This window comes from Ammospiza nelsoni, chromosome 6, assembly GCF_027579445.1.
Source record: "Ammospiza nelsoni isolate bAmmNel1 chromosome 6, bAmmNel1.pri, whole genome shotgun sequence".
Taxonomy (NCBI): domain Eukaryota; kingdom Metazoa; phylum Chordata; class Aves; order Passeriformes; family Passerellidae; genus Ammospiza; species Ammospiza nelsoni.
The window spans coordinates 11200578-11336040 of record NC_080638.1 but is presented as its reverse complement, the minus strand read 5'-3'; the positions used below and the strand labels follow the sequence as shown (position 1 = coordinate 11336040).

The following is a 135463-nucleotide window of genomic DNA, read 5'->3' as shown; positions in this document are numbered from 1 at the left end:
AGAGCTGTGGCATCACTGAGAAGGAGGAGCCAGGAGTGAGAGGCCCAGGGAATTACCAGGACAATAACAAGGATAAGATCAGTGAACAGGGAAGGAGGGAGGTGACAACAAAGATGGCACAGAACAGGTGAGTTGGAAAAGTGTCCTGGAGCTGAATGACACCACTGAGCAGATGACAGGATGGACAGGATCATGGCATCCAGGTAAATCCCAGGTTGCCTGGCTCCTGTTCCAAATCCCTGCTCAGCAGAACGTATCCCAGGAGATGAGGGAGGAGCACCAAGGCACAAGGAATGAGCTGGAGATGAGGTGACATGGAACAGGGATTTTGGGACAAACTGGCCAAATGAGGTGGCAGCATATCCAGGACAGGGCCAAGATAACAGGAAACTAGGAAGGTGGCACATCTGATATCCCAGGTACCACAAGGAGGTAGAACATTCCCCCTTTCACACAGGAGGGATTTGCCCATAAAAGCCCCAACAAAGGTGTCCAGGAAAAATACAGACACAGAGAACAATAAAAGGACAGGAAAATGAGAAAGGTGGAAACAGAGATGATCCAAGTGTTTCAGACAGGAAACAGATGATTTGGGACAGAACAGCAGAGATTCATCAAGGAATTCAGACACTCCTCCACTTGCCTGGGCACCAGATCTTTGCCAAGCACCACTGCAGTCACAAACTCCTTGGAATACTCCATGGCATCCTCACTGGAAGAGAAACAGGAGCAAGGAGAAGCAAACAGTGTTTCATTCCCTATTCAGTGGCAGGAAAACCAGGGGCACAAACTCCAATCCAAGCTGCTCCAGGCTTTGGGGATTTGTGGAAGAAGAGCCTGATCTCCACATCCTACGGCCCAATCATTCCCCTGCACAGGACTCTGGATATAGCTGGGAAAGGAAATGCTTGAACTGAATGCCTCATAGTAATTTTCCAATAGTTTGGGAATGATGGAACAGCCAAGAAAGAAGATATTTCCTACTCCTGAGGCTATAATGTAGGATGAAATACCCCAATATTTGGGGGAATTCAAATGGCAAATTTCTGCAGCAACCTGACTTCCAAGACAAGAATAAAGAAATCAAGATTCCCACTCTGAGTTTGCTGCAGATATTCCCAACCAGTCACCATGGGCAGAGGCTGCCTCACTGGCCTAGGGATGATCCTGGGCATGACACAAGTCAGGAGCTACCAAGGCATCCAGGAGTGGAAGTTTGGAGCAGAAGGCTGTACAAGTCTCCTGAAATATCCTCCCCTGTAGCTCTGTGGCTGCAGAAGAGCTGGGAATGCTACAATAAGGAATGCCAGCATCCAGATTCAGCAGCAGGATGGTTTAAAACCCTTGGCTGCACCTGGAATATGATGCAGGAACTACCAGGAGAAGCTTCTCATGATCCATAGCTGATTCCAAGGATCCCCATGGTGTCTGTCAGGACCAGGAGACCTTCCCTCACTTCCCAGCAATCCAATGGGATGTTTTGTTTGGGAATGACATGACCAGAAGGTCTGTTCCCATTTATAATGGGAAGGATTCACAATTAATCTCTCCTTGGTTTTGCCCCACAGCCAAGGGAGGGAAACCAGAACAATCCCTGTGAGAAATTTTAGGCTGCAGAATGACAGAAATCACATCTCAATTCCAATTTCTTTGGAAAAGGAGTCCAAACAACTGGATCAGCTGCTGCAGACACCTGCATTTGGTCAAGTATCTCCTTTATTTCCATCTATTCAGTGGGAGGGGGCAGAGAGTAAGGAAATTGCACCCATTTCCCATTAAATGTAGACCCATGGACAATTCAGTTATAAACCAGAATATTTGGGAAAGGGGCTATTTGCCATCCTAACCTGAATACCAAACTATATCCCAGAGGAAACACTCAGCTTCTCCAGGCTGCCTTGTCCATTTCACTGCTCCCTAGAGCCTCACAAGCAGGATCCAGTGTATCCCAGGTGTATCCCAACACTTACCTGAGCAGCCCACCTGGGGGGGAATAAGCAAAGCACTTCAGGGACGGATACTGGGGACGCAGCAGGAAGGACAGGATGGCAGCTGTGCCAGCTCCAAGGGAATGCCCAACCACAATCAGGCCATAGTGCTTTGTTCCTCTTCCCTAAAAAACATGGCAACAACAAGGAATCGAGGTCAGGTTAGAAATGAAATTGAATTTATCCTCCAAATCTCTCCCTTTCCCCAGTTTTGGAGTTTATTTCTATACATGAGCACTCCAGATTCCAGCTGAATGGCGCCTTGCTTGTTCTGAATCATGGAATCATCACAGAATCCTGGAATGGTTTAGGGTGGAAAGGAAGGGAGAGATCATTCCATTCCACTCCACACCTTCCACTAGCCCAGGTTGTTCCAAGCCCCATCCAACCCATGCTGGAACACTTCCAGGGATGGGACAGACACAACTTTTCTGGGAAACCCATGCCAGGGCCTCACTGGAGGCTGGAATTCATTCACTTCTTGAATTCTACATTTGGCCTACTGGGACTTTTCTGAAAGAAAGAAGGTGGGAAAAAAAAAAAAGGAAAGGCACACAAGCTATCTGAATCATTTAAGATTTGATGGGAGCTTTTTGTCCCTCCTGAAAACATCCAAGCTCACACAGAAATTGTCTCTAAACCTCACTGGACACTTTTCTATGGAATATCTGTCCTTGGCAACCGTCAGAAACAAGGTCCTGTGCTGGTGGGACCTGGGATGGCACTTATGGACCTAAAGCTAGGAAATATTCCTCCTCAGTAACAGAACAGCTCCCATTTTCCCTTTGTAGGCAGAGAGGAATGAAGCTCCATCCCAAAAAGCTGGATGCTGGTTTATCTCTCCCTCCATCCACCAAATATCCCAAGGCAGCACTTCAGCAACTATTTCTAACATATAAACCAAGGTAAGCTGCTTCCCAACATCTCCCTTGAGTCCTGTGACATCTCCCTGCCACCAGGAATGTGCCTACAGGGACAGTCACCACCACATTCCAAAGAATATCTCCATAAAAATGGGATTTTAGTTCCTGCTGATTTGGTTTTAATGCTCCCTGTCCCTCATTGCCACCATGTGGGACTTCCTGCCTCAGGAAAAGGAAAATAATCAGGAGCTCTGCACTATTGGTGCTTCCAAAATAAAAAAGCCTTGCAGGAAGTCTGGATGGGGCTTGGAGCGACCTGATCTTGTGGAATGTTCTCTGCCCATGGCAGGGGGTGGAATGGGATGAGCTTTAAGGTCCCTTCCAACCCAAACCATTCCACAAAATGAGTAACTAGCTGGAAATCCAGGAATTAAAGGGTGAGCTGAGAAATGAATACAACAGACTCAGGGACACAGAGATTCCCTTAAAACCCAGGTTTTTATGGAAATCTCATCCTCTGTCCAGAAACAACTCGTACTCACCAAATCCCGCCCAAAAGCTTGGGACAGCACCATCTCCTGCTCCAGCTTCTTCTTGATGTACTCAGCAGACAGCACCATTCCCTGTGGGAGCAGGAACACACAGCAGGATGTAAATGGCATCTCAGCATCCAGAAGGTGAGGAAGCTCTGGAATGTCCCTCAGCATGGATCTGGATGGAAGGGGAACTGATTCCCCTCTGCATTTCCAAAGTTTTGGTGCTTAAGGAGTAAGGGCAGTTCTTAATTAAGGAACACTCCAAGGGCCTATTCCTGGGATTTTAGGGGGAAAACTACCCCAAATCCAATTAACTTAAACACAGGATTGTGGCCTGGTACTTCAGGCCAAGGGACCTGGGGCAGAACAGAGAAATAGACTTGGATATTCTAAATATTGGTGGTTTTAAACCCAAATTATCCTATTCCAGGTAAATCTGGGACGGAGTTTTCAATTTAAATCTAGGAATAAAAGTGTGAATCATTTTAATAGAGTTAATGATTCAAACACCAAAGGGAAAAGCACAAGGAATTAGTTCCTGCCTTCTCCAGCCATCAATATTAAGGGGATTTGGCTGTCAGAGGACATTCATCCCAAATTATTAAAAGTTTTTATTCCCTAGAAGTCAAGGAGTGCTGGAAGATGGGAAAGATCATATCTGGGTCTAAACATTCCTCCTCTCTGCTGAGGAGTGTTTCTCAGATTCCAAATGTAGTTCAATGCAATTCCAAGTGCAATTATAAACAAGCAACTGGAATTTGGTTTGTTGCATAAATTTCTGATAATGCTACAGTTTAACTCAGTGGGAAGTGAGCCTGAACTCCAAAAAATGGGGGGACATGGGGAAAATCATCTCCTTGGCTGTTTTCCTTTAAATCCCTATCTTAAAATGGTGTGAGCACAATGGAAATGTTATTGGGGGCTCACTCTTCATCTCAGAGATAAGAAAAGATTCCTGGCTCCAAAAGCAAAGAAAAATATATGTAAATAATAATATATAAAACCTCAGTTATCCTGGAGAGCTGGACTGGGGGTTGGAGTTAAAAAGGGTAATGAGGATATGACAGCAGGATAATGAGAGGGAAAAATCAGGGAAACATCAGAAGTAAATCACAGGAAGAGCTGAGGAGGAAAATGGTGGGAAGAAAATGAGGGGAGGAAATTTGGTGGGAAAATCAGGTGGGAAAATCAAAACCAGGGATAAATCAAAATCAGGGATAAATCAGGAATAAGTCAGGAATAACAATGTTGACTATCTTGCATCGATATCACCTCACCAAGCCTCCAGAGATCCAGTTTTATTCCATTCTTATGGAATTTCTTGGGTTGTTTCAAAGAGGGGCAGAAAGGCATAAGAGAAGCCAGTAAGGGGAAAAAAAAGCAAAGAAACATGGATTTTTCCAGGTCCTCAGCACCTGAGATGTCTTTGATCCCAATCTGGATACTGAAGAGAGGAAGCAGGACAGGGGAGACCCCACTTCATGGAAATGAGTTAAATGGAATGCTGCCACCACCAAAAAGCACCACAGTGGTTATGCCTTGTCCCAGCTCCTCCCCAGCTTCCAGAAGAGTCTCCACTCCCAATCCTAATGAGAAGTGAGCAGCAGGCCACTGATCTAAATTCCCACCGCGAATTTGGGATTCTATTTTTAGGGAGCATGACCCAAATCCACGGTGATGTCACTGCTGGGATGTTTGTCAGCCTTTGGGAGGTGTTTTTGGTAATTATTTCCTAATGGAGACAGGGATTTTAATGATTATGGAATGAGACTGTAAACTTCCATTTAGATTCACCATTGGAAAAATTCCCTAAAATTCCTGGAATCCTGGTTTGGGTTGAAAGGGATCTTAAGGATCATCCCATTCCATGGACAGGGACATGTGCCATTAGCCCAGGTTGCTCCAAACTTCATCTAACCTGGTCTTGGACACTTCCAGGGATGTAGGCATCCATAAATTCTCTAGGAAACAAATCCAATTTCAAGTTAATAAAACTATTTGGGCTTAATTTTGCAAGTTCACATGTAAATAACCAAATGGATCAAAAATTTAGGGAAAGGGAATAGAAATATTCTGCATTGTTTTGCATCTCAAAGGCACAAAACTGCTGTGAGATATTTGAGATTTTGGGGGAAAACCCCCAGAAGGGTCTATTTATGAGAGAAAAATGTTGAAAAATCTTATTACTGGGATCATGGCTCAGCTTCCAGGACTTTCCAGCAGCTCCTTGTCCTTCTGGTTGGCTCAACACCAGGAAACAAAGCTCTGTAACATCCTATTTTCACTAACTATGTCCTGGGAGTTCAACAATTAAATCTGGATTCACCCCTTTGGCTGAGGATTATTTTTTAAATTAACTTTGTTATAAAATCAGTGGACTTTATTGCAAAAATAGTGAAGTTGGATTCTTCTTTGAGTTATAATCCCTTTTTTTTGGCATTCTAATCCCTAAACTTTAGTTCCAGCTCTATTTTTTGATCCAGAATAGCTCAGAGGCCTGATAAATATTTTTTTAAATTGTGACATTGGAGCTGTGGAGTGATAAAAAATTTCATGTAAACATCAAGACTTGGAATTTTAGGATGGCTTACAGACACCCCCGGGGATGGGTGGGACAGAATTAGCAGGAAAACACCCCAAATGAAACAAATCCTGGGAAAGCTCCCACATAGCCAAGTCCTTGTTTCCAAATTAAATGTGTAAGTGAGACATTGGATTTGTTTGGATATTAAACTTGACTCCTGGACATTAAAAATGCATTTAAAATTCCATTATCTCTCTTAGTTTTCCCTCAGGAATCAACAGCACATTATTGTCTGTAGATTAATATTGATAATAATTCCAGAGAAAGTGAATATTTCTCTCCTGGCAGTAATCCCAAAAAAGAAATAACACAAAGGACAAATAAAAGCTCTGTCTGGAACAAAGGGAATAAACTGATAATGTTTCATGGAAGTCGCCAGTGGAGGAATATTTTCATACAAAGATCAAAAGCAAAGCCAATTTCTGCAAGGATCTATTCCTGGATTTTCATTGAATCATGGAATTCTGGAGTGGTTTGGATTGGAAGGGACCTAAAAGCCCATCCCAGTCCCATGAGCAGGGAGACCTTTCATTAATCCAGGTTGCTCCAAGGTGTCCTAGCCTGTGGGCAGGGGTTAGAACAGGATCTTTGAAGTCCCTTCCAACCCAAACCATCCCAGGATTTCATGGTTCTATATCCTAAAGCAGAGGGAAGAGGTTTGGTATTCCAGCAGGACACCATGAGGCAAGCTGGAGCTCCCAACTCATGGCTTCCAAGGATTTCCAAGCTCCACACCCCACCTTGAGCAACACCTCCTTCCCCCCAGCAGCACTTCCAGCAACTGTTCCATTCCTTCCAACCTTCACTCTGGATTTTCCTTTCCCAGCTTGGCACTGCAGCTTTGGAAGCTGCCAAATTCCTGATCATCTTAAAAACTCAGCATGTCGTTCCTTTGCCAGCCAGGGGCAAAGGTCAGCTCTGGAATAAATGGATTTAGCCAGCCCAGAGCTGCTCACAGACACAGAGCACCCATCTAATTTCACGGATCCGAGTCCTGCCAGCATCCTTGGAGGACATTCCCATCACAGCAGAATTTTAAGCACATTCTCAGGCTTTGATTGAAAATTCCTTAAAGGTTGTTGGAAGAAAAAGTCATTTGAGTGGCTCCAGGAATTTCATTGTGGGTCTCCACGATGCCTTCCTGAATCTGGAATTCTCTAATTGCACTGAGTTTTTAATTACACGCCCAGTGATTTTAACTGTTCCCACTAATTATTTAACACCTCAAAGTCCTTTCCGTAACTTCTTTTTCAAGTAATTAAGACCATTTGGGGGTTTATAATTAAAAAGTGAAATAATTAAAAAAAAACCAAGGGGTTTTGCTTGGTTTGGGATCGTTTTCCCCACCTTGTGTCCCAGCCATGTTCCGTGGTGCCCCTCAACTGGCAGGCGCTCCGCGTCCCCTGTCAGATCCGTCAGGGCATCCTGGAAGAAAAGCAGTCACCTTGCTTCAGGTGAGTCAAATCCAAGTCAGGATTCCAAACTGGGAAGGGCTCCAACTCTCTGGAATATCCACTAAGGAGGCCACTGCATATCCCACTTACTTTTGGGGACAGAGTCCCCCGGATGCTGATGACCACCTTCTTCTTGTCATGGTCCACAGCCACGTAGAAAGGGGTTTCATAAACCTGCAAGAGATCAGGAGAGACATTCCTGTTGGATTATCCTTGGGGAAAAGGAGACAGAGCATATGACAGGACTTGTGTCCAAATAACAGAATTTTTTGATGGAAATGGAAGAGAAAAAGGCTTCATTTCCCTTCTTTGTCCCAGCAGAGCTGGAAGGGGGTAAATCCCCTTGGGAAGGGGGCCTGGGGTTGTGCTTACAGCGTCGTGGCAGGAAGTGTAGACGATGTCCACGGAGGTCATGTTCTCGTCCAGGAAGTGGCGGCGGATGGCGATGGCGTTGCAGCCACAGCAATTGTCCTCCTCGATGGTGACGCCGGGAGCGTAGCGCGGCCGCGACGGGCACAGGCAGCAACACCTGCGGGCAGGAAGCACGGCTTTGAGGGGAAAAGGCTGGATTTGGAGTGGCATTCCTAGAGGAAAGGGAAAGGCGGCCCCTCCGAACCTCATCTCGATGGCAGCGAGTGCCAAGTGAAGGATAAAACCATGAAACAGCCTCAAAATCTGGGATCAGGTGCAGTTTTCCTTTTGAGCACCAGAGAGAGCTACAGTGCAGCCAGTCCCCAAGGAATCTAAGGATTGTGGGGTGGGATGGCTCCTCAAAGGATACTGTCCTTGGAAGCACAGTTTTCCAGTGCTTCAATGTGGAAAAGCCAACACTGACCGAGCTCCAGGTTTATTTATAGGAAAACAATGGGTTTAGAATCATCCCAAAATAAAAAGAGAAGCTCAGGTTGATTTTCCTTTTTTCTCTCTCATAAATTAAAGTATTCCAAAGGAATCACATTCCTCCCAATAGCCCAGGAAGTGCCAAAAGCTTGTCCCCAAATTGAATCCGGTGACAGAATTCTGGCAACTGGAAACAAACCCTTGCACCGGGGCAAAAATTCTGAGCTGGAAAAATCCAATTAATCTGAGGGAGCACAGCCCAAGCCAGGCAAATCTTGGAGGTCTTTTAATCAGGACCCAAATGTCAACTCCCTGATTTTTGAGCTCCAAGAAGCTCTTTTTGGACTTGGTGTTGTGCCAGGTGAGCTGTCTCCACTGGCTGTTCCATGCTCCAGAGAGGATGGAGCAGAGGACAGGCTGGTTTATGTACTAGGAACTGGAAGGGATTCAGAAAGCCTTTGGAATATGAAGCCCAGAGAGATGGAAAGTAAAAACACGAGGAGAAAAAGACAGAAAATAAATTGAGCAGGGAGGAAGCACCAAGGGGATGAAATAAACATGGGGAAAAACTAAGAGTTTTTCTAAATGTGGGTAAACCAGGCAGGAAAAAAGGGATGAGGGTGGGCACTCACGAGCAGGATCTGGCCAGGCGGCAGAGTCCACATGTGGGTTTCCTCATGAGGTAAATGGGCCATCCATAGGCAGCCAGGGCGAAGAGCATGTAGTAACACACCTCCCGGTACCGCTGCATCTCTTGCTGGAAGACACGGCACTCCCTGAGCCTGCCATCTCCTGGAATTCCCCCCTCCATTCCCTTTTTCCATGGTTAGGCACGTGCTGAGTGCCAGCCCCCTCTCCCAGCTGCGCTGTGGTGACTGAGGAGAGCGAGGTGGGGATGCCAAGCAAGTGCCACCCCCTCCCAGAGATTCCTCTGCCTGATTTCCTGAGGAATTCTCTGGGGTATCCCACCATGCTGCCAAGGAAGCTCCTTCCTGCAGATTTGGAAATGAGCTCCCTAAATATCCCCTCTCCAGCAGGCCAGAGGATGCCTGGAGAGGGCCACAAAGCCAATGTGAAGCAGTTGCATCCTATAAAAGCTCAGTTATTCCAATGAGCTGGATCGGGGGTTGGAGTTAAACACAGCAGGATAATCAGAGGGGAAAATCAGGGAAACATCAGGGAGAAATCAGAGGTAAATTGGAGGAAGAGCTGAAGGGGGATAATGAGGGGGTGGAAATTTAGTGGGAAAATCAAAATCAGGGATAAATCAAAATCAGGGATAAGTCAGATAAATCTAAATCAGAGATAAATTAGGGATAAACCAAAATCAGGGATGAATCAAAATCTGGAATAAATCATGGATAACACTGCTGACTCTCTTGCAGCAAAATCACCTCACCAAGCCTCCAGAGATCAAGTTTCATTCCATTCTCATGGAATTTCTCGGATCATTTCAAAGAGGGGCAGAAAGGCATAAGAGAAGCCAGTGAGGAAAAGAAAACAAGGATCACAGGTGAGTTTGGAGGATCCCATATCCCAGGGCCTTACCGCATTCTTCAGATCCAGGTATTTGGTGTTCCTGGTCACTGGCATTCCAGACAGGAAAGCTAAAATGTCATTGTTTGCCTGGAAGCCACAAATACACAGAAAAATTCCTACATGTGACAGCAAGACAAAAATCCACTCTCAAATATCCCAACCAGGCCCCTCAAATACTTCCAATGGTTTTACTCCTCCCTGATTTGAATCCCAACTCAAAGGGGAAAAAATCATTAAAACAAATCAATTTCCTATTGGGCTGACAATGTGAAAACCTCATCAGCAGCTTGGAAAACTGGGAATTTTTCCTGAATCCCAAATCAAGGGAAAAACTCCAATAAAATAAATCCATTTCCTACTGGCTTGACAATCTGCAAACCTCAATAGCGGCTTGGAAATTTAGGAATTTTGGAAATTTTAGGAATTTTTCCCCCTGCAGATTGCTGGAGTCTTCTCCATTATCTTTATACAGTGGGAATAATCTTCCCATTCATTTCCATGTACCTACAACCCCCTTGGAGGTGTTTTGGCATCAAGAGAACCTCCTGTATCATCTGCCTGGAGAGGACCAATCCAGATTCCAGCACCAGCAGAGGCGTTTGACAGGGAAAAACTCATGGAAAGCTGCTGAAGTTCCCCATTATTTTTCTTCCCCACCTCAGCAAGCGAGAACAGCCCAGAGGTAAGGTGGGCAGAGCCCTGCAGCTGTTTCCCTGCAGGGAATCCCACCCAGGGCAGCTGGGATGGCAGGGGTTGCCACGTTTGCCCACCTCGTCCAGCACGGCGTTGCGCTTGGCGCGCTGACGCTGCCGCAGCAGCACCAGCCCCGCGATGATGTCCGAGGGCACGATGTCCAGGTCCCGGAAAAATTCCGCAAAAAGGTAGGCGATCTCGGAGTAGGCATCCTGCAAAATCCAGGGAGAGAGGGCTTGGAGAGGGAGGAGGAGGAGTTTGGGTGTGGGAAGCCTCAAAACAGGACACAGAGTGAGAACTGGACTCGTTTCTGGAGCTCAGCCTCCCAAACAGGCGCGAGATTCCTGCAGGGAATGCCAGATCTGGACTAATCACATGATTATTGTGTCGTGTTTGTTTTCCACAGTCGCACTCGGGGGCTGGATTTGTGCCGTGTGTGGGCACCTCGACATCCAAACAGCTCACACAGGACACAGGGAGGGAAAGGGAATGGGTTTGGCTCTCTCTATTCAACAAAACAGAGAAAATGGGATGAAAACCAAGCAAATCCCAATCCAGTGCTACCTTGGAGTCATCCTTTCTCCTCTAAAGCAGAATAAAGGCCATTACATGAGGAAAAAAACACTAATTTTGTCCTATTTAAGAGTCTTTTCAACTCTAATTTTGCCCTGGGATCCTTTTTCCCATATTTATCCCAGACCCAAGATCCTGTTGCTCAAACTTAACCCAAACCTGGGAACCTTTCCCCAAATTTACCCCAGACCTGAGACCCTTTTGCCCACATTTAACTTGCCTGTACTTATTCCAGACCTGGGATCCTTCTGTCCAAATTTAACTCACCCAAATTTATCCCAGACCTGGGATCCTTTTGTCCATGTTGCCAGGCTTTTCCAAGTTTATTTTGGATGACACCCAAGCAAAAAGGCACGAAAAGTACAACTGAGACACTGAATGCAGAATTCCCAGGAATGAAGGTGACCAAACCCAAAAAAGGAGGGACAGAAATGGAAGTGACCTGAGAGGGTCAAGCAAAGCCCTAGAGCAGAGGGACAAAGATATTTTGATGAGAAATGTCCTTTTTCCACTTTTTGCTCTGTGCTGCAGGAAAAGAAAACCACAAGACCTTACAGGAGAATATTTTGGGAGGCTGGAGAGGGGCTGGAATGTGGGTCAGTGCTGACCTGTCATTACTCCAGCCTAAAGACAAGGATGATCCAGAGGCTGGAGCAACAAAACATGGAGCTGTACCCACCAATGATCCATATTTGACTCCTGCTATCCAAAACTTTTCCTACAAGGATGATCACAGCCTTACCTGAACCTTTACCCTGCGTTTTCATAGTATCCTTTATCCAGCATCAAAACCCACAAGACTGGAGTGTTGTGGAAACCCTGAGCACTCCAGGACGGGATTTCTCCTCTCCCTTCTTTGACCATCAAGACAGTAAATCCCTTCTCTTCCCTGCAGGAACGACCTACATCCTTTTATCCCTGCCAAACTCCTGGCATGTGGGATGACTTTCAGTCATTTTTCACTTCCCTACAAAAGCCAGTTAAATCCCCATTAAGAACTGGGGCTCCAGGTGCCAACTCTCTGTGCCAGCAGTGCCTTTGGAAAGCCACCGGCATTCCAACCGCAGTATCCTTGAAATCCTGACCTCATCAATCCTAGCATGGCTCCTGTGAGCTCACAAGAAATGCCAAGAGCCTCCAAAGGAAACAGGACAAACACCCATTAATCCAAAGTGGCAGCTCCAGCCCTGGATGCTGTGACAAAAAAAAAGGCCCTGATGGAAGTTCAGTGCATATTTTCCGCTCCAAAGGAACAGCTTTTTCTGGGAACACCTGACATTATTCCTGTTTGTCCACCTGGAGTGCTCTGCTACAAACCCTGAAGGCTCTGAGGCTTCAGACTTCACCCCAGATCCTTTCCCCAAAGCCATGTCCATTCCATAAAACACTTTTCCAGCCCAGAGGACAATGATCCTCTGCTGCTACATTTTTTTTCCATGGGGTCTGGGATGGGCAGCAATGGATTCATTTCTGATCCATTACGTGCTCATTCATTCCACACGCTGCCATGCCAGGACACAACGTCAGGGCTTGTTCCTGCAGAGAAAAGAGGCTGGAAATTGCTCAAAAGCTGGATGTAAAGTGGAAATTCAACAGCACGAGGAATGTGAGGCATTTGGAATCCACTTTTATTCCAAGCTTAACAAAAAAGAGTAACAGTCACTGCAAAATGGAAAGTTTGTTAAAAAGAACTCGAAATATTTGGAATATTTTGCAATACTGAATAAAATGAGAGTTGTTCAGGGCATTCAGGTGCCTGTCAGGGCTCTCTCTTCCAGGAAACAGAATCCACACTGTGCCTCAGGGCAGGAGTCTCCAGCACCCTGGCACATCCCTGACCTGGATGTGCTCTCAGGGAGAAGGGAAGAGTCTCTGCTCTGGAGCACCAAGGAAAAGCTTCTGTGGGAGCTGCCAGGGCACAAAGCTCCCTTGGTCTCAGTTTTCCAGATGGATTTCCCCAGCAGATAAGCTGGGAGCTGTCAGGCCTGAGCTTGAACTTCCCAGAAGGACATTCCCAAGGAACATGGTGGCATTTCAGCCAGGGAAAGGGATCCTGGGAGGGGCAGCATTCTGAGACACAGTGCTGGATTTCTGCACAAGGACTGTGACAATTCCTGAAGCCTTCCACACTCTGGAAAATGCACCTGTGGACAATTCCACAGCACTCCCTAAGAAATGCTGTTAATCCAATTCATCACCTGGGAAGAACAAACGTTCACCTGACTCTCCTTTATTTTTCCACTTTCCCTTTGGAGCTTTCCATCCCTGTCTCATTTCTCTTCCTCTCCACGTTCACATCCCTTCCAGTGTGCTCCTTTTCCCGCTGCATCCTTTTGGAGCACGAACTCTGGGCTATATTTAGTGAGGACACAGCGGCTGTGGTCGGTCCCTTGGTGCTTTCCCTGTCATTTTCTGTGCCCTTCTAACTGGAGTTAAACGTCTGGGCGGATTTTTTGGCCACTGCTGGTTTTGTTGGAATGTCCTTGATAAATCCCAGCTTTTTCCCTGAGCGGTTGTAACTAATTCAGAGCTCAGTGCCTGCAAGTACACAAATCTCCTGATTTTTATGACTTTCTCCTCCCTTTGGGAACAACTCCCTGGTTCTGCTGGCTCCTTCAGGAGTCCTCAAATCCTCAGAATTTTAACTGACTTAGTTAAATCAAAAGCAAACTTTTCAAGCTCCAAAGTTTGACTTGCCTCTCCAGCAGGTCCTCTGGAATGCTGGTGAATCCCACCCTCAGGCACAAACCTGCTCCTAGTGATTCTAAGGAGAATGGAATGATAACTTTTGGGGAAGGAGTTTCAAGGCCTTTACCCTTCCCTGCTAGAGAACAGCAAGGGAAAATCCCAATGGCAGCACATGAAAATTCCCAGTGACCTTCTTGTGGATCTAGGGATTAGACAGTTTTTGATTGTCAGGAGATCCAGAAGGATTTTGGTGATTCTTCCAGGTTTTTGTTTTCACATTTCCAAATTCTCCTCCTTAAGGGTGTAAGATTGATGGAAACAACAGGAGAAAGCACTCAGGAAGGGGCTGATAAAGGGAAATGGTAGCTGCCCAGGATGTGCTAACCTGAGGGAAAACAGGGATTTCTCCCACTGATATTTTGATTCCCAGCAGGAGATATTTGGTACCCACCGACTGGGAGTCCTTTGTCCGTGTGCAGCAGAGGAACACCTTGAGCCTGCGTGTCCAGCTGCTGGCTTGTCCCTCTTCCAGGCGGTGTCTGGGGATAAAGGGGAGAGCAGGAATGTGAGGAGAGGCAGAACATGGTGTAGGATCCAACACGGAGTGGCACAGGCTGTGCTGTCCCTGGAAAAATGGGATAACGTTCTCCCAATCCTCTTTTTACCCAGGCTGAGCCCCCTGAGCTCCCTCAGCCCCCCCTGGTGCTCCAGCTCTGTTCCCTTCCCTGGATATGCTCCAGAGAAGTGTGAATCCACAGGATCAAGCACTGTGTTTGGACACCTGGTATCCTGCGTGAATGGGATGGATGGAATGAAGTTCCTGTTGCAATTTGGCAGCTGCTCCATGTGCCAGGATGTGCAACCACTCAGGAGGAGAAAGTTACCTCAGGGTGAGGGACTGGGAATGGCACAAGAGACCCTGAACATTTCAGACATGCAATTTTTCCCAATCACAGAATCAAGGAATGCTTTGGGTCGGAAGGGACTTTTAGGATCATTGTGTTCCACCCCCTGCCACAGAAGTAGGGACTGACTCCGGGCCAGAGTGCCAAGCTCCCTGAAGTCCATACTCCTCTTTTTTTTAGGGAAACACAGATTTAATCCAGGCCAGAGCAATCCAAAATAAAACACCACTCCATTTTCCGGCAGGGTATCCCATCAGGATAAGTCCAAGCCCAGAAAGTGGTTTGCACCTGGAAGGAAAAGATGCTGCAAAGGAATATTTGCTTGAAATGGAAGGAGCAGATCCCACAGGGATCCATCAGCTCCTGCCTGAGTATCTGAAAACAGCTCTCCATAATCTTTCAGAAGAGGAATGGGAATATGAGTGGCAGCAGGGCTTTGCTCCCCCAGATTCCAAAGAACTCCAGAATTTCCCTGGCAGGGTTCAACAACCAAGTGCACTCTGAGCTGTTTTCCCTCCATCTTTTCCCAAATTCTTTCTTCCTAACTTCCAGTCGTTCAGTAGGAGCTCCAAAGCTCCATGGAAAAGCCTTGGCACAGCAAGCCAAGCCCTTTATTGGGTTGTTTCTTTTTCCCAGCCCACACACACCACGATGCCACTGGGAAAGGAAAACCACCGTGGGATACAATCCAGCCAGGCAGAGAACTTCCTCATCTATTCCTTGGAAAGGATTTCTTTCAGCAAGAGGGAGAAGTTGGGAATGTATCCTTTGGAAACAATTGTTTGAGCAGTGAACAGTCACATTTGATGTTTGTTTTTCACATCATAGCCCACAGCGTTTGCTTGTTAACAGCTGTTAACATTCCCTTTCCAGAGGGAAAATCCATGAACAGCAGGAACAAGCTCTCCATAAATACTGCAGGCCTGGAGGGAAAATCCCAGCCAAGGGAGAAAGGCCTTCACTCAGCTTTCTGAAATCTCAAAATTCCCCACAGAGGAGAGAATTTTGGGGTTGGTTTGAATTTACTTGTGCAAGCTGTGGAGCTCGGATTTGCTTTGGAAAAATCATCAAGAATTCTGGAACGGTTTGGGATGGAAGGAAGCACAAAGCTCATCCACTTTCAGCCCCTGCCATGGGCAGGGACAGCTCCCACTGTCCCAGATTGCTCCAAGCCCCATCCAGCCTTGGACATTTCCAGGGATGGAGTAGCCAGAGTTGCTCTGGGAAAACCATTCCAGTGCCTCACCACTATCACAGGAAAGAATTTTTTTCCTTGGATGCAGTACTACATCCACAGTATCATCCTTCTTATCTTCCTGGGAATGTCCTGATTCCAAGCAGAATCACCATGCTAGGCACTAATTCCAAATATTCCAGGCCACTGTAACACATTGGAAAGGTCAGGAGGAATATCTGACATTCCACAAAAAAACCCAGGCTCCTTCTCACAGAACTTGATGCACTATTCTTAGAAAAGACCATTTTCCCCCAAAAGGGAGACCTCATTCCAAGTCATTGGAATACAGAAAAATACATAAACCAAATGAAAAATGGGATATTTATGGAGTGGTTTTTGAAAGCCTCATTTTTTATCCCTCGGATCCTGATGCCCTCCAAAGCCACATTCCTCAAGGACAGTCACAAATCAAAGGAAACAAAGCCTGTTTGTGTTGTCCCCTACTGGAAAAAATCCTTCAGAAAAAGCTTTGCTTGGTGAAAAAAAGCTTTTTCTCTCCCCATCTGGGGAGCTCCAAGATGGAATCAACTCTTAATTAAAAGATTCAACTGCCAACACAAATGGAATTGTTCCTTGGCCAAGACTAAATAGGAGAAACCTCAGGGCAAAAGGTTGGATTTTGTAGAGGAAAATAAAGGAAGAAAGGGGATTTGGAAGGAGATGCTGCCTCAAAGTAAGGAAAATTTAAGCACACACTCAGTGTTTCCACGGAAAACGCTGCTATGGGATATGGACAAACAAGTTGTTGTGGTCAGCAGGGTACATGAGGACCCACAAATCCAGTAATTAAGGCAGAATCCAGCTGGATTCTGCATGGCTTTGCCTCCTTTGGATGCAGGTGCCCACACACAGCACCTGACAGGGAGCTGCATCCTCCCAAAATTCCCTTCAGCGGAGCAGAATGGTCCCTGCAGCAAGGCAAGGAGAAGGGCAAGATCCCAAAAAATCAGGACACCGTTCCAGAAACCTTGCCCTGGGAAGCTGTGGTTGCCCCATCCCTGGAAGTGTTCCAGGACAGCTTGGACAGAGCTTGGAACAACCTGGGATAGTGCAAGGTGTCCCTGCCCATGGCTTAAAGGGCTTTAAGATCCCTTCCAACCCAAACCATCCTGTAATTCCCTGGCTTGAGGAGGATTTTGGGTGCCTATAGCCAAAAGGAAACAGCACTGGTAATGCTGAAACCCTTCATTGGTTCTTTCCTTAAATCTCTGTGTCCTTGGATAGAAGGAAAATTCAGTCTGCTGTGAAGACAGGATGGGAGAGCTGGGAATGTTCAGCCTGGACAAGAGAAGGCTCTGGAGAGATCTTAAGCGCCGCAAGTGGATCCAAGAGAGCTGGAGAGGGACTTTGGACAAGGGGCTGGAGGGACAGGACAATGGGAAATGGCTTCCCACTGACAGAGAGAGGGCAGGGACAGATGGGATATTGGGAAGTGATGCTTCCCTGTGAGGGTGGTGAGGCCCTGGAACAGATTTCCCAGAGAAGCCGTGGATGCCCCATCCTTGGAAGCATCCAAGGCTGGGCTGGAGCTACCTTTTCTAGTGGAAAGCATCCCTGCACATGACAGGAGGTTGGAATTCCATGATCTTTAAGGTCCCTTGCACCCAAGGCACCCTGGAATTCCAGATCCCAGGGAATGCTGCCTCACCTGAGGTTGTAGGTCCTTAGGTTGCGCTGCCGGCGCTTGGTGGCGCGGAGCTTGACGAAGGTGCGTCCCGTGGGATCGAAGACACACAGCACAGTGATGCACACACTCAGGATCACCACCCAGTTGCACACCACCATTCCTGAAAAAAAAAAAAAACCAGGAGTCACGTGCTCTGGCTCTTACTTCCCACCCCAAAAGGAAATCCTCTGGAAAGGCTTTTAAGCCACAGCTGGATGAGTCTTCCGGCTGTTTTATGGGGCCATTAAATGCTCCCTGAGTATCCGGGGCTGCACCATTAACATCATCCCCACCAGGAGACTGGGAAAGGCTTCCAGGAAAACAGTAAAACCATTCTGAAGGGCAAGAGTAGAATTTACAGACTGCCCTTCCCTGGGAACACAGATCCCTGCCCGAGCGCCGGCAGCACAGGCGGATGAATGGAAGGACTGTTCTGAGCAATAAACAGGAAAACAAGCCCCACATTGACAGCTCCCAGCCACTTCCCAGAGTCAATCGGCACAGGGGAATGAAGGATGCCCGCCAATCCATTGGAATGCTCCCAGGCCACATTCCAGCTCCATACCCAGGGTGACACTCTTGGCTGTGATGTCGTTGCAGGAGGTGTAGTACTGTGTCAGCCACACGATGCCCACGATGGCGTACACGAACTCAATCACCAGGATCGCTGGAAAAAATGGGAACAGCACGGATGACAGCAGCCTCTTCCCTAAGGATGAGCTCCTCTTCCCATTTTCTCACAAGGAATAGGTATAAAAACGCTTTGGAAGGGGATGTGTAAGGAGATGAGCCTAAAGTGTGACATGTTCCAAACGGCTCCGAAAAAATGGGATCGTGGAGGGGTCAGCGCCCTTGGTTGTGTCACAGGTATGAATCAGAGATCCAGACCTTCCTCCCACGCTGCTGGAAAGACTCCCTGAGGCAGCAGGAATGACAGGACCCAAACCTTAACTACCTCAGACAGCTGGCCTGACTCACGGATCCAAAATATGTAAGTGTGTGGATCCAGGATTAATCCTGCTCACTATGCTTAGCAAACATTCTCAGCACCTTTGCAGCCCTTCCCATAACAGTTCCAAGGAGACAGCGCCTAAGGAGCTCCTCAGTTTTGCATGTGACTGACAGCAAACTAGAAACTGGGGATTAACAGTGCTTCCCTGGAACAACAAAAGCTGGGAAACTGCTCTGAAGTGCCCATCCTCCCACTTTCTCCCCAGAATTCCAAAGGACACGTGGGCAATCAGGTGTGGAGAAGGTGAATACCTTGCTTGGGATTGCTAAATTTTGGTGGAGCTGAGACTAAATCCAGCCTGGCTTATCCCACTCACCCTCCTTATCTCCTGCTGGCACAGAATCTTGCCTTAAGTGGCTTTGCTACAGACCTGGAAAGACCAGTTCCAGGAGACAGAGCTTTCCTGGGCAAGGAATCAGGGCTGAGACTGGTTCCTGATGAACCCAATTTATGCCTGAGTTAGGTTTTGCTTTCCTTAGCTCCTCTCCCCTTTGCCTGCTGCAGGACAGGAGCAGCAGGAGCAGGGATGAGACATTCCCAGGTTCACATTAGAGTTAATTCCCTAAATTCCTCTGCATTAAACAGCACATGCTTAAATTGGGATAGTCACATGGACCTTGCCCACGCACTGGTCACGCTCCCACTTCCATCAGCACAACTGATCAACCACCAGGAGCAAAATACCCAGGAAAAAGGGAATACAAGACCCAAAATCCAGAGGAAATCCCACTCCTGAGCACACAGAGTTTAAGGAAAGAAGAAGGGATGTTTTGGGGGGCCAGGAAAACCTTTCTTTGGACTGTCCCTACCTCCTTTGCCCCACTTAGTCTGGTTTTAACACAAACTGCCAGGCTCTCCATGCTTCCCTAGGGAGACTGGCTGGGAAGCTGGAGAGGGAGATTTGTTTGCTGCTTGCGTTAATGACTTGCACTGAGCATTCCAAGTCTTCCAGACTGAGCTTTCAAGCAAGGTTATCCTTATTTTAGAGGATTCTGCAGGAAAACAACCCGGCAAAAAGCAGGGATGCAAACGGATGATTTGTTTGGAATGGATTTGGCTCTGAATCCCCCAAGATTTTTCTCTTGAAACCTTTCATTTGGCACAGAAAAATCTGATTAAATTTCTGTACCTGGAAGGCAACAGAATCCAGGGTAAACAAGCTAAAAGGGAATGAGGGATCAAGGAATAACTCTCTTCCCTGCTCTAGTTTTTGGAGAGGGAACAAGAGGAATTGCTTATAGGAAGATAAAGGGAGTGAGCAGGTAGAAAACCTCTTTTGCTCCCAGTGCCTGGAGGGATGAATCAAGTGAGTCAAGAGGCAACACCTCGGGGTCAGAACCTTTGGGATTTATGCCTCTATCCTTGGAAAACATAGGGGGGGAAAAGAGAGACAGAAGGGGAGCAGATTCCATGAGAGGAAAAGGAGGCTATTTGGGACATCGCCCGCCAGTCTGACAGCCACGACAAGGCGCAGCCTATGGATTCATCGGGATGCACGGCACATCCTGGCAGCCATCTGGCCGTGCCAGAGGAGCCCCAGAGGCAGGGAGAGGAGGCCCCAGGGCAGAGCACAGGGAAGTGTGGAGGCTCCGGCCGCTTACCCAGTCGCACATAGAGGACGTACTGCATGGAGTCCCGCGGCTCCGTGTACAGGATGCTCCCGCGCATGCTGAGCCAGATGATGGCCAGCTCGGCGATCATGCAGCTCAGCAGGATCCCCAGGTAGCCCCGGCCGTGGTCCACCAGGTTCAGGGAGCACGTCTCGTTGGGATTGTACACCAGCCCGAAGAGCACCACCGAGAGGATCACAAACCTGCCGGGCAGGAAAGCCAAGGAAACCATGGAATATCCCACAGCTCCTTACATTACTCTTCATTTGGGCCCCAAACCCCCAAAAGCCATCCAGAGGCCCTGCTACCCCCATCAGAATCATTTCATCCATGCTACATTATCCCATGGGATTTGCCACTCCAGAGAAGTCATGGCTGCAACATCCCTTGGAAGAGTTCAAGGCCAAGTTAGACAGGGTTTGGGGCAACCTAGTGGGAGCCATCCCTGCCTATGGCAGGGGGTTGGAATTGGATGGTCTTTGAGGCCTCTTCCAACCCAAACCATTCCAGAATTCCATGCCTGTTTTTCCTGAGCTTCTGTAGAGAAACACGACCCTAAATTCTAGTGGAGAATCTTGGGCAGCACAGAAGGATAACAAAAAGCTCTGGTCAGGCTCTTTGGAACTAGACTAGAACTTGGAACAGAGCTAAGCTGGAAAACGGGAACAGAAGCTGGAAAAATGTTGGTGTTCATCAGGAATGTCCCAACCAAACTTTCCGGCCCCATGTAGAAGCACAGGGAGAATTTCCAGCCGTGCCAGAAACAGCCAGAAGAATTCCTGGGTGAATTCCAAGCATCCTTGTGCCCTTCTCACATACCAGGTGGTGTGAAGGAGGAAGAGGAAGACGGCTGGCAGAACCAGGTCATCGCTGCCCACAGACCAGCGCCGGCGGAACACGACAATCCCTGGCATGGCTGGCGGGTCCCGGGAAGTTCAGCAGGCACAGCACTCACCTCCTGGAAAAGAATGGAAGCAAAGCTGCTGCTGAGCCTCTCCAGCCCCCTCTGGAGAGCCCCACAACCTGAGAGCCATCCTGGTTTATCCCAGAGCTGCTTCCTTCCAGCACCAGGGGGCATGGCATGCTCGGGAAGGAGGGCTGGGATTTGAAGGAGTGGGAAGTATTAGGTGAAGCCGGTGTGTAACTCATCCAGATCCACTTCATGGGATTACCTGGAATCCTGTTAGGCTGTGATGGTGAGCAGCCACTGTGGTATTTGGGACAGGTCATCCTGGCCTCAAATCTTGAGAAAACACTGTTACTGTGTTTTTCCATGCACAAACCTGCTGCCAGGCTGTTGTTGTCCAACAATTCTCCCCCCCACACTTGGCTCAGGAAGCCAAAATATCCATTAACAGCCAGTGACAGCATCTGGGGAACTATAGACTGGCTCCCAACAGCACTTTCAGTGAGGATATTGGCTCCTAGGAGATCTCCCCCTGGACCAGCAGGAGCATCCTGCCAGCTCCACATCTCCATCGCATCCGCACCGGCCCTGACAGGCACGACCAGTTCCAAGGTGGAAGATTGAGGAGCTGCTGTTCCTCCCTGGGTTTTGTTTGTGCTCCTATTTTTAGGGCTTCCCAAACCCTTTGGAAAATAGAAACAGGAGTGGTGCAGAGTCACGAGACTGCATAGGGCGCTCCAGCCTCCTCCAGCACAGCCATCCCACTCCATCCCAGCTGGCCGTACTCCAAACTGCTCCAGAGGGACTCTGGCAGCACACCTTATCCCACTCCTGCCTTCCTGGCTCAACACATGACCCACTACCAGGAATTCTCCTTGGTTTTGCCAAATCCAGGATGGTGTCTTTGCACTCCTTCCACAGACACCAGGGATTTCTGGATTGGAGGATTAGTCCTGTCCCTCTTTCCATGCCCTAATCCCTGTCCCACTTCTTACCTGCGCTACCAGGGAACGCTCCACCTCACCTGTGCCCCTCTGCTCCAAGCTCTCCCAATTGATCCATCTCAGTTCCCAACTCCTCCAACCTCCCAATTCCCACATCTATGCACTGCTGCTGGAGTGCTCCACCCATGTCCTGTGGTGGCCATGCTGTTCCAAAGCTGCACTTGCAAATCCCTAAGTGCTCTTGGATTTTTGCCTCTGGGAACCCAACAGCAGACAACTAAGTGTCCTCATCCATTACTTACAACAGGATTTCTGACAGCATTCCCAAGGGAATATTATCTGCAATACTTCCTGTACCAGGCAAAAAAAAAAACCACACTTGGATATGATGCCCCTAATTTAGTGCTGTGGGTAAAAAAAATTAGAAAGGAGAGGACATCCATAGAATTCCAGCATAGCTTGGATAGGAAGTGATCTTGAAGATGATCCAGTTCCACCTCCCTGTCATGGATTGGGACAGCTCCCACCAGTCCAGGCTGCTCATGATTTAAACTAAGTTGAACCATCTAGATAACAGAAATGTTGGGTTTGAGACAGCCCATGGCACCAATTCCTGCCCTGTCCCACTAAATCCAACCCAGCAGTCAGGTGTGGTTACCCCACCACTTCCCAGAATATTCCAAATCCAGAGTCTCCTCTCCTGGGGCAACACCCACAGCTGCTGGGATGGATCTTCCAACCCATTTCAGCCACCCATTGCTGAAAACCTACACAATCCCCTTAAATTCCAGGGGATTCCATAGTTAACAGGCCGCTTCCAGCTTGTCACTCAGTTGAAAGAAATGCTCCATTCCACAAACAAAGCAAATGCGAAATTCCAACGCCATTTAGATTCCCACTTCCTCAGCACAGAATAATCAGAGCACTGGGTACATTGCAGCTCTACCTTCACTTCTCTGGCCATCTGGAGACTGCCTGCCAGCCCCATCGTGCCTGTCATTCACCACCCAGGATAGCTGGGATATCACAAACCCTGGATACACCTCCAGCACCTCCCAGTCCAGCTCCGTTCCCGTCATCCCTCGGCTGTGTCCCACCAACGCGCCTTCCGGAACTCTTCCACCCCTCCAGCTGGGCTCTCCCAGTTCCCAGCACCCTCTCCCAGTTCGAGAAGCAGGATATCAACGACAGCAACAAATATCCAATGTGGATTCCTTATCCACGGCAACAGATGGGGACAGAGCGGAGAAGCCTGTCACTCACTGTCACATACGGGAATACTCACTGTGGAACTGTCACTCCACTTACCAGGCTCCCAGGGCAGGAACATTCCCAATTTATTCCCAAAGATTCCTGAATTCAAACCAGGAGGCTCAGGGCTTTGCCCCTGCTTTGGAAAGGAGGGAGATGATGGAAGGCCTGAGACTGAAAAACCCACCAGAAAAAGCTCTCACTGTGAGAACTCTTCAGCTTCATCCCAGCACAGCATATCCCAGGAACTGTTTTAAGATGCTGAAGATACGATCCAGCAGAGGAACTGGGAGGACCGGAAGGCTGGAGCGCAAAGAGCCCTGAGACCACTGACCCTGGCTCTGTGACAGCAAGAACCTCACACTGTCCCTAAAACTGCTGCAAAGAGCCAAACATTCCCAGGATCTTGAAAGCTGAATCCCAGTACAAGCAGCCCCAAGCTCCCAGCACTGAAAAAAGGGAAGCACATGCACAAGGAGCCCCCTCAGAGCCGGGCAAGACCTAGGGAAGCAGGAACCTTACATGGCATGTGGTCCAGCCGCTGCGCATCCTCCTCTCCCAGAAGGGTATTTCAGGAAAAGTGCATATCCAGGGAGACAGGCATCACAAGCTCAGGAGGGAACAGCAAACTCTTCCTGCAGCCATTGAAAATCCCACTCGGCAAAGGGAAGCACGGCGTGGGAATTGGGATCTGCCTGCCGACAGAGCCGGGCATCATCCTCAGAGCAAGTCCCTCCCTGCACCTCATTTATCCACCGGGAATGCCGAGAGCCAGAGGTCGTGACTCCCCCTTCCACACCCCCCAGCACCCTCTGGAAGGAAGTGACATCATCCCTATTCTGAGGAGATTGTACGTGGATTGTGGGAAGGAGGACTGGGAGCGAGAGCGGGCGATGCTGTCAGAGATGCGGAGCCGGGAGAGGAGGAAAACCCTGGAGCGGCACAAACCTCCGCCCTGTTCCCACCGGGAAAGCGGCAGCGCTGCCGGGAGCCCTCGGACACAGCCGTGGCACGGGGCTGGGAAAGGCTCCTGGCCACCGACCGTCCCAGTGAATGGCCAGGGGGAGGGGACTTGGATGGGACACAAAAGGGACACACAGAGGGGGCCACCCCGGGCACAGAAAGGAGAGACTGTTCCAGAGGAGCCTCTCCCGGCCTTTCCAGCCGTTAATTCCTTGTGACATGCTCTGGGCTATGACAGGATGTGGGGGAAGGGGAGAATTAGCTGTCTGTAGGGAAAGGCTTAGGGAAAAGAGCAAGGGAGAAAAACGCTACAGTGAGAAAACATTCCAGCTAAACCTCGGAGACTTAGGCTAATTCAACAGCCCATCCCATCTGACATGAGCCTCCTTAGGGAGAAGTGCACCAGGAAATAAAGCTGAAGGAAAAAGGCTGTGCCTGGATCCTGCATGCCAGGAGCCCACCCACACCACAGCAACACCCCCGGAGTCACCCACTCCCTCCACCCAAATCCAGGCAGGATTTGCTCCAAGCTCCCAGAATCGCAGATTCCCGAGGCACCCACACAGCCCAATGCTCCAACCCCCTGCAATCCTCATCCCTGCATCCACAGGCTCACAACCCCCTGCAATTCCCCACCCCTATATCCAAAGGTTCACAAACTCCTGTAATTCCCCATCCCTGTGAATCCCCATTCCTGCATCCACAGGCTCACAACCCCCTGCAAATCCCCATCCCTGCAATTGCTCATCCCTGCATCCACAGGTTCACAACTCTGAAATTCTCCATCCCTGCATCCACAGGCTCATAACCTCCTGCAAATCCCTCTCCCTGCAATTCCCTATTCCTGCACCCACAGGCTCACAATCCCCTGCAAATTCCCAGTCCTGCATCCAAATACTTACAACTCCCTGCAAATCCCCATTCCTGTATCCACAGACTCACAAGCCCCTGCAATTTCCCTTCCCTGCAACCACAGGTTCACAACCACCTGCAATTCCCCATCCCTGCATCCACAGACTCATAACCCCCTGCAAATCCGCATCCCTGCAATTCCCCATCCCTGCATCCACAGACTCATAACCCCCTGCAAATCCCCATTCCTGCAATTCCCCATCCCTGCATCCAAAGGTTCACAACCCCCTGCAATTCCCCATCCCTGCATCCACAGGCTAACTCAGAATTCCCACTTCCATCACCTCAAAACCTCCCCTGGTTCCCAACCTGCTGCTGTTCACAGCAAAAGATGGGAGGCCAAACCCAGGCTGAAATCAGACCTGTTGGGAGTTTTCTCTCCCTCTGACAGATCCCTGGGGATGTCTGGATGGAGGAAGCCCTGCTATCCCAATATTCCTTCCCTACCTTTTCCCTCAGGCACCTGATGGCACTTTCACAAGACCCAGGTATGACAAAGCAATCCCATCTCATCTCTGCCAGCACCCTCTCCCAGCTGGCCTCTGCAAATTCCAGAGTCCTCCAGGGTGACTCACCCAAGGAAATTCCCTCTAAACAAGCCAGATGTTTGCCTTCACTTCTCAGGGCTACAGAATTCCCCAAAAGATTGGATTTGTAGGTCTCAGTGGATGGTTGCAGGTGTTGCTAAAGGACAGAGCCCTTGGCTGTTCCACAGAAATCCAGCACCATGTCCCAGAATGCTGCCCCTCACCGGAGCCCTTTCCCTGGCTGAAATGTCACCGTGTTCTTTGGGAATGTCCCAGTCCCAACCTGCTGTCCCGCTGGGAAGTTCAAGCCCAGGCCTGCCAGCTCCCAGCTCAACTTCTTAGGAAATGCAGCAGGAAAACCAAAACCAAAGGAGCTTTGTGTCCTGCCAGCTCCCATAGCAGCTTTTCCTCAGGAGTGATTTTCTGTTCCAGAGCAGAGGTGCTTCCCTTCTCCCCGAGAGCACATCCAGGTCACCTTGCCCAGGTGCTGGAGACACCTGTCCTGAGGGCACAGCATGGATGTTGCATCCTGCCTTTTCACTCTGCAGGATAACAAACAGTTCACTTCCCTAACCAACAGAACTGTGGTCCCATCAATCACCCCAAATAATTCCTTCCCTCACTAACATGTCCCACATGGAATATGGGCTTCCATTCCAGGCTGCATCATTCCCTTGCAGCTCCCAGAACCCTCCTGTTCCCACCAAGCACTTACTGAACTTGACGGAAATCATCAATTCCAGCTTGGATCCAACCCCACCAGGCCCCATCCAGCTGTTCTGAAGGGTTTTAAATGAGGCTCTTTCTGTTTCTGAGTTGGTTTCTCACAATCTGGGAATTGTTCTCGCCTTCCAGGGAGAAGGGGGATGGGTCAGAGGAATTTGCATGGAGCAGCTCTGCTCTCAAGCCAGGCTGGGAGAGCTGGGATAGCTCAGCCCAGAGAGGAGAAGGCTCTAGGGAGCCTTAGAGCCTCTTGCAGTGCATAAGGGGGCTCCAAGAGAGCTGGAAAGAGCCTTTGGAATAGGGCATGGAGGGACAAGACAAGGGGGAATGGCTTCCCACTCACATGGTGTGGGTTTGGATTGGATCTTGGGAAGAAAACCTTCCCTGTGAGAGTGGTGAGGCCCTGGCATGGATTTCCCAGAGAAGCTGTGGCTGCCTCAAGCCTGGAAGTGACAAGTCCAGGCTGGACAAAGCTTGGAGCAACCTGGGATAGTGGGAGGTGTCCTTGTCTACAACAGGGGCTAGAATGGGATGAGCATTCCATGTCCTTTCTAAACCAAACCATTCCAGGACTAAATACCAAGAGGGGACAAATTCCACAGCACCAAAGGAAGGCAAGTCCTTTCTGCCATTTCCAAGGGGCAGGAAGTATCTGCTGCAAGCACTGCCTGCAGGAATTGCAGGGAAAGCTCTTCCCAGGGGGAAGAAGGCACAGCAGCTGCCGGAAGCTTGTGAGGAGAGCTCTGCCCTCACCGGAGGTGATTAAGGGAACAGACCCCTACTTTAAGGAATATTCCATGGATTCATGGAAATATGGCTCTCCATTTAAGAGCCATATTTATAAGCAAATCCCAGGCAGAGATCACTGGCAAAAATCAATGGGGATTAGAATTCTGGCATATCTTCATGGCTACTTTGAAGATTCTCCTTGATAATCTCCCATTTTCCAAGGAGAATGGAATAAAAACAGTCAGCAGCAGAGCCAGGGAATGAAGCTTGGAGACAGGAAAGGTTCAAAGAGCCTCCTGTGGCTTGGCACACTTTGGATGTGGATCCCTTGGGATAAGGCCATGGCACCACAGTCACCTCCACAATGTCATTGGGACAGAACTAATGGGATCAGCTTGGATCTGGAACTCCAGCACTGCCCACTGACACAAATTCCCAAAATAATCTCGGAGCATCAACTGACCTTCAAAACACAGAGAACAAGAACTTACCTGTTTGGCCCACCAGTTTAACCCTGAAATCCTGGAATAAATTCCTTGCAACTGCAATGGTGATGGATACAGGATTGGTATAGCCACTTCCCAGTTGGCCCAGCACTGATCCATCTCCATCCCACCTCACTCCTTCCTCAGACTCCTTCCCAAAGTCCCTTTGCCATAAACACAACAAGGTGCATGTTCTCCTTGGTTAAATCCATCCCCTTTTTCCTTAACTCCAAACTCTCCTGCTTTGGGTAGAAAAAGGTCTAATGAATCCCACATTTCCCTCAAGCATGCACAACATCTCCTTTCTGTTACACTGGGAATTATTAATTTTTAATAAGGAAACTCCAGTATGCATCTCCTTGGCATGGACTCGACCGCAGCAGTGGTGTTTTTGGGAAAAATGGGACTGTCTTGCAAACCCTAATGGATTTAGTGCAAGAGGATGGACAAATCCCAAAGTGCCACTCCCAGCACTTGTTCCCTGTTAAAAGCCGGATAAGGGATTCACTGAATCAAAAAGAAACAAGGAAACTCTCCACTTTGAAATTAACCTCCTCTGAACAACTGGGACCAGTTCTGAGACTGTTCCCAGGGATCCCAGTCCCAGACACCACTGACACTGCACATCCCAATGCTTCTCTCCACTGGATATCCCTGCACCACCCCATGGGCCAGGATTTGTCCACAGCATCACCATTAAGGCTGGAAAAGCCCTCCAAGATCAAGTCCAACCATTCTTCCAGCACTTCCAAGGCCACCTCTATCCCATGTCCCCAAATGCCACATCCACATGGCTTTTAAATCCCTCTGGGGATGGGAATTCCACCACTGGAGCCTGCTCCAATGCTTTAAGACCTTTTCCATTGAGGAATTTTCTCTAATATCCAACCAAAACCTCCCCTGGTGCAATTTGAGGCAATTTCTTCTCATCCTGGCACTTATTCCCTGAGAGCAGAGCCTGATCCCACCCGACTCCACCCTCCTGTCAGGGATTTGTGGAGAGTGAGAAGATCCCTCCTGATCCTCATTTTTTGCAGGCTGACTCCCCCAGCTGCTCCCTGTGCTCCAAACCCTTCCCTGGACACGGTCCAGCACTTCCATGTCCCCCTTGGTGAAGGATCCACAGGGCTTTATTAATTCCAGACCTCAGCAACCATCCCTGGGCATACAGGAAGAGGTTTGTAGGGATAAATCTATAAAGACAGGGATTACTGTGAGGTACTCCAGCTGCCCAAAGGAAAGGGAGAATAATGCTTGGAAAGAGATGGAAAAGCCTCACTCACACCTCCAAGATTCCCAGGACTTTTCTCCTTGACCTCGACAAAAGCACACCTTAACTCCAGAGCTCCAGACTCACCAGCCTATGGAAAACCCAAAGCCTGCACAAACACCTGGCTGAGAAACAAGGGGAGGCACCACTTTTTCAGGAACCTGGGAGTGGAGAAGGAACTGTCACACAGAGTCCCAGTGCGCTGCCAGGAATGGAGTTAAAAACAACCCCCAGTCGTTGTCTGGGTGCCGGCAGCTCCGCAATTCCACCCACAGCTTGTGCCGGCAGAGCCCACGGGCAGCTTCCCGACCACTCCGAGCTCGGGCAAAAATAACGGCCAAGTTGCCACGGGGGAAAATGTAACAAATTCCAATTAATTTGGGATTTCAAACACAACTCCATGTTCTACAGGGGAATAAAATCCCCTACAACAAGGAAAGCTTGGTTTGAATGGGGTAGGGAATACAAAAGGAATAGCTGGATGAGGTGGTGGATACAGCAATAAATGCTCCCGGCATCCCAAATCTGCTCCCAGGTGTGGAACAACAGTTCCCTGGATATATTTACTGGGAATCACCAAACCTTGGTTTTGTTGAAATATCCCACAGCTACACACAGAACTTGGTAATTCCTGGTTGGAAAGCCCACTGCTCCTGAGTTATTTATAGCCAAAACTCCAAGGGCTGGATGAAGCCAGCCAGGGCAAATCCAAGAGGTGACCAGTAATTTCACAAGGAGAATTTTGGATGGAGCCTCATTTCTTTAGAGAAAGCTATTTTCCACTACAATCCTGGCAAATTCCTGACTGTTTTACTCCACCCTGGAATGGTTAGCAGCTCAGCCTCCTTTTCAAAAATGCAGAAAAAAAAGCAGAAGGAGCAAATATCCAGGTGAGATACTGAATTCAGAGACACATCCCTGTTCTGGCACATCTGGAAGCAATGCCTTCGGGAAGAGGGAGGAGAAGCCCAGTCATTCCCAAAAGGAATTGCCTCTCTCCTCTCCTGCAAGCAGCTTCTTGGCTCCCTAGTTTACACTAGTGGGCAAACAGTTTTCCCAATAACTTGACTCATTGCTTCAGGAATTCCCTGGGGATGAGTCACATGCAGGGAAAGCCACCGGGAGCTGCGCCGGGACCACCGCTGCCAACACGAGGAGAGCGAAAGAAGTGGGAGAACACAAAATCCCTGCCAAACTCGGGAAAACCGTGTGGTCAACACCATTCCTTGGCACTCCTTCCCTGCTCCCCCCTCCCCACAAATGTGCTGGAGAGGAGAAGCGCATCCGGAGAGGCGGCTCCAGGCTCCAGAGCCATGGGAATCGTCAGGGAGAGGTTCCCTCCACGTGCATCTGCCGGTATAGGAGGCAATGCTGGCTCTGCTCATCACCCAGGAATGATCCTAAGGAAATTTAAACTAGGGATTATTTCCCTCCCTCCTGGAACTGAGGGGGAAGAGGGACACACGTGGAATTTCAGGGCCTGCAGCTTCTCACTCTACTCCCTGCTCATCAGCATTCCCAATTTGACCTTTTTTCTGTATCCCACAACTTATCTCAGAAGCTTTCCTCTTCTCATATTCCATGACATGCCCAGCTGCAAGTCTAAAATGCTGGGAATCAATGCTACCTGGAAAGGCTTTTTGGGAATCTAAACTCAAATGCATCTTTTCTCAACACAATTTGTCCTCATTAAACATGATACTGGATCTGTGACACTTCCAGGCTCAAAAACCTTGGGAATAGCTCCAAGCAGCCTAAGCCTGACCTGCACATGACCTATTCCCATTTTCCTGATGCTGCCTGTTTATTTCCATCACCGTGTCCCTGCTTGTTTCCTTGGCTGAGGACATGCCTGTATCCCAGATTCCTAGAAATCAGCCTGGAAAGAGGTCATGGAGGTCATACTTCCCAAAGCCCAAGTGAAACTTCAGTGGATGCCACCACCAGCCTATTTGAGGACCTCATCCTGTGGGAGTATGTTCAAGAGGGAACATTCCTGAACACTATGAGTTCCTTGAAAATGCCATTTCTGTGCTTTGCCTTTTCCTGTAACTCTCCAAACCCTCCCAGATTCCCACTTTCCAATATTTTGGAAAGCATCAATCTTGCACTTGATTAAGCAGAATCTGCTTCTTGGCCCCAATTCCAGATTTTTCCCAGCCTCCAGTGAAAATCAAAGCAACATCACAATATCCTAGAATCAGTTATTTCTGCAAGCTCATTTGATAAACCAGAACCTACAGGAATATTTATGGATTAAGAAACAAACCCTGAATTCATGTTTTTCCAGCAAGATCCTGTGAACTAATCACCAGCATCCAAAGGATTGCCGCTATCCAAGGGCTTCTTTCCACACTGAATGTGTCCACTTTCACTTCCATGTTTATCCTGGAAGCAAAGATCAAACACCAAAGTCCTGTGTGGGGAAGGGCCAGGACAGGAACACCTGTTCAGGTGGGAATTTTAAATGTACAACAGCACAGATGTGGGAATTTCAGCCCAGAAATGTTCATGGCTGGGATATGGACATGGACAGCATCCTCTTCCCCTTTTTCCTAAGCTCAAAGGGAACATTTCAAGCCTAACTCTGGATTTCCAGCTGCAACTTCCCAAGAAATGTGCTTCATGTGCTTCTGCCCCTCCTATCCCAAGGCTTCCACCTCAATGCATGGGAATAGCCCTGGTAGTAAAAGAAAGCATCAGGCTGAGCATTCCCAGCAGAAGAATCCTGCTTTATTCCCACCTGGAGAACAGTTTTCTAAAGGAGGCTGCCAGCTCTGCCCCAGCTCCCATAAAACTACTAATTACAGTGCAAATCCAAAGAAAGCAGGAGCAGGGAAGGAGGGAGGGAATGAGGAAAGGAGAGGCAGATTCCAGGTCTCCAGCTCACTCAAACAACAGCTTGGGAAAACTTTTCCTGCCTCAGTGGTTGCTCCTAGGAATAAATCACTTTTTCCAGTGCTGCAGGACCCCAAAATTCCAGCCCCCATGGAGACCCTTGGGAGCAGCTCCCTCCTTCCACACCCCAACAGCTCCTTTCTCACCCTATCCCAAAAAGGCCCATTGTCCATTAGGAACATGGAGCTCACTGAGGAAGAGCACATGGAAAAGCACCAACAGTCCAGCACATGCAGCTCCAACTCTCTCCCAAGTTTATGGAATTAAGTCCCAAATTCCCATCCCATGGAAATCAAATCCTGGGACTTACCAGCCTGCTTTTCCTCCACCTGGTGCTTGGGATAAAGATGTTGGAATCACCACAGAGAACAAATAGCACTGCTCCCACACCTCTCCAAACCGCCAGGACCAACAGACCAAATGCTTCCTTCTCCTTTTCCTAGGAATTCTTACCCATCCAGTGCTTCCCTAATGACAACCAAGCAACCCAGAACTGCAATCCTGGGCTGAATCCTGCCAAGCTGAACTCTCCAGACTCTTCCTGAATCTCAGATTTGTGATGGAAAGCAGGAATCCTCTTTTCCTTTTGCTTATGTAAGCAAGGACGAATCAAGCCCAGGCTTCCCTGATCCTGTGTCATATTTAAGCCTTAAATATATTTATTTTTCCACATTCCCTTCTCCTTGGACACTCCAGGAGCTGCATTTCCAAATCCCAGCACACACATGCCTCCTCCTCACCACCCACAGCCTGCACGTGGAGCTGATCCGCAGTTTCTCCAGGCTCTTGGGTTCTGTGCTCTCCTGGCAGCCACAACACCCATCCCTCCCCAGCAGGGATCCAGCCCTGCCCACTGCTCCCCAGGGACAGCCAGGAGATAGGGATTCAGTTTCAAGCTCAGCAATTATTTAATTCCATAAGGCAGCTTTACATCTCCTCAATTTCCACAGGTTTTCCAGCTCTGACTCCTGGAATTACTCACACATATTTACTCCAACTTTTTCCTGCTGACAGATTCCTTGTGCCTGTTTCTCTCTGTGGTTTCATCACTACAGATCCTGGAGCTGGAACTGCTGATTCCTGTATCTGCACTCTGATATCCAGCAAACTCAGTGCCACAGGTAGCACAGCCACACATTCCTGGCTGCAGCCATGGCACCAGGAATCTCCTCTTGCTTCCATGCTTATTCCCTAATGGACACTCCAGATGTCTCCTTGATACACTGACCTTGCTCAGCCTGGAGAAGGAAAGGCTCCAGTGAGACCATGGAGCTCTTTCCAGTGCCTGGAGAGATTCCAAGATTGCTGGAGAGGGACTTTGGATAAAGGCAAAAAGTGACAGGCCAATGGGAATGGCTTCCCACTGCCACAGGGTGGAATTAGGTGGGATATTGGCAAGAAATTCCTCCCTGTGAGGGTGATGAGACCCTGAATTTCCCAGAGCAGCTGTGGCTGCCCCATCCCTGAAGTGTCCAAGGCCAGCTTGGCTGGGGCTTGGAGCAGCCTGGGCTAGTGGAAGGTGTCCCTGCCCCTGGCTGGGGGATGGAACTGGATCACATTCCAGATCCCTTCCAACCCAAACTCTCCTGGGATTTTTCTCCCTGTTACCACCACTCTCCATGTTTCCATACCCTCCTCGCATTCCCTTGTTATGGGGGAGTCCTCCAGCAGAGCTTGGAAGGAGCCTGGAAAGTTGTCACTCCAGGGACACTGTCCCTGCCCTCTCAGCCACCAGCTCCAGAGGCAGAATTCATTTGGAAAAGCTGGACAAGAGGGAGGTGAAAGGAGGTGAGGCAGAAGCAGAGAGCCCACGTGACAAGAGCAGAGCTGCAGCTGAAGAAATCCCTGGAAAAGCTTTCCTTGGCTCCCAGCAGCTGTGCAGGCACAAACTGAATGGCACAGATTGGAACTGACTGTTCCTAACAATTGGTTATACCACAGAAAACCAGGAACAATCCTCCCCAAGTGAACAGGGAGCAGGAAAAATGAACTGGCCACATGTGGGAATGCACCAGCTCTGGAGCTGGGGAATGCCAGACCATGGCAGGAGGTAACTAGAAGTGGCAGGAGATGATCCAGAAACTAAATCAACCATGTGATTGCTAAAATATAAATAGGAGGATCCCAAAAATGAGATGAATGTGCTTCTCCTAAAACTATCCCTAATTCCAGATGGCTTGGGTAGGAAGGGACCTTAAACTCATCCCATTCCAGCCAGCCCCTGCCATGGGCAAAGACACTTTGCACTATCCCAGGTTGCTCCAAACCCTGCCAAGCTGGTCTTGGACACTTCCAGGGATGGGGCAGCCACAGCTTCTCTGGGAAATCCATGCCAGGGCCTTGCCATCCTCATTTGGAAGCATCTCTTCCCAATATCCCATCTATCCCTGCCCTCTGGCAGTGGGAAGCCATTCCCATTGTCCTGTCCCTCCAGGCCCTTGTCCCAAGTCCCTCTCCAGCTCTCCTGGAACCCCTTTAGGCTCTGGAAGAAGCTCTAAGGTCTCCCTGGAGCTTTATTTTGTCCAGGCTGAACATTCCCAGCAATCCCAGCCTGTCCTCAATCCATGTCTGAATTGAACAGGAAAAACATCATCTTTCCAGCAGGATCATCCTCAGGGCTGTACCTGGATTTCCCACCTGGCTGCTGGACATCCTGGATCATGGCCAGGTGATCCCAATCCCTCTCTACTGAATTCAACACCCCCACAGCTTCTGGAAAGCAAAGGAAAGCAATTCCATTTTTCCAAAGACAAAAGGAGCTCAAATCTTGTCCAGGGAAGTTGGCAATCCTCAGAAAACGAGAAGGATCCCTGATCCAACAGCACAGAGACACATTTTGCAATTGATTTCCCCTCCTCCAGCAGACACGAATTCCAAACGAATTTCACACTTGAATTTATAATCCTAACAGGATTATAAGGAAAAAAAGCTGTTCATTGGGATCTACTTCAGGACAAGCCCCTGGCTCCCAGCCCAACCAGTCTGAGGCTGCTGGAAAAGAAATTCCTTTTTCCTCTCATTCCTGAGGCAACTCATGGCCATCCTGGTAATTAAATTGAGTGCCTTTGCAGAGATTCCTTCGGCAGGATTTGTCCAGGTGTGGATTTTCCCTGCTTTCCTTTAATTATCTTATAATTAACCATGAAGTATCCAATCATCCAGAGCTTTTTCAATTAAGCTTCAAAAGGAAACACCTGGAAGAGCTCTTGGTGGGAATGTTCTAATCAGCTGAGAAAAGATCACAGGCACCAGAGTTGGGGTTTGGTGACTCCTTCCGTTATTGCCAGGACAAGTGAACTTCCAAAGCCATAAAAAATTCCTTTATTCCATCCTTCTCAGTTCACATCCTCATCCCTGATCAGAGCTCAGAGGCCTGGGAGCAATATGATATTGTAATTAACACAGCTGATTAAAGAATCATAATCAAGCTCTGAAGGATCAGGAATTATCCCTGCCCAGGTCTGACTCTTCTCCATCCCAATCCTGTGCCTGTTTTTGCCTCAGTTCCTTCCCTCAGCCTTAAATTCTGAGCACAGGCACAAACCGAAATCTCCTACAGTTCTCTTCTGGGCAGCAAGGCAAAATATTCCCAGTCTTTTTGATAAGGAATAACAGGAATTTTGCCTGCATCCTTGTGGAGATGTTTTGGGATCCCACAGCCCAGGGGAGAGGCAAATTGTCCTCAAATGCCAGGCTGAGACTTCTGTGTGTCCAACAGCACAGACAAATGGATCATGGAATAGTTCAGGTTGGAAAAGCCCCCCAAGATCATCCAGTCCAACATTCCCCAGCACTGCCAAGGCCACCACAACTATCCCAAGTGCCACATCCATGCAGATTTTAAATCCTTCCAGGAATGGGGATTCCACCCCTGAAGCCTGTTGCAAAGCTTTGCAACCCCTTCCATGAAGGAATTTTCCCTAGTATCCAACCTAAAACTTCCCCTAGCACAACTCCAGTGTCCCCTGTCACATGGCTTTGATTTTTTTTCAAAATACCAAGAGAATTCCAAAGGTCTCTTGGAGAAGGGATCTCTTGAGCACTCCTAACAGCTCCCAGAATTCCAGGAGCTTCTCACACACCTTCCCAGCCAGGCTCCTGACAGTCTCTCCCACATTCCACAGACAATACACCTTCTCCAGTGGGGAAAAAAGAAATCAATCAATGTCTCCAACTGCTGACATTCCCATTTTTGCAACTTCCCATGGATATTTAAGGATTTATAAAGATCCCATGGATATTGAATGATTCTATTTTCACTGCAAAGAGGGAAGAAGCAGAGCACACAGACTCAGGGAATATCCAGCTCCAGCATCCAGCCTGGAATTGTCCAGCACAGGATGAACCCAAGCATTCCTTAAGCTGGAAAAACTCCATGTCCACAGGTTTCTTCCTCCCTCCACCATATTTGTTGTTCCCAGCTGGGATCAGTGTCCAGAAAAAGAGCTCAAATGATTCCTCTGGAGTAAGGGAATCAGGTTATGGAATGACAGTAGGAATAATTCCCCCTCAGTTACATGATTTCCTGGCTGGAATTTTCAAGGTGTTCCAGCTGCCAGACTGAAGCTGGAAAAGGTAAAAAGGACACTGGGATGACCCTATCCCTTTTCATGAGGAAGTTTTAAATTCCAGCACCAGCAGCCCACACATCCCTTCTTCCCTCTCTCCCTGATAAGCCAGGAAGGAGACAACACAGCAAAACGGGAAAGTTCTGTGTTTCCACCAGGAAAGCAGCAGGGGAATAGGAAGAGACAATCCAGGCTCTGAAATGTGTTGGGATAAAATCTCACCTCCACCCTCATGCAGCTCTTCCCAAGTCCACCACAGGGTTTAGCATTACCAGGATGGGAGCCAAAGAATCCAGAGGTAAACATCCAAGAGAAAACAAGGAGGGAAGGGGTTGGGATCACTGGAAAAGCCAGCGGGAGCTGCCTCTTTAACACCCCTCCCTCAGCTGCCAGCACCCAGGAATCCCATTCCTGCTCTGGGCTGCCAGCAAGGAGTGACCTCTGGAAAACACAGATCCGTCCACCAGCAGCACACAACTCACCCCTTCTCCCTCCTACCAGGATCCAACACCCCCATTTCAGGGAAATCTGAGGCACAATTCCGTGATTTTCTGCAGGGAAGAACAGAAGCTCTGAATCCCCCACGTTTCTGGGGTGGGCTTTTCCCCCGCTCCAGGAGGAAGATGAAGTCATGTTCCCAAAATAGTTCCAAGGAAAAAGGCTCCAAGGAAGGCAGAGCTCCCCTTTAACCGGAGAGCTGAAACTTCCCTGCCCTCCAAAGGGACGGATGAATTCAAATTCCATTCTGCAGCACTGGAAACATGGAAAACTGAAGTATTAAAGTACCAAGTCGTAATTAATAACAGCCAATAATTAATACAAATACAAATTTAGGGGGGAAAAAAAACAACCCCATTATTACAAAATAAGGGATGACAACCTTCAGGCAGAAGTCCCAAATCTCAGATTTATGACAAATTAAGGGATTGGATCCCTCAGGCAAGAGTCCCAGATGCGCTGATCACAACCCAGCCATGGTGCAGTGGCAGAAGTACCCTAGGGGAGCTCCCACAGGGGAAAATTGCACAGCTGCTTCAGTCAGGATCCCAGCACACTGAAACCCAGGCCCCATCCCATGGCAGGTGCCTGTTTTCCATTGGATTTGGCTGGAAACTCATATAAAAACCACAGTTCTTCCTTAATTGACCTCTCATCTATTTCCCATTTCCATTTTCTAAGTGAACTTTGGGACTGCAATTCCTCTTCCCTCACACAACTGTTTTCCTGAATTTCCCCCCCCTTCCAGCCTTTCTGAGCACACATGGGGCAATATTCCTAGGAAGAGGCCTGCAGACAGGACTGGGCAAAGTCCCATATTCCTTGGGAACTATCTAAACAACAGCTGCACTGGGGAAAAAGATTTCTGTGCCCTGAACATCTTATCTACTTCCAAGGAGGTGGGAAAAGCAGATTCAGGAACAGCTTAACATGGAAAACTCATCCCGAGGGGGTTCCTAACCCTGCTCCACAAGCATCTGGAATTCAGAGTGGTCTTTTTGCTGCTCCCCCTCCCTAAAAAAGGAGCTCTGAGCTGCTGAGTCAGCAAAACAACAGCAGGGCGGATTCGGGCATCTCCTTATCCAACTTGTAATTAACTCCGAGGCCACGGAGCAGCCTGGAATGGGAAGAGTCAGAGTCAGGAGCCAGCTGGGAGAGAAGGAATCTTGGTTTCCCACTTAAGTCAGAAATTAAATCCCTTTCCTACCTTTCCTGACAAATCTTCTTATAAATGAAAACTCCCTTGCAACTCCCTGTTCCCATAGGAACATGAGAACTTCCAACCTCATCTCCTTTCCCAAGAGCAGCAATGTCTAATGGAGCCTCAGCAGCTGGAATACTGTAAACATTGGGAAAGGTAAAAGTACACTTCTCTCATTTCTCCTCCAAAAAGGGAGCAGCAGCCACAGCCCCAGGGGCCACCAAGTCCTAACTTCCCCCCTTTTCCTCTCTCCTAATGGGATTTGTCACTTTTTCTCCCCAAAAAAAAAGCCAGAGTTTCAACAAAACCTCCAATTTTAAATGGAAATTCCTTGGAAAACCCTTGCAGTCAGGTGTAAGGAGCTGAGCAAACACCAGGACAGCTGTCTAAAATACAGAGCAACAAATGGTCACGTTGTCTGGGAACAGGATCTCCTGCTTATCCTGGCTTGGACAACCAGGAATTCCAGTATCACACACGCTGGCACAAAACCTTTTACCTCTGGACACTGAGGCAGAAGATCCATCTGCTTTCCTCCTGTCCATGTAAAACTTCCAGGCCCTGATACACTGGAATGGTGAAAGCATTCCAGAAAGAAAAGTGGATTTGCTCCCACTCTCCACCCAAAAACTTCCCTAAATATTAAGGTTTAACCAAACAGCACCTGCTGGAAGAACAGAAAGGCCAACTCACTGTTTTTTGGGAATGCTGAGCCCTCATGCTCCGGAGCAGAGGCTCCAGGGCTGTGTTTTCCATGCCAGGCAGGAGGGAGTGTTTTGGCCCAGCCCCAGGGAACTCAGAGCTGAGCAGTTCACCAAACAAATCCATGTTAACATTGGGATTTTGGTGTCATAAATCAGGTGCTTTCAGGTGAAAAGGTTCCGGATTGCTCCGACCACACCCTTCCACGCTTCTTGCACTCCAAAGGGCAGCATTTCCCAGCTCTGGCACACAAAAGGCAAAATCCTGCAGCTACAGGAACAGGAACCAGGATGAGTTTTTCCCATTCCATCTGGTTTACCAAACCCCCTCTGTCTAGGCTTTTCTGGAACGAGAAGCCTCATTTCTTAGCAGTGGGAAGCGCCTCTCGCTCTCCTCAATCCACATCCTGCTTCCAAGTGTTGTTCAATTAAGAATTAACACAAAAAGGAAAACAAGGAGAGCATCTGGAAAACGGCAGGATAAATACAATGGCAGCTGGGAACACCAGGGACAACAGGAGCTGGATTCCAATGATCCCTGTGGGCTCCATCCAACTTGGGATATCCTACGATTGACTCGTCCATTGCACAACACCCCAAGGTTTTAGGAGGATAATTGGCTGAGGACAGTCCAAGATCCCCGGTGTTGGAGAGATTCCCACATTCCCTGGGGCGACTCCGCCTTTTCCTCGGCCTGCCCAGGTGACACCTCCCCAGCACCTCGTCCACCCGGTCGGAGCTACCACGGAACGCTGAACTAATGCGAGCCCTGGGATGAGCATCCAGTGAACAAACACAGCGCATTCCCTTCCGCTCCCCTGAGCCAGAAGGATCTGGGTGAGCCCGGAGTCGTTCAAAGCCACCTCGGATCAGTTCCGCTGCCTGAATCCCCTCAGAGTATCCCAAAAACCCGGAACCGTGAGTCCTTACCGGGCTTGCCGATGTCCCAATTCCAAAAGTTCGCTTCCCTGTCTTGTCACCCCCCAAGAGAAGGAAAATCTGGCAGGATCATCCCCCTGAGGACCAAACTAAACCTTGTGTGTCCCAGGGAATCAAGGCTAAATGTGAGAATCCTTGGAGTTCCTATCCAGAAATGGCTGGAAACCAGGGTTCCAGGTTTCAGGGGAACAAACATGCAAGGAGCCAGCAAATCCATGGACACAAAGCATGGGTTATGGCATGAAGGACATGGGAAAAGTTGGGAACATCAAACCCCTTAGGAGTGCCTGGCCTGCACATCGAGAATCATGGAATTGTTAAGGTTGGACAAGACTTTTAGGATCATCGAATCTAACAACCATGGAATTGTTAAGGTTGGAGAAGACTTTTAGGATTATCAAATCCTACAATCAACCCCCTAACCCACATCCCCAAGTATCATATCCATATGGATTTTAAATCCCTCTAGGAAAGGGGACTCCACCAGTCCCTGCTGCCCAGGGCAGCATCTTCCAGTGTTTTACAACCTCTTCCATGAAGAAATATTCCCAATATCCAACCTAAACCTCCTTTGAGGCAGCTTGAGGCCGCTTCCTCTTGTCCTGTCATTTGTTCCCTGGGAGAAAAGCCCAATCCCATCTGGCTCCCACATCCAGTCATGGAGTAGGGAATGAGAAGTTCCCCCAACCCTCCTTTTCTCCAGAATAAAACACATCCTGCAAACTCACATGTTAGATAACAGAGAAACTTCCAACACTGGCATGTTCCTGATTTCCCTCCCCAAATTCCCGCTCCCCACCTCACAAGGGAATTTCACCAACTCTGCCAGTATTCCCAGGAGGCTCCACACTTACTCAGCCGCCCATTCCTGAGCATTTTCTGCAGCTTCCCACGTGCTTCCCACCTCCCAGCTCGCCTCTCCTCATTCCTCCGCCCTCATCCAAGGGGAACACAAAGTCAGAGCAAGGCCCCAGAGAGTCCCGAAATTCTCCTTGCCAGCTGGGATTCCATAAGGCAAAAAGTTCCATGCCACAAATCCCTTTATCTCAGGCTCTGTCAGGCCTTGGAATAACCATGGATAACACTGGATTTGGGGATGTGCCTGTTTCCTATGGAATTAAATTTGATTATGGCATTGGAGGTGTCCAAAGAAGCTCAGGGAGAAAATATGATCCCTTCTTTTTTTTAAGGGCCAAAAGACTCTTTTCCAAAAGCAACACATTGCCACAAAATTTAGAGGGAAGAAGGTTTTCCAGACAAAGCAACCTGTGGCTTCCTGCTGAAGTTTTAACACCACAATTCCACAAAGGGAAAGGGAATATTGCCCCTGGATTTCTCAGTGAATTTTGAGGAAAGCTCTAATCCTTCCAGTTTTGGAACATGGATGTCTCTTTTTCCACTAGAAAATAAGGGAGAACTGACAAAGACAGAGGGAAGAGCAATCCCACAGAGCACAAAATCTCTCCACGAAATTTTCCCTTCTTCCCTACTCTGTCCAGGGAAGAAAATGAGCAGCACAAATCACCAATTCCTGCTTTTATGGGAAGTTTTTCTCCTTCCTCTGAGAGGGCATATGTTTTCCCCTCTCCAAGGAAAAATCCAGTTCATCCCTGAATGCTCTCATTTAGGGAAATGCTGGTTGTCATTAGCGGATGCTCTGGTGCCATGGAGATGGTGACAAACAACTGAATCAGCCGGAAAAAACCGGAGTCACAAAAAGGGGAAATGCTTCTAAAGGTCCAACGTGGCCCAGAGGTACATGAAGAACATTTATAAGATATGGATATCACCAAGAAATAGGGTGCCCAGGGAAGTTGTGGCTCCATGGAAGTGTCCAAGGCCAGGTTGGATGGGGTTTGGAGTTACCTGGGATAGTGGGTGAGCTTTAAGGCTCCTTCCAACCCAAATCATTCCAGGATTCTAATCATGGCATCCAAGCAGAGCAGGATAAAGTTTTTTCAGGACAATCCCCAGCTGGCTGAGATGCTGGAAGCTCCTAAGCAGCACCTGCCTTGTTCTGATTTTCTGGGAGGCGAAACAGTTCATTTCCCACAGGAGAAAACAGCACCAATTTGCAGGATCATTTAGCAGACCCAATGGGAAAAGCCAAATCTCCAGAGGCTCCTAGTTTGGAGCTGAAATCCATATTCCAAAAATACATCCAGGCTGTGTCAACACCAGGGATCTGGGCTGCAAAGACAAGCCATGGCAGAATAATAAATTTCACCCCAAAGGATACAAAGCTGTGGAAATTCCAACTTCCAGCTGACATGGAGCAGCAGGACACATCCAAATGGGAACTTTCCAGGGAAGAAAAGCACCTTTCAGGGAAGAAAGGGCTGAATTCCATCCCAGCCTCCCCATTTTCTATTTGCTGCACTGAACTATAATAGGAATGTCCTGAATTTTCCTGTTTCTTCTCATTATCCAGTTCAAATGTTTTAAGGTGGCCTGAGGGATTCAGCATTTTATTCCAAAAGAACAAGGATAAGGATTCGGTCCTGCAGCCTGCCTGGATGTAAAATCAGGATCACTGAGATCTGTGGGGATAATAAAACCTCCAGGCCAAGAAATCCCAAGGAAACATGTTCTAGAGGATAAAAGTAGTGGAAAATACTCATTTAAGGTGGCATTCCCATATTTACTGATGGCTACGAGTGAGCTGTACTGGGATATTTGCCACTGACTCCTGATGAAATGGCAAATTAAAAACACCAGGAAAACTTGGAATTGAAGGCTCTAAATTACATCTTGTCTCCTGTTTTCAGGGGAAAATTCCTATTGAGCTCAAAGGCAGCCCTGAGGAACCCACTTGTTTTAATTCTACACCAAGGGAACACGTAGGAACCAAACTCTCAGCTGGAAGGGAACAAAAAGCCAGGAATTTTCACGCAATCCCACAGATCTTCAAAGAGGAGCTCAGAAGGCTCCCCCAAGAGAGGGATAAATGCCAATGGATGGGGCAGGATGAGGATTTTCAGGGATCTGCTGGAGCACAAGGGCAGTGAAGGAAGGATCTGAGTTGAAGAAGAAACTCCTGGATTAAGAGACCAGGACAGAATTCCTGACAGTCTCTGCCTGCCATGCAGATTTCCAGCTCCTGCTGCAAGGATGAGGAAAATAATCCAAAGCTTTTTTTATTTCATCTTTCCAAAGAGATCCAGAGGTAAGGGATCCACGTGCCTTCCACAGGAAAGAGGGGAGAAAGGAAAGAAAAGGAGGAAGAAGGAATGCCTGAAGGTACAGGGCTCATTTTTCCTGAAACTCTGTGGGAATTGCTTCCTGTATCCAAAATCCCTGCTAGGGTCCAGCAGCATTTTTGTCCATATTTCAGGGCAGGATATTCCTCAGCAGGGCAAACTTTCCCATTTTTTACCAAAACCTGGAAGACCATTCTAATTTCTTCCATTTTCAAAGTCCCAAGCTGGGCAGGTGCTGCTGCACCTGGTAAATTTTTAAGGACTTTTTTCTCTGATTTCTCCTTTAAAATCCACACAATAAGGTATAGAAACACACCTAAATTAACAATATCATGTATGAAATAACAAAAATATCAGCTCCAACTGGCCTGGAATGAAGAGCCTGATTGACTGCCATCCATCCCAGCAGGAATAAACCTCCCAGCACTCTCTGCAGATCCCACAAAAGTCCATTTGTCACACTTCCCATGGCACAAAGGCCACTTTCATCTGCTCCCAGTGCCCGAAAAACTCCAGCCCTGCAGCTCCAAGAGCAGATTAAAATGGTTTCACTCACCCCATCTCAACTGCTGCGTCTTTAACTGGAAATTCTTCAAACTCCAGGGCTCAATCCAGCTCAGGATGTTCTTATTCATCAGCTGGATCACTGTTGGGAGCAGAGGTGGAACCAAGGGTCATTTATTTGGGAAAGATGGAATGAGAGGGGAGGAAAAGCAGGGTGAAGGCTCCCAAGAATAAAGCTGCATGGTCTAGGGGAGGCATAAAGGCTTAATTCCCCAAAAAAAAGTCTTCAGACAGGACAGGGATGTCTGGGACAGAAGAGAATTCCTGCTGGTTTAGTCCAAGGAAGTTTCATAAATGACAGCCAGGCCTGGGAATGATTGGAAGCTTCTCCAAACTCTTCTCCATCCAAAGCTGAGCAGCTTCCCAAGCTTTACATACTCCAATTTGAACACTTCTCCTCCCTACATCCTTCAGCTGCCTGGAAAAGACCCCCAAAAACCAGGATTATGCCACTTTAAGGAAAAATTTCCAAGGCACACAAGCCGTAAATCCTGATTTTGCAAACCCATACAATGATAGGGCAGCTCTGAAATCCAAGTGACCTCGTTTGGAGCAGCCAGCTCTCAATTAATTAACTTCCAAGGGGAGGGAGAGCAGAAGGAACAGGACTGAGATTCCCACACAAAAGCCAAAAAAAAACCCCAAGCAGAGGGAGTTTTTTTGGTCGCTGTAATTGTTTGTGCAGTGAATTTTAACAAAGTTTCCAAAACGTGGGATTATTTTATTCCTCACATTTTTGGTCATTGGGAGGAGCATTTCCACCCTTCTCACTTTCCCTCCTAGCACAGCACTTCCCTTAAGTCCCATCATTGCACAACTGCTCCTTCCCAGCCTCCGAAAAGGGAACACAGGGTGGACACAGCCCAGAGGAGTTTCACTTTCTCACCACCCCTTTCCTAGCAACCACAGAGGGATTTCAGCATTCCCTGTCTCTGGAATTCGGATCTGTGCAGGTAGCAGGCAAAAAGTGCCCAGTGCCTTAATTTAAATGGGAATTTGGGTCAAATCAGGATTTTTTTTAGGTCAAAGTACCTGCAGTACATAGTCCATATCCTTAAATCCCTGATTTTGACACTCCTGAGTAAAATTTTGGACAGCAGAGCTGCCAACTCCCAAATTTCCAATTTAAATCCCCACTTAAAGGGGGGATTTTATCCAGGTTATTTGTATCATTTACCACATAACAGATGCTTTTCCACACCTCTTGTCCCTGTTGGGCATTCCTGACCCCCTCAGCCATTCCCAGTCCAAGCTGGCACTGCTGGAATTTCCCCAGCAGCTTTAAGACCCCCGTGCAACTTTTATGACCCAGCAAACCAACACCTGGCACAACAAACACCTTCCCCCAGCTCAGGTTTCCAACTTGGAGAGCTTCTTCCAGCAGCGTCCACAGGATACACATTTCAGCCAAGCCAATGCCAGACTCACGGAGAGCCCGAAGCTTTCCAAGAGCCACTTCCCACAATTTCATTATCTCCCATTTAAGAACACTCAGCCTGACCACAAAAACTCGGATGCTTCTCCCTGTCCAGCCAGGAGGATGCAGCAGCTCATCCCCACAAAGTTTCATCCAGGGGGAGATGAATATCCCCACCTTGGAATACTCCTTTCCTTTAACAGCACTCCCCAGAGTTTTGCTGCTTTCCCGTCCTGGGGTTCTATATCCCACCTTGGTGAATCATTCCATGATTTCCCACCTGGAGCAGGCTCTAAGGACCACGGCGTGCACCAGGCTGGGCAATCCCCATTCCCATATTCCCAGTGCCAACTGAAGCCTGTCCCAAATCCACCAGCAGGTACTAATTCCCAGAATTGGGCACAGCAGGAATTCTGGCCGAGCAGCCTGGCAGCATCCCAGCTCCAAGATCTCGGAGCGACATCTCCCTTACTTTCATAAGGATATCTCACTTCTGCAGCTGCCCGCGATCCTAAATTTGGGAATTTTACGGCCGCGGCTCAGCATCCGCCCGCGTTGCTCAAGTCAGGTACCGTTCCCTGCGGGAAGTAATAAAAGCTGGGAGCAAGAATCCCTGTGTCACACCCACAGCGCAGCTTCTCCCTGGACATCCAGCAGCACCGCTCCCGCCTCCCACCGCAGCATCCCGACTCCCGAGCGCCGCGATCACCTTCACGCCTCGCACCTGCCCGGCCCGGGATGGCGGCTTTCCAGAGGCGCAGGTGGAATCCCCCGCTCCCCACGGGGCGCAGGCCACACGGCGCGGGGCCCTCCCGCCGGGACCGCCGCCCTTCCCGCGGGATCCGGAGCCCTCGGGCGGCGCGGGCCTGCAGCCCAGCGGGGCGGGGGGCGGCGGCGGGCGCTCCCCCGGCCCTGCCAGCGCCCTCCCGGCTCCCCCGCACCTGCCGCAGCGCCGGCCCCCGCCGCCGCGCCGTGCCCATCGCCGTCCCTCACCTCGCTCCCGCTGCCGCCGCCTCGGGAGCGCCGCGGCCGCCGCCGCCTCCTCCATGCCGGGGGCCCTGCGGCCCCCGATTCTCCAACGCCGCCTCCGCCCTGCCGGGGCCGCCCCCGCCTCGCCGGGGCCGCCCACTGCGTCAACTGCGTAAGGGCCGCTACGCAACCTGCGGTCGCCACGGCAACGGGGGGTGCGGGGCGCGGCGGCGCCGCCTGGTGGCGGCCGGCGGTAGCGCCACGGGGCGGGGCAGTGGCGGGCCGGCCGCGATTCCAGCGGGGAATTCTCGGCGGGATCCCGGGAACCAACCCCGCCTGCTGCGGGCAGAGGCCGCTCCTGGGCTCATGCTCATCTGCCCTACCCATATTATCACGGAAAGATCCCACTGGAATCACGGAAGGATCCCACAGGAGCCAATTCCCTTGGAAAAGACCTCTAGGACCACCGAGTCCAACCTGTGACAATCCCTGCCTTGTCACCCAGCCCGGAGCGCTGAGTGCCACATCCAGGCATTCCTTAAACACCTCCGGGGACGGGGACTCCACCACCTCCCTGGGCAGCCCCTTCCAGTGTCTCATCACCCTTTCCATGAAGAAATTCCTTCTGGTGTCCAACCTGAACTTCCCATGGCACAAGTTCGGGCCGTATCATCTTGTCCTGTGCCTTGTTCCCTGGGAGCACAGCCCGGTTCCAACCTTCCTCCCCCTCAATCAGGGAATTCAGGGAGCAACAAAATCTCCCCTCAGCCACACCTGGAGCTCTCCCAACATCCCTTCCCTCTGAAAAACTACCCAGCACAGCACTGCTGTCTCTCTCATGGAGAGCCCCTGGCACTCTGCTTTCAGTGCCCTGCATGGAAAAGCAGTGCTTTCCCATCAGGAAAAAATGTTCCCAATAAAGATGGACAGAGCCTATTCACAAGGGTATGGAGTGACAGGAAAAGAAGGGATGGCTTCCCACAGACAGAGAACAGGGTTAGATGGAATATTGGGAAGAAATTCTTAGACCCTGGAATGGATTCTGCTGGGAAGCCATGGCTGCCCCATCTCTGGAAGAGTCCCAGGCCAAGCTGGACCAGCCTTGGACTAACCTGGGACAGTGAAAGGTGTCCCTGCCTATGACAGGAGAGCTGGAACTGGATGAGCTGTAAGATCCCATCCAACCAACCCCCCCCTTCCCAAAAAACCCTTGTAAGGATGGACACACCACAACAACCACCCCTTTTGGGAGGAAGGACAGCGATTCCCTTTGAACACGAGAGCTGCCATCATCCAAGGACACAACTTAGATGCTCCTACTGCAAAAAAAAGGCATTGAAAAATAGCAAAAAAAAAAAAAAGAAAAAGAAAAAGAAAAAAAAAAATCTCTGTCCCAGAAAAGCTGATCCAGCAGGGAATAGCAGCGCATCCTCGCCTGCCCATTCCTCCTTAAAGCAAGTGGAGCAGCCTTCAAATGGTCTGCTGGGTGATATCACCGTACCTGGGAAATAAAACAGCCTGACAGGGGCGGAAAAACATTCAGGAAAGGCTTTGAAGCTCCGAAATTCATTTGTGCCGAGGCCTTTGTATCCCGTTCAGGCAGAAAAATCCCCCTCACGCTCATTCCCAGTCCCTTTATCTTCCCAGACAGGTGCAAAGTGGCTCCGCTTTGGATGAAAAGCTGCTGCCAAATTTAGCATTCCAACAAATCGTTTCATCCAGCCTGTGGCGCCTCCAAGGTCTCCCTTCGGCACGATCCGCTCTCCCGGCCGGGCAGGCGCCCTTGGAAGCCCCAAAACCTGGAGCAGACAGAGGGAAGAAGCTCAGGAAGATTGGAAATTAGGATTTTATTTAGGGAAATACAATCAGAAGCCGCCCAAGTCTTTCTGAGGGGTGGGACAGAGCGCATCCCAGCCCAGATCCTGCCAATTAAGGGACACAAGGCGATTAATCCGATACAGCTCAGGATTTCTGCCTTCCAGCAGCTCCAGCTGCCCCTTTCCAGCCTGGCTATGCTGAATTGCAAGGGCCAGACCCCATTTATAGCCCAGCTCCAGGGTCAGGATTCACCCCAGTGACCCCCAGGGCTCTGTTCCCTGACTCCTGTATGGCAGTGGCACCATTTACCGGCAATTTTGGAATGTTTTGGATGAACTGGATGCCTTTTAAAGCATTAAGGGAAGGATTAATGCCCTCAGAAATCCCATTTTTTTCCCCGCTGTCATGACACGGAGGGCGGGTGGTGAAGCATTTAAGGGAATTAAGGAATTAATTTGAGCCTGTCACAAAAGATGTGATTTTCCCTGATTTTCGCATGGATCTGTCCCCACCTCCAGCCTCTGGAGTAAATCCATTCATTTCAGAGCTTCCCAACCCGTGGGAAAGGGTTGAGGCTGGGTTTAAATGCCTGGGGCAATGGTGTGGTGATGTACACACATTCCTGGGAATCCCACACCTTCAGAGGGATGTAAGGGAGAGTTACAGCATCCCACACATCCATCAGCTGGGTTATCCCTCTGGATTACTCAGATGCAGTGTCTCCATCAGGGCATCACCAGCCATTTCACAAGGAAACCTCCAAAGGTTAAGGAATTGTTATTCCTTACTCACCTCTGGATGGATCTGTGCTCTTTGTGCAGGAATGACCAGGGAATATGAGGGAAAGCATCATTCCTCCACACATGGATATGGCATGGGGCTGTTTCACACTGCAGCCTTGGAATTCTCCATATCAGCTCCCAGGAAAAGGCTGGACCACTGTAGGCAGCCTTGGAGCTCTGGAGATCCCTGGAATGTGCCAGGAAGGATTCAATCGACAAAGAACCCATCCAGCTGTGTGTCCTGAAAAAAAGAGCCAACAGATTCCAGGGTTAAGGATTCTCCTAAACCTAAAAGCATACCAAGCCCTCCTCCAGGGAATTTGGACAAGGAACAAGGCTCCAGGAATAGCTGGGAACATGGGAAGCTTTATATTATTATTCAGTTTGTTGTCATTGCCACCGCCCCCAGGCGCAGCACATCCAATCCCGCTGCTCCGGAATCCTGCTCCTGTTGGGCTCCCAGTCGGAGTCAGACGCTCCGTTACTCCCAGGGTAACGAGCCCCTCTCCTCCTCCATCCCAACCCTGCCAATTTCCCTCAGCTGCTCCATTAGGATTACAATAAATCACAGCGAAATAGCCTGAGCAAGGCTGGGAGCGCTGCAATCTGGAGCAGGGATTCCAGCATCCAGGTTATCCAAACCCCTCCTCACTCCTCAGCCCCTGCAAACACCAGCCTGGGCTCCATCACCCCTGGAGCAGGCACAGGCTGTTCCAGCTGGCTGAATTCCAAGGAGTGACAGCAGCAAGTGTCATGGGAAGGTGCTTTTGTCCTTCTCAGAGGGGACAGGCCACCAGGGAAAGGTGGACAACAGCGTTATCCTGACATTTCCTCCAGGGGGAAAAATTCCAGCACCTCACTCACTGTCTCTGTAGGAAATATCAGTTACTGAAGAACTGAGGTTAGAAAAGCCTTCCAAGATCAAAGAGTCCAACTGTTCCAAGGCCACCACTAACCCATGTCCCCAAGTGCCACATCCACACGGGTTTTAAATCCCTCCAGGGATGGGGACTCCACCCCTGGAGCCTGTTCCAGTGCCTGACATCCCTTTCCATGGAGGAGTTTTCCTCCATACCCAATCTAAACCTTCCCTGGCACAAGCCAAGGCTGCTCCCTCTGTGCAGCCGACAATCCCACACCAAATTCCCACCAAACCACACAGCTGCCAACCAGGATTTGGGAAGCGCTTTTAAAAACCACACCAGCAGGCATTCCTGTCCCCCATTCCCGTGTCACCAAGCAGGAAGTGCCTGTGTTTGCTTCCATCCCCGTGGTGGCTGTGCCTTCCCAGCCCTCCCTCCCTCCTTCCCTTCCTTCCCAGCGTGATTCCCGCCCGCGGCTCTCTGGAGGCATCAGCCTCCATCACCTCCTACCAAAGCGCTGCTAATCCAGTGCCTCCAGACTGTTCCTGCTCCTCAAACCCTTCATTATCCCGGCAGATCTCCACAGAAACCTGCTCTTCCCCCATGCCCCCCATGCCAGCACCTCCTGGCTCGACCCTCCGTGCAATTCCCAGCCCCTGGGAAGCTCCCAAAGCAGGGATGAGCAGCTGGCAGTGTCCCCCCAGCAGGAGCAGCTGCTGCAGCTCTGCAGAGAAACAGCATCACTCAAACCTTCACTGAAAATCATTCCCTAATGGAGAGGCTTCTCCTGCACTCTGGGAAAATCTCCCTCTCCAGCTGCCTCAGCTTTCCATGGCTCCTCCAGCACTGGAAAGGGATTTGGGGGGCCCAGGCTGCTGTGCCACCCCTGAGCCTGAATCCCTAAAAAGCATTTCATTCAGAGGGGAGATATCCCAGCCAGAGCCAAACCTAGGGAGAGCTGGTGCAGGGATAAGCTGGAAGCCCAAATTCAGGCTCAGGCTGGCACACTGGAGGCTGGAATACCAGCCAAAGGCAGGGCACAAATTGGGAAACCTCTGTCAGGCACCTGAAGGGATCAGACATGGAATTCTGGAATGGTTTGGGTTGGAAAGAGCCCTAAAGATTATCCCATTCCACCCCCTGCCATGGGCAGGGACACTTCCCACTGTCCCAGGTTGCTCCAAGGCCTCGCCAAACTAGTACTGAATGCTTCCAGGGATGGGGCAGCCACAGCTTGTCTGGGAAACCCATTCTGGTGCCTCAACACCCTCACAGGGAAAAATATCTTCCACAAATTCCCCAGGTGTGGGCAGGACCAGGTCCCACTTCAGGGAAGGAGGGCAGAGCAAGGCCGGCACATTCCCTGCTCCTTCCCTTGGATGCAGCTCTTCCCATTCCCACCTGCACAGGCTGGTGACCCGTCCCCTCCTTAGGAACCCCCTTTCCAGCCTCCAGCCACTTTCCTAGTGGGATCCCTCCCTTTTCCCAGAGGTTCCCACGCTGTGGGCTCGCTCTTGGCACGTAGTAAACACTCCCGTGCGCGCACGGCTGGGTCTGGCTGCACGGGAAAAGCCTGGAAAGGATTTCTCCCACAGGTTGCATCCTGGAATCCGGCGCAGCCCTCGCTGCTCACGATTCCAAGCACAAACTCCTCTTTCCAGCTGCTTTGCTAAATTGGTGCCAGATCTAACTCTGGAAGCCAAGCCTCGGAGACTTGCTATCAATCCCGCCAGCGCTTCCCCCTCCCGAGGACATTATCCAGCATTATCCAAGCTGTGACTCCTCAGCCCAGAAATTTCTCCCTGGGAAGGAGCCATTGCCATGGAAAAGGACCATTAAATAACAGTTCACTGGGGTTTCTCACCACTGCTCAGCAAAGCTCAGGGCATCTTCCTGCCTGGCAGCTCCAGGTGGCTTTTCCTTTGGGAAAAATGAGAGGATAAAGCAGTGCTCCAGGCTGTCGGGATATTTGCCAGCATCCTCCACGCTCCCCCTTGGACAAACCCATCTTTCCAAAGCTTTTTTCGCCTCAGGTTGTGAAAGCCTCGTTGTTCTGCAGGGAATTAAAAACAAAAAAATGTGTGGAAATAAACCCTAAAGGCTTTGAGGGGAGGAAAATGCAATCCCCCGAGCTCCCCTGAGTCACAGGGATGTGCTAGCAGCACTGGCAGCCGCTGGAATTCCCGGCTCCATCCCAGCCCTGGCTAATCCAGGTGCAATAACAACGTGTCATTTCCCTCATCTGCTTCACCCCCGCCAAAATTCCTTCATGTTATTCCTCCTCCCGCCCACCTTTCGAATGCCCTTGGCTCCATCCTCCTTCGGGAGGAGAGCTCCAGCCCAGGAATGAATCAGGATTTTAGCAGGAGCTTTAGGGATGTGGGATGCCTTCACCGCCACAAGCAGGAGCCTTTTCCCAGGGCCCTGTGGCATGAACACACCTTCCCTGGCCGAGACTCCACAGCACAGGAATTTACCCCGAGGATGAGCTGCTTCCCGATTTCCAGGAGCCCGCTCACCTCCTGGGATGGGAACGGCGGCGGCAGGACGGGGAAATGTAGGGATCAGCTGTGTTGTTCCTGTCAGTGCTCCAGGGAAGCAGTGTCGGAGAGCTCTCCCCCTCACCAGGCAGCACCTGCAGCCTCCAGGCTCTCTGGAAGCCTGGAATGCTGCTGTCAGATGTGGGCACGGCACAGAGGATGCGGATGCTCCGTGGAGGATCTGATCCCTCCCGCAGGCCACGTCTCTGGACATCAGTCGGATGTGACTGGAGAGCAGCAGCTGGAGCCAAGGCACTCTGATAATTTCATTAGGTCAAACCCCTCCCTCCTCTGCCTCCTCAGGATCCTGCTCTTGCTTCTGGTGGACTGAACCAAGAGGTTTCCCATTAAGGATTCCTTCCTGGCTCGGCTGCTGGCTCCTTTCCCACTCCTCACACCAGGCTGCAGAGCCATTCCCCACCTCTCCCAGACCTCAAAGCCTTGTCTAACCCACTTGGCTTCATCCCAGCTCCCAGCTGCCGGAGGGGAAGCTCATCTCTCACCGGGAGGCACGGCTGCCCGTGGAGATCCCAAATCCTAAATTGCAGGACAGCTCCTCCACAAAGCCCTGGCAGAGACCTTGGGATCACAGCCCAGCAGGCAGGCAGGAGAGGGACCTCAGAGCAAAGCAGAGGCTGGAGACCAATAACCTGGAATAATTATCCTAAGGAGAAGTTCCCAGCTCCCTTCTGTGAAATACAGCAGGGAATTGTGTCCTAATCCAGAGAAGAGGAGGCTCAGGGGGAACCTTCTCCCTCTCCATGATTCCCTGATGGGGGTCAGGCTCTGCTCCCAAGGAACAAGACTTAAGCTGCCTCAGGGGAATTTCTCTTTGGATTTTAGGGAAACTCCCTTCATGGAAGGGTTGAATCAGTCTGTCCTGGGCAGAGGTGCAGTCCCCATTCCTGGAGGGATTTAAAAGCTGAGTGGATGTGGCATTTGGGGACATGGATTAATGGTGGCCATGGCAGAGCTGGGTGGCTGAACTCAATCTTGGAGGTCTTTTCCAGCCTGAACAGCTCCTGAAGGAGCGGAACTGGAAAAGATCAGTCTGGAAAAAAAAAAAAATAAAAGTGCAGCAGGCAGGAATGTGAGCAAACAGCCCCTGTCCAAGCTTTGTCCAAGAATCCCTGGGAGAGGAGCGTGCTCTGATGTCAAGACTCTGTGCCACAGTGACAGGAGATGGGAAGGATCCAGAGAGGCAAAAAGGGAAGCGGGAGAGGGTGTGCCAGGCAGGATCCGCCTCAGACACTTAATGAAGGAGAAAAGGACGGATGGTTGCTAAGGGAAATGGGACAGATGGCTGGCACCGGGAACTTGCTGACTCTCAGAGACTCCAAACTCTTTTTTTGGGAAGTGGCAGGGCCGAGCAGGCCGGCACACAGCAGCCAAGCCCCGATGACCACTTCCCCTTCCCCCCGGCCCAGTGTCAGGACGGATCACGCTGGAGCGGAAAAGGTCACGGAGACAGCGGGAGCCAAGGCTCATTTGTGCTTCTGCTCATCACCAGTGCTCCCCCCGCCTGCCCTCCATCCTCCCTGCTCCAGGGGTCACCAGCACCATGCCACAGGCAAATCCCAGCAGGCTCCAGGACAGTGACCGGGCTCCCAGGGAGGGAAAACCGCAGGGTGCTGGCTCTGGAGCCGCTGTCTGTGAAATCTCATGGCTCCTGGACATGCTGTCTCCCAGATCCGTTTACACCTCTCCCTGACATTTAAAACCATCTGAGCCTTTTGGCTTCTGCTGCTGTCATGTCCGTGCCAGGGCTTCTCTGGCTCTAAAAAAAGGCTGGGAGTTGATTTCCCGGCAAGCGCAGCCCTCCCAACAGGTCTCCAAGCGCCGTGGCGGGGCAAGGGGAAAGGGGGAGAGGGCTGCAATCGGGAATCGCTGCTGCCACGGGGGCGGGAGGCGTGCCAGGAGTCTGTCAGATCCTGACGGCCACAAACAAGGCTCTGAGAGCAGGAGCTGGAAGAAAAGGGGGGAAAGAATCCCTTGGCAGCAAAGGTGGTGGAGCTCCGAAGCTGAGGCACGCAGCACTGTGCGGCTCCAGGCTGGGCTTTCAGGGATCCCATGGGAAGAACAGGGGTTTGGGGAATCTCTGCCCACCTCGGGCTGGCCCCAGGCACTGCCACATCCATGGGCATAAACCAGAGGGTCTTGGGCAGGAAGCCCCTGAAAGGTTTCCAGGAGAGCTGGAGAGGAACTCTGCACAAACTGGAGAGACAAGACAACAGGAATGTCTTCCCACTGCCAGAGGGCAGGGAGAGATGGGATACTGGGAAAAACTTCCCTGTAAGGGGAGTGAGGCCCTGGAATGGATTTCCCAGAGGAGCTGTGGCTGCCCCATCCCTGGAAGTGTCCAAGGCCAGGTTGGCTGGGGTTTGGAGCAGCCCGGGATAGTGGAATGTGTCCCTGCCCTTCCAACCCAAACTATTATGGGATTCTCTGAGGGAAAGCTCTGGAAGCAGCAATTATGTCTCCCCCATCCCACCTGTTCACAGGCATCTCTTGGATTGAAATCACCCCAAAAAAGTCAGTCCACTGCAGTCCAAAAAGGACCCCAAAAAGTCCACTGCAGATCCCAAAATTCAGTGACCAAGAGCCCACAGGGAACCTTCACTGGGCACTCATTCCCAGCAATCCCACATCCCACACAAGCTGGGGGAAGTCCTGAGCAGCAAGGACAGGATCATCCACTCCTCAGGATTGCTCTGCTCCTGCTGCCAAGAGGAGGAGGAGGAATTTGCTCCAGCCACAGAGCACCTCCACAGCCCTGCCAGGAGCAGCCAGTGCCATGGAAAACATGGAAATCTCTGGATACTACAGAATCCAAGGATCACAAAACAGTTAGTGATGGAAGGGACCTTAAAGATGACTGAATTCCAGCTCCCTGCCATGGGCAGGGACACCTTCCACTATCCCAGTTCACTCCAAACCCTCTTCACCCTGGCCTAGAGCACTTCCAGGCATGGAGCACCCACAGCTTCTCTGGGAAGCATTACAAGGCAGCTAATGCTCCACAGAAGGATAGAAGGACACTGGACATGCCACCACCACCCTCTGGACTTCCTTTGGGCCACCAGAGATTCCCATGAAGGGAGGAAGATGAGGAGAAGTGCCAGTGCCAGCTGGGAGTTGCTCTTCCAGCCCATTCCCCTGGCTGTGTGGGCAGCTCCATCTTGGAGCCACATCGCAAGGAGCTGCAGCTCCCGGATTCCCTGCCAAGCTGCCACTGGCTGCTGTTGAGATAAACCCACACAAACAAACAGATGCCTGGAGGAGCCGGGAAGATGTGGAATACAGCAGCATGGATGGGCTGTCCCAAGGCTGGCCGCTCTCCAGCTTGTCCCTCCCGGTGATCCCAGTGTTTGGAGATGTCACCAAGCACAGATTGGCCCAGTCCCTCAGAGCAACAGGGAGTTTTTCACAGGGTCACACCCCCTCCTCTTTGCCAACAGCTCCAATTCAGTTCCCATGCAGTGAGAATGCCCAGGGATTGAGTGGTAGGGGTTGTAGGGAGCATCCACCTCTGGGTAAGGAGGATTCCGGCTCTCCTGGAGCCAAGGAGACAAATCCCATGGACACATCCTTGTCCCATTCCCATTCCTGACTGGTGGAATCTGTGGGAGCAAGGCCAGATGGATTTGTGTCACCCAGGCCACTTCCAAGGAGGACGCAAAGCTGAAGTCCCTCATCCCGGGACACTGACACTGAACATCTCCCAGGAACAAAACTGCCTTAAAACTCAAACTAAGTATTCCAGGGGAGCCTGATCCCACACACATGGCCAACACTAAACACAGACCCTAAAAAACCCACGGGTGCTCTCCCAAACTTTGCTTTCCTCTGCATCCACAAGGAATTCCATGCCCTCTGTCCCTCCTGCCGGCTGCTAATGAGGGTTTCCCTTCCCCGCAGGCAGCAAATCCCGGTTTTTGGGGGAAGAGGGCCAAGGATGTGTGCGGTGGCCGCCCCTGGCAGGCGCGGAGCCAGGGACACGCCGGCGTTCCAGATGTCCGGCTGCCGGCACGGCGACTCCGGCTGCTGCGCCAGGGCTGTCCTGCAAATGAGCCCGGCAAGACACAAAGAGCCTGATTTCCCAAATTAAGCTGCTGGAATTACTCATCCCAAAATCAGCAGCATCAGCTGCTCGCCGTGACACCAATTACGCGCAGCCACTGCCCGGTGCTGCTTCCCACTCATCCCAGCACATCCCTACTACAGGCATTCCTAAGGCATGCAGCAGTGGAAAGTCAGGCAGGAATTATTTTAAACCAAAAAAAAAAAAAGGTGGATTTAGATGGGATATTGGGAAGAAATCCATCCTTGTGAGGGTGGGGAGGCCCTGGCACAGGGTGCCCAGAGAAGTTGTGGCTGTTCCTGGATCCCTGGCAGTGTCCAAGGCCAGCTTGGATGGGGCTTGGAGCAACCTGGGATAGTGGAAGGTGTCCCTGCCCGTGGCAGGGGGTGGAAGGAGATGATCTTTAAAGTCCCTTCCCATCCAAACCATTCCAGGATTCTTCCAGCAGAAGAGCCACCAGCTTGGGATATGGAATAGGCACGAGGTGACAGGAGAAGCTGGGAGAGCTCCAGCTCTCTCCACTGCTGGACATGGTGAGGACACAGCTTGGAGCCCCCCAGAGCAGCCATGGATCAGGGGGAGGCTGGGCTGGAGCAGCAGCTCCGGGGAATCGCGTCACCGACGCAGAGCCGAGCTTTACACGAGCGTCTCCTTGAAATGATTTTTGCTGGATCACCAGCCCGGCTCTCAGGGACACTGACTCATCCTCAGGAGTGCTCTTGCTGCTGGTTGCAGTCCGGATCAGGCAGCAATTCCTGACACACCTCCCAGCTATGGGGGAGCATCCCTGGATCTGCCAGCTGGATTCTTCTCCTTGACAGGGGCCAACTGGGATACCCAGAGTCAGGGAATCATGGAGTGGTTTGGGTGGGAAGAGACCTTAAGGTTCATCCAGTGCCACCCTCTGCCATGGGCAGGGACACTTTCCATTGGCCCAGGGTGCTCCAAGTCTTGTCCAGCCTGGCCTTGGACAGTTCCAGGGATGGGACAGCCACATCTCCTCTGGGAAATCCATTCCAGGGTCTCACCACCCTCACAGGGAAAAATTCCTTCCCAATCTCCAATCTGTACAGGTGCTCTGGCTGTGGAACACATTCCCCTTTGTCCTGTCACTCCAAAGTCCCTCTCCAGCTCTTGGAGACACTTTAGGCACTGGAAGGGGTTCTATGGCCTCCCTTGGGCCTTCCCTTCTCCAGGCTGGACACTCCCAGCTCGTGTTCATCTCTCTGGCATCTCCATGACCTCCTCTGGCCTCTCTCCAGCAGCTCCACATCCTCCTTACAGTGAGGCACCCAGAGCTGGACACAGCATTCCAGGTGGGATCTCACCAGAGCAGGAGAGAGGGGGAAAATCCCCTCCCTGAACCTGCTGGCCATGCCAGGGAAAAATTTATGTGGGAAGAAAATGGAGGAAAATTCCTGGTCCACCCCCAGAGCCCCCACATACTCCAGACACAATCTGGGGAGTAACTCACCTTCTCCCAAAGCACTTCCAGCAGCTCCAGAGCCCCAGCCTGCATCCATCCCACCAGCACAGCAAGGAGCTCACCAGGATTCCAAAGGGCTGGCAACCCCCCTGAATTCCCCTTTTATCCCACCTCTTCTCCAGCTGTGAGGCTGACGGGCAGCACCTGGGATCAGCAGGGAGGGAAAACAGGAAAAGCTTTTACCAAGGGCAGAACCCCAACACCTCAGGAATTAAAAGTGTTTTGGGAGCCTCCCACCGTTCCTGGCCTGTCCATCCAAAGCTGACAATGCCATGCCTTCCACCTCCTCACTTTCCTGGGGATAATGGGCCCATCCATCCTCCCCTCCCACTCGGGGGTGTCCAAATCCCCTTCCCGATTTCCAGGCCCCGGCCCCGCGTGGGTGCAGCTCCAGAGGCTCTAATGAGGGAGCTCATTTACTGTGACCTAAATATTCCCTGTGCTCTGCCTGCCTGCCTGGCACCTCCCTCACCCGTGGAGCAGCAGCAGCAGTGGGATTTCTGCAGGGGAGGAGGGTCAGCATCTCCCCATCCCAGGGACTTCCAGCCATCCCTCTCCCTGCTCCCTGCATGAGCTCCCTGGTTAGGGCAGCCCCAGATTCTCCTCTTTCCCACACCCCAATTTCTCTCTGGGAAGCAATCCCAAGGGAAGGAGGGGCTGGCACTGCTGGCAGCCACCCCATCCCATGCCCAGCAGTGCTCCAGGAGCGGGACAATCCCATCAGGGACTTTCCTCCCTGTGGAAACCACGGCCAGCAAGGAACAATGGATGGGGTGACTGCGGTAGAATATTCCAGCACTACCAAGCTCTCTTCCTGCTTTTCCGAGGCTGTTCCCCTTGGGAATTCACAGCTAATTTAGCCAGAGGTCGGGCTCCCTGGGCCTGGGCTGAGGGAGGATGCAAATGGGACAGGTTGCTATAAAAAGCCACCAGCAGCTGCTTTTTTTGGAAGCCAGGTATTGATTTTTCCTTGTGGAGCTCTGACTGGAGGGCACGGCATGGAATGGGGGCGGGACCCTTTCCCGAATAACAGAGCTGGGAGTGATCCCAGTGGTGGCACATCCCACCTGGATCAGGTGCACGAGGTGATGAGCAAAGCACAGCCCCACCACTGGCTACCAAAACCACCCCAATCCCACACCTGCTCCCTCCTTTCCAGCCATCCCGGTGACACTGCCAGGTCCAGGAGGGATTCCTGGACATTCCCACCATTTTAGGGACATCTCCCATGGAGGAGCAGCAAGCTGCTGGGCTGGGGACACGGTGCAATCCATGGAAATCTGTCTGGAAGCGCAGCTGCAGCTGCCCTGAGGGTCCTGGATGTTCCCATTCCTCCTCTCTCCCTCTCATTTTCAATACCTTTGCCAGCAAAAGGCAAAATAAAGGAATTGCTGCTCGCAGCAGAAGTGATTTTCCACTCCCGCCTCTCCCCCACACTCGGATCAGCAGGACCGTGGCCTGAAATCACATTCCATGCATTAACACCCATCCTTCCCAGAACCCCCCCATGCGGCGGCGCTCCGGGATGCTTGGTGGCTCTGTGGGACAGCGGTCCCGGCTGGTGATGTTCCCATGCCAGGTGGGCCGGGATGCGGCCCCGTCCCATCCCGGCTGGTTGCGGGAACGGGGAGATCCGTTCCATCCCGGAATTCCCGTGGCCCCGTGTTTCCCGGGATGCTGGGGCGCTCCGTGCCCTGGCCGTGCCCCGGGGCTCTCCCGCGTATCCCGGGCCTCTCCCGGTAGTTCTCCCCGGGAGCCACGAGGAGGAGCTTTCAGACCGCACCGCCGCATCCCGGGGCTCCCGGCGCATCCCGCTGCATCCCAGCGCTCCCTCTTCCCGGGCATCCCAGTGCTCCTGGAGCACCCCTGCACCCCCTGATGCTTCCAGACCTCCCGGTCATCCCGTCTGTTCTCAGCGTTCCCGGTGCTCCTGGAGCATCCCTGTGCTCCAAAGGGACCCAGTTCCAATGCATCCCAATGCTTGCAGTGCATTCCAGTGTTCCTTCCGTTCCCAGAACTCCCAGTGCTCCTGGAGCATCCCTGTCATGGATCCTCATGCTCCCAGTGCTCCCAGTAAACCCCTCTGTTCCCAGGGTTGTCCGTGCTCCTGGTGCATCCCAATGCTCCTGGTGCATTCCAGTGCCCCCACCATTCCCAGTGCTCCCAGTGTTCCCGGTGCATCCTGGTGCTCTTCCCAGGGATCCTGGTGTTTCCAGTGCATCCCAATAATCCTGTCCTTCCCAGTGCACCTGGAGTTCCCCGTGTTCTCATCCCAGCAGTCCTGGTGCTCCTGGTGCCATTGGCTCCCCTTGGCCCTCCACAGCCATTCCCAGGGCTGCATTCCAGGGATTCCATTCCCCAGCTCCATTCTCCCACCTCGGGGCCCACATCTCATCCCTGTGGAAAGGTACTCAGGAAGAGCTGGATTCAGAATGGGATTTTAGCACAGTTCTCCAGAAGCTGCTCCAGATCCTCCTGCCCTGGGGCTTCCACATGGATATCTCCTGTGTGCTGGGATAGTGGCCCATCCCATTCTTTCCCACTCCTTCTCATCCTATCTCATTCTTTTCCATCCTTTCCCTGTCCATCCCACCCCATATCCCATCTCATCCCTGGTGAGAGCGTTGCCATGAGGGAAGCGGGAGCATCTGCAAGATGGGCGCCTGCATTCCCACTCCTGTCCAGCTCCAACCATCCCACCCTTCCCTGGGATTTGCACTTCCAGCTCCTCCAGGATGGATGCCCATCCCATTCCTGCTGCCAGCCGGGCTGTGGGATCCTCCCTGGCAGCGCCGGTGGAGCCGTTCTAAATCCGGCACCTGGGATTGGGGTGGGAGGATTTGCGTCAGCCGGTGACACTCGGCTGAGGAGGGGGATCCCGGCGGGATGAATCACACAGGGAGGAGTTCCCTGGAGCGGGATGGGGCCCACAGGGGGTGAGACGCTCAGGATGAGCTTGGAAGGAAGGGGAAGTGGAGCTTTTCCTGTTCCTGGAGGAAAGGCAGGGTGGGATTGTGGGATGTGCCGTCCTCCTGCCTCCTTCCTGCAGCCTCCTGGGATGGGGAGACTCCCTGGAGCCCAGCAGGGCTGAGCTCAGCACCAGTGCTTCCCTCTGCACTTCCCAACTGGAATAACCTGCCCTGGGTGTGTTCCTGCTGGACATGAGGGAGTGGGAGCTCATCCACACTTGGAACCCCAAAACACCAGCAGGGAATGGGAAAACCCTGTTTGGGGCTCCTTAGATGGGCACAGACATCCCATCCCATCCCATCCCATCCCATTCTTTTCTCATCCTATTCCATCCCATTCTTTCCCATTACTTCTCATCTGTTCCTGTTCTTTCACATCCCATTCCATTCAATCACATTCCATCCCATTCATTCCCATCCCTCCCCATCCCATCTCCTACACTCCCATCCCACCTCAACCATTTCCATCTGTTCCTAACCTATCCCACCCTATTCCTGCCCCTTATCCCATCCCATCCCTCTCCCACTCCCCTGGGAAGGATTCCCTCCAACTGTGGGCAGAGGCCACTAACAAGGGCAAGACCCAGCAGACCCCAATTAAATGCTGGCACTGTCCCAGCTCCTCCCATCCGAGCCTGGAGTGCCTCCATGCCCAGAGAATTCCCTGCAGGAAAGCAGGAGGAGCAAATTCTCCCACTGGTCTAATCCCTCCCAGTGTCCTCCTCCAGCTCTTGTCTCCACTTCCCAATAAAGCCCCTGTTGAGCATCACAGGCACACCCCAGCCACGGGGATGGCTCTGGAGCCTCTGGAACACCAAGACCTCCCTCTCATTCCCAGCTCTTGGAGAGGAATCAGGAAGAGCGCCAGGCGCTGCCGGAGCACCGCGAGTCCTCACCCAGGCAATGAAATGGCCCGTTCCCAAAATACCACCAGGATCACACATCCAGGGAAGGCAGCAGGTGCTCGACAGCGCTGGCGGGATCCTGCTGCCTCCCAGATCCTTTTTGGGAATTCAGACAGCCTGCTGTGCCATGGAACGTCTCCATATCCCTGTGGGAATAGCGGCTAGGGGCAGGAGAGCGGGTTCACGGTCCCGGCGCTCCCTGCCGCGGCAGGAATTGCTTTCCTGCGCTGGAGCATCGGGAAGCCCATCTGGCGCTGCCCGTGCCAGGAGCTGGGAATTTGTGGAGCGTGCCGGAGCTGGCCGGTGCCGGACATGTGCTGCCGGCCTCGGGGAGCGCGGAGCGGGAGCGGCAGCGGTGCGTGACTGCGGAGCCGCGGGCGGCGGGAAGCGTGCAGGGAGCTGATAGCCCCAACATCTGCCAGCAGCTGGCACGGAGCCGCAGCTCTCCCTGCCCAACACATCATTCCTGGGATGGCTGCTGTGCTTGGATCAGGGCTGAGCACTGGGGACTCGGTGTGGAGCAGGTCCTTTTCCAAGGAGCCTTTTCCAGTGCGTCCTTTCCCACTGCAGGACACAAATCCTCCCATCCCACTAAGTCGGGTGCCAGAGGCTCTGGTGATGGTGTTGAGGAAGGATCAGACGGGACTGGGGTTGCTCTGTAACATCTTTTTGGTGGAGAGGATGGGATGAAGTTTCTGTTGCCCTGTGAAGTTCTGTTGCCCTGAGTTTCTGTTGTGGGATGCCTTGGCACAGGTTTGCCAGAGAAGCTGTGGTGGCTCCATGCCTGGAAGTGTTCCAGCACAGCTTGGATTGGGCTTGGAGCACGTGGAAGGTGTCCCTGCCCGTGGCAGGGGGCCGGAATGAGATGAGGTTTAAGACCCTCTCCACCCCAGCCATTCCAGAATTCCATGATCTTCAGCTGTGCTGCTCACCCTGAGAAACTGGCCCCTTCCCAAGCAGCCGCAGATCCCGGAATCCCGGAATGGTTGGGGTTGGAAGTGACCTTAAGACTCATCTCTGTCCCTGATTACATGGGAGCTGTTAGAGGGCTTTGGCACAAGCTGTTCCCAACAATCCTTGGCCATTAAATCCCTTCTCCCAGCCATTAAGTGCCTCCACAAGCAGCTGTTTATCTCCAGGACGGGATGTCAGGTGGGTTCCCACCTCGGCTCTTCCTGTAGCTGGATTGGGATCAGCCTCCCTCCTCCCTGCTTCTCCCACTCCCTGATCCTGACTTTCTGCATCCATCACAGGCAGGTGCTGAGGATTTTCCAGCCGGATTTGCTGCAGGTCTCGTGGGGCTGGACTTTGCTCCGGCGCCTGTGGCAGGACGGAGGTGTTTGGATAACAAGCGGATGTGGCAGTGCTGGCCACGGATCATCACCTCTGCGCCATCATCACCTTCCTGCGCTCCTCCACCCCTGGCCTGCCATGAATTCCCAGCATTCCTGGTTTTCCCAGAGTCCTTGGTGCAGCCAGGATTTTTTGGGACATTCAAAGCAGAGCTCATCCCATCTCCCTGCCCAGCCCAGGCTGATGGGGTCCTGTGGGATTTTCTCCCATGTGCCAGGTTTTGGTGCCCACTGGATGAGGACTGGGCATGGCTGCATCATGGCATCGCCCTGGGATTGTGGGATCCTGTTTCCAGATGGAATCTTTTCTGAAGCGTTATTTCCTCCAGGCTACTTCTGCCCACCCTGCCTTCAGAGGGAAAATCCAGGCCTCTCCCAAGGCTTTGGAAGGGGAGTTCACCCCAAAATATTTCTGGGGAGGCAACAAGTCTGAGGTGGCTGCTCAAAGATTCCCAGGTGTGGGAGAAATTCATGAAACTGCTGGTCAGGGCAGCGGGATGGGTGCAACAGGAATGTCTCTCTCCAGCCCTTTCCTGTCTGATTTCCAGGCAAATCCCTCATTTTCTATCTCTATCTGATTTTTCCTGATCCCACTGACCTCATCCCTGCCCTCACAGCCATGAGAATCAGAACTGCTCATCATCCATCCATCCATCCATCCATCCATCCATCCATCCATCCATCCATCCATCTGATGCAGGAGTGATTTATCCCTAATTGTACAGTGACTCGGCCTTTCCACTCTCCAAAAAAACTCCGGAGAGGCACTTTGGGAACTCCTGAGGAGCCGGAGAGCTCGGCTAATAGCGGTCACCGCTCATTACGGAGCCGCGCTCCGCAAATTATCCAGCATCAGGATGCGGAGAGCCGCGGTTTCGGATGCGCTGAGAGCTCCTGGCTCCATGTTGGCAGCACCAGAGCACTTTGGAATGGGCAGGGAAAGGGCAGTGCCTGCGCTGTTCCTTCCCTGGCCGGGGTGTCCAAGGGCAGCTCCTTCCAGCTCTGCCTTTCCCAGGCATCGACCGCCGGCGCTCATGAAAAAAAGATGATCCAAGGCCGGCGCTGAAGGGCTGGGAAAGCAGAGGTTGAGAGGATGGAGTTCAACAGGATTTCAAAGTGGGGGGGGAACGACTCCCAGGCTGTGTCCCAGCATGGCTCTTCCCCTGGCAGCACCTGGAATGCAGAGCGGAATCATCCCGACACCCTGTGTCACCATTCCCGGCTTCCCCTGGGACAGCATTCCCCGTGCCGGGAGCACCAATCGCTCCCAAACCCCTTCCCGGCTGGTTCCAGCCTTCCCAGAGAGGATCCAAAGGCACAGCGGGAGCCGGGCCCTGCTGAGTCAGGGCAGCGGGGCTGGAGCGGCTCCATCGATCGAAACCTGATCCCAAATTGGCTGCGCAGAAGGACCCCGGCACGACCTGGCTGCGAGCTGCAGGAAGGACAAACCCTCCTGTCTCCCGTCTCCGCAGGATTTTGGGAGGCAGGATCCCCGCATCCCTAGCCCAAGGCCTCTGCAGAGCCTCCTGGTTCCACAGGCGGTTCTCCTGCATCCCGTGGCTGCCGCGGGCTCGGAGCCAGCAGGGAGGATCCTGTGGGCAGCCTCGGATCCCGTCTCACCTGCCCAGCAGCTGCTCCCAGGGACAAAGTCCACAGCGCGACCTTCAGCCTCCACCTGCCGCCTTTCCCGCCTTCCCTCGGGGCTTTCCGGGCACCCAGGTGATGCCAGAGGGCCCAGAGCTCCCCTCCCTGCTCCAGCAGCCAGGTCATCCCTATGGAGCCAGGAGTGCCCAACACTGGGAAGGCAGCGGCCTCCAGCATGGCAGAGAGCTCAGCCAGAGGGTTTATAGCCAAAATTATCCCAGAAAGACAAGGGGCTTTGGGAAGCTGAGGTTGATATACACCTCAGACTGGACCGTGTGGCACCATATGGGAGGAGGACAGGGAATGTGTGACATCCCCCATGGTCACCCACCCTGGCTCTTATCTCTCCATCCCCAGCATTCCACATGAATTATAATCCTGGTTCCAGTTCTTTTGTTCTTTTAATACTTTTCTGCCTGGTAGAGGAGCAGGAATCAATTCCTTGGATGGAGAGTGCAGCTCCGGAGCTGGATGGGTGATCTCCCAGCTCTGTGCTGGAGCATCCCAAGCTCTCCACGCATATTCCTGGTGGCTTCAGGCTCAAACTGGAAGACCCTCAAATTCCCAGCGTGCCATTTTTTGGGAGCCGCCACACCTCGGCCCCGCCCAGGGACACGCTGGCGTGCCACAGGCATGGAAAACTCCAGCAGCTCCGAAGGGCTGGAGGCACGCAGAGCAAACAGGGAGGATGTGCCGAGGGCAAACAGCGCCGGCCACGGCGGGAGCGTCCCTTGGAGCCGCTGGCGAACGCGGCGCCGAGCGGCTCTGCCACACGACGGATGCTCCCTCCGTAATTAAAACATCCAGAGGACACTCAGCCGTCACAGGGATAATAATTCCCATTCAGTGAGGGAGGCCTGGCTGGGGTTCTGCTGCATTCCCCGCTCCCCGCTGCCCCCACGGGTGGGCTTCCAGCCTTCCCCGCGGATCCACAGCCCGCGGAGCCGCCGCGCTGCTCATCCACGGGCCAGCGAGCTTGTCCATCATTTACCCGCTCACTCATGGAATAACGCGCGGGAGGATGAGCATCCCCCCGGAGCCAATCCCGCCGCTCGCCTTCCCGCTCCCCCCGGGGCCTCTCCCGGGATCCCGCCGGGCCGCCGGACCGGTTCTGCCCCGCGCTGTGTTTGCACAGGGAAGGCAAACACGGCCCTGCTTCCGCAGCGCCGGGAGCGGCGGAGCGGGAATGGGGAGCGATGGGAACAATGGGAGCAGCAGCCGGGTGCCGCTGCCGGCTCATTAACATCTTTATTAGCTGTGACAAGCGCCGGGTCACCGCCCGCTCATGTCCGACTTGAGGGATGGTTCGCTCCCTAACCCCCTGTAATTGCTCCCGTTAGGCTCCGAAAATTTCCTCGTTTTCCGTGGAATTACCCCCGGCTTGGCCTCGGCCCGGAGATTAATTTGGATAAACAGCTCCAGCGAGGGGTAATAAATACAAAGGGAAATGTCCTCTCCGTTGGGTGCGGAGGGAGAAGAGGAAATATCCATTCTCGACCCCCAAAAAGAGGGAAAATGAGGAGAAAGGAGCGGGATGACTCCTTCTGGAGCAGCCAAGCAGCAGAATGTGCCTTTTCCGGGGAGTCCTGAGCGGGCACTTGGGAGACATCCCGGAGACACTGGAGTATCCTCCTGCCCAGCTGGGCCATGATGGTTTGGGATTTGGTGTGCCCGGGGATTTGGAAAGGCAGGGGCTCCGGGCATCCAGGGCTTTAGGATGGTAGGAACTCAGATACCCAGGGATTTGGGAATGCAGGCGTCTCTAGGGGCACTAGAGTTGGGAATGGCAGCAGTTTGGGCACCCAGGGGATTGGGGCGCCCAGGAATCCGGAACGGCAGCGACTCAAGGGTTCGGGGCACCGGGGACTCACAGGGCCCCGCTTTGGGCCAACTTCCTCCTTCCACGCTGGCCCGGGAGGAAGGAAAGGCTCCCGGGCGGGCCTCGGGGGCTCACGCGTGGCCCGGGGCTCACGCCGGGCCCGTGACTCAGCAGCGCTCCCGCCCACCGGGAGCGACGGCGGGAGCGGCTGAGTGGGAGCGGGAGGTTACGGAGCTGCCCGCCCGTCTGTGCCTGCGGGGATGGGGATTTCAGAGCTCGGGAGTGTGTGGGAAGCGAGCAGAGAGGAGCGCAGTGAAAGCCAGGGCCGCTGCCAAGGGCTCCATGAGACGATTCCCGCGATAGGGGCAGAAATCGTTCCGAAATCAAAACAAAGCTCCGTGGCCGCGGGAAGATGCTCCGGCAGCCCTGGAGCACACAGAGGGGCCGAGAGGTGCCCTTTTCCCGGCCCATCAGGAGTGCCAGGAGGGCTGGCAGCAGGCTGGCACTGTTCCCCATCACTGGAAGAGCTCTGCCAGGATGCACGTGCCGCAGTTTGCCTGGCACGCCGCTCCCAGAAGGCTTCCCAAAGCGGGATGTGGCTGGTGCAGTGCTGAGGTGCTGGGAGAGGCCCCCATCCCCAGGGAAGGGTCACCTCCCCTGGTGTGAGTCAGGCACATGAGACCAGACCCCTCATCCCTCACCCCTTGTTCCCCTTCCAGGGAATTCCATGGCGCTGGGGAGTCACCACTGCCCCCAGTTCAGTCCCATCCCTCAATCCAGTGCCTGCCAGTTCGGGGTTTTTATAAGGAGATCATTCCTGCTTCATCTCTTGCTCCAAACCCAGCCCAGGAGTAGTCCCATATTACTCTCCCAAAGAGCTTCCAAACCATGGCTGGGGTGGTTTCCTGCTTTTTCCAGGTCCAGTACGACTCCGGAGGGATTCCAGCTGATTCCCAGCAGTTTGGGCTGGAAGGGAGCTTGAAAGGTCATCTGGTCCGAGTTCCATTCCACAAGGACAGGTTGGGCTCTGCCTCTGGAGGCTCCCACTAGTCCTGGACCAGCCAGGAGTGTCCCAGCCCCATTGCCCCATCCTGGGATGAGTCCCTGACCCCACCACCCCATCCTGGGATGAATTTCTGATCCCTTCACCCCAGCAGAAAGCGGGAGCCAGCACAGTTCCCAGTTCCAGGAGAAAACCCCCGGTCTCCATCATCTTTCCCCCAGATGCCTCTTCCACCCATGAGCACATCCTGCATCAGCAGGGTCTCATCCCCAGCCGCGCTCCCTCACACCCCGGGTGCCCTCAGGCCAGCACCCCTGGATCCCGGCTGGATGGGCAGGAATTCTCCGGGAATTGTCTTTGCGCGGCGGCGTGGGGGATAGCGGGAGCGAGCTCCGTGAATCCACTCCGTGTTTTTCAGCGCCCGCAGCGCCCGCCGCGCCCGCAGTGCCCCGGCAGCGCCCGCCGCGCCCCGGCCCCGCCAAAACCCGGCCTGGATCGCGCCGGAGCGCGGCACACGGAGCCTGCGGGGGCCCGGAGGGGGTCCCGAGCGCGGCCCCACGCGTGTGCGGGGACTCGGGGCGGGCTCGGCCTTCCCGGGGCACGCCACGGTCTGAACAGGAGTGCGCGGCCCTGTGTGCCACCCCTGTGCCGGCCCGCCCGTCCCTGCCCCTGCCACGCGTGTCCCCTTCCCCACGCGGGCGCGACGCGCGGATCCGGGAGGTTCGCAGCCTCTCGGCCGCGTTACCGGCGCGGTCAGTGCGGGCCCGCGGGGGCGTCACGGCGGGCGCTGTCACCACCCCACTCGTGTCCCCCTCTCTCCGTGCGCATCCCGACCCCCCCGCCCCCCCCGCCGCTCCGCTCCCTCCTCCCTTCCCGGCGGCTGCAGTTTCCAATCCCGCCAGCAGCGAGCAGCAAGTGGATGCAGGATCGCGCCGCACACGCACCCGCACACACCCGCACACGCACCCGCACACGCACCCGCACACGCGCGCACCCCGCAGCAGCGGGCGGCCAGCACGGGCTCCGCGGGGCTCCCGGCCCCCCGCCGCCGCATGCGGGCCCCCGCCGCCCCGCCGCCGCCCCCCGCCCCGCCGCCCCCTCCCGCCGCCGCCTCCGCCGCCGTCTGATGAGCCGCGGCCCCGCTGCACCGGGCAGCCGCCGCCCCGCCGCCCCGCCGCGCCCCGCCGCCGCCCGCCACCATGTACCTGCACCCGGAGGCTGCCAGCGCAGGTGAGCCCCGCGCCGCCGGGGAGGGGGGGACGGACACACGCAGGACGCGGGGACACGCACCGGGGGTGGCCGACCGCTCGCCGCCCCCCCGGGGACCCGCCGTGGCCGCTGCCCGCTTCCCCCCGCGCCGCCCCGGGAGTTACGGTACTTTGGGGAGAAAGTCACCGCCGCCGCTGTCACCGCGCTGCGGAGCTGCCCGAGTCACCGGCACCCCCCGCCCGGCGACACCCCAACCCCCGCGGGCAGCATCCTGCTCCCCAGCCCCCCAAAAACGCGGGGCGAGCCCCAAATCCCGCCGGGCGCCGGCGCCCAGACAAACACCCAGCACATCCCCGCTCTCCTCAGCCTGCGGAGCCGCTGGAGCCCCGCGTCCCCCCCGGGACACCCCAAGCCCCGGGGGCAGCATCCCGCTCCCCAGACCCCCAGCAAACCCCCGGAGCCCCGGGCGAGCCCCAAATCCCGCCATCCAGAGCAGCATCCAGCTCTTAGCACGTCCCTGCTCCTCACCTGCCGCCCCCTTCCGTCCTTCCGGGGGTCCCCGTGCCCCGTCCTGCCGCACCTCCGGAATGACACCGGGACACGCGGGGGTGGGCGGCTGGGGAAGGGGCTTCCTCCGCCGCGGATTTGCTGAGCTCATGCTGGGAAGGCAGCAGTCGGCCCCGCACCGGGGAATCTGGGACGCTGGCGGGGACGTTTTGGGGGTGCCCGAGCCCGGTGCGGAGACACAGCGATGCTGCCGCCGGAGCGATGCGGCTCGGCGGGGCCTGGCCGCCGTGTCCCGGTGCCCGGGGAGCGGGCAGAAGGACGGCGTGTCCTGCGGTGGCGTGGGGACGTGCCGGCGGGGACAGCGGGCGCCGCCGGGCAGAGCTGCAGGTGCCAGGCCTGCGGGATCGGGCGGGCTGGGGCGCGCCACGCGCTGTCACCCGCGGCAGGTGACGGCGTCACCGCTGCCCGGCAGCCGGAGGCTCCGGCCGAGCCGCCTTCGAGGGGAACTTCGCGCCTGCCCGCGGGCCGAGCGCTCCCCCCGGCAGCGGCTCCATGCCGGGGCACCGCGACCCTGCAGGGATGCTCGGAGCGCGGCACGGCACGGCTTGGCCCAAGGTCACCCGGGGGAGTGGGTGGCACTGGGGGGACGCCAGCCTGTCCCCGCCGGCAGCAGCGTGACAGGGCTGCCCGTCCCTCCCGGTGCCCGAGATTTGCTCCTGCCTCGTTCCCCCTCCAAACTTTGCACCCGCCCCCGGTTTGTCCCCATCGTCCCTGCCGGATGTCCCCGTCGTTGGCCGGTGGGCCACTGATGGCTGCTTGTGCCATGGCCAGCTCTGCTTGGCAGGCTGGAGGCTCCCAGGGCAGAGCTGGAGCTGCGGGATTTGGGGGGACAGAGCCCTCTCCCCAATTCCCGAATCCCGTGCTCCCGGCTGCTGGGGCTCACGTCACGTGGGAGTTTTCCCACGTCACCGGCGGCGGCTGTGCCGTGAGCCCGGAGCCGCGGGGTGCTGGGGGTGCTCACACCTGTGCAGGCGCCCTGCCACTGCCTGCTTCCCGCCGCCTTCCCACCTTTCCCGCATTTTCCAGACGTGCTGCTGACGGGGTGCCGGGTGGTGCCTGATGGAGGTTGAGGGGGTGCTGTCATCTCACACCCCCGCAGGATTCGGGAAGAGCCAGCCAAGCCACATCCCGGGGTGAAGCAGTGCCTGTTGTGCCCCCAAAACGCTGCCCCAGGTGGCACCGGCCTCGTCCTCCTGGTGCCCTGCTCCGTGTCACCGTGCGGGGACAGCGGCTGTGCCCCCAGAGCTGGCTGCGTGTCATGGGGGGAGAAGATGCCGGGAAATTCGGGAAACTTTGCTGCCCAGGGAAAGAGGGATCTGGGGAGCAGCCCGGAGGTGCTGCTGGGGCAGTTCTGGGGCTGGAGACGCCCGAGGGAGTCTGGTCTTGGTTGGCGAGGGGTGTTGGGAATTGAGATCAGGCTGAGGCGCTTCCCAAGGCATTTTTGTGGGGCCGCAGGGGGCTGTGCTGCTGGGGGACCCCCAAACCATGTGTCAGGAGAGCCGCGTCCAGGCGCCAGGCAGAGCTTGGGGCTGCCCGCAAAGGTGCCCTCTGTGCCACAGGGACAGGTCCCTGTGCTTCGGGGACACCGGACAGCTCCCTTGGCCCTGCCAGCCTCTCCCCACCCCATCCCTGTCCCCCTGCTGGCCCCAGCTGTCCCCTCCGGGTGACATTCGCACCCCCCCGCCAGAGCTCCATCTCAGCAGCGAGCCCCTGCCGGGGGCCCTGCTCCCCACGTCCCCATCTTTCCCGGCTGGAAGCGTTCCGAGCCGAGCCGCGCGGCGGCTGGAGGTGGTGAATCAATAACCAGGCAGCAGCTGCCTGTTTTCCCCCCGCACCGCCTCGGAGCGGGCGATGGAGCCCCTGGAGCTGGGAGCAGCTCCCGGGGATGGGAAGCAGAGCCGCGCTTCCAGAGGGGCCGGCACAGGGCGAGCAGCGGGGCGGGGGCCGCCGAGGGGCTGCGGGCGGCATGAGGGAGCGTGACACAGGGCGGGAAGGCAGACAAAGAGCGCGGGGATGGCAGCGCACGGGCCTGGCCGGGCACCTGCTGCAGCTGCGTCCCGCACGGAGCGGGAGCCCCCGACCCACCGGGACCCCCCCGTCCTGCGCCGCTCCGGGTCCCCTCCCAGCCAGCCCCTCCGCTCCAGCCCGAGCCGGAGCCTCGGAGCATCCCCGCGGCCTCAGCCCGGCCCTTTGTCCCCCCGGCGGCTCCATCCCGCTTTCCCTGGCGGTGGGGGCTCCACGCGGATGCCGAGCCCCCCACGGTGGGCGTTCCTCGCTCCCACCAATTCCAGCCCTTCCAGTCTCCCCACGCCCGCGCTGGCGCGTCCCAGGACCCCCCTGAGCACAGCAAGGACAGGGACTGGGGGCTCCCGCCGGGCGGGGGGTCTGGCAGGGAGGTCTCGCTGATCCCCCCTGACTCCGAGGAGCAGGAGCGGAGCCGGAGGCGGCTTTTCCAGCGCCTGATCTCGCGGCTTTTCCGCCTGCCGAGGAAGGAGGGGGGAGCGGGGAATGAAGACAGATGCAGATAATATCGCTGCCACCCCCCGGCCCCCGGGGGCTCAGCTACAATATCCATTATGGATGGATCCGGAGAGGGAGCGGCTCCCGGAGAGCCGCCGGAGCGCGGGCATGATGGGCACAGCCCAGCGTGGAGCAGGGCCCGGACCCCCCTGGCTGTGGCTGCCGGGGGGCTGGGGGTGTCTGTGGGGCCGGGCTGGGCTGGGGGGCGGCGGGCAGGGATGCGCCGAGCGGAGCATCCCCATCCCTGTGGGTGCCAGCGCTGTGGCTGTGGCACGGGAGGCTCCGCGCCCCGCTGCCAGCCCCGGGTGCCCCCCCAGCGCCCCGTCCCCTCCTGGCGTCCCCGGGCCTGGCTGCAGGAGGGAGAGGGTCACCTTGGGGGGAGTTAATGAGCTTTGAAGGGAAGCGGTCGCGCCGGCGGGGACGGAGCCGGCGCGGCGGCGGAGGGACAGCGCAGCGCAGCAGCCCCGCTCCCGGCCCTGCGAGGGGGGCACGGCCCGGGGGAGGCAGCCCGGGGGGCTCCGGGTATCCAGGGAAGGTGGGGTGAGCGGCTCTCCCCCTGCGGATGGGGCTGTGGGACACCGGTGGCTGCGGGGGGCGATGGGTCCTGTCCCCGCTCCACCAAGGATGGCCATCCCTGCTGCCCCATGGATGACCCTGCCTGGGTGTCCCTGCAGGATGCAGCCCCGGGATCAGGCGCTCCTGGAGGATTTCCACCATCCCCACCCAGCCCGGGCAACTTCCCGTATCTGAGTCCCCAGTCCTCCCTCTGGGGCCTTCCTCGGCCCTTCATTCCCCTCCTCTGCCTCCTCCCTCCGAGCTGCGTTTCTCCATCTTTCCATGTGTTCCCCTCCAAGCCTCCTCTTCCTCTCCCAGCAGCACCAGCCCCCTGCTCTGAGGGCTGACCCCGAGCATCCCCCATCCCTGAACTCCCTGCGGGAATCCTGTCCCCACGGCGGCCTTGCTGTCACAGCCCGTGGGTCCCGGGTGACGGGACCGGGGGGCACTGCCCGGGGGGGATCGGGGAGCTGGGGAGGCCAGGGGGGGCTCCTGGAGCCGGGATGGGCTGCGAGGAGCCTGCCCGCCCTTGTTCCCTGGGAGCCGCTGGCTCCGTGCCCTCCCTCTCTCCTGCTGTCACCCGAAGGGCTCGGCAATGATGGAGAGCCCCGGGGCGAGAGGCTAAGTGGCGACGGCGCGGGAGCTGGCAGTGCCACTCGGGATGAGAGCCCAGCGCGCTCCTCCAGCGCCGGGAGAGGATCCTGCGCCAAGGGAAGGGGGGCTGGGGTCACTCCGGGCTGGGGAGCGATGCCCGAGGGCTCGGCTGGGAGCAGGGATGACGGGGAGCACCAGCCTGGCCAGGGGATGAGCGGCGTCCTCTCGGGAGCTGGGGCTGGGATGGGGATGGGAATGCGGATGGGAATGGGGATGGGAATGGGGATGGGGATGGGGATAGAGATGGGGATGGGGATAGAGATGGGGATGGAGATGGGGGTGGAAATGGATGCAAACCGCGGGATCAGAGGGGGCTCCGGGGTTCTGGGTGCTCCTCAGGAAGAGAGGCTCGGTGGGCACCACGAGGCAGAGAAACCACACGGCTCTCCGGAAATCCTCGGCCAAAAATAGCCCGGCATCAGGGAAGGAGCGCCTTCCCTTGCCAAATTCTCCCTCCGTGCCCAGCTCCTGCTTGCTGTGGTCGCGGAGCAGGGACGGGTGGCATCAGGGCTGGAGGGGACACAGGAGGGACTCATCCATGCACGGCAGCTGGCGGGGACAGGGGACGCCTGGGAGCATCTGGGCAGAGCTGTGCCGTGTTTTGGGTCGGCTTTCACCCGGCCCAGCCCCCCGTGGTGGGGCCGGTGTCGGTGGGCTCTGCCCCCCGAAGCCCCCCAGGATCGGCAGCTCGGCGTGGGGGAGGCAGAGCCGGCCGGATTGACAGCTCCGGGGGACGGACAGATGGCTGGACGGAGAGGCAGATGTGTACGAGGGATGGACGGACGGACGGACGGACGGACGGATGGATGGATGGATGGATGGAGAGAGATTGATGGATGTGTTGGAGAGGAGGACGCACGGATAGACAGACAGATGGGGAGCAGACGCCCGTTCCCTCCCAGAGCACGCCTGGGGCGCTGAGCTGCGGCACCGCTGCTCTCCCCCGAGGCTCATCCGGGATCCTGCCGGGCAGCGGGATGGCCGTGGGGCTCCCGATGATCCCTCACATCTCCAGAGCCGCCGGGAGCCCGTGGGCAGGTGGCACCGCCGGGCCCAGCTGGCCCAGCCCTCCCGCTCCTCCCCGTGACGCGCCAAGCCTGGCTCGCAGCATTCCCAAAATGCCCACCGGGCTGTTACCAGGCATGGCAGCACAGCCTCGTCCCCCTCCGTGCCCATCCCTTCTCCTGTCCCTGCGCCAAGGGCTCGGATCCCGCGTTCCTGCTGTGCCCGCGGGGGTCCGGGCCGGCTCCCCCCGCCCCGCGCCCGGGATCCTGCACAGGAGCGAGAGCTGCAAATTCACAGCTTTTCAGCTGCATCCTAAAAATAAGAGGTTTGGGAAATATCAAGCAAATGAGTGGGAGGATGAGCAGAGGAGGAATTAATGGCCTGGCGCCAGGCAGGCAGCATCTGGGGAGCCCCGTGGTGACAACGCGGCCACCTCGCTCGGTGCCGTGCGGCCCTGCAGCACGAGGGGCCGCTCCGACGCCGCGTTCCTGCCCTGTCCCTTCCCATCCCGGAGCTCCTCCCCGGCACCACCGTCCTCATCCTCCCCGGCACCACCATCCATCCCCATCCAGCTCGGCGTCACATCCCGCTCCGGCTCCGCAGCTCGCCACCACCACGATGGCGGTGGAATGTTGGGGAGGGGGCGGGGGGACGCGCTGCTCGCTTGGCACCTTCTCCCGCTGCCCTTTCCCCGGGAATGCACGCGTTTCCGCTGCCGGTTTCGCGGCTTGGCACATGGAGCCGTTTCTGCGTGTGGAGCTGCGGATGCCGGCTTTGATCACCGCTTCCAGGGAGCTCAGCGGGAGCCTGGCCTGGGGGGGCTCCCCACGGCTTTGATTTTCCCCCCCAGGGTGCTTGGCATCCATGGATCTCGCCGCTGGAACAGGGTGAGTGGGAGGATGCTCCAGGGCTGCAATGCTGAGCAGCAGCCAGGGACTGTCCGCAAAAGCTGGGAATTTCGGGGTCTGGATCCAAAAATGTGGCCCTGAGAGCCTGGACAGGGCTATCCTCAGTGGGACACCTGCAGGGAGGGCGGTTCCAGCCGTGGTGCCACAGGTGTGAGGCTTGTTCCAAAGCCTTTGCTCATCCAAAGCCTCTGGCACCCCATGGAGATTCCAGCCTCTCCATCCTGTGCAGGAGTCATTGTCTGGGAGAGCTGGAACGATCCCTGGATGCCCCTTGCAGGGGCTTTGCCTTCCCAGCCTTGCTCCAGGGCCGTGGGCTTCGGCTGGAGGTGATGGGGCTGAATCCTGGGATAGGCACAGGGAAACAGGGAAACAGGGAAACAGGGAACCGGAGGGAAATGGATGGAGCTGCCCATGAGCCTGATGGGCCCCAGCAATGCCTGTCCTGGAGCTGAGCGTGCACAGCGCCACCAGCACCACAAAGCCACCACGGTGTCCAAGGCTGCTGGGGTGCACAGGGACACCAGGATGCACAAGGACACCAAGATGTCAGGGACACCGGGATGCACAGGGACCCTGGGATGTGCAGGGACACTTGGATGTACGTTTCTACCAAGATGCAAAGGATCACCAGGACTACCAGGATGTTCAGGGATCACTGGGATGCCCAGGGCCACCAGGATGGACAGGGATGCTGGGATGTGTGGGATCACTGGGATGCCCATGGCCACCAAGATGCACAGGATCACCAGGATGCCCATGGCCACCAGGATGCACAGGGATGCTGGGGTATGCAGGATCACTGGGATGCCCAAGGCCACCAAGATGCACAGGATCACCAGGATGCCCAGGGACACTGGGATGCCCAGGGCCACCAGGACGCACAGGGATGTTGGGATGTGCAGGATCACTGGGATGTACAAGTCTACCAAGATGCACAGGATCACCAGGATGCACAGGGGTGCTGAGATGTGTGGGATCACTGGGGTACCCAAGACCACCAGGATGCACAGGGCCACCAGGATTTGCAGGATCACTGGGATGCCCAAGGCCACCAGGATGCACAGGGACACCAGGATGCTCAGGATCACCAGGATGCACAGGGACACCAGGATGCTCAGGGACACTTCTGGGCACCCCTGGAACGGGCTGTGCCGTGGCTCCCACACCCACCATTCCCGCACACGCCGGAGCTGAGCCGTGTGTGGGATCTGTCGGCGCTGGCAGCTCTTCCCAGCCCCGGGTGCATCTCACCCGCCGCTGGAGAGGGCTAATCCCTCTCGGATCTCCGCACCTCTCCTTGTGCCGGGGTCGGGTTTGAAGTGTTCCCTCGCATCCATAAAGGCCAGAGCTCGCTTGTGCTCCGGAGGCAGCTAATCCTGAGGCGGCAGGAGCTGCGGATGAAGGAGGATAGGCATGTGACCGCATCCCTGTCTCCCAAACATTGCCCATCTCCCACTCCGAACTGGGCACTGTGAAGGGTGCAGGGGCTCCCTGCTTGTCCTGGATCTGCCATGGAGACCCTTCCCCCAAATGCAGAACTCTCTCTCCTGGCACAGGGACCCTGCCCCTGAATCCAGAACTCTCTCCCCTGGCACAGGGACTCTCCCCTGACATGAGGACCCTCTGCCCGCATCCACAGCCCTCTCCCCTGGAACAGGGACCCTCCTCCCCGGCCCACGCAGCACAAATCCCACTCTGGAGAGCTGCAGCGCTAAGGAGGCAGGTAATCCCCTCATCAATACCGGCCTGGAAAAGTGGAATTATATCCCGTCAAGTGGCATTGAATCCTGATGAAAGAGCCGCAGGGATGTTCCACCCCCTTCCATCCCAGCCTCCGCAGCATCCCCTGCTCTGCCAGCACGTGGGACGGGATTGGGACCTCGATCCCTGCGAGGAGCGACGCCTGCTCTCCGCCTCCTGCCCCCACTCGGGATGAGGCAGGACCAGCGAAATCCCGCCGGGATTTGGGACACCACGGCCGCAGGGACCCCATGGCCGTGGACCCCCAGGTCCCTCCCAGCCGTCTCCGTGCTCCTGCCTGGATGCGCGCTGGCAGCCGCGGAGATTTATGGAGAGCGGCAGGGAAGGAGGGCCAGCGGCGGCGTAAACAAGCGGCGCTTTTCCACCTTGTCCCCGCTCCCGGGGCTGTGTCCCGGCGCCACGCAGCTCCCCGTGTCCCCCCCTGGATCCCCCAGCCCCGGGGCATCCCGTGCTGCGCATCCCGCCCGGCACAGGGACCCCGCACCGCGCCCCGGGGCTGGGGACGCGCCAGGAGCTCCGAGCGGCTCCGAGTCTTTAATTAATGGAGCGCTAATTGCCTGGAAAACGAGTCATTGAAGTCATGCTGAGGGCGGCGCAGCCCGGGGGCCGGAATGGCTCCCCCCGCCCTGGGGATCCCACCGGGAAGGGCCGGACCTACCCCTGGTGCACAGGGACACCCCTGGAGCCCCCCAGGCGGGATCCCGCCCGAGAATCCATCGGGATCGCGGGGTGACGCCAGGTTCGGGGGGTGGTGGCACCTTGGCACGGGGAGCTCGGCCCCGGGACCCGGCGCTCGCTGATGTCCCTCCCCAGACACCGCGGTGCCTGCGCAGCGCCCACCCCTTCCCTCGCCTTCTCCTTTGATTCCCTCTCTCCAGATTAATTTGAGGATGAACCGGACCCCGCGGGAACAGAAGGATCTGTGGGAGCTCCGGGCTGAGCCCGAGGGGTCACGGCGCTCCCGGGCTGGAGCAGGGAGCACCAAGCGGCGGGGCAAGGAGAGCTGATCCCAGTTCCCAGCCCGCCCAGTACGGCCCGGTGCCGACTGAACTGGCTGGGGTCGCATCCGAGGAGGGGCGCCCGGAGCTCTCCGGTCGTGCCCGCTGCTTCCCATTCCCCCGGCAGCTTATCCAGCCGGGGTTTATAAATGTTGGAAATTAAGGGCCGGTCCCAAATTCCCTCCTAGGCAACAGTTGCTATGTGAGTTTTATACACAGGCTCCTCGTGATCCGGGAGCGACGGAGGAGCTGCCTTTGGATGGAGAGAGCGCGGGTGCTGCAGGGGGGACCTGTCCCCAAAGCCACCCCCACCGCGTGCGCGAGGGATTGTCACCAATGTCCCCTTCACGGCCACCGCCCCCTTTCCTGGTGGGATTCCAGCGGGGATGTGGGAGCTGCGGGCGCCTCGGCACGTGCCGGGGCCGATTCCCGAGCCCCGATCCCCCCTCCCGGTCCACTCTGACTCAGCCCGGCCTCGGAGCCGCCGGGAATTTGCGTTACAATAACAAGGTCTGCGGGCGAATTAATTATTAACATTTATTGTTTAATATTTATACTGCAGCACCGCTGCTCCCGGCGCTGCTCCGGCCCCGCCAGCTGCGGCTCCCGCCGCGGACAATCCCGTCCCGGCGGGCACGGCGGGAGGCGGAGCATCCACAGGGATGCTGTGCCGGGGGTCCTGCCCCGAGACAAAGCTGAGCCGGTCTGGGGTCCCACCGGACCCCCCCGAGCCGCCTCGGGTCCGTATTCCACCCACAGTGGCCATTCTGCTTGCTGGGAGATGGATGAGGTTGTTGGGTCCTTCCCACGTTTTTGGGGTCCCCAAGGTTGTCCCCAAGGCCAGGCTGGGAGGAGCGGGCCTGCGCTGCCATTTGGGATGAATCCGTGTGGGATTGGCCCACAGAGCAGCGGCCGCGGCCTTTGCGGGCGCTCCCGGGGTGCCAGTGGGGATTGAAGCTCCAGCCTGAGCTCCCGGGAAGGGCTCAGGGCGCATTCCCACCAGGACACACTCGTCGGAAGCCAAAGGGATGGCCACCGTGACGGGACACTGCAGAATGAGTTGGAGCCTGTTGGATCACATTCCCTGCGCTTTCCCTCCCTGCGCCCCGGCAGGGACACCCCAGGGTTCGGCTCTGACCCCCCCTTTGTGCTCTGCTCCCCCCAGGGACCCCCTCCCGCGACGTGCTCCTGGTCTCAGCCATCATCACCGTCAGCCTTAGCGTCACCATCGTCCTCTGCGGGATCTGCCAGTGGTGCCAGCGGAAAATGGTGAGTGTGGCCGCCCTCCCTGCCGCCCTGCCGGCATCCCGGGCGCCCCCCGAGCCAGGGGGCGATTCCCTGTTCCAGGGCAGCAGCAGCCAAGCGGAGGCAGCTCCCCGGAGCCGCCGGCTGCAGCTTTTATTTGGGCTTTTCCGGATGCGCTAATGAAATGTTTGGGCGAAAGTGTTTGTGTGGCACAAAGGGAAGTTTCCAAATATATGGATATATATTGGTGACGAGCCGGAACGAGCTGGCCCCTGTCCTGCTGGGCACGCTCCTGCCTGGAAAAGCCCCGTGGGAAGGCGGCCAGCCCTTGCCTGGCAGCGCCGGGCGCCGTGAGCCATCCGTGCCACCCGCTGGGCATCCCTCATCCCTCCCCGACCGCCACCGGGGCTTGGGACAGCGCTCCCGCCCTCCCGCATCCTTCCTCCTCCTCCTCCTCCTCCTCTCCCGGGAGCAGGACGTGCTCGGCCACGTTTCCTTCGCCATCGGAATCGAATCTGGGTCAAGCGCTGCGATGGCAGCGGCGCTTCCCGCCGGGGAGATGCCCACCCCCAGCCGTGGGAAGGCAGCATTCCCTTGGGAATGGCAGAGGGGCTCCGCAGGGCGGCGGGTGGGAAGGGCCCTTCCAGGTGCCACGCAGGGGATGGGGAGAGAGAGGAAAAAGCACTGGAAAGCAGGAGGCTGGCGCTGGCAGAGGAACAAAGGAGTGTGAATTGGCCGGGAAGGCGCATCCCGAGCGGCCCTCGGGAGCGCCCGGAGCTGGAGCGGGATGAGGGAATGACGGCCAAGCCCGGGCGGCCACCGCGGCCGTGTCCCCAGGAGCCCCGAGCCGCCGCAGCTGGGGACACGGATGAGCGCAGGACTGGGGGATGATTCCCTCTGGGATGGCCTGAGAGCATCCAGCGAGGTCAGGCACCCCCGTGCCTCCCGGTGGGATTCGCCCAGGGGCATCCAAGGAGGTCCAGGTGTGTTTCCCTGCAGCTCCTGGCAGGATTAGCCCTTGGGCATCCAAGGAGATCCAACAGCTCCTGGCAGGATTAACCAATGTGAATCCAAGGAGGTCCAGGTGTGTTTCCCTGCAGCTCCTGGCAGGATTAGCCCTTGGGCATCCAAGGAGATCCAACACCCCTGCAGCTCCCGGCAGGATTAACCCTTGGGAATCCAAGTTCAGACATCCCTGCAACTCCCAGCAGGATTAGATTAGTCCATGGGCATCCAAGGGGGTCCAGGTGTTCCCCTGCAGCTCCTGGCAGGATTAGCCCTTGGCTGCCCAAGGACACCGTGCTGAGGGTCCAGGTGTCCCAGCAAGCCAAGGTGATGGCTCCATGTGGATCTGAAGAGGCTGGGAAGAAGGAGAAAGGAGAAACATTCCCGTTCCATGGGCAGGCAAGGCCAGGCCTGCCTCCTGAGGTCCAGGACAGTGGGATGCAAGGGCTGGTTCTCCACCTCATCCTGCTCCAGCAGCTATTCCCATCCCACCTCATCCACCTGGCCCTGCATGGAGCATCCTCCCTCCCAATTGTTGGATAATTGGCATTAATTGCAGTGCTCGGGACCTGCCGGAGTGCCCTGATTACCAGCCCCAGTTTGGAGCCAGCTCCAGCTTCATTATCCTATGGCAGCACTTCCCTGGCGCTGGGAAAGGTGAACTCAATTAATTCAGGCCCAATTAGGCCTAAAATTATCCACTCCTTCCCAGTGAGGCCCTGGAATGGGATGCTGGCGGCTGTGGCCATGCTGTCCTTGGGGTGAGGCAGGGCACGAGCCCCCAGGGACCAAAGGATGGAGCCTTTGGGAATTTTGCTGCCTGGATGGCTGGGATGGAGCCTGGAGACCATAGGGGAAAGGGCAAAATCGCAAAATCCAGGTCAAATTCTCTAGGTGGTGGCAGCTCCCATCTTCCACTGAGATATTCCAGGGGTCCTCTGTGACCCCCTTAACCCCCTCTCCTCTCTCTTCCACAGGGAAAGCGTTACAAGACTTCCCTGGAGACTGTGGGAACTCCGGATTCCAGCCGAGGCCGCAGCGAGAAGAAAACCATCAAGTAGGTGCCAGAAATGGGGGGGGAGAGGAAGGACAGAGGCGGCCATCCCTTCTCCCAGTGGGAGAGGAGCTCCCTCCAGGGCAGACTGGGAGAGCTGGTGGGTGTCTCCAGCATTCCCGTGTGTCCCACTGAGCCGTGGAGTCACGGGAACGTCGGTGTGGGTGTCCCCAGGGACGCTCTGGGCCTGGGTGTGGATTCTGAGCTCTGCCCGGCGGGGCTGGAGCAGCTCTGCATTCCCTGGGCATTCCATGGAGAAAGGAGAGCCCAGCTGGGGCATTCCATGGAGAAAGGAGAGCTGGGGCATTCCATGGAGGAAGGAGAGCCAAGCTGGGGCATTCCATGGAGAAAGGAGAGCCCAGCTGGGGCATTCCATGGAGAAAGGAGAGCTGGGGCATTCCATGGAGAAAGGAGAGCCAAGCTGGGGCATCCCACAGTACTGGCTGGGGAGTGAGGTGGAGGCTGGAAGCTGAGGGTGTTCTCCTGGGCATCCCAGATCCAGCACTGCCTCTCCACACGCTCCGCAGGCCTCCAGGAGGAGGGAGCTGGACCACCAGGAGGGAAAAAGCTCCCGCCTGGAATAAGCCTATGGAAAACTTCCTCCCATGGCTGGCCTGGGTGTTATCAGGGTGCAGGGGCACCTGGATGGCTGCTCCCAGCCAACCAGGATGAGCTGGGAATGGAGGGGAAGGCGCATCCCACCCCGTGTCATGGCATGGGCAGCTTTCCCAAACTCCACATTTCATACAGCTGGGATCCACCTGGAGCTGCAGCTGGGCACTGGAGACTTTCCCAGTCTCCCAGCACCAGCAGGAGCTGCTGGGCCCCCCAGCCCCTGGAACACAGCTCCAGTGGCTTCCCAGAGCCAGGAGGTTCAGGTTCTGTGCTGGCAGCTGGTTCCATGGGAAGGATCTGCAAGGAAAGGGATCCCTAAGGGAAGGGATCCAGAAGGATCTGGAAGGGATCCCCAAGAGAAGGGATCCACAAGGGAAGGGATCCACAAGAGGAGGGATCCCCAAGGGAAGGGATCCACAAGGGAAGGGATCCACAAGGGAAGGGATCCACAAGGGTCCCCAGCACGCAGCACTGTCAGGGTTAACCGAGCGCTTCCAGGAGCCGGCTGCAGAGCAGGCGAGGACACACGGACACGCGTGCCGAGGGCGCACGGACACACATCTGGGAATGCCGTGCAGGCTCCGCTCTCGCCGACGCCTCCGTCACCCCCCACATCCTTCTCTCCTTCCCAGCCGGTGGAGCCGCCCGCTCCTGTCTCTCCGCAGCTCTTTCCCTCCTTCCATCCTTCCTTCCATCCATCCTTCTGTCCGTGCCCGTGTGTGTGTGTGTGCGTGTGTTGGTGTCCGAGGGGTGGGCTCCCCGTCTCTCTCCGCAGGATCCTGGCGCTCCGGGGGCGGAGGGCTGCTTTCCCTTCTCTCTCGCAGGAATTCAGCTTCTCTCTCTTGTATTTCCCTTTTCTTTCTCCCCCGGAACCCGGCCGCTGTAGCGATCTAGACAGAGACTTTTGGAATAACAATGACAACACAGTGCAGCAGAAATGGAGCTCCTACCCTCCCAAGGAGTTTATCCTAAACATTTCTCCTTACGCTCCGTACGGTGATCCGCGCCTTTCCCTCAAGTGAGTCTCTCCTTACCGAGTTTGCTCCGTGTAGTGAGTATATGGGCAGCACCCACTCGCCTTCCTCCTCCTCCTCTTCCTCCCCCTTTCCCTCCTCCTCCTTCTCCTCCTCCTCTCGCTCCCGGGCTCCCCGCACGCCACCCCATGGGCCGTCCCATGGAGACGAGCAACCCCTCCTTCCCGCATTCCCGGGGCCGGCCGGGATCTCCCTCCAGGACGGGGTTGCGCGTTGGGGGCACCCCCTCGGTGCGGGGACGGGTCCCCCCGGGGCTGGGCTGCCGGCGAGCGGGACCCTCCCCCCGCCCCTCTCCCTCCTCCGCCCTTTCTCTTGGATGTTTTGCCGAGGCCCCCCGCGCATCCCGCGGCCAGGATCCCCCCCTTTTTTATTTGCAGTGCTGATGTCTCTCTTTCTCTCTCTGTCTGTCTGTCCGTCTCTTGTCCGTCTGCCCCCTCCGGCTCTGTCGCCCTCCCCTCATTCCCCGACGGCTCCCCACGTCCATCCGTGTGTCCGTCCGGCTCCTTTCGTGTCTGTCTGGGGGGGTCCGGCCGCCGGCCCGGCCCAGTGGCTCTCTGTTATCAGGGGCCAAACTGACGGCGTCGGCCGCCGCCGGGCTGTCCGGGGACCGCGACGGCCGGCCCGGGGACAAGCAGCGGCTCGGCGAGGATGGAATGAGGAGCAGCGTGTCCGCCCACAGCGAGCCCGGAGCTGGAAAGGCGGCACGGGGCCGCTGGCACACGGTGCAGAGCCACTTGGCCGCAGGGAAGCTCAGCCTGTCCAAGTGAGTGAGCACGGCACGGTCCGGCACGGCACGGCCAGGACCGGCGGGCCCGGGGCCCGCTCCCCGCTGCGGATGCGCTTGGATTGGGGACACCGACGGGTCCCCGGGGCCGCCAAAGGGTCCCCAGGACCACCGTGCCGAGGGAGAGGAGGCGTTTCCCGCTCTCCCAGCGGTGTTTGGCTCAGGGGCAGCCGGGCGGCAGCGGCACCTTTGGGCGCTGTCCCAGCGCTGAGGGTGGCCCTGCCCAATCCCGGTGGGAAGCGGCTCAGCATTCCCAGCTCGGCTCCTCAGGGCAGGCAGCGCCACCCCGGTGGTGTCCCAAAGGCAGGAGGAGCTGTCCCGTGCTCCCATCCCTCAGGGACAATCAGGGACAGTGTGTGACATCTTCCCCCCCTCCGTGCGCTCCCTTGGCCCCCGGCACAGCCACCGGACCCGGCGCCGGCACCGCCACCTGATGCCGAGAAAAGTCGGGGAAAGTCCGGGACTTTAGGGATTTAGGGAAAACCCGAGCTCTGCCGGGCTCTGCGGGGCTCCAGGCCGGGGTGGGGGTCTCGGCGGGACCCTTCACTGCTGGCAGCGCCGTGCCTCTGGCGGGGGGTGCCGGCTGTGGCTCCGTCCGGCGTTCCCGGTCCCTGCTCCGCTTCTCCGCACTGGGCTGCGGCAGCCGGGGGGTCCCGGGCGCTCGGGGACAGCTCGGTGACACCGCCCGTTCGGCTGAGGCTGCTGCGCTCCAGTGGGGCGCTGGGAAGCAGGAGGGACGGAAAGGCGAGGAAAAGCGGGAGCGGCGCAGCCTCCAGCCCGCTGGGAACCCGGACAGACGGACGGGACGGAGCAAGGCGGCAAGGACAGGGTTTAGGGGACGCGGCGGTGCGCCCCGTTCTCCAGCATCCCCTGGCGCAGCGCCGCCGGGGTCGGGGTGCCCGGGGGTCCGTGCCGAGGGTCGGGCGGTGCCGGTGCCGGGGGATCCGTGCGGGCACGGACACGGGCACGGGCACGGGCAGTGCGCGGCGCCGCCTGGCACGGCGCTGGAGGAACTCGCGCCTCCAGCTGGCGCGGGGCCGACAGGAGCCAGATTTAGTTTCCTGTGACTGAGAGGTTGTAAATTGAACTAATTTAGGATTCGATAGGAAAACGAAAGGAGGTCGGCGGCAGTGCGGAGGGGGGGGGCGGCAGCGTCCGGGCAGTGCCTTTGGCCCCGGCCGCGGGGCTCCGTCCATCCCAGCTCTCCGCTCCTCTCCACTCTCCATTCCCTCCTCTCTCTCTTTCTCCCACCTTTCGCTCTTTCTTCACCTCCTTTTTTTTTGTTGTTGTTTTTTTGAGCTGTCTATCCCTCCCCGCTCCTCCTCTCCCCGCTGCTGGCCCTGCACGATGGCACCGCTTCGGGACGGGGACAGGGTCGGGGGCTGCCGCTCCAGGCTACCCCTCGGTGCCGGGCAGTGGTCCCGGGAGGATTTTCCTCCCCTGATCTCGTGGCCTCGAGCTTCCCAGGCTGCCGTGGGCGATCCGGCGCGGCTGCATGGGCTGCGCCACGCATGAGCTGCATGGCCAGCGCCGCTTCCTTGGGGCATCCCCTGCTCTCTGCGCTCCGCCGCCCACACGAAGCCCGTGCGCCCCGGGCTCTGCGTCCCACCAGAGCTGCGTCCGTACCCCCCAACCCCGTGATCTCCCGCCCCGGTTGGAGCCTGGCTTGGCCCTGGGTTCGCCTCGCTGCAATGTCACCACCCCGTGGGTTCGGCGATGCGGGACTCCCCCTTCCCGCAGCGCCCAGCACGGAGGGGCAGGGCCGCCGAGCCCCCGCGGCGCTGGGCTGGGCTGGGCTGGGCTGGGAGGGACCGGGGCGCTGGGATGGGCTGGCTGGCAGCACGTGAGCGGGCGCCACGGGATTTGCCTCCCCGCAGCAGCCTCATTATCCCGCAGAGCAGGTCGGCCGGCGTGCTGGGCAGGCGCCGGCGGAGCGGCGGCCGCGGGAGCGGGTGGGCATCCGGCCCTGGCGAGCCCCCCGGGAGGCAGGATGGCGGCGGCCCGAGCCCCCCGCGCCGCCGGCAGGGCCGAGCCGCGGGCGAGAGGCGGAGGATCCGGGCGCTGCCCCCGCTGGCTCCCGCCGGAGCGCTCCCTGCGCTGGGGCATCTTCTCTCTAACTCTCTTCTTTTCCTTCCTCCAATTTTGCCCCTTCACCTTCTTCTCCTTTCTCTCCTCTCCTCTACCCTTCCTCTCCCTAAGTTTCGAGGACTCCACCCTGTCCACAGCCACTACCCTTGAGTATATCCCCACCTCAGCAGGCGATCCCAAATTCCAGAGGCCCCGCACGCTCGTGCGCCAGCAAAGTCTGCAGCAGCCCCTGAGCCAGCACCAGCGCGCCAACCACAGCCAGCCCACCACCAGCCAGAGCCTGGGCCACCTGCAGGCCCACAGCGGCTCCCCCGCCGCCGCCGCCGCCAACTCCCGGGGCTCCCGCGGCGGCGGCCCGGCGCGCCAGGGCACGGCCGCCGGCTCCAAGACACGGATGGCCGGGGGCAGGAGCCGCTCCAACCCCGGCAGCTGGGACCACGTGGTGGGGCAAATCCGCAACCGCGGCTTGGACATGAAGTCCTTCCTGTAAGTGTGCGCTCGCCATCACTGCCCTCTGCGTTCTCCTCTCCGCCCCCGTCCATTCCTCTCTCCATCCCTTCCCCTCCTCTGCTCTCTCTGCTCCATCACTCTCCATCACCGCTCTGTCCTCCTGCTCTTTTGGTCTCTCCACCCCTCTCTCCATCGCTCTCCTCCGCTCCTTTGCTCTCTCCATTCCCTCTCCATCCCTCTCTCCTCTGCTCCTTCCTTCTGCCCATCCCTCTCTCCTATGCTCCTCTACTTGCCCCGGCGCGGCCGCTCATCTGTCACCCCCTTGGGGACACGCTGCCCCTGGCCTTTGGGAAGGTCCATGTCCCCCCCGGCTCACGGGGAGCTCGGGGAAGAGCTCGTGCCCTTCCCCAATGAGCTTTGCCACGTCCCTGGCCATCCCTTTCCATCCCCAGGGACGGCCACAGCGAGGTCCCCAGGGAGTGACGTTGTCCCCGGTTGTCACGGTGCGGGTGGCACAGTCTCCCGTGCCGGGTGACCGTGAGTTGGGCCCCGATGTCATTCCCAGCCAGAGGAGCTGTGGGATCTCTAATCCTCCTTAACCCCATCTCCTCCATCGGCGCTGGATTTCCAGCATCAAACCCCGGGCACTAATCCGAGTCCCGTGTTGTCACCGTGTCTCGGCACATGACATTGTCCCTCCTCTGCAGAGCTGGGCCCCCCGGCTCCATCTTCCCTTGGATTCTCCAGCTCCTCCCCGGCCGCTGTTTGCCCCTGGCACCCTGGAAAAAGGAATGCTGAGGTCCCAGCTTTGCTTCCTGCAGGCTGGTGGCACTTGGAGGGGATGCAGGAGTGACCCTGCCCTCCATGAGCTGACACTTCCTGCACCAGGATTAGATGAGAGACACAAGTTTGGGTGCCCATCCCACCCTGTCCCGCTCTGGTGAGCGGGTTGAACCTTCCTCCAGGCGCCCTCAGGTGCGCTGCCCACCATCCCCTCTCTGCTCTCCCAGGTTCCTCCCAGCTCCATTTCCCGGCTTCCCGGTGTGGAGCTGCGGCTCTCCAGCCATCCCGAGGGTCACGTTCTCCCTGTTTACCCAGCGCCCGTGCTGGTTCCAGCCTGACTTGGCGGAGAGGGAGCAGCAGCCGCAGAGCCCAGACGTGCCGAGTCAGCGCCGCTTCCCAGCGGAGGAGCCGCTGCCATTCCCCACCGCCTCTCTCCCCATCCATCGATTTTTCTTTCGCTCTTTCACCCCGCTCACCCTCCCCGGCGCCGCGGCGTAAATGCAGTGACAGACCCGGCGAGGTCAAAGAGCCCGGCCACGGCACCGCCAATCCCTTCCTCCATGGAATGATGCTGGCACCTCACTCCTGTCACGCTCTCCCTCATTCCTCCAGGCATCTTTTCCCCCCCTTTCATCAGGATTTTGGCACCCTCCCTGCCCGGATCGGCGGAGGAGAGGGACAGCGCGGGTATCCACGCCTGCCGGGCTCCCTGGAGCCTTTCTCCCCACAGCCCTGTGCGCCCATCCCGGCACCGCCACCCCGCAGGAGCCGGCGGGGAGAGCCGGGGTCCCCTGGCCGCCGGGGGTCCGCGGGGCGCCGCCGGCTCCTGCCGGTTCCCTGCCTGACGCTGTGTTCTCCTCTCTCTTTCTCTCTCTCTCCCGCTGCCGGCGGGGCCGCCCGGGCAGGGAAGGCCGGATGGTGGTGCTATCCCTGGTTCTGGGACTCTCAGAGCAAGATGACTTTGCCAATATTCCCGACCTGCAACCCGCTGGGACGCAGCCGAACCAGGCGAACGCTCAGGGGGACAAGAGGTATGAGCGAGGACGAGGCCAGTCCCGCAGGAGGAGGAGACGAGGGCCTCACCCAGGGTGGAGGAGGAGGAGGAGGAGGAGGCTGGCCTCGTGGAGCGCGAAGGTTGGAGCGGCACAGGGTGGCCCAGCGGGCACCGGGACGTCTGAGCTCTCCCCGGCACCGGCACCCGCGGTTCTGCCTCTGGAGCGGCGGCACCGAGAGGACCCCCATCCTTTCCTCCTCCCTCCTCCCTCCCCTCCTGCCCTTCCCGGCCCTGGCTGCATGCGGAGAGGGGGGTGGGGGGACACGCTCAGGGACAGGGGGGCACGGGGGGCGCCCCCGAGCGATGCCGCATGGGCTGAGCCGCGTTCCATCCCGACACGCTGCTGCCGCCTCCATCCCGGCGGGATGGGCAGCTCCCCGGGGACCCGGGGACTCCGCTGCGGTGGCGGGGGGGCACAGCGAGCGCCACGGGTCGGCAGGATGCCGTACCCCCGTTCTGCTCCGGCACGGCACGGCCCCTCGCCTCCGGCTGCTCCCGCATTCCCGGCGCGCCGCAGGCTCGGCAGCGCATCCAGCCCCGGCACCGGCGCCCGGCCGCGGCCACGGCGCTGGCTGGCAGAGGCAGAGGGTCCGTGCGCCGCCGGGAGCGGGTGCTCATCCCCTCCGGAGCGGGGAGGAGGTGTGAAGCCGGCGGGCGCTGCCTCCCCGTGTGCTCGGCGTGCGGATGAACTGGCACCGTTCTCGCCCGCCGGCTATTTTTACCCTGCTCCGCTTGGTTTCGCTCCATCTTTTAGCGCTTCCCTCCCCGGCGCCGCGCTGCGCAGCCGGTCCCCGCCGGGAGCACCGGCAGCCCGTGCCGAGGGGACGGGGACGGGGGACACGGCGGGTGGGTGGCTGTGCCGCAAGACCCCGCTCCTGCTCCCCGCTTGCCGCAGCTCCCTGCTCCCAAACCCATCCCAGCACATGCATGGCACTCCCCGCTCCATCCCTCCCGCTCCTCGTTCCCTGGACTCCGCAGGATCGGCCGGCGGAGGGGACGCGCTCCGGCAGCCTCGGCTCTCTCCCGCCCCCCGACGCTGCCGACCACCCGCTCTTCTTCCTCAAAACATCTCCTCCATCCCTGTTTCGCAGCTTCTTCCTTCCAGCCCGTCCCCGGCGGCTCCAGCCTCGGCGTGTCTCCTGTCCCGGCGACTCCGTCTGTCCGTCCACCCGTCCCGCTCCTCTCTCCCATTCCCTCCCGGCAGGCCGGCGCTGGACGACGCTGCTCCTCCTTTCTTTTGCTCTCTCCCGCTCTCTCTCCCGCTATCCGTGACCTCCGCCGGCATTCCCGGCTCCACCGGCGCCTCCTCGCTCAGCGGCCGCGCCGCCGGCTCCTCCACCTTCATTTTCCCTGGTTTTAACCTGATTTTGCCTCCCCAGCTGCCTCGGCCTCTCCGGTCCTTCCTGGGTGCCACCCCGTGTGTGCGTGTGGGTGTCCCCATCGCCCCCCCTCCATGTCCCCTCCCCGTGTGTGTCTGCGTGTGCTTGGCGTGGTGGCGCGTGTCCGTGGCATGTTGTGGCTTCCCGTGTGTCCCTGCGCCTCTCGGTCCGTCTGGTGGTTTGTCACCGTGTCCCAGCTCGGACAGGAGCCGTGGCGGGGGTGGTGGGAGCATCCCGGGCTGCCTGTCCCCTCCTCCACGCGCCTGTGTCCCGTCGTCCCCGTGCCTCGTGGCAGCGTGGCCTCGGCGCATTCCCCCTGTCTCCATCGCTGCTCTGTCCGTCTGCCTCCCGCCGCCCCCGGCTGCCCACCCTGCCCGGCGCTGTGCCCGGGAGCCACCGAGTGTGGGGACAGCCAGCACAGTGATCCCAGGGCTGTGAAGCGGGGCAGGGGCAGCGAGCCCACGTGGAGCACCCGTGGGTGCCTGGCACCCACCGGGACAGGGGTGTTGGTGTGTGAGGAGCAGCCAGAGCCGTGGGTGCTGTGGGGACCGCGCTGTCCCTGCCATCGCCGTGGGACGTGGCCAGGGGACCTGCTGGCGCGCCCCAGAGGTGCCAGGCCACCAGCTGGCGCTGGGACAGGGCCGGGACGCTGGCGGGCTGCAGCCACCGCGTGTCCCGGCAGCGTCCGTCGCTGGCTCAGTGCCCGCTGCAGGGGGCGCCCGGGAAGCCCCTCGCTGTCTCGCCCCCGGCTCCCGGCCCCTCTCCTCCAAGGCCTCTCTTCCCGCAGGTTGCCGGCCGCCGGGAAGGCTGGGAACGCGGCACCGGCACCGGGGCAGCCGCCGCACGATGAGTCCGACCGCAAGACGGAGCCGCACTCCTCCGTCTCCGACCTGGTCAACTCCCTGACCAGCGAGATGCTCATGGTGGGTGGGTGGGGTGCGCTGGGTTTGGGGGTCTCCACGCTCGGTGTCCAACCCTCCCGGCTCCTCCCCGCGCCATCCGCAAGCGCTCCGGCACGTCCCCGCCCGCTGTGCCGAGTTCCCGTCGGCCGAGCCGAGGCGGCGCGGACGTGTCCCCCGGGCTGGCACGGGGGAGCGAGCGGTGCTGGACACGTGAGGGATGCGCTGTCAGGAGGAATTTGGCTAATTGGAGCTCCCGCTCCGCGGGACGAGTGGCGCCGAGCCAGCAGCCGTCGGAAGCGGTGGGGGCGGCGGGAAGCCGGGCAGAGGCTGATGTCCCCTGACAGCTGCCGGGGCTGGGGTCTGGGGGACGGGGCTCGGGCCCCCGCCTGTCCCCGGCCCTGCGCTCACCCCCCTCCTCTGCCCCCCTCCCGCAGCTCTCCCCGGGCTCCGAGGATGACGAGGGCCACGAGGGCGTCAGCCGGGAGAACCTGGGCCGCATCCAGTTCAGCGTCGGCTACAACTTCCAGGAGTCCACCCTGACCGTGAAGATCATGAAGGCGCAGGAGCTGCCGGCCAAGGACTTCAGCGGCACCAGCGACCCCTTCGTCAAGATCTACCTGCTCCCCGACAAGAAGCACAAGCTGGAGACCAAGGTCAAGAGGAAGAACCTCAACCCGCACTGGAATGAGACCTTCCTCTTCGAAGGTATGGATTGGGATGGGTTGGAGGGGATCAGGGTGGGAGCGAAGCCTCATGAGACCCTCCTGGTGGCTGGTGGTGATGCGATGGGTTGGCCAAGCCACTGAGGCCAGGCTGGATGTGCATCCCATAAGGGGGATGTAGGGGAAGGTTTGGAAGGTTCCGTGCCCCCGTGGATAGGCGCAGGTGTGGGAATTAATGTGGCAGCAGCTCCTTGTGCCATGGGGTGCTCCCTGTCCTGTGCCTGGTGCCAGGGTCTTGCCACCAGCACAGGAAGGGTGGAGCAGCGCTGGAACTGCTGCTCCTCATCTCCTTTGACTTTTCCTGCGCCACAGGGTTCCCCTACGAGAAGGTGGTGCAGCGGGTGCTGTACCTCCAGGTCCTGGACTACGACCGCTTCAGCCGCAATGATCCCATTGGAGAGGTGTCCATCCCGCTCAACAAGGTGGACCTGACCCAGATGCAGACCTTCTGGAAGGACCTGAAGCCCTGCAGTGATGGCAGCGTAAGGCCCTGGATGCCCCCTCATCCCCCTGGGGAGGGGAGGTGACTCCCTGCCCCTGCAGTGTCCCAAGAGGAACATCCCCCATCACAACAGGGATATTTTATCCTTCAACATCTGACGGAGATTTTTCTCTTCCCAAATTTTATATTAAGTAGCCCAAAGTCTCATTTTGGGTCAAATCAAACTGTTTCAGGTAGACCTAAAATGAAAGTTTTTTCCTTCTCCTGCCTCCAGCAAGACCAGAAAATGTCCCACAGGGGGCGGCCCCATTTCCTCCTGTCCTGCCCTGATTTTCTGTGCCTTCCCAAACCCCAGCCTTGGGCTGCTCTGGTGGGGGTCCCGTGCCAGCACCCAGCTCCCACAGAGGAGCTCTGGGGGGCGTGGGTGTCCTCAGGGAACACGTGTGTCCTGCAGGGAAGCCGTGGGGAGCTGCTGCTGTCGCTGTGCTACAATCCCTCAGCCAATTCCATCGTGGTGAACATCATCAAGGCAAGGAACCTCAAAGCCATGGACATCGGGGGCACCTCAGGTACGGCACGGGCTGGCCCCGATCCCGGGCAGCATTCCCTGGCTCCCATCCGGGGCTGAGAGCGGCTCCTCTCCCGCCAGATCCCTACGTGAAGGTGTGGCTGATGTACAAGGACAAGCGGGTGGAGAAGAAGAAGACGGTGGTGATGAAGAGGTGCCTGAACCCCGTCTTCAACGAGTCCTTCGCCTTCGACATCCCCACGGAGCGGCTGCGCGAGACCACCATCGTCATCACCGTCATGGACAAGGACAGGCTGAGCCGCAATGACGTCATCGGCAAGGTGGGTGACACGCCCGAGGGACACCCAGGTGGGAACTGGGGACAGCCAGGCCCAGAGCTGCCAGCACCTGGTGCCATCTCCAGTGGGGAGCACGGTGGGAACCCCTCGTGCTGGGTGTCACAGCCACAGAGGGCCGGAGCTCTTCCAGAAAGGCAGGGATGGAGGGATGGAGCATGAGGAGACACACTGGGATGGATCCCACCCCCTGGGAATACTCCCGGGGATGGGAGCGGTGGAATTATCCATGAAATCACCCAGCTCATCGTTAGCACAACGATGACAAACGAGCGCCATAATCCCCATCCATGATCCCCAAACGCCGCGCTGGGGTCGGGACAACTCAGCAGTGGGGATAAATCCATTAAATAAATCCCTGGATCAGCGCTGCGGGCTGCCGAGCAGGGGAGGAGGTGGTGTCCCCAGTGTGGGCACATCCAAGAGCCTGATTCCAGGGATGGACAGGCAGTGGCCACGATATCCCACTCTCCCTTAAAACCCCGCCGTGGCCTGAGGCTCGCTAATCACTTTTGATCGCATAATTAGCAGCGAGCCCGGCTCCATCCCGGCTCTCCGCGCTGACCCGCGGAGCGGTGGCACCGGCTCCCCGAGGTGGCAGCAGCAGCAGCAGCAGCGAGAGCTGGCACACGCACTTTTCCGCGGTGCCATATGGAAAACTGAGGGATAAAAATAGCGCGGCCCCGTGCCGAGCCCGGAAAAGCGGGGCTGGAGCAGTTTGGGGGTGAAGGCGTCAGCGCCGGGCAGCGGGACGGGTGGGCATGGAGAGGCCGCGGTGGCTCCAGGGATGCGTTTCCCGCAGATTTACCTGTCCTGGAAGAGCGGTCCCGGCGAGGTGAAGCACTGGAAGGACATGATCGCCCGCCCGCGGCAGGCGGTGGCACAGTGGCACCAGCTGAAGGCCTGAGCGCCCCCGCACCGCGGGCTCGGGGTCCCCCTTGCCAGCCCCCGGCCCCTTCCCGCGGCCCGGCACCGGCGGGACAGCGGCCTGGCTGGCGGGAACCCCGCGGGAGGACGGGGACGGAGCCCCCCGAGCCCCGGGTTCGCCTCTCCCCGGGGCGCGGGGTGCGGAGCCGCCCCCAGCCCAGCCCCGGCCGAGGAGGTGCCAGAAGCGATGTCCCCCCATCCCTATTCCCACCACCGGGCAGGACTTCTGCGAGTGCTTCCAGCCCCGCTCCCGGAGCCCCTCGGCTCCTCCCGGGCCTCGCCCCCCGTCTCCCATTTCAGGGGGTCAGGCTGCGGGTGCAAGAGGGACCCTCCTCCCTCCCCTTTCAGCTCCATAGAACCTCTCGGAGCCGCCAGCGGAGCCACGGAGCCCCCCTGCCCCAGCTCGTCCCCCCGCGCCCCCACACCGAGGGGAGGGGACAGCCCCTTTTCCTGGGATCGGAAGCCATGACACAGTTCCTTATCCAAAGCGGGCTCCTTCGCGCACTGCCTTCAGCCGGGTTCGATGCTTTACCTCCGTCTCGGGTTTCGGCGGGAGCGGGGGGCCCCAAGCCGCCCTGGGGACCCCGGTCCTGCCCTCCCGCCCAGCCCGGGCTGGAAGGGGCCCCTCGGGGGAATGCAGAGCTCCACAGGGTCCCCTTCCAGCCGGGCTGATCCGGGCGCCGGGGCTGCCCCGGGAGCTCCGTGCCCACCCCTGGGGATAAAGGGTGGAGCGAGCGCTGTTGTCCCCATCGAGGGCAGGTGACATTCCCCGGGCTGGTGGCATTCCTTGGGACAGCCAGCCTGGCAGGATCAGTGCCAGCAGCAGCATCCCCACGGAGCCCTGGGATGCACACGCCAGACCCCTTCCCACTCCACTCCCTGGGACCCCCAAAAACAGGGACAGGCCCACCTGGGAGCCCCCACAGCGGTGACAAGGGGGTCGGTGGTGGCTCTCCGTGGCAGACACCAGATCATCCTCAGTCTTCCTGCTCCCCCCGTGGCAACCTTGGCTCCCAGCAGCTCCCACAGCCCCAATTTAGACGATTTTGGACAATCTGGAGAGAAGTCATAATACTGCTATTACAGTAATAACAACGCTTTTAGGGACATTTGTATTTTTGTCATATTCTCTCTTTTTTTAACATAAAAGAAGAGACTTACATGCCTGGGGAAGAGGTGGCAGGGCCAGGGCTGTGCCAAGCCGGGTGCCCCCCACAGCCCCTCGGGCACCCCGCTTTTCCAGGCTGGATTCCTCGTCCGCGGTCGGGCTCCCCGGGGGTTTGTGTGTTCATTTTTAACTCTAGAGCTCGTAGCCGTGATCTTGTTCAGGTTCTCTCTTCTTCATGTGACGGTAACATCCAACTGGTGTGTAAAATAAAGAAAAACAGGACAAAAAAAAAAAAAAGATTAAAAAAAATGAAAAAAAAAAGATAAAAAATCCAATAAAGAGCCCAGCCCGGCCTGGCTGGGGAGCGGCTGGAGCGGGGGGTGCCCGGCTGGCGATGCCAAGGATGGGGCGCACGGGTCGGGGCGCCTCCTTTGAAGAATCCTATTTTTGGGGAGTGGGGCCCCTCGTTTTCTGGAGGCAGCCCCTGCTCTCAGTTAATAAAGGACAGTCAGTAACTGCCAGCGTGAGTCATCTGTGGGATGGGAGGAATGCAGGGGGTGGATCCTGGGGTGGGAATGGGGGCACCACACATGGCTGAGCACCACAGTGGTGTTGGGGGGGCATCCCCCCGGCACTGAGCATGCCCCCCAGCGTTATCGCTCCTAGTCTTGAGCATTCCCACAGTATTATCCCACCCATCACTGAGTATCCCCACAAAACTCTGGGATCCTGCTAGGATTGGGATCCCCATGGGGGAGTCAGAAACAACACTGACCCCCGCAGCCTGCTTGGAGCCAAGTGAGTTCCCATCCCATCCAGGTCTGGGCTGAACTCCTTGGCATGGGATAGGGAGTGGAATGTGGCTCCGAAGGGAAGGAAGAGGCAGGGAACCATATCCTGTGTCCTGGTGCCATGGAAAAGGCACTGGTGGCTGTTAAATAATTCACAGAATGCTGGTCTTAAATAAATAAATGAAACTCCAAACGCAGGGATGGCAGGAGGGCCATCCATGTCCTCCCTGCACAGGATAAGATCCCTCTGGATCCACCCTTCAGACCCTGGGATACAATGTTGGAGGTGGCAGCAGGGGGACAACGCTGTCCCCTTGCCACCTGCACCCCTGTGAGAGGAGGTGGCTGCTGCCTACCCACCAGCTGAGCCAAATCTGGGAATTTTGGCATTCCCAAACAGCCAATGGCATTGGTGCCACCGATCCTGGCTCTGCCTGGGCTCTTACACCAACGCCGGGCTCCTTTTATCCTCCCAAAGCTTTGGAAGCGCAGCGATCCGCGCGCTCCTGTTGCACGGATCGGCCGCGATTGCCGCTCCCGGTGCCTGGTGCTGGCAGGCAGCGGGAGCAGATGGAAATAGCAGCGTGATCCCAGCTGCGGAGAGGCCACAAACCGTCGCACGCGGGGCCGGGCGAGGAGGCAGGGATATATATAGGGACAGACGTATGGATGATGCACTGCCGGCAGCGGGGACTCGCCGGTGCCAGCGGCCCCAAAATACTCGAGCGGAGCCGGAATCTGTCACCACCGTCGTCACCGGTGCCTGCATCCCGACCCGGCTCCTTGGGAAAAGCTGGGTGGTGAGAAAAGGCTGCAGACAGGGAGGACCCCCCAGTCCCAGGTGTCAGAGCTCCTGGATGTGATCCCAGCCATGGGGACGGGCTGGTGGCATCCAGAGCCACCTGCATCCCAATTCCTGCCGGATGGGTGGGCTGGCAGGGATCTGCATGGAGCTGCTGGCATCGGATCTTGCCTGCATCAGGGGCTTGGAATGCTGAGGGTCTCTGGCTGGGTCAGCAGCCTCGGGATCATGGATAATTCCTTGCTAATTATCAGCAGTGCCTCCCCAGACAAAGCAGCATCACCCTGGATCAGTGGCATGAAGGGCTGGGAGACACCCAGAATTCCAGGAGTGTGCTCCTGGGATGTCGTGGGATCCTGGGATACTCTGCCCTACAGTGATGGGTACCTGGGTGGGAAAAGGGATTGACAGCCTGCACCTATTGGGAAGACCTCATTCAAAGCGCCTGCTAAGCCCCTGAAATTACCCCGGAGGAGCTGGCACCGACAGCTCCTGCAGATCCTGCAGCTGAGGAAGTTCCACGTGTCCAAAATAGCCTGTAGTGGGTCCTGCTGTGGGATGGGAAGTGGAGGGAAACGCCGGCAGCACCCGCCCTGCCAGTGCCGGAGCGGATGTGGCAGGAGCTCTGGCTGCCTCCCAGCCCCAGCCCCAAATCCACGGCCATTAAAAGCGGATGTGTGGTTTGAAACCTCCAGCGAGCTGCAGACCTCGGATCCCCAAGCTTTCCACCACACTGGCTCAGCTCGGAGATGGATGGAGGGAATCAGGATTCCTTGGATGTCCAGAATAAGAGGAGCTGGTGGTTGCACACCAGGATATGTCACTTGGTTTGAGGGGATCCCAAATTAACCCTTCCCTGAGGCTGGTCCCCACCACTTTTCTCTCACAACAAATTCCTTGGATTTGTGCTTTTTATTGCCTGTGTTTGGTCCAAGAGGCACTTGGAGAGAGGAAGAGAAAGGATAAGGTGTCAGCCCTGGATCTGGTGCCTGTTTTGGGACAGACAATGCCAGGGATGAGCCTCCTCTTCCCATAGAGGCAAAACCCTGTCCAGGTTGGAGACAAGCCGTGCTTCGACCCAGGAAGAATTTCCATCAGCTCCTTCCCAATCCCGATGGCCAGGAGGAGCCTGGTGGGAAATTCTCTTCCCCAGCCCAATTCCAGCAGCAGGGTGGGGTTCTCAGGGTCTGTGCCTTTGTTCCCAAACTTCAGAGTTCTCCAGGATGATGGGATCCACGGAGTGGATGCAACCAGCATTGCTTCTTCCTGTGCTGCCCATTGGGACAGGAGAAAAGGATTTTCAGAGGTGGAGAAGTGGAAATGTCCCCATTCTCGTGGGCTGGCAGTGTGGGATCACGCCTCTGGGAAGGGGGCTGTATCCCAATGCAAGGCACCCTGGAGTAGGTGGGATAACCATTGGGATCCATGAGCCCTGCCAATCCAGGACACAACGTTGTTATCCCAGCTGGATAAGGCTGATGCTCAGACCGCTGGTTTTCCTTTGTGGAGGCTGTGAACTTCCTCCTTTCCCAGACCTAGATGGGAGTTCCCTGGGAGGCAGGTGGAGGCTCTGCACCCCTTCAGGGGGACAGCGGCTCACGTTTCCTCAGGAGATCCCGTCAGGGCTGCGAATTCCCCCTCCCCATCCTCAGGCCCATCCTCGGGGGATACCGGGGCGGCCTCGGTGCCCTCCTCCTCCTGCTGCTGCAGGCTCTGCAGCCGCTCCTGCCGCGCTTCCATGTATTCCTGCGCCCCGTCCCCCACCAGCTGCACTTCATCCCCCACGCAGGGCGGCTGCCGGACGGGGTTGTGGTCGTAGGACAGGAGGCGCAGGGAGGCGAGGCCGCTGAGGTCCGGGAAGCTGGCGATGCGGTTGCGGTCCAGGTCGAGGACGCGGATGTGATCCATGCGCAGCAGCACGGGCGGGAACTCCTGGAAGCGGTTCCCGTAGAGCCAGAGCCCCCGCAGGCCGGCCATGCGGGGCAGCGCCGCGGGCAGCCGGCACAGCCGGTTGTCCCCCAGCTGGAGGCTGCGCAGCTCCGGCAGCTGCAGGAGGGCGCGGGGGAAGTGCGCCAAGAAGTTCCCCTCGATCCAGAGGCAGCGCAGGCTCTGGAGCTGGGCGAAGGCGGGCGGCAGCTCCTGCAGCCCGTTGCGGCCCAGGTACAGGTAGGCCAGGTGGGGCAGGTCGCACACGGCCTCGGGCACCTCCATCAGCTCGTTGCCGTCCAGGGCGAGGGTCCGCAGGTGCTGCAGCTCCGCCAGCTCGTCCGGCACCTCCCGCAGCCCCGCGTCGCTCAGGTAGAGCTTCCGCAGCCCCTGCTGAGCCCACAGCTCGGCCGGGATCTGCCGGCGCCGCACCTCCAGCCGCTGCTCGACGCCGTCGGGGCCCTCGGCGGCCGCCACCGGGACCCCGCGCCCCGAGGAGCCGCCGCTGCCCATCGCTCACCGGGACCGGCACCGGGACCTGCGCCGGACCCGGCGGGGCGGCGGGAGGGCGACGCCGTGGCCATGGCAACGCGCCGCGGCCAATGGGAGCCCGCGCCACCGGGGAGGAGGCCACGCCCCCGTCCCAGTCTTGCCCCGCCCCGCCGTTCGCGCCCATTTAGGCCACGCCCACCAAGTCCATTCATGCCCCGCCCCGCCGTTCCCACGGCCCCATTCCCGTCCTACTTGTCCCGGCTCTGTCCCCAAACCAGGCAGGACACCCTCGCACCCCAGCAGTCCCAGCCCCGCTTCCAGCAGCCTGGCCTCAGCGTCCTCACCCTGAATTCGGCGTGAGGCCCTAAACTGAGTGTGCGGTCCCTGGGCTGGGTGGGAATTCCTAAACTGGCAGGAGGCGCTCCCTGAGCTGTGTGTGGATGCCTTGATTGGGTGGGGGTCCTTAAACTGGTGGGGAGTCCCTCCGTGATCCTGCACATCCCCTGGGACACTGCCGGGAACCACTCCCTGGGGCACAGATCCCGTTCCCCATGATCAGGGAAGATATGGATGAAGCCTCTCCAAGCGCCCCCTCCCCGTGCCATGGCTGCCCACCCTGCGGGGTCCTTCCTCCTCCTCATCCTCCTGCTTCCCACCACAGCCCTGCCCGGATTTTCCTGCCGCAAATCAGCTGTGTCATCCCAAAGGCGGCTCGGAAAGCTGGAAAGCCGGGCTCGTACAGCCCTCCAGCGGCAGCTGGCCAGGTGACACCCCCGACCACCCAAACCCCTCCTGCCAGCTTTCTGGGATGCAGGAAACCCCCAAAATGAGAGAGCAATCCAAAGGCATCGTGCAGGGTCTTTATTCCTCCTACGGGGATTTGGGAAAGGCCGAGGATGGGATTCCCAGGATGCAGCAGCACTTTTGGGGGGGTCACGTCAGGGGGTCATCGATGCGCCACAGGCTGGTGGGGCGGTTGTTGGTGCTGAAGCCACTGGGACTCGGGATCTGGACACCCTCCACAGATCTCGGGGCCCAGGTGATTGGGGTCTGTGCCCACCAGCCTGGAAAATCCAGGAGGGATTGGTGAGGGGGGTGTCTGCTCCTCCTGGGGGCTGTGATCCCCCCCAAACTCACCTGGTGCAACAGGGGCCATCTGTGAGTGCTCGATCAGGTACTGGTTCTGGATACTGCCATACCCCAGCGGCTTCTGAGGGATGCAGTGAGTTGGGAGCGTGGTTCCTTGGGAAAAGGGATGGGACAGGGGACATGGCTGCACCCACCTTCTCGGCTGTGACTCCCTTGGGTCCCACCTGGAGCTCCGGGGGGGGCGAAGGGGGCCGGGTAGCCCATGGCAGGCTGGTACTGTGTGGGGACACAGGGATGGGATCCTGCTCATTGCCATGCCCAGGCAGCTCCTGATGCCTCAGAGCCCACTGGGAGTACTGGCACAGGATGTCCCCTGCCCTTGCCACCCCGTCCCTTTGCTTACAGTGCTGCACGTGGCAGGAAAGGAATCCATCCGACCATCACCGACACCAAGCTGTGGGATAGGAAAAGTGTTCCCTGGGGTGCTGAGGGGTGGGGGGGACAGGGGACACAATGGGGACAGGGCTCACAGGCTGCTCTGGCACGGTGAGGTCACTCCTCGGGGCAGTCTCAGTGCCGCCCGACAGCTCCATCGCCCTCGGTGGGACATCTGTGGGGAGCAGATGGAGCAGGGGTGTCCCCTGTGTCCCCAGGCCTGGCATTACCTGGATACACCTGTTCCATTCTGAGGGGGGCAGGGGGTCTCCAACGCCCCCAAAACCTCCTGAGGTCTGACCTGGCTCCAGGAACACTGACATCCCAAAATCCCTGGAGTTGGATTGTGTCTCTGGGACCATCAATAATCCCAAAACCTTCCTGATGTTGGAGATGGGCATGGAACCCCCAGGGCCTCAAACCCTCCTGCAGTTGGAGGTTTCCTAGAAATCCTACCACCCCCAAATCCTCTTAAGGACAGAGCTTTCCCTGGGATCACCACGACCCCAGAATCTCCTGGGAATAGACCTTTCACTGGGATTTCAACACCCCAAAACCCTCCCACTAAGGCTGGAGCTTTCCCAAGACCCCAGAATCGTACCTGGCTGGGCAGGAGTGGCGCAGTACCTCTGGATGCCGTATTCCCCAGATGTATTTGGGGCTCTCACCTCCCCGAAGCGGAGGCGGGAGAAGGAGAAGCCGGTGGGATACTGACACTGCGGATCATCCACGTGCTCGGGCAGCATCCTTTGGTACTCCGGGCGCCCAAACACCTTGAAGTCCTCGGCGGTGGTGGAAATGTCGGTGTCCTGGCTGGGGTGGGAATGGCTGTGATGGGGTGATCCCAAAAGGTTCCCCCCAAACTCCTGGAGCAGGGACCTACCGCTCCACGTGCGGGCAGAGCAGGGATCTGAGCTCTGAGTAGTTGTTGACGACGTATCCCGAGCCGGTGTGGACGCCGAGGAGGGGGTGGATGCTCCTGTCGCTGGGGAGCTCAATGGCCAAAACTCGCCCCTCCTGCACCTTTGGGGGTGACCCCCTGGGCCTCTTGCCAAAGGCCGCCTCGTAGCTGGTGACGTAGAAGCCCATGAGCTCGGAGGGGGAGCCCTTCACCATGGGGAAGCCCGTCCCCAGTCCCGCGGCGGGCGAGTCCTGCGGCTGGGACGGCATCCTGGCTCTGGGAACGGGCCCCTGGCGCCGGGAATGGCCCGAGGCACGGCCCTAAGCCATGGCTGGAGCTGCACTGGAGCTGCACTGGAGCTGCGGGCCCTTCCCGGCAGGCACGGAAGCTGCGGAATGTGCCCGTGGAACGCGACTCTATCTCCTGGTAACCGCGACAACGGGGACCTCCCGGAGGCTGTCACCACGGCAGGGCAGGAGGTGGGACAAGCTCTCTGCTTGTCGCTGGAGGGCACCACGGGGAATGTCCCGCTCCAGCTCCACGACAGCCCCCGCCCCGGGGTGGGGTCACCTCCTGGGGGTCCTGGGAAAAGGGGCAGGTGGGAATTGGGAACATCAGTGAGGTGGCATGTGCCAGATCGAGCTGGGAACGTCACCGAGGGCACGACCCCGATGTCACAAAGCAGGAGAGGGGCAGGGCCAGCAGCCAGGCAAGGCCGGTAGTCAGGGCTTTATTCAGCATTGCATGAATGTCCAAAGGCTGCTGGGAGAGGAGGAAAACCATAGGGAAGGTGGAAATGCCAGTCCAGAGCCCCATGTCCCCGTGCTAGTCCAGGGAATGGGGACAGAGGCGTCCCCTCCCTCAGCGTGGTGCCTCAAACAGATACTCCAGGTCCGGCTGCCGGAGCCTCTGCTCCCTGTTCCTGTTTTTGGCAAACTCCCTCAGCATGGCCATCACATCCGTGTCGAACTCCGCCGGCGTGGGCTTCGCTTCTGAGGGGAAAACAGGAAAAATCAGCTCTGTGCTGTGCCCAGGTGCCACCCCAGTGTCCCAGGGCACGGCCACACGTACCAGTGGCCCAGTAATAAATGTCCCAGTCGTTGCTGGGCTCGTTGATGAGGCGGTCGTAGCGGTTCAGCTGCTCCTCGCTCATGCGCGCCAGGTTCTCCTTGGCAAAGAGGCTGGGGAGAGATGGATTGGGATGAGATGAAGGAGCTGGGATACAGGAACCAGCTCAGTGTGATCCTGGAAAACATCGACTCCCAGCCTGCCCTCCCTCACCTTTGTGGGTGGGAAAACACCTGCCCAGCATTCCCAGAGAAGCTCTGGAATGCCCTTACCCAGCCTGGTCTGGTGGAAGGTGTCCCTGCCCATGGCAGGGAGTGAAACTGGATGACCTTTAGTCCCTTCCATCCCAAACCATTCCAGGATTCCATGCGCTCATTCACATGAGATATTGAAAAGGGATTCTTTCCTGAGAGGGTGCTGAGGCCCTGGAATGGATTTCCCAGAGAAGCTGTGGCTGCCCCATCCCTGGAAGTGTCCAAGCCAGGCTGGATAGGGCTTGGAGCAACCTGGGATAGTGAAAGGTGTCCTTAAGGTCCTTCCCCACACAAATAATTCCAGAATTCCACAATTCTGTGTCTCTAATCTCCCTTTCAACATCCAACTGGCCTTGTGTTCACATGTCCCACGATTTACAAACATCCTTCCCAAAGGATTTTGGCTCTCTGAGCTCTCCCAGCTCTACTCCATCACTGGATCCTGGACCAGCAAGATCTTGGAGCAACTTATCCCAAGAAGTTTTGCCCTACCTCAGTGAACTGTCCCCTGTTAATGACTGGAATGCTCAGAGCCAAGCCCACCTGAGCAGGATGCAGTTTTCCAGCATCCCCCTTTTCCTGCTCTCGTACAGCAGCCGGGCTCTCTTGGTGTCCAGGGGCTCATCCGGACGCTCCTGCCAGGGGGGCAGCGGGATCTCCAGCACGTCCTTCCCGGAATCCGTGGGGGAATCCCCCCGGTAGCCGCGCTGCGGGATCAGCGGCCACAGGAGCTGCCGGCGCAGGGAGCAGAGCTGGAGGGAACAGGGAAAGCACAGGGACATCAGGCCTGGGAGTGCCTGCACACAGGGACCTCTCCAAATCCTACTGGACACGATTCCCAATCCCCCAAAACCCCGCTGCCCAGACCCCATCAATACCCCAGACCTCCCTCATCCCCCCCAAAATCCCCTTTTGCCTGCTTAGACTCTCCTCCTTTTTCTATCCTTTTTCCCCCTCAATACACTAATTTTCCTCCCATCCTGCCTCTCCCGCAAACTCACTTCTTACCCCTCCTTTTCCTTCCCCCTCTCTCCCCGTTTTTTCCCCCTTTCCCTCCCCTTCCCGTTTTTTCCCTTTCCCACTTTCCCTTTCTTTACCCTCTTTCCCCACTGTTTTTCCCCCTCTTTCCCCTTTGACCCCCTTTTAACCCTTTTCCTCCCATTTTAACCAGGTTTTCCTGCTCTCCCTCCCTCCTCTCCGCTGTTCCCCCTTCCCCTTCCCTTTGCCCTCCCAGTTTTCCCCCCTTCCCCCCCCACCCTGGCCGCCGCCATCTTGCCGGGCGCCGCTCTGGCCACGCCCCCTCCCGGCTGATGGGGCGGGGCGTGCCGGAAGTGGGCGTGGCCACGCCCGGAAGTGGGCGCGGCGGCGCTGGCGGTGAGCGCGGGCGGCGCGCGCGGGGCTGGGATCGGGGGAGGGGGGGCCCGGGGTGGGGGGCGCGACCTATCGCGACATATCGCGACCCGCCACCCCCTCCCTTCACATTCCCCCTGCCCAGAAACCCCCCAGCCCGGGCCCCGCCGCTCCGCAGGGCCGCATATGGCGGGGACGGGGCGCCGCGGAAAAGAAGGGGGGGCAGTGGGGGATCGTGGGGGGCACAGGGAATTTGGGGGGAACAGGGATTTGGGGGGGAGACAGGATATGGAGGGACGAGAGGATTTGGGGGGACACGGGATTTGGAGGGAGATGGGATTTGGGGGGCCACAAGGATTTGGGGAGCAGAGGGGATTCAGGGGGACACAGGGATTTAGGGGGGACATGGGATTTGGGGGGACACGGAGATTTAGGGGGAAGAGGGGATTTGGGAGGCAGAGGGGATTTAGGGGCTAGAAGGGATTTAAGGGGGGCACAGGTATGTGGAGGGAAGAGGGGATTTAGGGGCACACAGTGCCTGGGGCGAGGAAAGGGGATTTGGGGCTCGCAGGGATTTGGGGGGGCGCCCCCAGCGGGTCCCCCGGGCCTCAGTGACCCCGTGCCCCCATTCCCAGAGCACCTTCCGTGTCCTGGCTCCGCCCGGTCCCAGCCCGGGCTCCCGCTCTTCCCGCCTCTGGAAATATGTCCGAGGGAGTGGATCTGATTGACATCTACGCCGACGAGGAGTTCACGCAGGTGAGGGCTGGCATGGGGGTGCACATCCCCCCCTTTTCTTTCAGGAAGAGATCCCAGTGTCCTGCAGCTCATCCCGGTGGAAGATGCAACTGGTGTGGCTGGGAAAAGGGAAGGATCGTTCCCAATCGTTCCCAAATCTCGGTGGCTGCCACCTCCAGCTGTGATTAAAGGGTTTCCCTGGGGGTTGTGACACGTGCCTGGCCACAGAATGTTTGGGATTTAAGAGCTTAGCTGAGTCCTGGTTCGAAAAATGAGAAATTCCAGCTGGAAGAAGCATTTCCAGGGAATTACACAGTGAGGGGATACCAGGAGCCAAATCCATGGGATCACCCAGGCTGGAATCTGTGCAGGAGCTCGCTGTTTCTGTGCTGCTTGTCCCATCCCAGGAATATCTGGGATTCACAGGAGGAAATGATGAAGGAAGGGGGTGTTGGAGAAGCAGATTTTAGGGAGTTCTTGGATATGGGAAAGCAAGTGCAAAGGCAGATGTTGGAAAATTCAAAACTGCCATGGAAAGCTTGTGGAGAGAAGTTGGCAGGAGGAAAAGTCATGGAAACTGGAAGCAATGCACTGGAGGAAGGAATCACCATGGAGAAAGGAATTCCTGTGAGCTCCTGCAGTGATCAAGAGAAGCTTCTTCTGGTTACTGGGTGAGAATATCCCATGGAGTCTCCTGGGAGGGCCAAGTGGATGGAGGATTCTCAAAGCTGGAATGATGATCCAGGCCAGTGACTCTGGCGTGTTCCTCCCTTTGGGATGTGTGGCAGGAGAGCACCGGGAATGAATCCATGCCAGGATCAAAGCAGTGGGGAGGTGCTGTGGTGTCCCTGTGGCACTCCAAGGATGCCAGTGTAATTCCAAATCCCACATTCCCACGTGGTGATTCCCTCTAACAGTGCCCAGCTTCATCCCTGTGCACCTCAACTCAGTGTGCATGGATGGGGAGCAGGAGAATCCCTCAAATCTTCCAAGCTGAATCCCCTAAGTAGCAGAACTGAGGGATTCCAGGGGATTCCTCCTCTAGCCCCTCCTTCCTATTTTTGATTTTGACTTTCTGAAACTTCCAGGCGGGAATCTTCCAGCCTTGGGCTGTGTCCAAAGGCTCCTGGTGGAGGTGGGAGCGTGGGAGTTGGATTAACCAAACACTTGAGATTTTTTGGGAAATGAACACAAAACTACAGCTCCCTTTTCAAATCATTCTTTTATCAGCTCCAGGGAAAGAGCTGGATGCAAAAGTTCAGGGAGAGGGAAAATGGTTGGATTTCTGGATTTGTGCTGAGTGTCCTTCTCTGTCCAGCTCCCAAGAGGATGTTTTTAATTCCCTGATCCTCAGAGTATCTCCAGCAGAAAACATTGTCCAAACTGCCTGGAATTGAAAATGTGGGAGCAGAACCTCTGGTTTTTGTGGCACACTAGCTCCTGTGGGATGGATCCTCATGGAGTGATTTTGTGGGATGAAACACCTGGCAGAATCTGAACAAGGAACTGGGATCCATAGTAAACACAGCACTTGCTGGACATTCCAAATTAAATATAGCCTGGGAGAGAATGGGAATTGGGAGGCAGATCTAGGACATGCTGGAATTCCCAACTCTGGAGCTTCCTGAGCTTCCTCTACCAAAGGGACAGATCCAATGTGTGAGAGCTCCTACCCTAAAAAGGGCTTTTTTCCCAAAAATGAGCAAGTTTGGGGTGCTGGGCATGGTTTGAGGGGGGTGTGCAATTCCAAAGTTGGATTTTGAGGATACATGTGTTGCCAAGGAGCAATAGGCTCATCCCTATTTGGGATTTGGTTTTGCCTACCATTTGGTTTCCACCACTGAATTCTTGCCCTCCAAATTGGGAATTTCTTCCTGGTGGCAGCAACAGGGTCTTGTCCTGTTGTGTGGGATCCAAGTGGGCTGATCCTTGGAACGTGCTGGAGCTCAGTGGGGGTTTAGATGAGATATTGGGGAAGAATTTCTTCCCTGTGAGGATGGTGAGGTCCTGGAATGGATTTCCAGGGAAACTGTGGCTGCTCCATTGCTGGAAGTGTTCCAGGCCAGGTTGGACAGGGCTTGGAGCAACCTGGGATTGTGGAAGATGTCCCATGAAAAGGGGTGGGATGGGATGATCCTTAAGGGTCCTTATTCCAACCCCAACTATTTCATGATTCCATGAAATCAGAGTCACACATCCTGTTTTTTGGGATTGCCCAGGCAAGGGGTGGCTGTAATTCCCAACTGTGCACAGACCCAAACCAAGTGATTTGGGCCTTAAACCTTTGAACTCGGCTTGGAAATTCCGCTTGGGAATTGGGACAGCAGGTTTGGAAGGAGCAAAGAAGGCTTCCCAAGCCCTTCCCAAGGCAGGATCTCATGACGTTTTCCCAGCAGGACCCGGAGTTCAGTAATGCTGACCAGATGGATCTCTACGACGACGTGTTAGCAGCCAGCTCCCAGCCCCAGGAAAAGCGTTCCAGCAGCTCGGAAGCGCCTCCGGAGATCCGTCAGGAGCCATCTCCCAAGCCCAACAGCAAACCCCCGGCCATCCTGTACACCTACAGCGGCCTCCGGAACAAGAGGGCCGCCGTCTACATTGGGAGCTTTTCCTGGGTGAGCTCATCTTCCTGGGAAATTTGGGATTCCTGGGGAACCTCTGAGGGGCTGCTGGGCTCTCTAGGGGAGGGGAAGGGATTTTGAGGGGGCCTGCTCCCCCTCAATCCTGAGCTGGATTGTGAGCTGCGCTTGGCTTTGTGATCCTCAGGGAAAAAGGACTTGTATCCCTGAGGAGCTTCTGGGCTGGGGTGTCTGCTGATGTCCCCTTGAAGCTGTGACTTTGGGGTGCTGCTCCTGAGTTGCCTTTTCCTGCTCAGGGATGCAAGAACAGTTTTGGGAAGGCTCTGTCTTGTCCAGAGAACTTGTCACTGTTATCCATTCCCAAGGCTCGTTCCAGATGATTTTAAGCTCCCTGAGGAAGTCTGGGGGTGACAATCCTCAGGTGGGTGGGGGGACACTGGGGACAGACATGGATACCATAGCCTGTTCCCTGTGCCCTCAGTGGACGACTGACCAGCAGCTGATCCAGACCATCCGCTCCATTGGAGTCTATGACGTGGTGGAGCTGAAATTCGCGGAGAACCGAGCCAATGGCCAATCCAAGGGGTGAGAGCCAGTGGAATTTTGGGTGGGAATGATGGGAGCCAGGCCCTCATGGCCACGTCCATTGTTTGGTGGAGGATGAGGAGCAGCCAGTGCTTTTCCTGCCTGGGACAGGGAATCCATGGAGCATCCCAAATAGCATGGAGAAGTGAGGAGGGGGAGTGGAACAGTGGGATGGGATCAGGAGGAGGGTCTGGGGGAGGTCTCTGCTGCGGGTTCAGGGCTCAACCTCCCTCTCTCCCACGCAGGTACGCGGAGGTGGTGGTGGCCTCTGAGAACTCGGTCCATAAACTCCTGGAGCTGCTTCCTGGAAAGATCCTGAACGGAGACAAGGTGGAGGTGAGGCTGGCGACCCGGCAGAACCTGTCGCAGTTCGAGGCTCAGGCTCGCAAACGTGAGTGCGGCGCCGGTGTGAGGTGGGGTGGGGGTTCCATCTCACACACATCCCAAATCCCCCCCAGATCAGCTGCCAGGCCCAGCCCAGCGAGCCCTTGGGATGGGGGGAAGCCTTGCCAGGAGCGTTTGGGGGTTGTTTTTCCCATTCCTGAGCCGGATTAGCTCCTGACCCGAGTCTTTATGATCCCCTTTTAGGTGCTCCCACACTGCGAAGATCCCTCGTAGCCTCCTCCTCCTCCTCTCCAAACTGAATGGGCTTAAGCTCTTCAGGCTCTCAGCATAGCTAAGACCCTCCATATCTATTAGTAGCTCCTCTCTGGATCTGCTCCAGAATTTTTCCATCCCTGCGGAGGTAAGGTGCCCAACACTGGAGGAATATTCCAGCTGGGGCCTGGCCGTGGGCGTCCCTCAATGGCAATAGGTGGTCCTGGCCTCACTCCGCAGCGATGCGATGGGATCCGCAGGGATTGTCCTGGCAGGAGCATGTCTGAGGAGGTCTTGGCCAGCTCTGGTCGTTGTAGATCCCTTGGCATGTTTTGTGCGAGGAAAACTCCCCGTTCCCAGCAGAGTTGCTTCGCTCCTTTCCTTTGGCTCAGGTGCCTGAGGGGATCGGCTGCTTGGTGCTTAGGCTGTGTCCCAACTTGCCCTGCAGTTTTGGTGGAGCAGGGAGTGTTCCCTGGGCCGAGTTCCGGCTGCCCTCAGGGCACAGCAGAGCTCCCATGCAGCCTTTTGGCACAGCTGGGAGCTGTGGCTCCTGTCACACCCCTTCTGTCTCATCCTCAGTGCCTCTTTGGATAGAGCAAGGCTTCTTGACCCTCTCGGAATGCTGAGTTTTCCTTCCTCTAGCAGCAGCTCTGTTGCTGTCAGCACTTGAGTTCTGTCCCCTCATGTTCTTCCACGCTTGGGCCTCTCAAAAGCCATGTGTGGATCTCAGGCTCTCTGGGTCTTTGGATGTCTTTGGGGATCTCTCACCATTCCTTGTGGCTTTTGGCTCCTGTCCCTGTAACCTGCCTGTCCCCAGGACACTGTGCAGGGTCTTGCTGGAAAGCTGGGCCCCTCTTGGAAAAACACATGGAAGTGGAGGCTATGTGTGGCCGGCTGGATCTCTCTCTGGGCACCTCCAGCCCTCCAGGGGTGGGAGGAAGAGGAGGAGCAGGAGGTCTCGGAGACCCGGACACCCTCCAGCTGCACCTCACAGCTCTTTCCCCATGCCACTTCCAGGTGTGCCGCCGCGGGCCCACTCCCGGGATTCCGTGGATGCGGTGGACGGCCGGGCGACGCCGACGGAGAATGCGCTGCCCCCCGCCCGCATGGAGAAGCCCCCCTCGGTCCTGCCCTTCTTCAGCCGCCCCCCCGCGCTGCCCCTCATGGGGCTACCCCCCCCCTCCCATGCCCCCCCCGCCTCCCCTCTCCTCCGCTTTCGGAGTCCCTCCGCCTCCTCCTGGAATTCCCTACCAGCACCTGCTGCCCCCGCCGCCCCGGCTGCCCCCGCCCCTGGCTGTGCCTCCGCCGGGGGCCGTGCCCCCCGCCCTGCACCTCAATCCCGCCTTCTTCCCGCCACCCACCGCCGCCCTGGGACCCCCTCCGGATACCTACGGCAAGGCCATGGCTCCCTACAATCACAGCAGGTGAGCCGGGCAGGAGTGGGGTTGGGATGCTCGGGGAGGATCCCGCTGAACCCCCGTTCCTGCTGTGCCCACAGCCGGGAGCTGGGCCCGCCGATCCCGGCCTTGAGCGAAGGCGAGTTTGAGGAGATCATGAACCGCAACCGCGCCATCTCCAGCAGCGCCATTTCCAAGGCGGTGTCCGGCGCCAGTGCAGGTACTTCCCGTGTCCCTCATGTCCCCCATCCCGGGATGGATTCGTGCTCCTGACCCCCTGCTCTGCTCCTCAGGGGATTACAGCAACGCCATCGAGACGCTGCTCACAGCCATCGCTGTCATCAAGCAGTCGCGCGTGGCCAGCGACGAGCGGTGCCGCGTCCTCCTCTCTTCCCTCAAGGATTGCCTGCATGGAATTGAGGCCAAATCCTACAGCAGCAGCTCCAGCAGCAGCTCCAGGTATCCCCCTGGATCCAGAGAAGGGGATCCTCCCTGCAGGTGAGCGACTAAAAAATCACTCTTTGGGTTCTGTCTCCTCCAAAGGAAAAGGCACCGATCCCGGGAGCGCTCTCCCAGCCGGTCCCGCGAGAGCAGCCGGCGGCACCGGGATCTGCTCCACAGCGACGATCGGCACGAGGATTATTTCCCAGAGCGGAGCCGGGAGCACGAGCGGCATCGGGACAGGGACAGAGACAGGGACCGGCACCACTGAGACAGGTGGGAGGCTGGGGAATCCCCTGGAAGCGTGAGGGATGAGGGAAGGGCGCTCCCACCATTCCTCTCCTCTCTCCCGACAGGAATTTGGCAGGAAGTGGTTTTTAATGGACTCTATCTCCTCACCTCGACCAGGATGCCGTGCCCGAGGCTGCTCCGCCCCATCCCGGTCCCTTCCTCGCCACCGCAGCCCCCTCCGGGCGGGACCCCCGCCCGCACCTCGTGGCCTTGGGAATCCCCCCCCACCACTGCTGCTGCTTCCTGGGGCCATCCCGCTCCGCTCCGTGGATACTCGGACCCAAAGAGAAATGGTGCTTTTATTCCATGGAGGGAGGTTTGTGAGCCCTTCCCAGTCCGGGGGGGGACGGAGGAGACGGAGCCCTCCCTGTGCAGCTCGGGGGCTTGGAGATGCACAGCTCCCGATCCTGGGATCAGGAGCCACGTGCCATCCTCTGCATTGCCTGGGGACACTCGCGTCCCCATCGCCCTGGTGGGACACTGTGCCACGCTCCTCCTTTGGCCCTTCACCCTCCAGGAGCTGGGAAAAAGGGGCTGGAGCTGGGTTGGGGGTCATCCTCTCTATCCCGACATTCCCCACAGCAGCATTCCCACGCAGACGGCAGCTCCGGCCCCTCCCGCAGAGCCTTCCTTGTTTTAGAGGAAGCGGAAGAGGCAGGGCAGGCTGTGACCCCCTTGTGTCCCCTCAGAATCCCAAAAAGGAGAGGGAGGGAGAGCCCAGGAGGGTCAGGATGAGCTGGGACACACTGGGTGACTTCCAGGGCTGGAATCACGTTTGGGTAGGAAAACCCAGGCCCTGGAAGTCTTTTTAAGTTGAAATAACCCAAATTCAGGAAACACCACCCCGATTTTCCCAAGCCCCACGAGGTGGGAGCACTCGGCAGGAGAGCTCCGGGTTTTTTTTTTACTTACCGCCACAGATTTTTAGTTTCTTTCCAAATAGTGGAAGGGGGAAAAGATTCCCCCCAAATTGCAGAGCAAATCCCTGGAAGCCCCGGCGAGGCGCCGCCCCTCCTGCTCGCAGTGATTAGATTTGTCTTTGGATAGGTTGGAATTGTGTAATAAACTCAGATGACGTTGTCAGTCTTTTACACAGCGCTCCTGTTGCCTTCCTACGGTGGGATTTGGGATAATGAGGGATAATTTGGGATCTGGGAGGTCTGTGCACCCATCGTCCCTCACCCTTTTCCTCCTCCAATGGGTTCCTGTGCTTCCCAAACTGGCTCTGAGGTACTGGAAGCACCTGAGCATTCCCAGGGGGGACCCACATTCTTGGGCACCAAGTAAAAATAAATATTTATTGGAAAATATTGAATTATTCTGGAAGAAGGTTGTAGAAAAAAAAAAGGATTCTTCATACCTTGAGCTGGCTCAGGCTCTGAGGAGTCCAAGTGGATTGGAGAATGGGAAGGGTGGGAGGCATATGTCCAGGGGGCAGTGGGAAAAGGGAGGGATGAATATGTGGCAGCAGGTCCCTGGTGAAGTGGGAAGCAGGAAAAATGGGAGGGATATGTCCACATAGAAGTGACAAAGGTGGGAGGGATGTGTCCAGGTGGCACCGGGTGAAATGGGCAGTGGGAAAGGAGGGATCTTCCCCCTTCCCGGGGCTGGGAATTGGAGCTGGCATGGGTGATGCTCCCCTGTGTCCCTGGGCCGTGTCCTCAGTAGGGATCCGTGCTGTGGGAAAGGACAGAGACAGGGATGTGTGGGTGCCAAACCAACCTGGCAGCTCCTGCACCGGCTCCCCCAGTTCCTGGGATGCAGCACCTGGAGAAGGAGAGGAGCGCCAGGACACCCAGGAGCAGCTCCAGGCCATAGAAGAGGAGCAGGATGGCACTCAGGAACGCTTCCAGGCGCAGGGAATATGTCTGAAGCAGCAGGTAGTACACGGCCAGCGCGGCTGCCGGCACTGTAAGTGCCAGGCTGAGGGACAGCGGCACCTTCCGCTGGCACAGGTTCCCCTTGGAGCCTGTGGAGCACAGAGTTGGGATCAGACCATGGAAATCATGGCAGGGTTTTAGGTAGGGAATTAAAAGTCCCGTTCCCGTGGGCAGGAACACCCTCCTCTAGTCCAGGTTGCTTCCTGCCCCATCCAACCTGAACATCCAGGTATGTTCTTTGCGGGTGTCCCAGGACTCTGCACTCCCTGTGGAGCCTCTGGCATTCAGGGGCACTCACCGAAGAAGATGCGTGTGGCCTCAATGCCGAGGTACAGGAGGAGCAGCACCACGTCCAACACCAAGTTGGAGACGGGATAGGGCAGGAGCAGCACTGCAGGAAAAGCACCGCCCTCAGCACCACATTCCCGCCCGTCCCGGCGGGATCGGGAGGAGTTCTGGAGCGAAGGACTCACCTTTGTACACGAACACGAACGCTTCCAGGAGAAAATATGTGGCGCAGTACCAGCCGTTGAGGAAGAGCAGGACCTGCAGCGGAGCCGAGGAGCGATGGCGGTCTGAGGGGACACGGGGCGGCCATGAGGGGGACACGGAGCGGGCATGGCAGCGCGGCCCCCGGAGCTCTGCAGCGCCTCGGCCGCCCCCCTGCCTCGTTCCCAGCGCCGCTCCCAGCCCGGCTTCCTCCCAGTACCCCCGGTATCCTCCGGGATGCCCCGTTTGCCCCCCGGTCCTGCTCCTACCCCTGGGCGCCATCTTCCATCTCCATGGGAACCGCCGCCGCCGCGCTCGCCCGCACGGGGGCGCCGAGGGCGAGGGCGCGGAGCGTGAGGGCGGAGCCGCTCTATGGCCCGCCCCTCTCGCTGGTCTGGCGGCGCGCGCGCTGCCGCTCCAGCCGCACCTCTCCATGGTTGGAGGACCGAGCGCTGCGGCGCGGGTTCGAGTCCCCCTCCCTCCCGACCCCGCCCCCGGTATCCATCGGGACAGGAATCCCACACCGGAGCGCGGGAATGTCCCTGTTTGGCGGCTGCACTATAACCCAGGAATCCCACACCGGAGCGCGGGAATGTCCCTGTTTGGCGGCTGCACTGTAACCCAGGAATCCCACACCGGAGCACGTGAATGTCCCCGTTTAGCGGCTGCACTGTAACCCCGGAATCCCACACCTGAGCACGGGAATATCTCAGTTTGGCGGCTTCACTGTAACCCAGGAATCCCACACCGGAGCACGGGAATATCCCAGTTTGGTGGCTTCACTGTAACCCAGGAATCCCACACCGGAGCATGGGATTTGGTGGCTTCACTGTAACCCAGGAATCCCACACCTGAGCACGGGAATATCCCAGTTTGGTGGCTTCACTGTAACCCAGGAATCCCACACCGGAGCGCGGGAATGTCCCCGTTTGGCGGCAGCAAATGTAAGGAGTGCAGCCGTCACACCAGGTGGGCACAAACACCCGGCAGCCTCTGGAAAACACATCTGATTTATTCCCTTAGTGTTTCCAAAAATATTCCAGTCCCAACCACGGCCGTGGCCCTGAAACGCAGGGATGCCCCACAAGCCTCCTGCTGACTCCCAAAATCCCAAGGGCTGGACCCCAGGGAAAGGATGAGCCGGAACCGACCCTGACAGAGCTGGTGCAGTGCAAGGAGACTCCAGGGGATCCATCAGCCACGGAAGTGGGCAAATTCCTTGCGAAGCCAGAGTGAATCCTGGTAGAACAGGGGGTCTCCCAGGTGCACAGCTGTCCTCTTGTAGAAGTAGCAGTAAAGCACGGCCGCTGCAGGGAATTTCGGGATGAGAGAGGGCCCCCAGCACCCCCAAAGGATGTGAGATCCCACCCTGATCCTTGGGGTCCTTACCCAGCCTCTGGAAAACGAACAGGGTCTGAAGGCCTTCAGTCCAGATGAAGCGGCTGGAGTCACGCCAGCGCAGGTTCTGAGGGGGGTGGAAAACTGGGAGTAACCCCTGGAGCAGTTTTATTGAGCCCTCCCAGACCCCTGACCCCATTCCAAAGGTTCTGAGCGGGATGAAGGGACATCAAGGCAGGAATTCCACCTGGAGAAGTTTGGGAATCTCCCTACCCCAAAGGTTAAGCAGCTCAGGGGATTTAGGCATTGAGCCCAGACCTATTCCGGCTTCAGACTGCAGATCCCTGCAAATCCCTACAAATCCCCCTCCTGGACGGCGTGGGCAGCACCAGAGCAGCTGCTGTGGCTCCTGACCCCCCAAACATTCCCCGTGCTCCGGGGCAGCAGGAGGGAGGGAACTCCAGGAGGTGTCCAGGGAATGGGAACTGCTCCATTGGGAAGGAGCTAGGAAGGAGTTTATCCAAGAAGGAAAAGGGGAAGGTGCTGCCAGGACAGATCCAGGAGCTTGCACAGCCCTTGGAGCTGTGGGAAGGGAGGGGGCTGCCCTCAGGTATAGGGATTAATCCCAGAAAAAACAGGAGCTGCTAGCACAGGCTTTCCCTGGGGAAATAATGAGCTGGGATGGAGCTGGCATTGGGCAGGACACTTCTAGGCAGATACCAACCACAGGGTGATGGAATGGGACATCTTCCATGGGACACCTTCCAGGGGGAGGCCATGAGAAAAGACTGTGGGAAGCTGGGGGGTCATGGAAAAAGCCCTTGGGAGAATCCAGCAGCTGTGCCCACGCCATCCTACCATAATCCAGATGTGGAAGGAGATGCTGAGTGCCAGGTAGGCTGCAGAGAGCAGGATGGTTCCCTTGAATTTATGGAACAGGAGGTTGACCAACCCCGCCTGGAACACGTAGGTGTTGAAGAACATGAGGAAGACGATGATAACGTTGAAGACAATGGCGATGTCCTGGATGCTGCCGGGAGAACAGAAGGATTGTGGGGTCCTGGATCTCCTGGATTTGCTTCCAGGACTTTCCCCACCTTCCCTGTACTCACATGAAGAGGACGAGCTGCACGGCCGGAGCCGTGCGCAGCAGCTCTGAGAAGGAATTCACAAAGAGGTCGTAGGAAAGCAGCAGGAACTGCAGGAACAGCACCAGGCTGTAGTTGCTGGGCTGGAGCATCCTCCTTCCTGGGGCTTGCAGCCCTCAGCCCCAGCATTCCCAATGGATCATGGCGCTGGGGAGGATCAGCAGGGCCTCTCCCGACATCCCAAACCTAGAGGGGGAACACAGGGATTGGGATGAATCCCAGAAGCCAGGAAAACCCAATGAGCTGCGTCCTCTCTTTCCTCGAGTGTCTTCCTTGCCCCTGAAATGCACCCCAATCCCCATGTGAGGCAATCCAGGGATGAGTGAGACGTGCAGTCCCAAGAAGCAGTGTCCAAGCACGTTACTCCTGGCTGTTCCCAACTCCATGGGCAGTTCAGAGCAGGTCTGGGCATGTCCCACTCTGGGCATAGGGAGAGAGGAGTGAGGAGAGACAGACGGGAATTTTTGGACACCGGAGCAGGTACAGCCCTCGTGGGACACATATCCCACGGGAACAGCCCCCTCAGGGATCATCCTGGCCGGAGAGGGACGGAGGGCAGAGGGATCCCCCGTGTCCCGGCAGGAAAGGGCTGTGCTGGGGGCTGAATTCCCTGAGGGGCAGACAGGGTGACAGACGGGGGTAAAGGGGCTGGGAAAGGACGGAAAGTAGCTGGAAACGCGGAGGAAGAAACGCTGGACATGGGAGCGAGAAACTGATGGACAGCAGGGGGGAAGGAGCCGAATATGGGGATGAAGAGAACACTCTCTGCCCCTCCAGATCCCGCGTCACTCCGCCCCTTCTCACAGCCCCCCCTGCGGAGACCACCGGGCCCCCTCTCGCCGCCCTCTCCCCCTGTCCCTGCCGCCTCCTCGCTCCCGGGGCCGCCCCCCCGATACGCCCAAGCCCCGCTGGGTGCCGGAGGTCCCGGTCCCGGCGGTCCCGCTGGGTCCCCGCCGTGCCCCCGCCCCGGGCGCTCACCCGCCGCCGCCATCTTGGTCCCCATGGAAACGGCCGCCAGAGCCGGAAGTGAAGGCGGAAGTGGTGGCTGGAGGACCCGCGGGGCCGCTCTGGCCGCCACCCCCCTCTGTGGCAGCACATTGGGGTGCGCGGGAAAACCATAGAGATGAGCAGGCAGAGCGGCGCTCGCCAAGATGGCGGCGCCCAGTGACGAGGAAGGGGCGGTGGGGCCCAGGTACAGCCCCGGGGTTGGGAGCGCTGGTGGGCGGCTCCGGGGTTGGGAGGGGCCGAGGGACCCCGTGGTCTGGGTTTTGGGTGGAGTCAGGGCCGGGCGTTTTGTTCCAGGTCCCGGGGAGCCTCAGGTTTGGGGGGGGGCTGTGGAGACACGTGTTCCCAGATTTCGGGGAGTCATGGCAACGAGTACCCCAGATTTGGGAGATCCGTGAGTCTCTGTGTCCCACATTTTGGGGAACCATGGGGCCCCGTGTCTCCACCCGTTTCCTGTCACTATGTCCCGTGAGGCAGCTGATTTGAGGGTGTCGGGACATTCCCCGTCCCCGGAGGGGACAGAAATACCGATTTCTGGGGGCACATGCAAATCACATGCAAATGAGAGCTGTCAGGTTCCTGCAAGGGGGACCATGACAGCTGACACTGAGAGCCCCTTGCTGCCATTCCCTGGGCTGCCGTGCCCAGGAATTCTGCTCTGCATGTCCTGTTCCATCGCTGGCCTCCTTCCCAGTCCAGGGCACAGCTGGACTCTGGTCACCCCCTCAGCGTTCCAGTTCCCCTTTCCGTGGTTCCTCCTGGCAATGTCAGAGAGCCCCAAAAGACCCCTTGATCACCCCCAGGTGCCACCATCCTGGATCCATCCCTGCCACCATTCCCAGACTGGGAAGGAGCTGGGCCACCATCCCTGGCTGGGAAGCAGCTCCATCCTGTCACCTTCCCCAGGCTGGGACACAGCTGCCCCCCACACCCTCTGGGCTCCCAGTTCCTCTTTCCGTGGCTCCTCCCTGGGACCGCATCCGGAGCCTGAGCCGGCTCCTCGCTCACCCGCAGGTGCCACCAACGCTCCCCAGCCATGCTGGACGTGCCTTTCCTGCCCTTCAGTGCCTTCCTGGGAGCGCTGGGACTGCTCTGCGTGGCCATGGTGGGCACCTGGTGCCAGCACTGGCGCGGGGGCTTCTCCCTGGACGGCAGCTCCCGCACGTTCAACTGGCACCCGGTGCTGATGGTGACGGGCTTGGTGGTGCTCTACGGCGCAGGTGAGCAGAGGGAGCGCGGGGATCCCGCCACGGCTCCTTCCTGATGTTTTTTCCCCTCACAGCTGCCCTGGTTTACCGAATTCCCCACACGTGGAGCGGCCCCAAGCTTCCCTGGAAGGTGCTGCATGGCAGCTTGGCTTTGGGAGCATTCATCCTGACCGTGCTGGGGCTGGCGGCCGTGTTCTGCTTCCATAACTCCCAAGGGACGCCCAACATGTACTCGCTGCACAGCTGGATGGGGTTGGCAACTGTCCTGCTCTTCTCCTGCCAGGTGGGAATCCCTCCTGCATCCCCCCCATCCCTCCGGCATCCCGAGTTTTCCACCCTCACGTTCTCTTCCCGCAGTGGGCGGCAGGTTTTGGAGCGTTCCTGCTGCCCTGGGCTCCCACCTGGCTCCGGGCACTCTACAAGCCCATCCATGTTTTCTTTGGCTCCACCATCCTCATGCTGTCCGTGGCTTCCTGCATGTCAGGAATCAACGAGAAGCTTTTCTTCAGCCTGTGAGTGTCAGGGGCAGGGGGGTGGGCTTGGGAAGATCCCTCACAGGGGATAGGGGGGCACTCAGGATGTGGATTCGGGCTGGATCTGGGAGGGACCAGCGCAGAGCAAAGGGAACTGAGCACTTCCTCAGGTGTGTGGCTCCCTGCACACCTCCCTGCAAGGTTTGAGGGGGAGTTTGGGAATATCCAGAACACTCCCAGCCTCTCTTCCCCGCTCCAGGAAGAACGGGACCATGGCATACAAGCTCCTGCCGGCTGAGGCCGTGTTTGCCAACACCCTGGGGCTCCTCATCCTCATTTTTGGAGTGCTGGTGGTGGCTGCCCTGGCCAGGCCCAGCTGGAAGCGCCCGGATTCCGACTCCCCGGACTCCCGCCAGGTACAGGACGCGCTGGGTGGATTTGGGAAGCTGAACTGGGAAGCTGCCCCCCAGCACAGTCCTGAGGGTGGGGAAGGATTGAGGGACCCCGGCTCATCCCTGTCTCCCACAGCCCCTGCTCTCTGCCGGGCGCTGATCCCAGGGATCTCCAGCACTGCCAAGCTGCATCCTTGTGCCTCCACTCCTTGTGCCAGCTCCTGCCTGGATCCCGGGCCATGCCCAACCCCAGCGCTTGCCGGTGCCATCCCTCAACGCCGCAGCTGGAGCTGCCGGAGCCTCGCTGGGACAATGAGGAGCATCCTTGTCACTGCCACTCCAGAGGATCCGGCTCAGGGTGGAGCCACTCAGGGGCCTCGTGGACATGGAATAAAACATTGGCTTCTGCAGGGCTCTGGCACTCCAATCCCTGGGGACAAGGGAGGGCCTGGGAGCTGGGAGCTTGGGAGTAGGTCTTGGCCAAGCCAAGCTGTCCCTTCCAAGGGCTTGTCCTGCCTGGAGACATGAGACAGCTCCCTGTGGTCACCCCATGGGATTTGGAATCATGCTCTGCCCTGTCCCTGCTTCTCCTTTACCCCTTCCCCAAACTCACCCCCAGACCCCGTGCCCAGAGCCATGTGAGCTCTGTGGTTCCCCTCCACACCCTGGGTTTCCTTCCTCCCCCAGTCACAGGATCCCTGTTCCCATCTCCCTTCCCAGCCTGGAGCAACGGGGGGCACCCCCACACCCCCAAATTCCACCACCCACCCCTCCAGGCTAGCATAGGAGACACAGAGGATTCCTGGGGGCCACATCCTAAGGTTTATTGAGAAACATCCTTGAAGGAGCACAGGGGGTTGTTGGGATACACCTCCCTGTCACGTGGGTGGGACAAGTGTTTATTGTGATAACCGTTTTGATCACTACAAGGGGACACAGGTTTTTAGGGATACACATCCCTGTAATTACTGAGTGCCCAGGGGGTCCCGCATCCCCTGCAGCACCGCCCCCAGCACTGCTGCCACTGCCACAGCCCCGGCATCGGGCTGGTCCAGCCGGGATGAGTGCACGTAGCTGGCTCTGCCCGCCCCAGCCTCCATGTGCCTGGTGGCCTCCGCCGCCGCCTCCGCGCTCTGCCAGGGAAAACAGGCTGTTCTCCAGGACAATGGCAGGGACTCCCATCCAATTGTCCCACTGTCCCAGCTCTCCATACCTGGACAGCTGCCGCCAGCACTTGGAGCGGGTCAGCACCGGGACTGCGCAGGGAATGCAGCGCCTGTCCGGCTGCAAACAGCGAATCCAGCTGCAAAGGGTGGGAATTAGTCTGGGAGCCAGGGCTGAGGCCAGGTGGGAACTCCCTGGCATCCTCCTGGAAGCTCTCCCAGCTCCTGGGCTCTCCCAGCACTCACCATTGTCCGATCTCCTGGGGCGGCTCCTCCGTACCTGTGTGGGATGCAGGGAAATTCAGGGGGGATTGGGATTCCCAGGGGGCTCTGGGGTTCCACAGCCCCGGCACTGACCTCTGCATGGCCTCAATCCCGGCGTCCATGGCATCAGCCCACGCCCCGGAATCGCTGCGGCCACGCAGCCTCTGGCCAGCCGCCGTCAGGAAGAGCCCGTAGAGCTTTGGGAATACCATCATTCTCAGCCTGGAAACACGGCCCCATTCCCAGGTGTGTTCCCCCATTCCCATCTCCACTCCCATTCCCCACTCACCACTCCGGAGGAGCCTCCCATCTGCGCCAGCACCACATCAGCCAGGGAGGAGAGCAGCAGGGCTGGGGCAGCTGGAGGCAGCTGGGAGCGCATCCATTCCTGGATGGCTGTGGGAGTAGAAGGGATAATGGGATGGGTGGTGGCCCTGCAGTCCCCTGTCCCTCGTGGGGACAAGCAGGGACAGCCTTCAATTTCATAGAGAAGCTGCCACTGGATGCAGGATACAATTACAGGAAGGGACACCCCAGGTTTCCTTGGTCCCAGGAAGGGATGTCCTGGGGAACTCCCCACTCCTGGGAGGTGCCATTAGGGCAGCATTCCCCACAATTCCCTGGATAATGTCCCCCACACTCACCTTGGGCTGCCTGGGCGTGGGTGTGGCCGCAGTCCCCGTCACCAGCTCCCCGATCCAGCTCATTGAGCTTCTCCTTCATATCCAGCAAGGTGCTGCACACCCGCTGCAGGACCCGCTCCACCCGCGCCGTGCTGAGCCCTGCGGAGAGGAGATGCAGCCTGCACATTCCCGAGGGAAACTGAGGCACAGAGCGGGGGTGTGACAAGGGATGGGAGCCCTGTACCAGTTCCAGCCTCATCCTCTGCCTTCCTGGGTGGCTCTATTGGTGCTGGCACCTCCTCCTTCCGGGTGGTCGCCGGTCCCACGAGAATGTTGGGCCACGCCATGGCCATGGTCTTGGCATCTGGAAAAGCCAGAGGCATGTGGTGGCTCAGGATCCAATTGGATCCTCACTGGCACACCCAGCAGCCAGGAATTCCACCCCCAGACATCCCACCGACCTTGTGTCCCATCACCCAGCATGTGGAAACCCCTGTGCCCCAATCCCAGGCCACATTCCCACCAGGAACTCACCGATCAGCCTGAGCAGCTCCTCATCCACCAGCATGAGGGTGAGGGAGACTCCAGCCATTTCCATTGCTGTCATGAAGGATCCCACCATGGCCCGGAAGATGCGGATCCCTTGGTTCTCTGCAGGATCCAGGATCCAGACAGGGTCGCTCCAGAGCAGCCAGAGCCAGGGAATGGGATCCCAAGCTCCCCTCTGCACTCACCCAGGTAGCGCACAGCAGCTCCAGCCACAATTCCCAGCTCCAGGCAGGACAATCCACCCAGGTTGTTCACAATGAGCACCACAGAGGATCCTGCAGGGCAGGGGGCAGGGTGAGACTGGGATCCAGGGGTTTGGAGGAGCACAGAGGGTCCTGGGGAGCTCACCAGGCTTCAGGGACAGGTGGGAAGCACTGGATGGATCCGTCATGTGCGTCAGCATCGTCTCCACAGCCTTATCTGCTGGCAGCATCTGGAGGGGACATGAAGGAGGGAAGGAGCAGAGTGGGGAAGTCTGGGAATCAGGGGATTTGGGAATGGGGAGGGAGCAGCAGGATTTCCCCCTCACCTTCATCCTGCGCACTCCAGCCTCGCCGTGGATCCCTACGGAGATGGGGCCGTGTCACATCCCAGCCCTGGTGACGCCTCCCCGGGGGGGCAGGGACACTGGGACCCTCCAGGGACACAAGAGGGACACCAAGGGGCCGCTCCTCACCCAGCCCCAGCTCCATCTCGTCCTCAGCCAGCTGGAAGGAGGGTTTGGATCCTGGGATGCTGCAGGGAGACAGGCTGAGACCCAGGGTACCTGTGCAGGTGGGAATGTTCTGTTAAAACTGGGGGGATTTTTGGGGTTCAGGGGCTGGGTGACACAGGACAGCATTCCCATGGGATAACACAACGCACCCATGACTTTGGCAGCCGCCATCGCCTTCTTCTCGACCTCATCCAAGCTCGCTCCCTCCTCGGCCAGAGCTCCCGCCACCTGTCCCGGGTAGAGCGGGTGAGTGACCCCCCAGAATTCCCCAAATCCCCACGAAGGGTCCCAGCAGAACCTTGTGGATGAGGATGGTGCCACAGATCCCGCGGCGCCCGGCTTTCCCCGGCTTGGTGAAGGCGCAGTCGTCGCCCACCACCACCATCCGCACGTCAGTGCCCTCGGCCCGCGCCCGCTCCAGGGCCATCCCAAAATTCAGCCGGTCCCCAGTGTAGTTCTTCACAATCAGGAGGATCCCGGCTGCAGGATGGATGTGGAGACAACGGGAATGATGCAGCACTGGAGGGAGGAACCCCAGAATTCCACCCCGGTGTGTTCCCAACCTGCTCCAGCCTGTGCCACAGCCCGGATGGCCGCCAGGATGCTGCCCACGGATGGAGATGCAAACATGGTTCCGGCCACCACTCCGGTCAGCATTCCCTTCCCCACGTAGCCTGTGCAGAGGAAGAGGGCTCGGCACCGTGTCCGTGGGTGAGGGGTACAGGTGGGACAGGGGGGGGTCTCACCTGCATGGGCGGGCTCGTGGCCGGAGCCCCCCCCGGACAGCAGAGCCACACGGCCGCGGATGGCCTGCAGGTCATCCCGAAGGACCACCCGGTGTCCCTGCAGCAGCCGGAGCCCGGGATTGCAGGCCACCACTCCGGCCAGTGAGTCATCGGCACAGCCGGACACCGTTGTCACCAGTTTTTTGGGGATCTGTGGGGAAAGTGGGGAGCGGTGGGACGGCAAAAGGAGGAATGGCAGCCCCATAGGAATGCCAACCCCCCTGCTCCGGGCTCACCTCCATGGGAGCGGAGCGCAGCACTCGGAGCCGAAGATGGAATCTGTCTGCAAAGAGGGCAAGGTCCAGCCTGAAGTGGACAGTGGTCCGGAGAGGGGGGCTGGGAAGGGGGCGGGATGGGATGGTGTCTGGGGTGATGGTGATGCTATGGGGAGTGTCTGTCTGGTGGGAATGGGACTGGCGTTGGAGTCGTCCCCACACAGGGACACCTGCCCAGGCAGGGAGCTCCTTTTAGAAAGAGGCGCCAGAATGGAGCCACTCCCCCGGCACCCAGCCAAGCCGCCCTTTTGGAATGAGGCGCCAGCATGGAACAACCCCTAAACAGGCGCCTTTTTGGGGCGAGAGAGGACAGTGACGGCCCCCCCCCTCAAAGAGAGACCCCCTTTCGAGGCGGGAAATCACGATGGGACCCCCCGCCCCCCAAAAGGGACCTCTTTTTTTTGTGATGAGGGACTCCCACCTTCAGGGATCTCCCCTCAGTGCAGGTCCTTAACGGATCCACGCTCCCCCCTCACAGCGGGGACCCCTACCCCAGGTTTCGGGGGGCACAGAGCTGCAGGGAGGGGGCTGCACCCTCCCACATGGGGCCCTCCCTTCGGGATACGGCGTGGGACCAGGGTGGGATCAGCGCGGGTTCAGCGGGTTTAGGGGAAGACCCCCCGCGCATCCCCCTCCACACCTGCGCTCGGCGGGGCCCTTCAACGGCCCTTATCGGCTTCTCCTCGCGGTCCTCCCAGCGGGCTAGAGCGGCTCCTCTCGGCTGCTCCACCCAAGTCCTCCTAGCGGGCTAGAGCGGCTCCTCTCGTCTGCTCCTCCCAGGTCCTCCCAGCGGGCTAGAGCGGCCCAGTGCGCCCACTTCCCGGAAGTGGCTGAGACGGCGGCGGAGAGGCCGCGCTCTCCGTTCCCCCCGGTTTTCCCCGCGCCCCGCCGGGACCTCCCGGTTCCCCCAACATGTCCTACAACTACGTGGTGACGGCGCAGAAGCCGACGGCCGTCAATGGCTGCGTCACTGGTACGGCGGGGCGGGAGGTGGCGGGAGCGCCCTGTTTGGGTCGGCGTGGGAGGGCGGTTATGGGGTACCGGGGGCTGGGGGTACGGGGGACACGGGGGGATGGAGGTGCCGGGGGGCACTGGGGGTCCCGGGGCGGTTTTGGGGTACCGGGAAGGGATTGGGAGTACGGGGAGGGTTTTGGGGTTCACGGGTGTGTTTTGGAGTCCAGGGGGGTTGGGAGTACCGGGGATTTTGTTTACCGGAGGGTTTTGGGGTATCGGAGGGTTTTGGGATGCTGGGGGATTTTGGGGTAGAGGAAGAATCAAAGTGCTCCTGAAATCCATAATAGGAGTGGGAGAGAGTGGGATTTGGGGAAACTACGGGAGCCCCAAGAGCCGTGGGAGTGCTGGGCGTGGTGGGAAGAGACCCCAGGAATGAGGATTCCTGAGGAAAGATAGTGGGAAAAGCATTTCTGCCGAAAAACAAGGAGTGCAGGCTGAGGGAAAGCAGTTGCTGAGAGTGTTTAGCACTATGGAATGAAGTGAAGCAAAGTGAAAATTTTCCAGGATAGAAATCCATTTTAATTTAGGTGAAATGTACATTTTTGAGTTGAGTCTGTGGTTGGAAATTGTAATTATTTAACCAGACTGCAAGGCCTAAGCTCAGTGAAGTTACTTCAGCGAAGGACAGAGATAAAGGGGAGGAGACAGAAGATGATAGAGACAGGGACTGCTGTAAGGGCAAGTCAGCCTGACCTCGAAATTCTTTCTGATAAAAAGGAACTAGTGGTAAAAGTCACACAAAACCCATAAAAATGAATATGTATGAACCTGTTGTGAAACTGTATGCATATGTGTTTGAGAGGGCGATAAAAGGAGATCTGAAGTTTTCAGAGTACGCAGAGGTACTCTCCTCCTTTTTTGAGGAGAGTTTTCTCCACATGTGTCCGGCACCATAATAAACATACCGGCTTTACAACTTTTATAAAGTTGTGAGGTTTTTTCTTTTCTCCGCAAAACAGAAGCTGCTGGGATTTTGGGATGCTCCAGGGAGGCTGTGTGGAAGCGCAGCCTGGCTCCTTGAGCTGATCCCTCCTCTGGGATTCCTCCCCTGTTTTCCCAGGACACTTCACCTCTGCGGAGGACCTGAACCTGCTGATTGCCAAAAACACCCGGCTGGAGATTTACGTGGTGACGGCCGAGGGGCTGCGGCCCGTCAAGGAAGTGGGGATGTACGGGAAAACGGCCGTCATGGAGCTCTTCCGCCCCAAGGTGGCTGTGGCAGGGCAGGGAGGGAGCTGGGGATTTGGGAATTTGGGAATTCCACCCCTGGGATTTGCACTGACTGTGGGTTTTTCCGGGCAGGGGGAGAGCAAGGATTTGCTGTTCATCCTGACGGCCAAGTACAACGCCTGCATCCTGGAGTACAAGCAGAACGGGGATAGCATCGACATCATCACCCGTGCCCATGGGAACGTGCAGGTGAGGGGGATGCAGCACCTGGCATGGGAATGCCCTTCCCTAGGGGTGGTTTTGCCCTCCTGGTGCAGCAGGGTGTTGGATTTCTGCTGCTCTGTTGGTGGGTCCTTGCTTGATCTGGGATGGGTCACAGGATGTTTGCAGAGTTAGTCTTGGCCTCTGGAAGGATTAGTGGAATTCTGGGATGGTTTGGGTTGGAAAAGAGACCTTAAAGCTCATTCAGTTCTCTTCTGTGGGCAAGGATGCCTTGTGCTATCCCTGGTTGCTCCAAGCCCCATCCAACCTGGCCTGGAACACTTCCAGAGATGGGGTAGCCACAATTTCTCTGGGAGATCCATCCCAGGGCCTCATTACCCTCACAGAGAAGGATTTCTTCCCGGTATCTCATCTAAACCAGCACATGGAATCCTGGAATGGTGTGGGATGGACAGGACTTAGAGATCATCTCATTCCACCCCTTGCCATGGATACCTTCCACTAGACCAGGATGCTCCAAGTCATTTCTCTATGGATTCAACTATATTTTTGGGAGACCTTGTGGAATGACAAATTTAATTTAAGGAAAATGAAAGCCTAAACTCCTTGTGAGGCCAAATTTTCCCTGGGAAATGAATCCTGTGGTAATTTGTGGTGAAGCTGTGTGGTGTGGGAGCTCTGCCAGGTGGGGCAGTTGGAAAGGCATCTCCTCATTAGGCTTGGTGGCTTCCCAGCTGGAATTAAATTCTCAAGCCCGTTGGGAAGTGTGCATGGAGCCATTCCTCACCTAAGGGCTGGCAGCTAACCCCTGTCCATGTTTTCAGGGATATTATCCTGGCACTAATCCCCTTTCCCTTTCCCCTGTCTCTGGAATTCTCCCTCAGGATCGCATCGGGCGGCCCTCGGAGACTGGGATCATCGGGATCATCGATCCCGAGTGCCGGATGATCGGGCTGCGCCTCTACGACGGCCTCTTCAAGGTCATCCCCCTGGACCGGGACAACAAGGAGCTAAAGGCCTTCAACATCCGCCTGGAGGAGCTCCAGGTCATCGATGTGAAATTCCTCTATGGCTGCCAGGCTCCCACCATCTGCTTCGTCTACCAGGTGCCTGCTTATCCATGGATAGCCCAGGTGGAGCCAAGGGCTCCCAAGGTTTTCCAAAGGATTTTTGGAGGGCAGAATCAGGGGTGATCCAGCTCCTCCAGGTCCATGTTCCTCCATACTGCCTTTTTCCAGCTCTGGGAGGGAGGAAGCAGAGCTTTCCCACAGGATTCCAGGGCAGCTCTGCCTTGGGTGGGAATTTTCCTTGTTATACCCCCCAGGAGGAATTTAGGGATCTTTCCAGCAAGATCCACAACCAGTTGTTTCCCAGAGCAAGACTTGAGCCTTTCCTTAAAAAACAAGGCAGTGACCTGCTTGCTGTTCTTGGGAGGTGATTCCAGGTGTGTAAAGAGGATTCATAACCTCTCCCATCACCTGGTTCTTTATGGAAGGAGCATTCCCAGTCTTCTCTGGATGCCTTTTTGATCCCAAGAGCCTTTGCTGTTCTGACTGAGCAAGGGATTAGCTTTCCTTTGTTAAATTCCGGGCTATCCCAAGCTTAGCTGAAATCCTATGCCAGCAGCGGCTCCATTATTCCTTGTTTGGGCACTGCTGCATCCTCCCTAAAGTTCCTGAAGGGAAGAAGCCACTTTGTCACCACATACCTGGAGTATGGGGGAACAGTTGGAAAATTGCTTTTCCAACTTCAAGGATTCCATCATCCATGTCAAAACAACTTGAACCCTTGGAGCAGGAGCAGGATGTCAGTTCTGACTCATAAACCTCTGGATTGTTTCGATCCTTGCCTATGGAGAAGAGAAAGTTTCCAAGTTGTTTCTATAATTCCTTCTCCATTTATTACCCATTATCCCAGGACTTGGTCTGAATAGGATAGCAGCAGCTGGGATGATTTTTGGGAAGTCCTGAACTACAAGGAAAAAAGATAAAAACTCCTGAATTCCTGAACGTTTGCAAGAGCTGGAGGAGGGGGTGATACTCCATTATGCCACTTGTTCCCAGGTTGTCAGAGGAAAACAAATTCTAGAATATCAGTTCCCATATCATTGTAAAACAATGGAAAAATACTTCCCAGTCTTTTCCAGCTCAGGGATTTCCTCAGGGGGTAATTATATATGGAAAAATTTGGGAGAATGGTGGTGTGTGGATGTGGGGGAGGATGAGGAGGTGAGAAACCTCAGAAGCTTCCTGGAAGGGGTGTTTTTGCAGGAGCTGAGGTGGAATCTCCTCACCTCTGGAATCTCATCCACTTTTGCTTCTCTCCCAGGACCCCCAGGGCCGCCACGTGAAGACATATGAGGTGTCCCTGCGGGAGAAGGAATTCAACAAAGGCCCTTGGAAGCAGGAAAATGTGGAGGCCGAAGCCTCCATGGTCATTGCAGGTTGGGCCTTGTTTGTAAAAGATCTTGCCATGTTTTTCCAGGCTGGATGGCTCCTTCTTTCCAGGCAGGTTGCCTCATGTTTGTTGTGTGTCCCACAGTGCCGGAGCCCTTCGGAGGCGCCATTATCATCGGGCAGGAATCCATCACCTACCACAATGGGGATAAATATCTGGCTATTGCTCCTCCCATCATCAAGGTGAGGGGATCCAGGACTGCATCCCAAAAAATCCCTCCTTTCCCAGGCCTTCCAGACAGGAATTCAAACCCCTGTTGTCCCAGGTGTGGTCTAATAGTGCCACTTACTTGGACTCGCAGAGGTTTGACTTCCTGGTCACTGTTTCTGGGGGCTGAGAGACATCCATGATCCCTGTGTGCCTCTTCTTTCTGTAGAGCTCTTGGAATTTTGTTTGGGCCCCGGGGACTGGGATTAATTAGGAATTAGTGCATGGTCTGGGCACAGTTCCAGGGCAGAGCCTGGTTTCATTTCAGGCAGTGGAAAACAATGATGAGCCCCCTGGAGACTTGTTCAGAGGAGAAAAGGCTTAAAGATTTTGGGACAGCAATTGGACTTGTGGGTTTTGTGGGAATAACAGGCCACTTCCCACATTTAATAGGGGGAGGAAGCACTAATGGCAAGGCTGAGGTGCTGTTCCAAGCTGAAAGAGGGCTGAAAGTCCTTTTGAGATGGAAATAAGCACAAGCTAAATATCTTGGGGGAAGAAACAGGAATATTGGTGCCTGAAGGTCTCAGTCTGCTCCTGGAGCTCTGGAATGGGTGGGATACTGGAGCTGGGAGCACATCACCTGCACAGAACTTTTGGGGACTGGTTTGGGGCTGTTCCAGAGGAATCCTTGATTTCCCTACTTTCCCTGCAGCAAAGCACCATCGTGTGCCACAACCGTGTGGATCCCAACGGATCGCGGTATTTGCTGGGAGACATGGAAGGGAGGCTCTTCATGCTGCTCCTGGAGAAGGAGGAGCAGATGGACGGCACTGTCACCTTGAAGGATCTGCGTGTGGAGCTGCTGGGAGAGGTAGGAATCACCTGGGCCATCCCCTGGCACTTGCCTGGGATTCTGCCAAGTCTGGAAAGGCTCCTTTCAGGAATGAGTGGGAATTTTGGGTGCCTCACATTTGTCACAGCCCTGAACTGTTGGGAAGAGTCCCTGTGGGCACTTAAACTTATATTCTTCCCATTTTTTTTCCTGGTACTTGTACTGTGAGGAGCTTGGACTCTGTGGGATTTATGAAGGGATTAAGTTCCCTTACCTTGCCCAGGGATTTTCTATTGGATAACAGCTTAGTGGTGGAAGGGGTGTGTATGCCAGGACTTTTCCATGTCATTGGTGGGTCACCTGCCTCTTCCCATTTCCCAGACATCCATTGCAGAGTGCCTGACCTACCTGGATAATGGAGTGGTGTTTGTTGGCTCCAGGCTTGGAGATTCCCAGCTTGTGAAGGTATGTGGCAGCTCCTGGCTGTGGGTTCCCACAAAACTCGATTTCCATCCCAACCTGGAGATCTGGATACATTTTCCTCTCTTCTCCTTGCCCGCCCTTTCCTTGTCCTGCTTCTTGAAAGACAGAAATTGATTCCAGTATTTATTCCCAGCTCAACGTGGACAGCAATGAGCAGGGATCCTACGTGGTGGCCATGGAGACCTTCACCAACCTCGGGCCCATCGTGGACATGTGCGTGGTGGACCTGGAGAGGCAAGGCCAAGGCCAGGTAACATTCCTGCTTTTCCCTCCTCACTGCTGGGAATTTTTGCCTGAGTGTATCCATAAAATCATAGGATCCCAGAATAGTTTAGGTTGGAAGGGACCTTAAAGGATCATCTCAGTCCATGGGCAGGGACACCTTCCACTAGACCAGGTTGCTCTAAGCCCTGTCCAGCCTGGCCTTGGTGGATCTTTCAGGTCCCTTTCAACCCAAACCATGCCAGGATTCCATGATTTGAAAATGGCTTCCCCATTTCCATGAGAAATGGGACCTCCCAGAGAGGAGTGGGAGAGCTTCCCAGCCACAGCTGGTAAAGTCCATCTGCTTTTCCTCCAGCTGGTCACCTGCTCCGGGGCCTTCAAAGAGGGATCGCTGCGGATCATCCGGAACGGCATCGGGATCCACGAGCACGCCAGCATCGACCTGCCGGGAATTAAAGGTGTGGGAGGTGTTCCACAGCCTCAGGGGGGACATGGCGGGCACAGATGAGGTTGAGATGTGGAATTGTGAGGAACTGTGGTATCCTTGTTGCAGGATTGTGGCCACTGAGGTCGGATCCACACCGGGAGACGGACAACACCTTGGTGCTGTCATTTGTTGGCCAGACCAGGTAAAGGTGGGATGAGCTGATCCAGGCTCTCAGCCCCACGTTGGAGCAGGAATTAATGGGAATTCCCTTCCCTGTTCAGGGTTCTGATGTTGAACGGAGAGGAAGTGGAAGAGACAGAGCTCACAGGATTTGTGGATGACCAGCAGACCTTCTTCTGTGGCAACGTGGCACATCAGCAGCTGATCCAGGTAAATCCAGCATGAGGAAAACATGAATATGGCTCTCCTATGGATATGGCTCTCCACCATATGGATTGTGACATATCCAGGGCAGAGGCTGAAATGCTTCCGTGAGCTGATGGGATCAGCAAACAGGATCCTGGGCTCATGTTTCTAAGGGATATGGAAAGAGGGAGGTTCTTGCTGTGCCACCCACTTTGGAAACACTGTTTTCCATGATTTTTCCTGTCTCTCTTCCCAGATCACGTCTGCCTCGGTGCGACTGGTCAGCCAGGAGCCCAAATCCCTGGTGAGCGAGTGGAAAGAGCCCAATGGGAAGAACATCAGCGTCGCTTCCTGCAACAGCAACCAGGTGGTGGTGGCCGTGGGAAGAGCCTTGTACTACCTGGAGATCCGGCCCCAGGAGCTCCGGCAGATCAGGTGAGCCCACATCCTCAGGGCCCTTGGGATGCTGGGATTTGGGATCCAGGCAGACACCTGTCCTGTTTCCTTCCTCCCAGCTGCACAGAGATGGAGCACGAGGTGGCCTGCCTGGACATCACCCCCCTGGGAGACTCCAACGGGATGTCCCCGCTCTGTGCCATCGGGCTCTGGACTGACATCTCTGCCCGCATCCTGAAGCTGCCGTCCTTCGAGCTGCTGCACAAGGAGATGCTGGGAGGAGGTAGGAGCCTCCCAAGGGTGGCAGGGGTCACTATCCATGTCCTGAGTGAACTCATCCATCCCTTTGCCTGCTTCCCACAGAGATTATCCCTCGCTCCATCCTGATGACGACCTTTGAGAGCAGCCACTACCTCCTGTGTGCCCTGGGGGATGGAGCTCTCTTCTACTTCGGCCTCAGCCTTGAGACAGGTGACCTTTTCCCTTCCTTTCCAGTTTTTTGGGAAAGATCCTCCTTGCTTTCTCAGCCTCATGCTTAGGGACTGGCTGTGGGCTGGGGGATTTCTCCAGCACACTGGAGGAAGGAGATGGATTCTTAAATCTGGGGTGGGCTTACCCTCAATCCTTTTTTCCCTGAGGTGTTGTGGCATGTCCCAATCCCTTTTCCCTTTGAATCCAGGCTTGCTGAGTGACAGGAAGAAGGTGACCCTGGGCACACAGCCCACGGTGCTGAGGACATTCCGCTCCCTGTCCACCACCAACGTGTTTGCCTGCTCCGACCGCCCCACCGTCATCTACAGCAGCAACCACAAGCTGGTCTTCTCCAACGTCAACCTCAAGGAGGTCAACTACATGTGCCCCCTCAATTCCGACGGATATCCCGACAGGTGAGCCCACCACGAGTCCCTGATCCTAAGGGATATGGGGGAGAGGGAGGTTCTTGCTGTCTCACCCAGTTTTCCATGATTTTTTTTCTCCACAAGTTTGGCCCTGGCCAACAACAGCACCCTGACCATTGGCACCATTGATGAGATCCAGAAGCTTCATATCCGCACTGTTCCCCTCTATGAGTCGCCCAGGTGAGGATTCCTGGAATGAGGATTCCTGAGATCAGGGTGCTCTGCTGCACAGGACAAGGGTTGGGGTGATGTTGCCATCCCAGGAGTAAACAGACAGCTCTTGTTGTTTCCAGAGCTCTTGGAATGGCCTTTCCTGGCTCTCCCTCTCACATGGCTCTGTTTATCCCACAGGAAAATCTGCTACCAGGAGGTATCCCAGTGCTTTGGGGTGCTCTCCAGCCGGATCGAGGTGCAGGATGCCAGTGGGGGCACCACAGCACTCAGACCCAGTGCCAGCACCCAGGTGAGATCCCAGACTGGGTCATCCCTATGCTGTGGGGATCAGAATTCCTGATCCAGGTTCTTCTAGATGGTGCTCTTTTCCAAAGCTGTGAGTCCACTCCTGTTCCTCAGCTGGGGAAGAATAGAATGGTGGGATCTCTCTGAGGGGGTGGCACAGCCACTGTTCCACCTGATCCCCTTTATTTTTGGGTGTTGCTTCTTCCATATCCCATACAAGCTTCTGTGTGGTCTCCAAAGTTTTCCTTTTCCCAAGGATCCAGCTCTGGAAACCAGCTCTTTGTAAACTCAGATTAACACCATCACTCAGCCCTGCAGGAGCAAGGACTGTGTCCCTTTACTCATTCCTTGCTCCACCTGTTCTCCCATCCCTTTTCCCTTCTCACTGGCTACCTGAGGCTGTGTGGATATCCCAAGTAGCACTGGGATGTGATGGATTTTCCTGTTTCCCAGGCCTTGTCCAGCAGTGTGAGCACCAGCAAGCTGTTTTCCAGCAGCACAGCTCCACACGAGACATCCTTCGGAGAGGAGGTGGAAGTGCACAACCTGCTCATCATAGACCAGCACACCTTTGAAGGTACCTGTCCCATCCCAAAATCCAGCTTTTCTCATCCTGGAGAAGCCATGGGGAGCTTCAGCCAAAACATTTTCCTGCAGGAACATCAGCCATAAGGTTTAGAGAATACCAGTTTTTGATGGGCACAAGGTGGTGGGGAATAGGACAGGGAATCTCCAGGATGTGTCTTAAGCTTTCAGTTTAAGGACTTTGGGATCCCAGTTGTTCCTACATTTCCCACTTTATTTTTTTGCCCCCAGTGCTCCATGCTCACCAATTCCTGCAAAATGAGTATGCCCTCAGCCTGGTCTCCTGCAAGCTGGGAAAGGATCCCAACACCTACTTCATTGTGGGCACTGCCATGGTGTATCCCGAGGAAGCAGAGCCCAAGCAGGGCCGGATCGTCGTCTTCCACTACTCTGATGGTAAGATCAAGGTGTTCTCACCTGGAAAAATCCAGCTTTTTTTGGTGGGAGATCAGGGAGGAGCTTCTCAAGCCCCAGAGAGCTTGTGTCACAGGAGCAGGCAGTTTTTCCCAAGGAATCTGTTGTTGGGATCTGTAGGTGCTGTGTTCCCTTTCTCCCTGTCTCCTAGAGATGCCCAAGAATCCCTCACCAGCCCTGGATTCTGGGATTTGCTTTCCATGTCACTTGTCCCCCTCAGAGACAGTTTTTTTTAGGAAACAAAATTCAGGCCAGCTGGGCTGAACCCCCTTGACTTCCCACTCTTTGGATAAACAACCCAAGTAATGCCTGGCTTTATTCCAGGGAAGCTGCAGAGCCTGGCTGAGAAGGAGGTCAAGGGAGCTGTGTATTCCATGGTGGAATTCAACGGGAAGCTGTTAGCCAGCATCAACAGCACGGTAAGCAAGGCCCTGACATTATTTTGGGAGCATGCTTGTGGATCTGGATGCCAGCCAGGTGTCTGTTGAGGAGCATATCCCAGCTCCCATGTGGAGAATCCCAATCCGTGTCCCATCCCACAGGTGCGCCTGTATGAGTGGACAGCGGAGAAGGAATTGCGCACAGAGTGCAACCACTACAACAACATCATGGCCCTGTACCTGAAAACCAAGGGGGATTTCATCCTGGTGGGAGACCTCATGCGCTCCGTGCTGCTCCTGGCCTACAAACCCATGGAAGGGAATTTCGAGGAGGTAAGGAAGCGGTGCCAGGAATCAATTCTGACCGATCTAGACACAGGGAATGGTATTGGAGGGGATAAAAGGAGGGGCTTGGCTTGACTGGATAAGGTTTGACATGGATCCCTGTGGTTTCTGGAGGGATGGATCCCTCAGTTTCCAGGGAACTGGCTGTGGGAAGAGCAGCTGGTGCCTGGTGGGTGGGAGGTGCCATCTGGGATGCCTGGTGTCCACTTGGAATGGGGGTTTAAATTGCTGGAGTGGCTTTGGCATAGGCTGCTCCACGCTTTCCCAGGATGTTATCCAAGTACCACTTGGACTAGGACCATCTCCAGGAGTGCCTTTCTTGCTCTGCTGCTTCCTGGAGCAGAGAGGGACATGCTGGATCCTGCCTTGCTCCTGAATATTGGTGTTGGGTGGGATGAGGATGCAGGATCCCAGGCCAGGCCACCTGGACACAGCATGTCCCCTCTTGGCCCCTTCCAGATTGCCCGGGATTTCAATCCAAACTGGATGAGTGCCGTGGAGATCCTGGATGATGATAATTTCTTGGGAGCAGAGAACGCTTTCAATCTGTTCGTGTGCCAGAAGGACAGGTAAACTGGATGGGATGGGGATGAGATGTGATGTGACAGCACATGCTGGGAGGGATGGATTATGGGATCTTCAGGAAAACTGGAGGAGCATTCCCAGCTTTTGGGAGCAAGGGAAAGTTTTGGAGTGCCCCCATCCGGGACTGAGCGGTGTTTGGGATTCCAGCGCGGCCACGACAGACGAGGAGCGGCAGCACCTGCAGGAAGTGGGATTATCCCACCTGGGAGAGTTCGTCAATGTCTTCTGCCATGGATCCCTGGTCATGCAGAACTTGGGAGAGACTTCCACGCCCACCCAGGGATCCGTGCTCTTTGGCACTGTCAATGGAATGATCGGTAAGGAGCAGGGGCTGCAGAATCCTGGAATGGTTTGGGTTGGGAAGCTCATCCAGCTCCACATTTGCCACATTCCCATGACCGTTATTCCCGTGCAGGCCTGGTGACATCCCTGTCGGAAAGCTGGTACAACCTGCTCCTGGACATGCAGAACAGGCTCAACAAAGTCATCAAGAGCGTGGGGAAGATTGAGCATTCCTTATATCCTTTAGCATTCCAGCCAGGAGCTTGTGCTGGGGGGAGTTTACCAGCTGGAGAGGGTGGGAGTGGGTTTGCCATGGCCCTGAACAATCATGGAATTAAAGATGGGAAATCTCTCTGAGACCACAGAGTCCAACCATTAACCCAGCACTGCCATCCCACCATTAACCATGTCCAGGGCTCCTGTTATTCCCTGTGGATTTGGCTCCTTGACAGCAGCACCTGGAGATCGTTCCACACTGAACGGAAGACGGAACCAGCCACAGGATTCATCGATGGAGACTTGATCGAGAGTTTCCTGGACATCAGCAGGCCCAAGATGCAGGAAGTGGTGGCAAACCTGCAGGTGAGCTTGGGAATGTGGCCTTGGATCCTTCAAGGGCCTTGCTCAGGAATCCAGGCTCAGTAAATCATGGAATTGCAGAGTTATGGAATGGTTTGGGTTGGAAGGAACTTCAAGACACCTCCCACTAGACAATGTTGCTCCAAGCCTTGTCCAACCTGGGCTGGAATACCTCTAGAGATGGGGAAGCCACAGTCTCTCTGGGAAGTTCTAAATCCACACCTTCCTGAATGATCTGGGAATGTTTTTTGGCACCTGCCAACATCTCCAATGCCTTTTCCTCCCTGTGCAGATCGACGATGGAAGCGGGATGAAGAGGGAAGCCACCGTGGATGACCTGATCAAGATCGTGGAGGAGCTGACCCGGATCCACTAGCAGGACTCGGGATTGTTCCCTGCCCCTGCCCTCCACATGGAGCAAGGGAATCCTTCCCCAGCTGTGCCCAGCACTGGCAGCAGTGGCCAGAGGGGGACGGAATCTCGCAGGGGAAGCGGCTTGTTAGGAATTTGGGGAGGTGTCAGTCATCTCCTGCTGGGATTTATGGATTCTGCAGAATTGGCTGGACCCAGAACTGTCCCTTTCCTTGGGTGATCCACTGGGATCTGATGCCCTCGCCTCGATTCCCTTTTCCCTGATGTCCTTAGATATTTTATTACTTTTTTGGCTTTTGGTTTTGCTTTTGATCCTGGATTTTTTTTGGATTCCTTGTGGTTTTTTGGAAGAGGAATCAAAGCTGGAGGAGCAGCCGAGGCTGGAGCCGAGCGGGATAACTCTCTCTCCATGGGATCCATGCCTTGCTGAGGGAGGGATGTTCTGGGAAGTTTAAGCTGTTGCTGATCTCGGAGTTTTACCAAATAAAGTAGTCCAAGAGGAAAGATCTGTGTCCTAAGGAATGATATCTGTGTCCTCGGCTCTGGGATATTGGGGACACCTGTTTTCCAGGTCCATTTTTCTAGCTTTTCTTGGATTTGTAGGAAATTTTAGTTCCTTGTCTGGTTGCCAGTGGCACTGTGAGTGCCTTGAGAGGCAGATTGTAATGGAATTTTTTTGGAAAGCTGGATTTTCCAGCCTCTGGCTAGTCATTAATAGTTCCCGTGGTCTCCCACCTCCTTCACATCTCTCATAGAATTTGGGGGTTATCCTGGATCTTACCATGCTCTCCCCAGCCTGAATCTCCCCTGTAGCCCTGGTTAAGTGCCCCCCAAGTCCCATTCCCTGCAGGTTTTTCCCAAATCCTTCCCTCCCAGAGGCAGCTCATGCTGGAATCATCCCTGGCTCCGCTTCCATCCTGTGTTTTCAGAGGAGACCGCAGGGACAGGGCTATATTTGGACATCTCTTCCGAGAGCTGGGGGAGCAGGGAGTGACCTTGGACTCTGTGCTGCTGCTTTTATTGCCTCGGGCT

At 56.6% G+C, this 135463-nt stretch overlaps 11 protein-coding genes across 12 annotated transcripts in view; 4 read left to right on the top strand and 7 right to left on the bottom strand.

Moving 5' to 3' along the window:
- Window positions 1-45968, bottom strand: part of DAGLA (diacylglycerol lipase alpha) — a 56630-nt gene extending 10662 nt beyond the window's left edge. The window contains exons 1-16 of the mRNA XM_059474654.1: window positions 45879-45968; window positions 43461-43550; window positions 21008-21146; window positions 20180-20391; window positions 18132-18233; window positions 17549-17687; window positions 14210-14297; window positions 10575-10709; window positions 9814-9891; window positions 8898-9022; window positions 7798-7954; window positions 7516-7599; window positions 7319-7396; window positions 3394-3474; window positions 1971-2113; window positions 644-712 (exon numbers count right to left, since the gene is read on the bottom strand). Coding sequence (XP_059330637.1) covers window positions 644-712; window positions 1971-2113; window positions 3394-3474; window positions 7319-7396; window positions 7516-7599; window positions 7798-7954; window positions 8898-9022; window positions 9814-9891; window positions 10575-10709; window positions 14210-14297; window positions 17549-17687; window positions 18132-18233; window positions 20180-20391; window positions 21008-21102 — 1586 coding nt within the window. The 5' untranslated portion in view covers window positions 21103-21146; window positions 43461-43550; window positions 45879-45968. The remainder of the gene's footprint in view (window positions 1-643; window positions 713-1970; window positions 2114-3393; window positions 3475-7318; window positions 7397-7515; window positions 7600-7797; window positions 7955-8897; window positions 9023-9813; window positions 9892-10574; window positions 10710-14209; window positions 14298-17548; window positions 17688-18131; window positions 18234-20179; window positions 20392-21007; window positions 21147-43460; window positions 43551-45878) is intronic.
- Window positions 45969-68207: 22239 nt separating this feature from the next.
- Window positions 68208-94170, top strand: SYT7 (synaptotagmin 7). Its single transcript, XM_059474290.1, has 13 exons — window positions 68208-68346; window positions 78459-78562; window positions 80521-80600; window positions 82099-82230; window positions 82794-83009; window positions 85230-85604; window positions 87257-87382; window positions 89572-89707; window positions 90121-90391; window positions 90721-90890; window positions 91305-91419; window positions 91500-91699; window positions 92517-94170. Exons 1-13 carry the CDS (start codon window positions 68316-68318, stop codon window positions 92619-92621), a joined length of 2061 nt encoding a protein of 686 aa, XP_059330273.1. The 5' UTR covers window positions 68208-68315; the 3' UTR covers window positions 92622-94170.
- Window positions 94171-96938: 2768 nt separating this feature from the next.
- On the bottom strand, window positions 96939-97781 carry LRRC10B (leucine rich repeat containing 10B). The gene has a single exon (XM_059475333.1). The coding sequence runs from the start codon at window positions 97779-97781 to the stop codon at window positions 96939-96941; it is 843 nt and encodes a 280-aa protein (XP_059331316.1).
- An 835-nt stretch (window positions 97782-98616) lies between these two features.
- On the bottom strand, window positions 98617-100701 carry LOC132074599 (uncharacterized). The gene is made up of 7 exons (XM_059474500.1): window positions 100168-100701; window positions 99886-100097; window positions 99380-99459; window positions 99253-99303; window positions 99044-99125; window positions 98898-98970; window positions 98617-98824 (listed from the first exon to the last, which is right to left on the bottom strand). Exons 1-7 carry the CDS (start codon window positions 100452-100454, stop codon window positions 98707-98709), a joined length of 903 nt encoding a protein of 300 aa, XP_059330483.1. The 5' UTR covers window positions 100455-100701; the 3' UTR covers window positions 98617-98706.
- Window positions 100702-100899: 198 nt separating this feature from the next.
- Window positions 100900-102822, bottom strand: SDHAF2 (succinate dehydrogenase complex assembly factor 2). The gene is made up of 4 exons (XM_059474501.1): window positions 102764-102822; window positions 102051-102259; window positions 101257-101366; window positions 100900-101177 (listed from the first exon to the last, which is right to left on the bottom strand). Exons 1-4 carry the CDS (start codon window positions 102776-102778, stop codon window positions 101047-101049), a joined length of 465 nt encoding a protein of 154 aa, XP_059330484.1. The 5' UTR covers window positions 102779-102822; the 3' UTR covers window positions 100900-101046.
- A 588-nt stretch (window positions 102823-103410) lies between these two features.
- Window positions 103411-110573, top strand: CPSF7 (cleavage and polyadenylation specific factor 7). The gene is given in 10 exon segments (XM_059474273.1): window positions 103411-103613; window positions 105989-106207; window positions 106653-106756; window positions 107002-107147; window positions 108371-108525; window positions 108527-108777; window positions 108852-108970; window positions 109044-109209; window positions 109294-109467; window positions 109548-110573. Coding segments are annotated over 9 exon segments (1383 nt in total). The 5' UTR covers window positions 103411-103559; the 3' UTR covers window positions 109463-109467; window positions 109548-110573.
- Window positions 110574-110754: 181 nt separating this feature from the next.
- Window positions 110755-112133, bottom strand: TMEM216 (transmembrane protein 216). Its single transcript, XM_059475127.1, has 5 exons — window positions 112121-112133; window positions 111836-111937; window positions 111661-111753; window positions 111250-111451; window positions 110755-111159 (listed from the first exon to the last, which is right to left on the bottom strand). The coding sequence occupies exons 1-5, from the start codon at window positions 112131-112133 to the stop codon at window positions 111144-111146; spliced, it is 426 nt and encodes a 141-aa protein (XP_059331110.1). The 3' UTR covers window positions 110755-111143.
- Window positions 112134-112842: 709 nt separating this feature from the next.
- Window positions 112843-115357, bottom strand: TMEM138 (transmembrane protein 138). The gene is made up of 5 exons (XM_059475102.1): window positions 115316-115357; window positions 114302-114523; window positions 114048-114219; window positions 113241-113316; window positions 112843-113158 (listed from the first exon to the last, which is right to left on the bottom strand). The coding sequence occupies exons 2-5, from the start codon at window positions 114427-114429 to the stop codon at window positions 113046-113048; spliced, it is 489 nt and encodes a 162-aa protein (XP_059331085.1). The 5' UTR covers window positions 114430-114523; window positions 115316-115357; the 3' UTR covers window positions 112843-113045.
- Window positions 115358-115488: 131 nt separating this feature from the next.
- On the top strand, window positions 115489-117825 carry LOC132074981 (lysosomal membrane ascorbate-dependent ferrireductase CYB561A3). Its single transcript, XM_059475101.1, has 6 exons — window positions 115489-115529; window positions 116357-116562; window positions 116625-116833; window positions 116908-117062; window positions 117283-117439; window positions 117552-117825. The coding sequence occupies exons 1-6, from the start codon at window positions 115489-115491 to the stop codon at window positions 117573-117575; spliced, it is 792 nt and encodes a 263-aa protein (XP_059331084.1). The 3' UTR covers window positions 117576-117825.
- Window positions 117826-118214: 389 nt separating this feature from the next.
- TKFC (triokinase and FMN cyclase) lies at window positions 118215-122515 on the bottom strand. 2 transcript variants are annotated; one of them, XM_059473923.1, is made up of 18 exons: window positions 122430-122515; window positions 121751-121797; window positions 121476-121665; window positions 121293-121403; window positions 121028-121209; window positions 120879-120957; window positions 120691-120780; window positions 120544-120578; window positions 120363-120447; window positions 120200-120289; window positions 120000-120116; window positions 119710-119829; window positions 119487-119624; window positions 119132-119238; window positions 118936-119039; window positions 118825-118858; window positions 118629-118718; window positions 118215-118548 (listed from the first exon to the last, which is right to left on the bottom strand). In XM_059473923.1, exons 2-18 carry the CDS (start codon window positions 121754-121756, stop codon window positions 118381-118383), a joined length of 1746 nt encoding a protein of 581 aa, XP_059329906.1. In that variant the 5' UTR covers window positions 121757-121797; window positions 122430-122515; the 3' UTR covers window positions 118215-118380. The 2 variants fall into 2 exon arrangements, with proteins under 2 accessions (XP_059329906.1, XP_059329905.1); XM_059473922.1 differs by having other exon boundaries at window positions 121751-121793; window positions 122430-122494.
- Window positions 122516-122624: 109 nt separating this feature from the next.
- On the top strand, window positions 122625-134935 carry DDB1 (damage specific DNA binding protein 1). The gene is made up of 27 exons (XM_059474783.1): window positions 122625-122762; window positions 123864-124012; window positions 124106-124222; window positions 125080-125301; window positions 126524-126638; window positions 126737-126834; window positions 127515-127673; window positions 128016-128099; window positions 128251-128367; window positions 128698-128800; window positions 128896-128971; window positions 129051-129159; window positions 129392-129570; window positions 129651-129814; window positions 129895-130002; window positions 130211-130418; window positions 130515-130610; window positions 130782-130893; window positions 131343-131466; window positions 131706-131870; window positions 132213-132307; window positions 132431-132601; window positions 133073-133182; window positions 133346-133515; window positions 133614-133716; window positions 133939-134062; window positions 134352-134935. The coding sequence occupies exons 1-27, from the start codon at window positions 122702-122704 to the stop codon at window positions 134433-134435; spliced, it is 3423 nt and encodes a 1140-aa protein (XP_059330766.1). The 5' UTR covers window positions 122625-122701; the 3' UTR covers window positions 134436-134935.
- Window positions 134936-135463: the final 528 nt, after the last annotated feature.

Coding starts and splice junctions, on each gene's coding strand:
- SYT7 (XM_059474290.1), top strand. CDS start 68,316: ATGTACCTGCACCCGGAGGCTGCCAGCGCAG. Junction 82,231..82,793: donor GATCCGCGCCTTTCCCTCAA/GTGAGTCTCTCC, acceptor GGCCCGGCCCAG/TGGCTCTCTGTTATCAGGGG. Junction 89,708..90,120: donor TGACCAGCGAGATGCTCATG/GTGGGTGGGTGG, acceptor CCCCTCCCGCAG/CTCTCCCCGGGCTCCGAGGA.
- LRRC10B (XM_059475333.1), bottom strand. CDS start 97,781: ATGGGCAGCGGCGGCTCCTCGGGGCGCGGGGTCCCGGTGGCGGCCGCC.
- LOC132074599 (XM_059474500.1), bottom strand. CDS start 100,454: ATGCCGTCCCAGCCGCAGGACTCGCCCGCCGCGGGACTGGGGACGGGC. Junction 99,460..99,885: donor CGCCACTCCTGCCCAGCCAG/GTACGATTCTGG, acceptor TGCTCCCCACAG/ATGTCCCACCGAGGGCGATG. Junction 98,971..99,043: donor AGGGAGTCACAGCCGAGAAG/GTGGGTGCAGCC, acceptor TGCATCCCTCAG/AAGCCGCTGGGGTATGGCAG.
- SDHAF2 (XM_059474501.1), bottom strand. Junction 101,367..102,050: donor GAAAACTGCATCCTGCTCAG/GTGGGCTTGGCT, acceptor ATCTCTCCCCAG/CCTCTTTGCCAAGGAGAACC. Junction 101,178..101,256: donor CATTTATTACTGGGCCACTG/GTACGTGTGGCC, acceptor TTTTCCCCTCAG/AAGCGAAGCCCACGCCGGCG.
- TMEM216 (XM_059475127.1), bottom strand. Junction 111,754..111,835: donor GTTCGTGTTCGTGTACAAAG/GTGAGTCCTTCG, acceptor CTTTTCCTGCAG/TGCTGCTCCTGCCCTATCCC. Junction 111,452..111,660: donor GGCCACACGCATCTTCTTCG/GTGAGTGCCCCT, acceptor TGTGCTCCACAG/GCTCCAAGGGGAACCTGTGC.
- TMEM138 (XM_059475102.1), bottom strand. CDS start 114,429: ATGCTCCAGCCCAGCAACTACAGCCTGGTGCTGTTCCTGCAGTTCCTG. Junction 113,317..114,047: donor CCTTCCACATCTGGATTATG/GTAGGATGGCGT, acceptor CACCCCCCTCAG/AACCTGCGCTGGCGTGACTC. Junction 113,159..113,240: donor GTTCGTTTTCCAGAGGCTGG/GTAAGGACCCCA, acceptor AATTCCCTGCAG/CGGCCGTGCTTTACTGCTAC.
- LOC132074981 (XM_059475101.1), top strand. CDS start 115,489: ATGGCGGCGCCCAGTGACGAGGAAGGGGCGGTGGGGCCCAG. Junction 116,563..116,624: donor GGTGGTGCTCTACGGCGCAG/GTGAGCAGAGGG, acceptor TTCCCCTCACAG/CTGCCCTGGTTTACCGAATT. Junction 117,440..117,551: donor ACTCCCCGGACTCCCGCCAG/GTACAGGACGCG, acceptor TGTCTCCCACAG/CCCCTGCTCTCTGCCGGGCG.
- TKFC (XM_059473923.1), bottom strand. Junction 121,404..121,475: donor CCACGAGCCCGCCCATGCAG/GTGAGACCCCCC, acceptor TCCTCTGCACAG/GCTACGTGGGGAAGGGAATG. Junction 120,290..120,362: donor CCACCTGTCCCTGAAGCCTG/GTGAGCTCCCCA, acceptor CCTGCCCTGCAG/GATCCTCTGTGGTGCTCATT.
- DDB1 (XM_059474783.1), top strand. CDS start 122,702: ATGTCCTACAACTACGTGGTGACGGCGCAGAAGCCGACGGCCGTCAAT. Junction 127,674..128,015: donor GTGTGGAGCTGCTGGGAGAG/GTAGGAATCACC, acceptor CCCATTTCCCAG/ACATCCATTGCAGAGTGCCT. Junction 130,003..130,210: donor CGGCCTCAGCCTTGAGACAG/GTGACCTTTTCC, acceptor CTTTGAATCCAG/GCTTGCTGAGTGACAGGAAG.